Source organism: Poecilia mexicana, unplaced genomic scaffold, assembly GCF_051168715.1.
Source record: "Poecilia mexicana isolate PSO_F unplaced genomic scaffold, ASM5116871v1 scaffold_9, whole genome shotgun sequence".
NCBI lineage: Eukaryota > Metazoa > Chordata > Actinopteri > Cyprinodontiformes > Poeciliidae > Poecilia > Poecilia mexicana.
Window position 1 is genome coordinate 30906367 of NW_028263378.1, and position 144179 is coordinate 31050545.

At 39.3% G+C, this 144179-nt stretch overlaps 1 protein-coding gene and 2 long non-coding RNA genes across 3 annotated transcripts; 1 reads left to right on the plus strand and 2 right to left on the minus strand.

Moving 5' to 3' along the window:
• Nucleotides 1–23934: 23934 nt before the first annotated feature.
• olfml2a (olfactomedin-like 2A) lies at nt 23935–50642 on the minus strand. Its single transcript, XM_014973797.2, has 8 exons — nt 50367–50642; nt 40280–40543; nt 38019–38126; nt 37766–37942; nt 34200–34446; nt 30016–30306; nt 29626–29811; nt 23935–27027 (listed from the first exon to the last, which is right to left on the minus strand). Exons 1-8 carry the CDS (start codon nt 50433–50435, stop codon nt 26423–26425), a joined length of 1947 nt encoding a protein of 648 aa, XP_014829283.2. The 5' UTR covers nt 50436–50642; the 3' UTR covers nt 23935–26422.
• A 4242-nt stretch (nt 50643–54884) lies between these two features.
• Nucleotides 54885–80621, plus strand: LOC148157761 (uncharacterized). The gene is made up of 4 exons (XR_015764311.1): nt 54885–55128; nt 55338–55654; nt 77681–77728; nt 80158–80621. It is a non-coding gene; the product is annotated as an uncharacterized LOC148157761 (long non-coding RNA).
• A 7509-nt stretch (nt 80622–88130) lies between these two features.
• LOC148157762 (uncharacterized) lies at nt 88131–100978 on the minus strand. The gene is made up of 2 exons (XR_015764310.1): nt 100443–100978; nt 88131–91248 (listed from the first exon to the last, which is right to left on the minus strand). It is a non-coding gene; the product is annotated as an uncharacterized LOC148157762 (long non-coding RNA).
• Nucleotides 100979–144179: the final 43201 nt, after the last annotated feature.

Below are 144179 nucleotides of genomic sequence, written 5' to 3' on the forward strand. Positions count from 1 at the left end.
TGAATCACATGTGCTGCATAGTTTTCCTTGAAGCATTCTGTGGGAACTGGGCTGTTAGAACATAGCAGCAGCTTTAGATGCCAAATGAGCTGCGGTGAGCCTTGTTAAACGGTCCAAATGAAACCCAACCAATAGCTGTAAACCATCCTGGACCGGCAAGGCCTTTCTGCTAATAAAGAGAAAGTGTTAATAAAATCAGACAGTTGGAATCAAGTGTAAACATGATTCTCATTTTCTGTTCCTTCATGTCCTTTTAACTACTGGGAAGGTACAAAATTAATAAGAAGCTCAACATTCACTAAATGATTCTCAGTGTTTAGGTTCAATCCAGAACCTTCTATGCTAAAAAATAAAAAGTTGAACAAAGCAAACTTTGAGTTGGCATGGCAATAATGTGTTAATGCAGCACTTGTGAGGAGTAAGTACCTGTTTCATATTCTGACTGAGGACTAAGACCAGATTGGTTGGGCTGCTTATGAACACGTTTGGCTGGTGGGAGGAAGGAGTGTTCAAAATCAGGCTGCTTTTCACAATGTTTGGCAGGTTTTTAGAAAGTTAACTTTATATATAGATGGATAGATAGATAGATAAAGCAGAGAGAGATTGCGCTAAGCAAAGCTGCTACCACAATTGATACAGTACAAACCATAAAAGACGTGAACACCACAATAAAATAAAAAACATATTCCCATACATTCCAGCAAATCAGACCGGAGCATCAGCAGCCTGACGAAACACTATGAGTCTACTTCATTTAATATTCTGATTGATGTAGAAACAGATGAATTTTAAAATCTGTTAAATCTGCAAGCAGGGTTTTTAAAACATTTGCCAGATGATAACAGTTGGTATTGTGAGTTGATGTGAGAGGGATCAGAAAGGACAGTGAGGTCAGAGGTCACACTCTTCATAGATGGACTGCAGGGAGGAGTTATCAGTTCCTTCCTATCACCAGGTTGTATAATGTAACTAAATTTATATTTTAGTTTTAGTTTATTGATTATCACGCCATGCCGACATGCCAAACCTGATGATTCTTTTCAATACGTCCTGATAGGAAAATCACATGAGCTTCTGGTTCACCCCAAAGACTCTGAGTCTGTGTACAAAATACAATCTCTGTTGAACATAACATCTTAACTAGATGAACAGATTATCTTGGCGAACACTCAGATATCTGTAAGAACAAACCTGCTTTGTTTTCTGGTCATGAATAAAAAGAGACTTGGAGTCAATCAGCATCTCTTCTGTTTTCCTGGTATTAATAATGAGGTGGTGGTCATTACAAACACTGAACAAGGAACTGGACCTCATTGAAATACGATGAGGGAACCAAATCCTCATGCAGCCAGCTGAGAGCAGCAGTATGATCTGAGGATTTAAAAACCTGATTCCCAGGCAGCTGCTGATGCAGTGATTAGTGTAAATAGAGAAGAGGACAAGAGAAGGAACACAACCTGGGGAACATCCTGAGCTCTGATTGGCTGCTGTTGACTCTAACAAACGTTGATCTGAATGAAACCATTTAATAAGAAGTGGATTGAAATTCATCGGCTGTAATTTCTTGATGAGCAGGTGAACCTGGAGGGGATTAAAAGCAGAACTGAAATCTACAAACAAAAATCAGCACAGGGTTTTGGTTTTTCTACATGTTTAAGTGTTAGGCGTGTGATGGCCGTCCATGTCTGTATGGAATCCGGAAAGGATCAAGACCAGGATTTATCTCTGATTTCAAGAGGGACACTTCATTACTACTGACCAATAGTCATTGTTATCAGGTGGACTTGATTTCGTGGGAACTGAGTAGGACATATAAAGAAAATTTGGAGTTTCGTTAGGTTGAGATTCAGGCTGATTTTATTTGGAGCTGGACGGGTTTTATGTTGGGATGGAAATGCTTAGTCAGATCTGGCAACCCAGGCCACCATACTAAAGATCTTTGAGGTTAGATCAGTCAGTGTCTGAAATAATTACTTTTATTTTTTTAATTATTTGACTGACTGAAAGACTGTCATTGGCTAGTTTAGGTGCTCTGACACCTAACCATCCACTTTCTTTAGCAGTCAACAGGGCAACACAGAGAGACAAACAACCACACACACACACACACACACACACACACACACACACACACGCGCACGCACGCGCACACACACACACACACACACACACACACACACACACGCACACACACACACACACACACTGACTTATGGGAATTTTCAAGGTGCCAGAGAAAACTGGAGGAAGAAGAAATGCCTGGAAAGAAAACATCTGGAGAAAATACAAACCTGAAACAGAAAGGAGCAGGGATCTTTACCCAGGACTCTCTTACTGCAAACAACATGGTGTCCTTCTGCCAAGAGCTATTATCTCTGATTACATGATAATTATTATACTGTTAAAACAGGTACTGGCTCAAAGTTGTGGAATGAACCACAGAACCACAGAATGTCCTTGTGGTCCTTCAGCTATCTAAACGTGTAAATAGAGCACCAAGCTCTCAGCAACCAGCAGGTTTAAACTCTGTGGTTGTAAGTGAAATACAATAATACTGGAGCTGCTGTGGATATCTGTGTTTTAATGGCTTTTTAGAACTGCAGTATGTAAATTTTATTTTTAAAAAATGTTTTGTACGTAGCTGTTAAAACGGTCACCATGTTATCTGTCAGTGTGTTATCTGTGTCCTGCACTGCTGAGATATTATCTATTTCAGCATTCTGTCACCACATGGTGACAGTTTCAACAGATATGTAAAAAACATCTATCTTTTTTTAGTAGAAGCTGCAAACTGCTTTAAAGTAAAACTTCATTCTAAATACATTTAAAAACACAGTAAAGTTCTACAGTCATTATAAAAGAAAGCCACTGACTTTCAATTCTGCATTGGGAAGAAATAAAAATTGTTGTAAGCTTATTTAAATTTAGCAATAAATGTACAAAGCTAAATATTTCATACAATCCTCTTTCATTAAGCTGAGACAAAGCAAAAACTCTTTGTAGCAAATTTAATTACAGGTCAAACATTCTAGAATTTACAGGAAACCTACCTCTACTGTATTCACATGTTTGAAACAGACCTGATTTACTGTGTTTACCGTTGACTGTATTGAACAGACCACACATCACAGAGCTACGACTGGGTCGTATTCATGTGCCTAGACGCTTTTTTGCGTCTTGTCACGTTTACAACCAGAAACAAAAATATCAAACAAATCCAGTCTGACGTTGCTCAGAAAACAAACCTCCTGCTCACTGAGGCAAAACAGAAAAAGTATGGATTTCATCACAATGTCGAGAACGGATTTGTTCTAATTAAGAGATGCTGATCAGTTGAACGCACTGCAACAACGATAAAAGAAGTTTTTAAAACAGAACTTGAATGTTTTGGAGTCTAAATGAGTAACATAATATTGGGAATGTTTAGATCTGGCAAATGAATCCAAAAGATAAGTTCATATAGTCATAAACTGGCAGGATCACATTATGGGAGCATGAAAATATTTTTGATCTTCCTCCAGAATAAACACCTGATTCTAGTCACATTAAAGCCTTTCATATGTGTTACTTTAGAGTGTCTTGCAAAGTCTTTGTCATCCAGCCTTAAATAATTTTTTGACATGTCATATTTCAGCCAAAAACAGTTTGATAGAGAAGCACAAAGCAGTGCATGCATGTGAAGCAGAAGGATGATGATTCATGATTATCTGAACGTTTTCTCCCTATGATTCTGGAAAGTGTCTGTGATTGTACTTGATGCTACAAAGCCTCCACAAAAATCACGGTTCTTAAAAAACCCACAGTAACAACGTTGAATGACTGTGGCCCAGTAGCATTTTACACTCATGGTCATGAAATGCTGGTCAAAGGTCACATCACCTCCATCCTTCCCTCTTCACTTCATTTCAATTTGCGTATCGCCCTAACTGCTCCACTGAGCACGCCATACCGACTGACACGCCTGGAAAATAAGAACGCTTCAGTCTGGATTCTGTTTATGGGTTTTAGCTCAGCATTCAGTATTATAATCCCACAGCATCAGATCAACAGAACATCCACTCCCCTGTGAGAAGTGAGAACAAACTCTCCTCAGGATGTGTCCTCAGCCCCCTACTTTACACCATGATGACCAGCGATTGTTGTACCAAGTACAGTACAAACACCATGATCATGTGGATGACACAGCAGTGGTTGGTCTCATCCAGGACGGTGAGGAGAAGAACTACAGAGAGGAGATGAAACTTTTTGTAGACTGGGACAACAACAACAACAACAACCTGCTTCTGAAAGGGGGAAAAACCAAAGAGCTGGTGATCGACTTCAGGGTCGATTCTGGATGCTTATGCATCCAGAACACTGCTGTCCCACATCCAACACATAGCAGACATGCTGACCTGACTCCACTGAATTGCATTTTGGGATGTCAGAGTAAAGGGGGCTGAATGCAAACCATGATGTGCATTATCATTTGTACTGCTGTGACCTACTTTGTGTTGGTCCATAAACTGAATGAAAAATGTGGTTCTAAATGTCTGAATATTTGTTCAATTGAATCTATTTGAAGAGTGGCTGTTGGTGACTTAGGCCTTACTCATAATTTACATTAAATTCTAAAATGACATTAAATTTAAAGCTATTTGAATGAAGGGATTTATTGTGACTTTTAATAGTTTCGATGAAAATATAAAAAATGTTTCAAAGAAAAGCTTGAATACCAGTGATGTCAAAGGTGGTGACCTCCAGGATCAGCTTCAGTAAACCTCGCTGTTTTCTGAACACTGTTTCTAGGAACCAAACCTCTGGTTTAACCTCACGCTGCACTGTTCACGTCTTCAGCTGTTCCAGGAACATCCATGAAATAAATACAGGGAGAGGAATCCATCCACGTGTTCCTGATCCCAGCTTGGACAGTTCAAAGAGGCCATGCCACAAACCCAGCCAGTCATTGGATGAGGAGAGCCACTGGAGCTGGAAGACCCTGTGTGATCACTCAGCTTAAAATTTCTCTGTGGATTAAAGGGGCTTTTATTCCCATGTCACACAGTTTTAACATAAAAACAGGACAGGTGCAGATAGGAATTCATAGCGGTTTTTTTTTTCTTTCTTTTTTTTGTTCTGCCTCTGTCTCCAGTTTCAACCAGACTTGGGACTGAATACTTCAGAGAAAGATTTGTAGCTGGTGCCTGTTTTCATTTATGTACTGATTACATAAGCCAACCTTTTTCTGAGGTCCAGGTGAAATGTGATGAATACAGAAGCATGTCTGAAGGCACCAGGTCCAGAGTCATTGTGATGTGGTTCTTTGTGGAGACCTGACAGAGCAGAAATCAATAAGTCTGTTTTCACACCTGATGGTCCAGGGGGCTCGGTGTGATTGGGGACCAAAATTTCCACATTTGCTACATTTCCAGTTGCTGCGGTTCACTCTGTATTTGGTAAAAGACCAGTTGTCTTTCTAGAGCTAGACACACATGTTTGGTTTGATTGTACTACTTACCCAGAATGCCTTCTGCTTCCTGGTTTTAGAGCGCTCTCCGGTTGGCTTGGCGTTTGCGTTCAAACTGCACCAGAGTTCACTTCAACCGAACTGAGACCGAGGTTGGTAGGACAAACTGAGTTCGCTTTCTTGGTCTGCATTAGAGTTTGACTACACATTCACCCCCCTACCCTCATGCCCCCAAATAAACCAGACTTTCCGTCCAGCTGGACTGGAGTTCAGATGAAGCAGCTTCCTTTCAGTTGAAGTTTAGATCAGTTTACTGCTTTTCTCGTTTCTGAATCACCTTAAAAGGGATTTGAACAGCAGCCTCTGAATGCTGGTTGTTCCAGGTGGTTCTGAGCCACTACAGTGATCCCAAACATAAAAAGAACATTTATTTATTCTAACAGCTGGGGTTATGGTGTTGGGACAGATGCTGGCTGGTTTTAACCAAACATTGGGCCAGAAACTGTGAGCCAGTTTATTAGATTGAAAAAGGAGCTGGTTTCTCAGGCAGCTGTTCTGAAGAATCTGCTCACACTTTACTGAACTTCCCCCACAGGATGAAATAAGGAACATGATTTTCTCTGGTGCTCATGTCGGTGTTCATGACTGCAGTCAGAGCAAGTTTATTCCCTTATCACAACTACAGCCTTTTCCTTAGTATTAACATCAACTTGAAGCAAGTACGCAGCACCTGGTAACCTGATGAGGTTCTTTCCAAACTGCATTTTGAACACACAGTAGGTGAAAAATCTGAGTAGTAATTGAGGTCATGCTCAGTTTATGATAGCCTTAATGTGTGGCATTAGTTACTTTATCCCTTTCCCTGCTTTAGTGAGCCTAACCAGTCTGCTGGGCCAAACCCACCTGAGCTGATAATTCCAACACCAGGGGTTGTTCTTACTGCATATCTGACTGCAAAATGGATCAAATCTAACTTCCCACATTAAATGCTTTTGTTTCTGTGAAATGATCCAAAATTGACCTAATGTGTTAAAACCAACTTCTTCCTGGATCACTTGAATTTTGTCCCTTTACCGTAGAGCTGAGGTCAGCCAGGGTTCGGCTCTGTGTGCAGTAATGTACAGGGCGCTGCTTTGCTACAGTCTAATGAACTTCTGCACCTTACTGTGTTTCTATCCTCGACAAAATAAATGACCTAATCACCTCTGTAGACTGGAATAAACACAGCTTTACATTTGGTCTTGTCTGTTCTGTATGTGGCTTATTAAGCCACAGAAATCTGACCCCGACCCGACCTGACTGACCCGACCCGACTTGACCCGACCTGATCATCAAGTAAATAATTCTGGGTGTTTGCTTCAGGCTTGGTCCATATAGACCTAAGCTCTACTTTATAGCAACATTCCAGTAGCACAACTTAGCTCAGATGCTGCCATTTATTGTCGTCCTACAAGCACAATGAAGTGACACTGTCACATGGCTGTGTATGTTCACTTTGGTACTGTTGTGTGAATTAAACATTGTGGTTTTATGGTGAATATATTTAGACCGATGGTATAACGTTGGAAGTGACTCAATAAGGATGTTTATGTTTATAAAGTGAGCCACTCAGCCTTACCATGGAGACATTAATGGAGAGCATGTGTGAGCTTCCCACAGGCCTTTGGGGGGACAGAGCTTCACATGATCTTTCACCACCTCTGCCATAAACAGAGCGATGTGCTGTTAACCAGCTCATGTAGCAGGGCCGCGGTGACACTTTTATCTGTTGCTTTAAGAGGAGACTAATTACTCCTGTGGGAAAAATCGTGTTGCAAAAACAATAAACAGTATTTCTCACATGCCTCGCTGTCTCCCACACGCCCTGGCTGGCAGTCTCCTCATCTCATTACAAACCCTCCTCTCTTTATTTGTCTTGTAAATTTCCTCATCACTAAATAATAGATATTAAGCCCCGAAGTCCCAACCAAATCCCCTTGTAGTCAGTGCCGTTCTTGTGAAAGCAGCAAGTCGTATTAATAAAAGACATTTTCATCTTTGCTTACATGAAGTTGCTTTTCTGTTGAGCCCAAGACAGAAATAAAATCTGGTCTGTAGAAAAGCGTCTGTTGGTTTTGGGGGATGTGAAGAATGAAATTACAGACAGGTCCTTAGAGTTACATTCTGCTGTATCTGTAATGGGTAGTGTTCACTCTGAGTGTCGGGGAGAGGAGTTGTTTTGTGCTTCCTCTAAATGCTGATCAGTTCAACATCATGAACTTCAGTCCTGCTCAGAAAGCAGAAATATTCACCTGCACTGGCTCCTCCTCTCTGTCCTGTAGCCTGTTGAAGAAACAGGACTCTAAAAAAACAGCAACAAAAACAAAACAAAAACTGAACAATTGTTAGTACCATTTCTCATCATCTTCATCATCATCTCCTATCATAATAACAATTTGGGTTTATCGCAACAACAATACATTGCAATTTTGTCGTGTTCGGTGCGTTTGGAGCAGGATCAAAACACAGACAGGAGACAGGAGACGTGTTTTAATACAAAAAAAAAAAAGGAAGGACTAACAAAAACCAGGTAACCAGGAGCATGAAACGGAACCGATGCAGAATCTAATGAGTCCAAGAGGCAGACACACAGAGGAGAGACTGCAGCTGACAACGGAACGAGTGAGGCTTGATGAGGTAAAGGACCAGCAGATGAGAAGAGGAGCAAACAGCAAAACAAAGAGGAAACTAGAAATAACCAAATCTAACAAAATGAATCCAACATCTAAAAGGAGAAATTAAGCTAACAAAAGAAATAAGTTAGAATGAGAAGTTAACATGAAGTGCAAAGGAAATCCAAAACTGAAAGAATAAATTAGAATAAATTGCAGCTGGGGAAACAGTCAAAATAAGAAATCTATTCAAGGAAATAACAAAAGCAGAACTCCACTACTGGAAAAGATACGACACATTTAATATGTGTTAAAACCCCCAAAGCTGGCACAAATATAATAAAGTGAAATAAAAACAGACGGTCCTCCACACTCGTTCAGGTAAGGAGAGGTTATGACTTGCTGAGAAAAAGCGATGAGTTGCAGAGAGAAAGCAGCAGGTATCAGGACAGGGTTTAGACTAATGCTGTCAATTTATTAAAAATTAAATCAGATTAATCGCAGTTGTGCTCTGGTAGCTATGCCTGACTTGAAATATAAATATGAACACAGTTGTGGTTCTTGCAGGAACAAGAAAGTTAAAAAAGTTCAGCTTCCGTTGCTGTTTGCTGCTGTGGAAAACTTTCACTTTTCTCTGTGGTTCGTGGCTCACTGTGTGTTGAGGCGATAATTGGCTGTTGTGAACCAGGTAACCCTCTGCTGGAGAGAGGCTTTTGGGTCGAAACAGGTCATTCAATTAATCTGCATCATGAGATATTAACGAGTTAACATTTTCAGATTAAACGCATGCGTTAACGCGTTAATGTTTACAGCCCATAAATGTTATAGACAATTCAGGATAACTCTCACTCACTGTCCAAAATATTTTTCTCTGTATTATAGGCTGCATATTGTTTCATTTGCAGACAACTTATTTCTCACACATCACCGTTTAAAGAAACATTTTTCAGACATTGGAAACATTAGTTTCTTAGATTTCTACAACATGTGAAGGTAGCTAAAGGTTAGGCTAATCTGAGCATAATTACTCTGCATTTCTTTAATGTCATTATTTATGTCACTAGTGTTTGTTTTGTATAAATAGACAATCTGGTTACATCAATTCATGTGATTTTGTTTTTATGTGAATTAAAAAGTCCATATACTGACCTCCCCCTCCCCTCACCTCACCTCCCCCCCTCCCGGGTCTGGTGGGATTCCCTGAGTGAGCTTCTCTCTCTCATCTGTAAGAAAAGTCCAAATCCTAAATGTGAACTCCCCTAAACTTTCCCTTTTCCAAAGGAATCGTTTCCTGGCGAATAGAATCTGAATATGAGCCGATGGCAGAGAGTGTGGAATGTTTTCCTCACACTGCCACTCTTGTCCAATTTATCTTCATGTTGCATCCTCTGCAGCATAATGCAGGGGGCTTTCCTGCTCTGAACCCTGACGTCAGTTTGCTGTTTGTGGGTGGAGGCCAGCGGAGCTTCAGTGGGTCACTACTTCCACCCTTCCCTTTTGGCTGCACACACCGATGAGACCTTCAACTGCAGATCTGGTTGTGTAACTTTAGTGGGAAGAAGAAGTATTTCACTGTTACACCCTTTCAACTACGACAGGTTTTGGAGAGCCAAGCAGCTGTTCTTGACCTGGAGCAGTGTGTGTTAGTGTGATCATGATGGTTAAACACAGTGAAACCTACAGGCAGGTGCAAAACCACATTAAAGATTAATAGAGGCAAGATGTAAACAGAAATCATTTTATGATCTTTGAAAATGCCACTGCCATTTTTTCCAAAATGTAAGTATGCTCTGAAGCCACTATTTATGTAACATGACAAGTTTAATAAGGCCAGGGTGAGACAATTAACTCCGGTGTAGTTAATCAGTTTAAGTTACAGCTGCATAGGAAAAGCACATATGTTTACTTATCCAGCATCTGGAATCAGTTCAAAGTGTTTTGAAGGTGAAAATTTGTCAAGAATTGAGTAAAAACCTATTTTGTGAAAGAGATCTTTCTTCTGCTTTATTTCTTCGCAAACTTTGTTGAACAACTTGATCTTAAATTGTATTATATTAATCAAAAGCTAGGAAACACGAGCAATGCAGAAACATTGTATAAATCCCCCTCTCTCCTTTTACATGAACCATTAAGTAGCAGCCAAATGCTGCTACTTAAATGCACTGATTAATTATGGTCAGTAAGAAACACATCCATAGAAAATAATAATCTACTTCTTTGTTGCTCTGCAGCATTCAGACCATCATGTCAACAATTACCTGATAGAAGAAACTGCTCTACCAATAACCTGAAAACAGTTATAAGACAGACAGCTCTTTTGGGATCCCTTATTCAGTAGTGAGAAAAGTTGTCTACGCTGGGAAACAACAGAACTCGTTTCTTGATCAAGCAGAACACATCCAGAAGATGAGAGCTGACCTGAAGGGGCGTGTGTGTGTGTGTGTGTGTGCGTGCGTGTGTGTGTGCGTGTGCGCGTGCGTGTGTATGTGTGTGTGTGCGCGTGCGTGTGTGTGTGTGTGTGTGTGAGGCATGCCTGTTAACCACAGCGCTGCCATTCATCTCCCATTTGGTTGAGTTTTAGTAATATAAATATTAATGTGGTGTAACTGGTGGAATTGGTTCCTGATGACATGGAACACTGTCATATCCAGGCCTTTAGGAACTGAATAATGATGTAATGGTTTCTAACTTAGGGCTGAATATCAAACGGTCCAGATTCTGGGGAAGCATCAGCAAACTATCCATACATCTAGAAGGGATGTGTTTAAAACTTGCGCTCATGCTGACGGACGTTTTGTGAAACTGAGATTATTCCCCATGTCTGTATGTTTCTTAAATTTGTTGGAGATGTTTTTCCCCAGTGGAGATTGACAGTCCTCCGGGGAGCAGCGTTCAAGCGAGGATTTCCACATTCTCTTGGCAGTTTGACTGTTTGAATTTTTTATGAGGATTCTGATGCGCTCTGATGCCAGAACGAAGTGTTTTTATGCGGTGCCTTTCAAGGGGGAAATGATTTTGCACATGAATTTTGAATCCTGAGAAAATATTCTTTTGCAGAATCAGAACTTATTTTAGAGTCTTGATTTGTTTCTCATGTTGAGGTCAGCTCTGCGGGGAGAGCTGGGGCCAGACTTCCTGACAAGAAGCCAAGTGACATACGGTGATCCCGACAAACAGCTTGGTGTTTGTGTATGAAACTTCACTGGGATCCAGAGTAAAGTGCACAGAAATTTTGTTGGCAACTATCTGTATTTTCAAACACGGAACAAATGATGTAAGGGTGAATGTAGAGATGTCCCTGGTTTTAGCAAACTTCCACCTCTGCTCATGGTGTTTCTGCTCATTGTTTTATGTTCCTGAGCTGCAGCAGTTCAGTTGATGCAGCAGCAGGTAGCAGTTTACAGAACCCACTGTGTATGTCCCACTAACCTGGTCCACTCAGGGTCTGCTGGAGCTGTTCCCATGGTGATGGATGTTGCCAGTGCCAGTCATGGTAATTAATCACAACCGGCCCCACCAGCTCAACATGAAGGGATGGACCATTTACACTCTGATGAAATGTTAAAGTGGTGACTGTCACAGGTTTAGAGAGAAACAGGGTGTGCCTGGACTAGACTCATTCTAACAGTAAACAGTCATAAATGTGGAAGTAAGCTGATGAGAAGAGCCTGATTGGCTCCTTTGAGATCATTTCCAGTGAAACAGGATATTTAATTAAAATCACCTGGTTGTTTTCCATCATCTCGCTGACTTGTGTTTCGAGTCATTAACATAGAAATTGAGGTTTATGTGAGGAACACCAATGTTTAACTCGTCACGGTTAAACACATGCAGTTTGGTGTTCCTTGTAAATTTCAGCACCAATTAAATGACTGATTTGTCCCTGTTATAGTTAGTTCTATCAATTACTATCAATATGACCTGAATTTTCCTTTAATGTACTTTAATGATGAGGTTTTATTGTGGCACACTCAAATATTATTATTTTAAATTCTGAATGTATTCTTACGTCCAACTGATAATATATTTGAAATGTATGTCAGAAAGATGCAGCCTATTTAAAATATACTAAGGTAGATTATTTTTCATCTGGGTGTTGATGCCATGACTTACAGTTTTGGTTCAGCAATGTTTGTTTTCTGCCATCCTTCCACAAAAGGCTACATTTACTGTTTCTCTCTCAATTTATCCATGAGAAGTTGTGGCTCCTCCAGAGTTACGATATTATCTCTACCATTTGAGGACGATGGATTGAACAGAGCCGTTTCTGTTCCTCCACTCCCGCCTCCCTGACCTGACTGATGTTTTTCTTGGTCTTCATCAGGCTGGTTGTTCATCAACTGTGTGTAGATGAAACAAACTCTGCTGCTCATTCTGATCACTCAAAGCACTTTTACACCATAGCAGAAACTTCACTCATCCATGCAAACCCAACCATTCCCTCCATCATTGGGGATGTTTAGTGCCTTGCCCATGAACATGTCCACATGTGGTCGGGGGAACCTGGAATAGAACTCATGACCACCTCCTCTTCCCACTGAGCCACAGCTGCACCACAAAGACCTGGAAGGCATTTCCCCGTCACAGAGCAGCTGTCTTCATGGCTGCAACTCAAACACACACAGGTGGACTTTGTTTACTATTTGGCCGACTTATGAATAAGGTTGGCTGCACTGGACTTCATTTAAGGTGCTGAGAGTAGATCTTCCATGTTGTTCTTTCTGGTGCACATATTCTCAAACACTTTCCTTCCACGAGAGAGTGACGGTGGTCCTGCTTGATATGCAGCCATACAGACAAAGATAAGTTCAATGGTTCCTATTCTCTCTTTTGCAGGGACAAACAGAATTATATGTTTGATTCTGACTTCTGCTTTGCTCACTGCCATGTTCTGATCTCCTGAGCAGCTTTACATGTGAGCTGATGGAAGAAAGTGTTGGAACCTTCAGGGACTCTGGGATCTTTACACAAAGATGAGTCTTTTTTTTTAACCCTAAATGCTTTTTCTCTTAGATCAACCCCTGAGGTTTGATTTTCTCTGCTTTTCATTGTTCCATATGTGCTTGTAATGTTTCATATACATTCTTCACTCATTTGATTAACCACAATATGATTTCAAGCATAAAGCGTATCTTACCATGTAACATTATGCCAGAATAGCATTATGAATGTCATTCTTGAAGGCATGACTCACTATGGCCGTATAAACCTCGTCTCATCGTGCCAACATGGTTATGGTTAGCTGAGCTGTTCCTTTTCTGTGTCCCACCCTCAGCTCTGCCTGGGAATTCCCTGTGTGGGAAAGGCAGCGTGAGGTGTTGAATATCTGACACATCCCCAGGGAGCTGGAGGCATTAAGGGCTTTAAAGATGTGAACCTCTTCACATCCACTAGCGAAACTGATCTGCAGACATCGATGCATGCCTCTGTGATCTGGCCAGAAAGGCATGTTGTTGCAGGAAAGTCTTTTGTTTTAATATTGGTCATTGTCAGCTCTTCAAGTATCAGCAAGTTGGTTGATTAGAAGAAGGTTCAAATAGTAACAGACATGTTCCAGATAAACCTGGGGTCAAACCGGGCGTGGACCTCCATCTCTGGACATGGAGTAGGCAGACAGAGTAACACAGTCACACTGCCTCCTCCTTGGTGCAGACTCCTTGACACTGGGCCGGGACTCAAACCCACCACCGTCTTGCTGCACCACTGTGCAGGCTCCAGCTGCCAGCAACAGCTGCTTAAAGAAGGATGTGATGAAGAACATGACAGACTACGCTGAGCATCGTCTTCATCAGATACAATACAGCAGAGTGTTTTCCATCAGAGGCTTCTGACTGCTGCAGGGCCTCCAACCCAGATTAGGACACAACATCTCTGATTAAAATTGGATATGAGTTATCAAAACATTTAATTTCCTGTGAAATTAATCACGACTTTTAATCTGAATTGAATTCATGCATCACAGAATAACCAATATGGTACAACTGATCTGAGTTTGTCTTGGGAATATAAGTTAAATATTTATTCCATCTAAATGAGAGCGGTTGCAGCTGATGGTATTTTACTGCTGGTCTCCACTGACCTTGACCTTTTAGTGACTCACATGTTCTCATTGCTCCATTAGACTTTTGATGGACTCAATACATTTCTTTGTTTCCAAAATAATGAAATAAAAAATAAATCTGTTTCCAGGTGAAAGTACTGCAAGTGTTATATGCTACAAGGTAAAATGCTAGTACTTAAAATATCAAATGAAGCTGATAAGATAAAATGTCTTCTGTAAGTTATTTTGATGTAGCAATAGATTTAAGCCCTCTTTGATAAGATCCCAGAGCTTTGTTGCCGTAGCAACAAGATTACCTCATGTCCTTATCTTTATTAGTGATCCAAAACTTCCCGTTGGTTCAGTCAATACAATGTGAGAGTGTTTTTACTCTGGAGAAATATGTGTCATGTCCCTTTAGTTTGCAGACAGCAGCTGTCTGTGCTGCATGCTGCGCCGGCGCTGAACGATCCCAGCATCACTACAATGCTCACATTCTTTATTAACCTAGATTTTAGCTGTAACCCAGCCAGCATGCCTCATGGCTGGGGGGATGTAGGAGACTCGCTTTGTAGCTGAATGTCAAGTATGTCTGGATTTTAGTATTAAAAAGAGAGAGAAAAAAGAAAAGCTTGATCAAAGTCAGAGCGTCATGGATTTCTGCTTCTACAAATTCAGACTAAATACACAAGGAGTCCAGTTGTCCTGTGGTGGAGTGGGGGAGATAGGTCTTTTGTGCACTTCAACATATTTCTGTTAAAATCAAAGCTTTAAATATGCATACAGCACAACATAAAATCAACATGTTTATGTTTACTGTGCAATATAAAAAAGCCACCTTTGGATTTTTTCTGTTTCTGTTTTTTTTTTTTTTTTTTTTTGGCCAAACTGAAAACTTTCATCTAACCTGAGTAAATTCAAAATGTAGGTTTCAAAAATCAATTTCATTTGTGAAAAGAAAAAAAATAGATCTGAACCAACTTTAAATGTGACATCAAGTGGATGGAATAACTGACAGATTTTATATGACGGTGTATGAATATTGGTCAAATCTTCTGGATGAGATTGTTTTAATTCTGCCACAGTGAGAGCATGAATAATCTGTTCATGCAAGGTTAAAGTGCAGAATATCAATTGGGTTTAAGTCCAGACTTTGATTAGGCCACTCCAAAACCTTCAGGTTCATGCTAAAGTCAGATTCAGGGGTTTACTTGCTGGTCTACTTTGGTTCATTGTCTTCATGCATAACCCACGTGAACTTAAGATCACAAACAAACTAAAACTATTTCCTGACTCTGCAGTCCACAGAATATTTTCCTGACAGTCTTGGAAATGTACGAATGAAGAACCAGCTGAACCCCCTCCTGCTCTTTTTTGCCTGGAGTAGTTTCTGCCTTAGAACCTTTTGTTCTATCTTGCAGCTTCTTCTTTGAACTTTTGGGTGAGTCACTGATGCGCTCATGGAGTAATTTTGGTGGGCGACCCCCTCAAGGGTCAGCACTGTTCCAAGCTTTCTCCATGTGTGGATAATGGCCCCCAGTATTGTTCACTGGAGCCCCAATGCCTTAGAAAAGAATGTGTAACCTTTCCAGACTGATAGTCCGTCCAGACTGTCAGTGACTCTGTTTCATGTCCATCTTACATTTTCTTTATGTTGGTACAGGATGATGTGTGTTTGGAGATCTCTTATCCTACTTCATGCTGTCAGACAGGTTCAACTCAAGAAATGTATAAATTCAGAAACAGAAACTATCAAAGCTCTGAGTCCCGCTACAGAAATTGAACTCAGCTTTAAAAGAAAAACATGGCTAACAAGAATAAATGATGATTTAAAAAGCTGATATTTGAATAGGTTTTTTTCTTTATTTTACTGAATCAATTTTTGTGTTTAGTCTAAATCTATTTGATCAGCAGTCAAAAATAGGATAAATCTGTGTAGATTAGATGCTTCATTGTACTCAGATTATTCACAGACAGATTTGAGTGCAGCAAAGTTAAAAAATACAAAATATCTCTAGGTGAGGGAGGGAAATGTTGTACTTTTTAACTTTGCTGCTCTTTAGTTTAGTTTTCTCCTCAGGGTTTACCCTCCTGGGATCGGCTCCAGGAGGATTAAACAGGATTTAGTTTACAGTAAGATAATAAAACATTTAGCAACAAGTGTTCATGTGTTCCTATTGTTGCTAAAAATAAAATAAAATAAAATAAAATAAAATAAAATAAAAACATGTCTATAACTTGCGTAACAACTTTTAAGTGCAGTGAGATACAAACCCTCTCAGAAGTATTTAGTCACTGAACTTTCCAAACATTGTATTTTTTTAAGTTCATTAATCTTGAATTGTAAGTTTTAACTTAATGCTGTTAATTTAAACTAAATAATTATTAAAACTTCCCTCACCTAGTTAAAGAGACACATTTCTCTGTTATTTTCACTCACAATGTCAAGTTAAAATAACTGCTTATTTTACTTTAGAATAATTTAATTTCATGTTTCAAATTTCATGAACAAAAATTCTGATCTGATAATGAATTATATTAAACATCACAATGAATTTTGCTCTGAAACATTTAGCATGAACAGAACATTATCCTCAAGCTTTGCAAACTGACAGTTGCATTTAAATAAGCATTTTCCTCAATAACACACATGAGTCAGATCAACGTTACACACCTCCATCTCACTCACGTTTCAATACAGGATACAAAAATATACTGCTAAGCACTCTGGGAAATAGTTCCCACTTCTGTCTTTTTCTTCCTTCATTTCTTTAGTGCTAACCTAAAAAATCTAATTCATTCAGTTCTTGGAGGTCTGACAAAATTAATACAAAGTTAATAAAACTCACTGCTGTAAGTTTATGTTTCACAAACTGTTCAGAATCTAAAACTCCTTAATTTATTTGACTTAAAGAGTAGAAGGTGGCCAGCACAACTAAATGCAGCTCAAATGGTTTACAGTGCAGCGCTATTTAGAAACAACCAATCAGAACCAGGAGGTGTGTCTTAATGCTGTTAATCATCCAGAACGTGGTGCTGCCCAGACCTTTTCTCCCCCCTTGCTCTCTGCTACTCAAAAGCTAGCAGATCCTTTTGTGAACACTCAGGCTAGTTAGCATAGCATAGCCACTGATGACGGCACATAAGTGGTTATCTTGTAATGGTAAGCTGTTTTTCTGCCATTAGCACATTGAGCAGTGAATACATGAGTTGATTGACAGCGCGAGGCCCCTCCTCCTGTCTCTGGTCAGCCGTTTTTGGTCAGGAGAGGTTCATTTGTTCAATAGGAGCTCTGGGGGGAGGTGGAGGAAACAGATGTTTTCACAGAACATCTGCTTTAACAAATATGTAAAAATCGTTTAGCTTAATTAAAATGTACATACTGCACCTTTAAAAGGAAACAACCCTCACAATACTGCAGACAGGAAACGGATGGATAGCGGAGGGAACTGAGGGAAACTTGGTTCTGGCCCAGAATCAAGTTTCCCTCAGTTCCCTCTGCTTTCCAGAGCTATCCCAGAGCTTCTGGGATACGCCCCCCTCCTGCCCTCAACCCCTCGCTGCACTGGAAGCGATGTCTAGCTCTGGGTGGGGCAGTGTGACTGATGGCTGACTGACTTTAAGGCTGTTCTGGCTCCATTAGTGCCAGCTGGGGCAGCTGTTGGACGGCACCGACAGGCTGTAGTTTTCATTAAGCCAAATATTGAGTTAAGCCCACAGAACTTTGTTCATGGCCAACAATTCAGAATGAATGTTTGTCCTTTTGTCAAGAGGATTATTCCTTTTTAGGTCTTTAGGAAAAATGAGTCAACTTTTTTACAGTCTAATCTCCAGAGGAGTCCTTACTGAGAAGCAAAGTACGATTAGCTAAGCTAAACAAGATGTGTGATTTAAAAATAACATTTTAAAATCATGTTATGTAAAGATATGTCTTATATTACAACACCAAGAAAAAAAACTCAACAGCAATGTATTGATGCATGACTTGACTTGGACAACGATCTTCACAGTCAGACCATTTAAACATGTGCACCAGGCATAAAGGATGACTCCATTTTTATTCTATTTTTAATCTAAGCAATTTCTTAAATAATTTTCAAGTTATTCCCACTGTGCTGTTAACAATATTCCTCCCCCCCACCCAAAGCTTCCCTAGAATGTTATTTTTTTCTGTTTTTGCTTTTTTTTTGTTATGTTTCAGAGTTTCACATCATCAAACCAAATTTAAAATCAGACAAATTGATCCAGAGTTTTATTAGCTTTCTATCTAAGGAAACCCAGCGTTGACCTGCAGCATTCACTTCTCCTGGACAAGCATCTATATTGTGACAGCAGAGAATTACTTGGATGACTTTATAGCAATCGTTCCTACCCAGCATCCATGTGGCATCAGTGGAGGGGAAAAACTCATCTTTAACAGGAAGAAACCTCCAGCAGAACCAGAACCTGGTCCAGGACAAGAAGCCGTCTGCCACAACCGACTGGAGGTTTGAGAAGACAGAGCAGAGACATAAAAAAAGAAGAGCTGATGTAGGAGTTCCTTCCATGTTAATGAAAAGTAAAAAGTTAATACAAGAAGAAGAAGAATGCCTATTTGATGCAGCATCATCTCAGCTGGTGTCGTCCTCCAAGAAGGACCTGCCTCTCTGTGGAAGCACATCAGCCCCTGTTGTTAAGTTGTAACTTGTCAGTTTATGACCTTCAATCTAAGGACATTTGGGCTGTGCAGCAGGACAATGATCCAAAGCACTTCTTAAAACACTTGTTCAACCCGGTATCTGAAAATAATCTCATTTTTCATTTTTATACAAAGGCAGCATCCTCAAGAACACCTTAAAAACATGGTTAGAAAAAAGCAATTGAATTATTTATATAAAAATGTTCACAGAAATAGTGATATATTTAGTGATTCAGTACTAAGAGCAAATGTGCTTACAGAAGTGCAGCTGCTTCAGTTACCATGTAGTTCCCAACAGTTGCATGCCTCTGTAGGGACAGTGTTTACTGTGAGGGGCTTTCACATGAGACATTTGTGCTAGTAAATTATTTTTTCACTGGATTGCCAACAATGCACCCACAAACCAGAATGGAGAGAGACTGTCCAGTAATTTGACAGATATAAATCAACTGGGTCGATATGGTTTTGTCTGTGAGATGCTACTGTCAGGTTTTCACAGATAACATTAAAATCTGGAAATGTCTGGTTGCACAGTGTGGCTGACTTAATGAAATACAAACTGTCAGCTATAATAACAGAACACAGTTCATTTCTGCAAAATTAAGTGTGTTTTATGTGTGCAGCACCCATATTGAATTGGAAGGGGCTGTGGAGTATTTTCCAAGAATATAGTGCCACTTTATAACACAATCAAGTAACAATGTTACCTTCAGTTGTTATAAAAAGCTATACCTATAAATAAAACAACTTAAAAGAAATTAGACTTTGCATCACAACCTGGTGCCTTGAAATTATCTTTGTCTTTAAGAAGCTCCTGCTCTTTTCAACAATCTGTCTTCAGCACTTCATCACTTCCGTTCTTCTCCGTCTCCATTGATGCGCTGGACTGAGAAGTAGTTCGTATGAGAAGTAGTTCCACCAGGCTTTTGCTAATTGCTGCTGCTGCTAGTCTGGAAGAGCTATGTGGGGGATGTGATCTGCAGGGTTGAAGCTCAACTGGAGACTGAAGCTCCAAGGCAGAGCTTTGAGTTAATATGCAGTGCAATCTATGCACAGGCGTTCCTAAAACATGCATAAATGGGTCAAAGCAACACTGCAGGCATTTGTTTGATGAGGGAATAACATTATAACATGGTATAAAGCTGACAAAAGCCAATTTTACATAATATTTCCCTTGAAAGTTGTTGCTGGTGCTGAAATCTGACTTTCCACCTTGGAACTGCAAAAATTATATAAAATGGAGCACATCAAAGTTTTGTTTTACTTGTGCTTTTCTCTAATTTACACAGTGACTGTGGAAACTATTGGCTGTTTTTAGAGGTCAGTGTGTGGGATACGGTGAACACCCTGGACACATTACTGATCCCTTCCAGGGTCAAACCAGAGACATATGAGACAAGCAACCATTGAAATGCACACTCATGCCTGTGGGTAATGCAGAATCTCCAGTTGAGATGACGAGTTACTTGGTGTTCAGGAGGAAGGAAACATGACAAAGCCACACAGAAAGGCCCTGGCCCAGGACCACGCTGTGACATCACTGCACTAATCAGGCTGTGCAATATTCACCACCAGCAAAGATCCAAAAACACTAAATTCATTCAGCATTTCATTAGTGAGGAGTTGGAGAGTTTGGTACATTTGTGTTAGCTTTAACACAGTGTAATATGAAATGCTACATGATGTAATTCCTGAGAGACTTGCAGTAACACTTTATTTGAAGGGTTGTGCATAAGACTGACATGACACTGTCATAAACATGACATAACATCTGTCATGAACATGAAGGAGTCTTTATGAATGTTTATGACAGATGTCATGAAGTGTCATTCGGTAAATAATGACACTTTTAATACAAAGTTGCTCTAAAGGTTTCATTAAAAGTCCATTAAAAATGACAACTTTGCATTAAATTATAATTTACAAAATCATGCAAAGTGGGAGGAGGGAACCCTGCACATGGCCAAGACTGACAGCGCTAAGCCCCGCCTCCTGGCTCTAATTGGTTATGTCTTGTTAGCACTGGGAACACTGGGAGAAGGCAGTGGAGCTCCATTTTTTTCACAGATTACTTGTCTCATAATATACTGCCACAACATAGTGACAGTTTCAACAAATATGTAAAAAAAAACATATGTTTTTATAAAAGTTACATACTGCAGCTTTAAACTCACCTCAACTTAAATCTGTTGGCAAAGGAAGGCTGAAGAACCCTGTGAAGAACCCTGACCCGGGTCAGAACCATGTCCAGGCTGTGTAGCAAAGTGAACTGATGCAGATGCTTAGCTTGCTTTAATGCATGGATGAGATGAATCATTTCAGATAAGGTCCAGATGTTGTGCAGCTTGATTTGATCTTATTGTTGACAGATGTATTTCCTGTTACCATTGTTAACACATGGGGATTTTAACCCAACTTGAATCTATTTTGGAAAAGCCTTGGCAAGCTCCCTATTTACCTGCTATATTTTCATCCACAGTCTCCTCCCATCCATATTTGATATGGCTTGGCAATTGTCAAGCCGACTCGAGGCTCATGTGAAAAAATAATTTCATGTCCATAAATAATCTTTGTTGAGTTTTGTTTATGCCCTGCAGTCTGTTGGCTCAGCAACAAGGCAAAAACTTGTGGGTGGTTTGGAAGATATTTATCTCCACCTCTGCTCCAAAATATTGATGTGAGGTCCTGACACGGCCACTCCGCCTCGCTCCTCTCTGAAAGCCACCATTGTATCCCACACAATGGTCTTCTTCAGGGTCCTCTTTGGACACTTCCCTGGACTTTATGCAGGAAAGCCCCCTTTTAGAGAACAAGCTTCATTATTCAGTGTCTGCAGGTTTCTCTGGACAAGCCCAAACAAAGGCCCTTTTAATTGGAGTTTTATTGAGGATTAAACCTTCAGGCCTTATTTTACACATGAGATTTCACAAAGCTTAAGGGAGAGACAGAAGGCTGATCAAGCAGACATTTGCATGCACATCCAGATAAAGGTTTGATGTTCTTGTTCTGCTCCAATGTTCTGCCTAACAGCAACATTCTCCTGGCTGCCACAGGAAATAACCCTTAATTAAAGCCACACTGAAGCCTTTTTCATTCTGCTCTGCTCTGCACTTCAACTGTTCCTGGCTCCATTTGCATTCACAGTTTTAATTGTCCTGTGAGTGAAACTTGTTCTGTCAGGATCAGGAAGACCAAAGCTCCTAGAGTTAAAGAGCCACTAGGCAGCCTTCCCTTCATGCCTTCAGATTATAAAATCGAGATCCAAACTAGTACTTCAATTTCTACATTGACCAGCAGAAGTGAAACCAACTGTTATCTTAATGGTCTTATTGTCTGAAGGAGAAAACTGGACTGGACTGCATGTTCGAACGGATCAGCAACCAGAAGTATGGAAGAGACAGGAAAAAAAACTAAAAAAATTTCCAACACGCAAGATAATATTTATTAAGAGGAGTGGTGAGATGGTGTGCATTCCTCTGACATTGTGTGGCCATGTTTGCTTTCCTGTTTTTAGTTTCTTATGCCATGTGTGCTGGGAGCAGTAATTGAAAGAAGGTGACAAATTTCACAAAACGACAGACAATTTCACAGGTTTGAAAAATGAGGGACTTATTATCCAAGCTATAGTTCTGCCTTTATAAAGGAAATGGGTATTTGGAAATACTTTTCTGGCGGAAGATGCTGGTTGCCTCATGCTCCACTTCAGAATACTTCATGCTCCATCAGAACGTCAGAGTCTCCTTGCAGATCAGTCAAGCAGTGCTGGTTGCTGCTCTGCCCCGAGCCCTGATGCTGTCTGGTGGAGAACTGATCTTCAGTGCCAAGCAAAACTTTGTTTTGCAATAAATAAATATTAATTTAAACAATCCAGACTAGTTGGCCTAAAGCTAACTGCTAGTTGGAAAGTGGCCACAACATTTTAACCCTCTATGATATGCAATGTGCCTCAAACTATGCTATGCCAACAAGCCATCGCATTTGTTGCAGACTATGCTGAGGTGAACCAGCTGTAGTGTAGCAGAGAGAAAGGAGGAGGATGTGAGTGGCGTGTACACACTGGTGACTGACACCACTAAGCCCCTCCCCCTGGCTCTGATTGGTTGTTTTTGACCGGGACTGGTGGATTTCTGCAGATGGCAGTGGTAGCTCAGGGAAGAGCTCTAGATTGATCTTTTCACAGATTATCTGTTTCATAACATTCTGTCACTACATGGTGGCAGTTTTAACAAATATGTGAAAAAGTGCTTTGTGTTTTTGTTTTGTTTCTTAGAAAAGTTACTCCACCTTTAAACAGATTCACTCTTAGATGTGACTGAGTAATCCAGTTCCAGGAATGTCCCACGGAGACAAAGGCTTCACATCCGGACCTCTGGGAGGACATGATAGAGCGTGATGCGTACTATATGTGCTGCTGATAAGCAGGAGGCCCTGCTGATGCGAACGAGGTCAAGGCTTTGTGCTGACCCCAGGCTTCTGGGGCTGAAGCGGCACAGGTCATGTGAATTGTCAGCACTCATCAACACAGTGGGTGAGAACGTGATTGTTCCATCGCAACAACATGCCAACATTTCATGACAAAGTTCATGATTGGCCGCACCGTCAGCGGTGCGCTCATCAGACCTTAGCATGGCCAAGCCTTACATCATTACTGAACTGAACCGGCCCGTTGCTGGTATTCAGGACAACACAGAGAAACAAGGCTTTTTTTTTTTTTTTTCTTGGTGTCAAATGAGAAACCACATGTTTTAAAACACCACACCCACAATTCACCTCATGGTTAATTTCTGTCTTCCTCCAGAGTTGCATGTCTTGGAGCCTAAGTACGACATTTTGAAATCTATCCAAAATACATACGATAATGGCTCTGTTATTATGACTCAGGTCATAATAATGCATTATTATGACCAATGTTATGTATGTTTTGTATAACTGAACTAAGATCAAGCAACACTGTTACTTTTACTTTAAACCAAACAGAACCCCAGAAACTTCTGTTATCCCTAAATTGGAAAGTTTGACTAACTTGTCGTCTTCCCTTTGAAACAAGGAGGGTGAGGCTGTGTTATCCTGTGGCATTTATTGGTCACGGTGGATTTATGCACAAAGCTCACAACAGGACTTCAGAGTGAACATTTTATTTCATGGCACAAGCACATGCTCAACTTGTTTCAACACAATATTATGTTTCTGTTTCTATGTGTAGACTTAAACAAATGACTTTATTGATTCTGACATGAGCTTCAGTAATAAGCTTTTTTAAAAAACAAAAAAAAAACATTATGGTTATGAATCATTGTTGCAGGAAACCCCCTCCCCAAAAAAACATTCTAGATTTGTGTAAGCGTTACATCATGGGTGGTAAAACCTGTAAATCTGAAACAAAATAATATGGCTAATTGCACTTGTGTTAGAACATGATGATCCCAGTTTGAAGTGCAAACATTTAAATGCTCATTTACAATATATACAGTGGCTATGAAAAGGTTATTGGCATGGTAAAAACTTGATCTTTTTATGAAGAAACAATAACAGATTCACTACATCATCAAATCAAATTGTGAACAAATATAAAAGTAAAGTGTAATTTTTTTTTTCCATTCGTATTAATCAGCACACTCCTCGACATTTCTCTGGTGAAGAAACAGGATGCATGGATAATAATAGAGCATATTCCTGAACAAATGTTTGGTCACAGGATGGGAAAATGATGACATGACTGATACTTAAGCTCTGGAAATCTTTCTCATAAGCCCGTCTGCTCGAACAGGCTGAAGTAATATCACCAGCCGAGTTAAATGCCAAAAAGAGAGAAAAAAATAAATTCAAGAATTATTAAAAGAAAAACACTCCAGAATGCATCTGAACTGCCATTGGAAAGTCTGATATCTTAGGTAAATGACAAATACAACCTTTAATAAAAAATATGGAATCAGTACTCTTGGTGGTTTTACTGAGCGTTATTTTCCTAACGTTCAGAGGTAGCTGCTTATTAATACGTAATTTCATTATCTGTAAACTTAGCATAACACTTTGGGGTGGTCAACTCAGTCCCATTTATGGACTCCAGTTGTTTAAACTGATCCAGTTTCCTGGAGTCACTTGAGTCAGTTTTTTTTTTTGCCAAAAAAGCAGTTGTGGCCTGAGAGGATGATTATGTGATGGGTTGAACACATGAAGAAGAAGTTAAATAAAAGGCAAATCAATACAGTTTTTGTTCAGTTCCCAACAGTCACTGTTAATTTTCCTCTTCTGCTCCTGGTGCCATTTGACTGATGGTTGTATGGCTGTTTCCAATGCAGAGATTCAGAGTAAAAAATGTTGTTGAACTGGATCATCGATACAGTGGTGATTTCCACAAATCACTGTCTGCCATCTCCAGACAGAATCCTCTAAGTCTGCGGTTTGTCAGAATAATAATGCATCTTTACACCAAGCAAAGAGCATTCAAACTTTTCTTAGGCAGATCAGCTCAGTGACCTGTCCAGCAGTAGTCTGGATTTCAAACAAACTGAAAGCATGTGGTGGAAACTGAAAAACATGGTAAATGAAAAGGCTCTGCCTTTTTGGTTCATTTCCTCAACACCAAATGATTACATTTCATTTTAATGCATAATGTGAAAAAAGAAACACCAATGAAGCAACATTGTTTTGTTCATTCTTTTTGACAAAGAATGAACGTTCAGCTAGAATCAGAATCGGCTTTTTTTCACAAAGTTTGTGCACCCAAACAAGGACTTTGACTTCGGCTCCACTTTGCTCCCCATGAAGACAGTAAAAGTGACCACAGAATGGTGGTAGCTGCTGAGCCTGTCACAATAAGCAATTAATCAATCACTTTTATGAGGCAACATGAAATTGATTGCTTCTGATTATTCTGATGATTCATATTTCTTGAAGGGAATTTTTTTTAGAGACTCAATAATCTAATTTATTTAAGGTTTTGAGTTTTTATTGTAGAGTTTATTTCCTTTTTTTATTTATAGATTTTGGTTGTTGTGAGATTCTTTTGTAAAGAACAAAATTTCCTTGAAATTTTGCATTTAGTTCATCCTCAATAATGCAAGGGTGAACTTACATTATTATGCCATTATCATTACATAGTTAAAAATGGTCTCAAAACCACAATGTTATTGTTTATCTCAATAATTTCTGGGGCAATTTATCATCCAGCAAAATTTACTAGAGTGACAGGCGTCCAATATACTAAATACACCAGCTTTGGATCATATATGTTTTTGTTTTGTCTTGTTTTAGGATTTTTTGGACAACAAAATAGAAAAATTAATCAAATATATTCTAAGAAGGATATTTTCTGCCCCAAGTTATATTCAGTAGTCAGCTGATTGGTAGTAAACCAGGAAAATAATACTGCTTTCAGTTTGTTATTATTATTTATTATCCAAAGCTGTGCAAAAAAAAAAATAAGAATTGGAAAACTGTATAACAACATGCTTTAGAAGATACGAGGGAAGGCTGTAAAACCTAACTGAGGCCCAAAAAACAGATTTACGTCCAATGATAGGTTCTACATGAGTTCTTACAGATAAATACTGAGAATCCTCTAACTGGTTGCCATCCTGGCAAGCCTGGACACAAATTACCTGTGCTCATTCCTCAATGAAGTTCACCTGATATGTAACCTGATTGCCATTGTCCCATGCATACAGAAGCTTATCCTTTGGGTTGTAGTCGATCTGGGTGGTGAAGGAGTACTCGTTGGTGAATGGTAAACGTGGGATTGCCTCCGTATTTGTGTGGGTGTCATAGGCATAGTTCACCTCAGCTTCTTTCTGGTTGTACACATCGACAGCGTACAGGACACCGCAGATGATGAAGCAGTTTCCATAAGAGTTCCGCTTGAGGCCTGTTCGGTAGGTCGTTTCCTTTTTCAGGGACAGGTCTCCGGGATCCAGTTTACTGATCACAATCAACTCTTGCTGGTTGTAGTCATAGTCCAGAGATGGGTAGATTACCCACAGGCCACTTTCATCAACTGCAAAGTCGATATCCGAGTGCCCCCTCCACTTCCAGCGGTTGGTGTCCTCGTAGACAACGTCGTGCAGCAGAGTCCACGCTGCCATGTATCGCATCCTCAGATCATACTTAATGATGTTCTTAGTGAAAGCCCTGTTGTAGTAGAAAGCTCCGTTATAAACCACATGGCCAGTCCCGATCCAGTTGTAGGGCAGTTTGTAAAGATTACTCCAACGCCCTAGAACAAATGACAGGACAGGATTAGGTTTTACTCATTCATTACAACACTCAAGCCTCATTTGCCAATGAACACATTCTGCTTTAACATCGTATCATCACCGATGCAATCTGCCTGCGTGACAACCAATAATGTCAATGTTTATGTTATCCCATGACTGGGGTACTGTGATCCAAGAAAAACCAGGGTGTACTTTGGCCTTTTCAGAGAATATTTCTTATCCGCTCTTTAGTCATCTTCCCAGCCCCAGGCATGCTCCCTCCCTTATCGTAATGCATCTCCTGAGGCTGCATGGCCCGCGCTCAGCTATGAATACTTGATCCAAAAGTCTTATCTGCCAACAAAAACACACACTACCAGTCAAACATCTGCACATGCCCACTTAAATCAAATAAAAAGACTATCTTCAAACAGGTGGCAAGTAAAGATCTTCACAGATACTTTATTAACTCTAACCAAACTGCTCTAAACTTCATTTAACATCTGCAGCTACATCATAAATTCTGATGGCTTATTGAGAAAAGAGGCCTCCCCCTCTGGTTCTGCTTCTGGACATAAAGGGTCTCTACAGGTAAAGGCACTGATGTGCCCCAACAAGTTAACACATTTGTGTTCAGTTTAGATAAAAGACAGACGACAGAGATGTTGATAGAGTTGTTATTGTATCCATGCTAGCTCCCATAAACGGAGCCATCAAATTAAAGCCCACTCTTTATGGCGGTTGCTTGGCTTCTAACACTTTCTGTAGGGAGTTGCATCTGCCAAAAAAAATACAATCTGACTGTGAATTTATTCTCTCTGTTTGACTGAATCTGAACAAATCAGGCCTATTTATGGTGGATCAAAGTTCGAAGACAATTTAACCCCATAATATATTTGCAAAGTGTTGAAAGTTGTTAACATCTGAATCAGTGAAAAAAAGTGTGTTTTGCAAAACATAGAGAGGTCTTGATCTCAGCCATGGAAACTGAGAACAATAACATGAAATACAATTTCTACAGGTCTAAAACCAGTCATGCAATAAAACAGACAGTTTAGTCAGTTGTTCATTACTACAAAGGAAATAACAGCCACACAGGCGATACTGGATAAGAGATGCATTATGCTTTACTTACTGTGAGTTGCAAACATGAAGCTTCCCTTGCTAAGCTGATTTTTTTTTCACAGTACCAGACTGTATGTGCACAGGCTTAGCATAACAGTGATCCTGTTTATGCAGGATTTCCCCCCTGAACTAACACACTTTGTACTATAGGTGTCACTTTCTAATCACATCCTATTTCCCATTCTAACCCTCCAATCTCAGGAAGTCCGATGTAGATAAACTGAAGCCTGTGAAGAACAAAAACAATGTGCAGCAGAACCCCTCCACCCCCACTCTTAACCCCACTCTCTCTGGCCCTGCCCCTGAGGCCAACTGGCTCTCTTAATCCTCTTCTGCTGGATTTAGTTCAAAAAGAAAGGCCAAAGCACATGTCAAGGAACAGCAGGAAGCACCGCTACTCACAGAGATACCTAGTCATCCGCACACAGCTGTGAGCTCACCACACCACAGGATGCCTCACATGTAAGTGCATTTAGTAAACCCAATGTCTAAACATATCTAAATCAACAAGTCAAGTCCAACATGTGCAGATCTTCTCCACGCTCCCAGAAACTCTGCAGTTCATCCAGACATATGAAGGGTAAGCTTTGTCATCTGTGTACTCATCATGTTGCATATCGGTGTCTGTTCAAATTTTTATTAAGTCAAACAGAAATTAGAGCAAATACTACATGCTTTTTCTAAACCTTTGGAAAAATACTGTGTGGAAGGTAAAGACAAAAGTGTTTGGAATGTGTGTCTCCCATTAGGTCTGGCACTAAGGACTTGATGAAAAAGATCTCCATGTCAGCAGTCAAACATGGTGGATGTAATGTGATGTTCTTGGTCCTGTTCCATGTCTTGAAATGGCAAAGCTGGTTGTCACTGATGGACCATGAATTCTACTCTGTACCAGAAGATATTGAAGGACAACGTACGTCCATCCATTCTTGACCTGAGTTATGCAGCTGGACATTGCTCCAAAGCACACCAACAAGTCCACCACTGAAAGACTCTTTAAAAAAGATTTTGCAATGCCCTGGTGGTTAAATCTAGATAAAATACTTTGAAATTATCTTAAACTGGCCATTCTTTAAAAGACCTTCAGTCTTGTTGCATGACAAAATATGCAAAAACACCAGAAATCTGTTTGGGATTTTTCATCTTCCATGTCACTGTATATTACCAGTGTTACCAGGGTAACATACATAAAGAGTAGTCATTTATGCATGTTATGCTTTCCTGATTGGTCAACAAAATTGTGGATCACAGTCCACTTGTTCAGTCTTTGGGTAAGTTGTGCAAAAATAACTATCTTACAAATACGTAGCTATTGAAATGAATTGATAGAACATAGTGACATCAGCTACTGAAATACCTAAACTTTAATCTTTCCACAAGCTCAAATGTCTGGAATAAAACTGAAACAAAGCTTCAAGTCCAAACACAGGGCTGAACTATATTTTGTAGAGGATAACTATTCATTTTCTCAAAAACACCAGAATGGTGTGTACCTTGTTTGAAGTTGTCCAGGTTACGGAACTCCACCAGGTTGTTGCCATAGTAATAATTAGTCACGTAGATCTTGGAGTCCTTAGCCAAAGGATCCTTCATCCAGGCTCCCTCATTGCGCCCATAGCTGTGTTGTTTCTCCGGTTGCTCAATGGATGCCAGAGTTCCTTCACAGTTGAGGATCTTCCCTGGAAGTAACAAGCAGAAAATTCAACCTGCATGTCTGGGAAAGAATGATTCGCATTAACAGGAGCTTAAATTGATTCCATGCTTCTACATGTCTTGGCAGCTCAGGACTGCACGATGTTCTGCTGCTCAGTTGGGCGGCCTCACTGTCGTGACAGCATGCAGCAAAATACTGATCTTATCACAGGACAGAGTTCAGCACATACCTTCTCTGTGGAGGCTGGGCCGACTGTTGTTGTTGGAGTTGTCCAGTACCAGCACAATAGTAGGAGCTGGTCTTTCAGACCGGGGTGTGGTAGTAGTGGGCTCTGAGGTGGTGGACATTGTGGTGGTGGTGGTAGTAGTGGTGGTGGTGGTAGTGGTATCAATGGAAGCTGTAGTGGGGTCAAAGGTCTCAGCCACAGTTCCCTCAACAGGCTCTAGGATAGTTTCAGTCCCTCCATCCTCAGGCTCATTTTCTGTTAGGTGATGGACCGGGTGTGTTTTCACAGAGTGGTCTGAGGTGAAGGAGCAGACGATAAGGGGAATCAGAATAAGAGAGACAATGCCTGGAGGATGACTGCTGTTAGAACGGATAAACACTGCTTTCTTCTTCTCATTGAGCCATTATGACCAAAGTATCAAGGTCACTGTGGCAACAGAGGTTTTTGCTTTATTATCAAAAATGTGTAAAATAAAAATGTTAACATTTATGAGTGTACTTGTAAGCGTATTTATTCCCTCTAGGCAGAGGTCGACTGATACATCAGCCGGCCAATATTTTGTGTCAATATTTGTGTTGACATCGGCCGGTGCGTGCAATTGTTTTTCAGTTCATTAGTGCAGCAGCTATGCCTTGAGGTCACATGACCTCATACATTGCTTCTCCATCCAGGCAGAGAACTGCTGACAATGTTGTAAGACTGAGTGCCGACAACAACCAGAGTAAGTTTTAACATTTTAATACATATTTAGCTCTCTGATTTAGCTGTATCTTTGAAAGTCTTAGTCTCCCTGTGAGCAGTGGAACAGTGGCGTTAAATGTTCTATGTTGTTTGTTATCCATTGTTAGTATGTTTTCCTTGTTTTGTTAAAATTGAGGCTTTTAACATTTGTTGTCATTGTGTCATTTTTATTATATAAATGGAGTAAGAAAAATAAATATCAGCTTCAAGAATTGGCCAGAAAGAATCGTCCACACATGCTGGGGATTGGTTTGACTGATGTCAACATTATCAGTATCGTCACCATTCTTAAAAAGCCTGTCAGTCGATTTCTGTTACCAAGTGTGCAACTGAAAAGTATCTGCTTCTAAGGGCCGCTGCACCACAGGAAGATATTTGATATATGGAGTTTTTCCTAAAGCAAGAAATCGAGGACCAACCTTTTAGATACAGCAACCATCTATGAAGTGGTGGATCTTTCCACTGCACGCATTTGGAAATGTTCATATGCAAAACATAAAATACCTCAAAACAAAGCAGTGGTCAGTAAGTAGTTGGATAAATCCCAGGTCAGAATGGCAAAAGAAAAATGAAAAAAAGAGACTTGTACTTGGCTTGTTGAGGTGAAGAGCAGGAGATGTGGAACAGAACAGCCAGATGGGAAACAACTGAAGCTTGACATGAAGATATCAGATTAAAAATACAGCATTATTACTATTTGTCAACATTAAAAAGCAACTCTCACCAAGCAAAAAGGGCAACAAAATTTGGTTGGAAACAAAAAAACTGTAAGAGTGGAAATAAAATAGAAAAAAGCCTTTGACTGTTTAAATGTCGACTGAGGTTTAAGATTAATTTTACTAAAAGCTTTTAAGAACTGAGAAATTCTCAAGTAAGAACTGTTGAAATGTTTTATCAGTCAACTCCGGTCTCAATTGCTATTTCTCCTGCTAAAAAGTTGACAGTCTGATGGTAGGGCAACCTTCCACTGGTCCTGAAACTGTTGCATTCCAAGCTGGCCGACAGATGTGTGAGGAAAGTCTTCCTGACACGCATGCTGACACCACATGGACCTGAGGACAGCGAGAAGAAGCTGCTTCTCCTGGAAAGATTTCAAGCAATTAAGCTTTCTTGGTATCAGCAGGTCCTTCATAGAGGTTTGGATTGTTCCAGAGATTAGAGGCAGCAGGGCCACAGCAGAAATAAACATGTTTTATGGCTCTAGTTAAACCTGATCTGTTTAAACTGTATCGAGGTCTGACGGTCACCGATTCACTTGGACGTGTTGCACAGAGAAAGCAAAGTGTCCTCAGCAGCAGAATGCTTTGAGGTTATATAACAGATAACATCATTTAATTGTTGATTGATGGGACAGATATCTGTGTTCAATAAAGCCACACAAGGGACATAAAAAACATGCCGCGTTAGAACAGATCAAACACTCTTAAATGAAGCTTGATATTATAATAAGGTACAGTAAGCATTTATAATTGAGTCATTTTTTGCACGATTTGTACCACATGTCCAACATTCTAGTTGCATGACAATACTGAATTATAAAAGTAGAATGAAGTATTGTATTTATTATAAACATATTGAAGATAATGCAGTAATATTGTCTCTGAAATCACATGATGTGCTGTTAGAACACCCACTTCAAAAGAGAGTCGCTAAACAGAAAAGAAATAAAGGTTTTTCATTTTGGTCTCTTTTGTTTAAGACAGATTTCTGTACTGTCACAGAAGGATTTTTGGGATGTGATATGTCAGGCCTGCATTATATCAGGTCAACATTTACAGTGCTTATAAAAAAAATATTCATCCCGTGAATGTTTTACCCTTTCATTTATTTTACAAATCAATTGGGATCAATAAAATTAGCCATTTTACAAAAAAAAAACTTCAAAGTGAATACTGAGTTCTACAAAATGACAATTTTCCCTGTTTTTCCATAAAGTAAGTGATTTTATAATTTGGTACCCCATTTAAAATGACTGGCCTAATTCAACACAGGTCCAGCCAATAGATAGTTTCTCAGTGAGTTGAATGGAGATCAGAGTTTAGATTTGTTGCCCAAGCCCGACCTGAACCCGACCCAAAAATCGGGCCGGGTCAAAATTATTGATCTGGGTTTTCTATTCGTTTCTTTCTGTAGCATTGCTTTTTTTATTTAATAAGAAGCTGCAGTCTGACATGTTTGTACTGTGCTGACAGACATTAAAAATGAAGAGAGAATTTTCTAGAAAAAGATGACATTTGGCTATAGACACTCCTCAGTTTTTCATGTTTTTATATTTATGAAGGTTTAAGGAAGTCATTTTGTTTTAAATGTTAGTTTAGAAACGTCCCTCTCCATTCATTTCCTATAGACGTTGTGCGATGAGGCGACAGTCGCTTGTCCTCATCCAGCTGAGCGACCGCCATAATTAAAAAGCAAATAAATAAAAAGTTAAAAATGTTCAACTTTGTTTCTGTCTGCAGTCACAGAGAACTGTGTCGTTCGTCGCTCACTGTCTGTCGAGCCGATAACAGTGTGAACTACACAACCATCCACAGGAGAGAGGCTTTTGATTAATCTATATTATGTAATGTTAACACTTTAACATCTTCAGAATAACTACATGCATTGACGAGTTAATATTGAAAGCCCTATTATATATAGGCAGAAAGGGACACAGGAGAGTGACCTTTCTCCTTCCATTTAAAAAGGTGTCACCCCCTGCCCCCGTATTTGAAATGGGATTTTTGCCCCTGACTATATGTGATGAAAGTCTGGATTTGTAACTGCCTTTTCTAGCTGATTTAAGGGTCACTGCATCCTGCTTCAGCAGAAGCAACAGGTGCAGATGTTTGACAAGGGTGGTTGGGCTCTGTCAGATTCACATACATGGCAGAACATAGCTTCTGACAGCTCTATGCTGTGAAAACGCAGCAGCCCTAATCACCCCTCTTCAGTCCTGAAGAGGATTCAGGAAATGGTTTCTCTTAGATGTGAGGGTCCTTCTGCCTCACTGAGGGGAGCAGAGCTGAGGCTTGTCATGAACATGGCAGCTCTGCATTCAGACTGTCCACTATGGCTTCCATCTCTACTGCTGATGTAGAAAAGCTTTGATTTCCTGCTAATAGAAACCCCAAGGCCAGAGCAGATAAAGAGCTGCACAGTGTCGTTTTCTATAATCATTCCTTTCGCTTCAAATTTTAGAAAATGAACGAAACAATGAGAGCCTTATCCTGCAGTTATTTAAAGACTGTTCTGGGAACACTCCTACTGTCCCAGTAAATACTGACCCTACTTGCCTGGTGCTCTCTGATTCAGAGTCATGTGGGCTCAGAGACTAATGAGCGTGGATCAGACCCAGACCACACTCACTGCAGATGGCTAAACATATTTACCTCACATTGACTTGCTCATCATGAATGTTGACTGGAGAGTACACAGTTTGCTTAGATCAAACTTAAAACTCGTACCTCCTCTTTGGTCATCTTGGTTGGTCTTGGAGGCCTTGTAGTAAGTGATGCTCCTCACCACGCCAGGCTGCTGGCCACCCACCTTCGTTTTTGGAGTCGGGTCAGGCTTAGCCGGTTTCCCAGGCTTTATGACCTCTTTCTTGGGCTTGACTGGTTTTTCTTTGGGTGCCTTTGGGGGCGTTTTGGCAGCAGGGGTCTTTTTGTTTGCTATCTTTCCTGGAGGCTTGACTTTCTCATCATGAGTGTCCTGTGAAGACATCATAGGTTTGGCAACAGAGGCTTAAGTGCTTCCTATGGAATGGTTTGATTTGTGGTGTATTTTTAAGGTCTGGGCTAACTTCTATAAAAATATAATAAAAAGTCTTTGTTCATGATGTAAACTATTACAGGTAAAGCTAAAAAAATGTGAATATTTGAAAATGTATATTTTTTGTCATGCATTTAGAAAAGTGAACTCACATAGGTTATTTATACACAAAGTCAAAAATGAATATTAATTTCATGATTATGGCTTGCAGAGAATGAAAACCCAACGATCTTTGTCTTAGAAAATTACATTATTACTCGTTACATTTTGAGCTTAATAGCATCTGTTACTGCGTTAACAGTGACGGCCCTAATTTTAAACATAAATCTCAAACTTATTTGTATGAACTCAGTACTTGTTTGGGGCTTCTGTAGCATAAATCACTGCATCTCGTTATTCTGGCTTTTACCAAATTAAATTAATTAGAAATATAAACTGACCTAAAATAAAAAGCTCACTGTGTGTTTTCAAGGGAACATATCATGCAAAATCCACTATTTTGAATACTTTGAGAGTCTAGGAGCTTTTACATTCATATTCTCTCCAGGTGCTGGATATCTTTATATTCTTTTTTGACTATATTTTTCAGTCTGTTCATTTTTCTCTATTCCCTATGAATAGAGATTCCCTATTTTCTTGGGTATGATGTCATCACATTTGCTGCGGAACTGCTAAACAACGTCACGACTTCCAGCAAATCGAGTTTGTGAAGCCGCAGTTTTTTTTCCTCACAGCCATTTTGTAGTCCAAGTTCAGATATATCGAAATTGCAAGTAGACAAGTCAAAATGTTTGATTCTGGTTTGTGTTAATGCATAAGAGTCCTTACATCAGAGCCTCTTCAAAATGGTTAATTTAGATTTTTCTCAGGGATGTACCCACATCAGTTTTTGGAGCACTGCTTCAGCAACCTCAGTCGCTTTTCTCTCTTCTGAAACAAGGGACACAGCAAAGCGACAAGCTCCAAATAATAATGATTTACATGTTAAAAAGAAGGATTTAAAAGTATGATATATCCACACTGTAAAAAAAGTAAGAAAGAAAGACAGAGAAAAGAAAAACATCTGTAATTTTCAGTAAAATTCTGGCAGCTTTTTATTGTATAAATTTTATTGTATAAATATGGATTTTAACATATTTATATGGGAACATTTTGGTAACCATAGCTAGCGGTATTTTACAGTTAATTAGAGACTTTTGTTTTTTGCAGTGCACTTTAATATCACAGTAAGAGTTATGAAGTGCTTTTGGTACCGTAAATGTAAATATCTGGTTGTTCCAGCACAACCTAAGTGTATCACAGCCATTAATAATATATTAGTGCTGATTACTTTTCATTGAACTCATATTTCTGTATTAAAAATGTTTTTTAATTGGTGTGATGTAATATTGTAATCTTTAATGTCATGTTTTCAGCTGCATGCAAAAAACATCATGATTTACATAAAAAGGCTTGAAAAGTGTGTGTGAAATTAATCTGAGTTTTTTAAATAAATGAACTTTTTCCATATGATTCTAGTTCATTGAATCTGACTGCAACTTTGCCATTTGCTATTGTGAGATAATGTATTTATTTTAAATATCTTTTATGTAATTTTGCCTTTATTTAAAATAAATGATTAAAACTGTGTTTTACAGTCTCTACTCTCTCATTCACACAGTGTGACATCACCTATACTCCTATAAAAAGAACTGACATAGATGTTGTTTGCAGTTCTTAGAGATCATTTGAAATCAGACAAAATTTACTCTGATCCTTTCAGCGGTGCATCACTATTCTGGTATGGTGTTTCAGGAAAAACAACTTACCAACTAGTCCAAATGTTAGTTTTTATCAGCTTCCTTGTAAATTAATTAAAGTTTGCAGCACTGCACAATTGTTTCATTTTATTTTGTTAGTCCTAAGTGGTCCTTAGTGGAGCATATGGTCTCTATTTCTTATTGATCCTCCCAACAACAAACCCAGATGTCTCAGAGCTCTGAGAAGTTGATACTGAGTTTAGAAAAAGCTACCTTCAGCCATGTTTTATTAAAAATAAAGCTCACAGTGACCCATCAGAACGCACTCACTGGGTTCTGATGACCATCAACGGCTCCTAAAGCTTCACTCGTCTCAGGGGAACTACTAGTACCAACTCTAGGTTTAGGGTACGGTACTATCACATGTCTGAAAACAACAAAACTGACTTTATCCCAGATTTCTGGAATGTGTTAAAGGACTTTAATGTCAAAAAAATAATGTAAATTAACTAAATGTCTGATGACTTAAATGGATTTTACAAAGCAATCTGAAGCTTGTGTTTTTACTCTGCGAGGGCCCTTAGATTTCAGTGGTGTGGAAAACATGTGGAATTTAATAAACAAAATAGAATCCACGATAAAATGTGGAATTTCACAGAATTTGCTGATATCAGTGAGAAGTGAAGGACATCCGGTAATATCTGTTGCTGTTACTTGGTTAGGCCGGGGTCTCCTCTCCTCTCCACACAGACGGAATGAACTGGTCAGCCATGGACAAAAACTCTTCCCAAAAAAATAAATGCATAACTCAAAGCTTAGAGCAGGGTTCCGGGCCAGAACGTTTTATGAAATACAAGTAAACTTCTCTGTACATTTCGTTAGCACAAGGTTGACTGGAGGTGCAACAATATCACAATTATTAAGAAACACAGAAGAGAAGAAACTAATTTCAGCCTGTCACGTCTGCCAACTGTTGAACATTTAAATAAATGAGTGGAAGTGAAAGTTGGAGGTGATTATTTCTCCATCTCCCAAATCCTGATTGCTATGGAAGTGAGCACAAGCTTTTACGTTTTAGTTTGCTTTTTTTTAGTGTTCAGTTCAATTCTAATGCATTTTTAAAGGGAGATTTTCTTTCATCTTCAAAATGAGATTTTTAGTTTAGCTCATAAAATTTGAGGTCATAAAAAATGAGGGGAAATACTTCTTGACTCCTTGTAAAGCCAATGTTCAGTGTTTTGTGTTTGTGAAAAAGAAAACAAAATAAATGTGTACCTCTGGCTATTGACTTGTTATAATGTTTTCATTCACACCATACTTCTGTGCTTTTTGGAGTTAATAGATTTGACTAAAACTGAAACAACGGAATTCAGAATAATAAAAACAGAACAAGTGGAATTTGGGAGAACGTCTGCACTAACAAATGTGTCCAAGTGTCAGAACTGATAATGGACACATTACTGTTTTTGCATTATCACCTAATATTTAGACACATTCCGTCTACTTCCTGTGTTACCAACCTGTGCTTTGCTCTCAGACGCGTCCTTTTGCAGCAGCTGCAGGCTGAGCGAGGAGATCTCCTTCTTGATGCTCATCATGATGTTGGAGTAGTTCTCATATTTTTTAAACTGGTTGGTCAGGCTCGTCATGCTGTCCCGTACATATTCATTCTCTCGTGTAAGGTTTGTTTTGATGGTCTGTAAGACAGCAGGGAGTGAATGGACATGCAGCAATATAATGCTGCACTGTGTGTGAGTGTGTCAAGTTCCCAACCTCTTCCAGGGTGTTCATCTGAGAGACCACCTTGTTGATATAGGAGTGGACCTTCAGTAGATCCATACTGTACAGGGTTCCCTCCAGGAGGTCCACCATCGACTGGAGCTGCACATTCAAACCAGAAAAACAGAAGGCCGTCCGTCATCCACCATCAGCTAAACCCAGGCCTGGCAGCTCTATGTGCCTGGAAGTCTTCATTTGCTGCCTAAATTCATATTAATGCACTGAGAAAACCTGAAGCGGAAGAGCTGAAGATGGTTTTTCTGTGTTGATGCTTGTTGACTGTCCATTTGTCTTAATTTCATTTCATGTCTGTCAGTAGCAGCAGGACACAATCACATTCCTTCCAGTTCTGTAAAAATGATCTCCCACCTTCCACATTTCTTCTCTTTTTACTCTTTTTTCACTGATCAGAACAAGTTCCACTTAGCTTCACTGATGAAACCTTTCAATAGAATCCTTGGACTTTAACAGTGCATAGCCATACAGAACTGTAATATTACCATAGATCATTCTGGGGATTTCATGTTTTATACCCTGCAGGATTTTCTGGTTTGCTGTGTGAAGAAGACACAAAGCTGAATTAGTTGAAACTAATTAACATACATCAAAATACCCCAGAACTAAATCTGGATATTCATAATTCATACTGAACATTGACATCATTTTATTGGTTCTATGTTTTTCTGTTTTTACTTCTAGTAGTTTTAGCTTCATAATTGTATCTTTTCCTAAATGTTTATTCAATGCGAGTTTATTGAATAAAATGTTTTAACTATAAAGTTTAATTTTTCCATTAATAAAAGTTTCATATTTGAGAGAAGTTGTTTGTGTTAACGCCAGTGCTGGATTTATGCATAGGTTTTATAATAATTATCCGTTATTATAAAACCTAGCCTCTCATCAGGCGGGTTATGAGTTTATTATTTTGACTCAGTGTTTCTTTTAATCTAAATTACTTGTTTATTAAGAATTTCCTTAAACAATTATTATAATTATTTATAGCCAAACTTGACACCTTTCTAAAAGATTTTAATGTAATTAAAAGTAAAAACAGAAGAAATGGGTAAGAAGGCATCACCATAGTGGTCTCCAGATTAAATCTTGATATTTTCTCATTTGTAGGATTTTATTTGCATTCAACAAGCATCCTATAGTAACTGATTTCTTTGCTTTTTCTATACTTTTCCCAACTCTATCCTTCCTTGTTTTGTGTTCCAGCAAATACTTTCCCCTGACCTTGGATGGATAACCTGTTGATAGTGAAACAAAGTGATGCAAGACAACACATTAACATTCCTCTGTGTGTAGAGACATTATTGCTCTGTGTCCAACAGGTAATTAATGGGCTTTGATTATCTTCCTCTAGATACTAGTTTTTCTTTTAAGAGCGCAGATATTCAACCCTTTATTAAAAAATAAAGGAATAACAATCTCCATCTTCTCAAGCTTTAAAAGTCCAACAAAAGAATGTAGACAAAAAGTGATGTCCCACCAGTAGGTTGTTAGATATGCTACTATCCATAGCATTTTATAACAACTGAAGGTAACATAGTCATTTGATTATGTTAATATATGCCTGGATATCACCATACTGCCCCTTTAACAAAGCATTTTGTCCACACATGTGCTGCTCTCTGGATCCTCTTTGCTTTACATCCTTTGTAAACCCAGCAGATCTTCTGAAATACTCAGATGAGCCCATCTCACATAAGCAATCATCCTTCATTCATGGTCACTTGATTCTCCTTAGTTCAGCATTCTCAGTTTGAACTCCTCCAAGTTGTCTTCACCATGTCCAGATATCTAAACTGGTTGATTGACTGAAAAACGTATCATGATATAAGTCTTTCATACTGGTTGATATTGAAAATTACTGATTGGTTTTTTGTTTTAAATATCTGAGATACTGAAACCTGAAACTGCTGCTGCACACATTACTCAATAGGCTGTTGCTAGGTAACCAATAAGTGAGTGAGTTAATTGATGCTAGCTTAGCTGGCTGTAAGAGGTTGAGTGGCTTTATCAGCACCTTTCCTCTCCCTACAACTCCTGGAATGCTGTGCAGATCAGAGTTCAATGAAATTATTGAATATTTTGAATATTGAATATTTTATCAGATGTATTATCTATGGACATTGATTATGTGTCTCAAAGGAGGAGTTCAAACTGAGAATGCTGAACTAAGGAGAATCATGTGTCTACCGTGATATGTATTGTTATTGATTCATTGCCCAGCCCGACTCCACCATCCTCACCTTTAATAACTCCGGGGCCTGTTTCTTCAGCTTCTCCATCTTCCACTCGTTCTCACAGGGGTTGAGTGAGGATGGCGGAGCCGTGCAGGAGCACTTACAGTCTGATCCCGAGCTGACCGTCTCCACTGTATAGAAGTCCTCCACGCGCACGCTGCCGCTGCGCAGCCGCAGGCAGGCATCCTTACTCAGAGGCCGCATGATGCACTTACAGCGGCAGTCGGAGCCCTCTGATGTCATCCTGACAGGCTCAGTGTCCCCAAAGATCTGAAAGACACGATGTCAAGCAACATTCTATGTTAGGGTAATAACCTAATAGGGCCTAACCTGCCAATACCATTTTTTGTGTGAAATGTTGCTACATGTGGCAATACAGTTGCTGAGTTGGCAACAGTGGGGTGACTATTGTTAAGGAGTCACACAATATCTGCAAATGTACAGATATGACCTGGTGGGCTGGTCTGTCAGTCAAATCTCTCTCACTGCAGACCAGAAGAGGACAGTGGCTGATTTTAGATCTTTGCTGAGATAGATTGCATTGGTGGAAAAGATCAACTTCACATGTAAGCATTGACCAATCCCTGATCTCTCAAAATTAAAGTAATCAATTTTGAGAGATCAGAAAATTCAAACTCTCAGTTTGGATTTTATTTATCTTCACCATTTAATCATGGTGTGGAAAAGTCTTCTCGCAGTTTAAATAGTTCTGTTTACTGAGGGTATAAATTAAAGTGTTCTGTTCCTTCCTGCAAGGAAGACCTGAGGTGCCTTTTCCAGTCATCTGAAACAGAGGAAGGAAAGTGATTCTGAAAAATAAACTCATGCTTCCTCTCTTTTGAATGTAAGCTGGTGTGACTCAGACGAAATCCTCTGAGAAATACATAATTCAGTCAGCCGCCTCAACAGCTGGCGTTTGCCTGCCATGGTTGATGACAGACTCCTTGGTTCACCTAATAAACAGGAGGCAAGGCATGGCAGTCTGAACAGGGCATTCCACACATTTCCTATGTCAGGCACACCGCCTTACATAAAGTGAAGATCGCTCTCACACAAGAATTCAGCCAGACAGATTTATTGTAAAGTCTAAAAAATGCTCATGTTGGGTTGGTGTTATGGTCACTGACCTCTAGGGGCTCTCTTTCTGAGAGCCCTGTGTTTTTCTGTTTCAGTTCTGCCTGATAGCTGCAGGTGAAGTGTGTTGGGGCTCGTCAGCCGCCCTATATAAGCAGCAAGCTGGAGATGCCAGATCCCCTCGTTTTGTTTGATCTGTGATCCTGTGTAGGACCTGATTGTGTGTTTGAACTGAGCTTGCTGTGAGCATCTTTGTGAACAATTGTTCAAGAAGTGTTTTTGTTCAGAGGTGGAAGCTGGTAGGGGTTCTCTGCCATTTTTGTTGTAACCTGTTTTCTCCTGTTTTTGGTTAGTAAGGGAGTTTAGGTTTTGTATTTTCTTTTAGTTCTTCTTTAGCAAGTGGTTGTTTTATTTTATAGTTATAAGGGGGTGTTTTGTTTATTATTTTGGCCTTGGAGACCCTGAAGCATTAAGCTCCCCTATGTTTTTTTATGTCTCCTGTAGTTGTTGTTTTATCAGGATTGTAAAATAAATTTATACTTTTTTTACTCAACTGTTTGGATTACTTTTTAGTTTTATGTTAAAGCCCAGTGCCAGAATGTATTTTAGGGTGGGGTTGTAACAGTTGGTTATAGTTCTGCTGAAAAATTCTCCAACTGATCTAAAACCACCTGAATGGATTCACAGCCCTTCCAGCTTCAACTTCAATGTGTTTTGAGTCATCGAGCTTCCAGTTGATAAGCCCAGCATCAAAACATTTGTTTTTCTTTTTTTATTTTATCAGAAATACAATATCTAAACACAGGATTATTTCAAGATAAACCATCCGATTCTAACACAGTAGGAAATGGCATGATGTCGTGATCCTGTTGCGGACGCAACACTAGAATATGGTGAATGTCTTGAATCTCTATTTTGACTTATTAAAGTTGCAGTTTGTAACTTTTACAAAATTTTTCTTTTACATATTTGTTGAAACTGTCACCATGTGGTGACAGGATCTATTATGAGAATCTGAGGGCTCCAAAGTGATGTACACTACATTTAGTCATTCACAAACGGATGGTGGTGAACTACTGGATTGTAGCCACAACTGCCCTGGGGCATTCTGACAGAAACAAGGCTGCCACCAGGTCCTCTGGTCAACAGCAGGCAAGGTGGCTGAAGTGTCCTGAAGTGCCCAAGGACACAAAGACTGAGACGAACAGAGCAAGGGTTCGAACCATCAACCCAGCGATTACATGTACTCCTTCCTCCTGAGCCGGTTCAGCCCAGAATAGGGGTATAACATAACATTTGATAATCTAAATTTGATCTGACTAGAAATTATCCTACTGGTGTTAATTACTGTGTGACTGAGAAGACTTGGCTGCAGAGTAACGGCTCATGGGACCCAAGCTGGCTGAGACGGTCATCCCACTCGGAGAGATTTATGCTCCCGGATCAACTGCAGGACAGATGCACATGTGCCATGAGCTCACAGATCATTTTTATTAATGAGCTGTGTTCTTTCAACTGTCTTCCTTAATAAAACACAACATAAGAAGATATATTGGACATTCCAAAAATTGCATGTATCAAATTTTAGCCTAATGTGATAACTGCAAACAATTTATAAACGACCTTTCTTAAGACGCGGGAAAATAGCATTCTGTCATACTTTGACTGGATAGTTTCATCTGGAAATTTACAAAACGAGATAGGCTTGGTTATTTGTTATATTGTTTATCATTTATTGTGATAAGTTTCATATCTAAATAAGATTTTGATTCATTGTTGTCATGACAAAGTCCAACTAATGATGGTTTTAATCCCTGTAAGCCATCCATATTGTTGAGGTTTTTACCATTTTTCTCCACAGGTTGTTCAATCAAGGTGTATCAATAAATACACTTCTGCACCTTCATAATTAGACAATATGATTGAATGCAATTTCAGTGACACAAATCATGCTTCTTTATGTGGCTGCTGTCCTAAAGAAGCGTACTACAAATGGGAATGCTTTTCCAAGATGAGTGTTTGTGTTGGAGGGGCTGCTGTGTAATGAAGCCACAGGCATACAGTTATCTTAAAAAAAGTAAAAAATAACATCACTTTTATTATTATCACAATAGTACTACAAAGTATCATGATAAAACTTTAAGTCCATATCATCCAACTCTACAAGATTAGTTGTTTTGGAAACTGAAAGGAAACCTTTATTGGAGAATTCAGCTCACACGGCGTTGTGGAGAACTTTTGTTAAACTGAGAAAAAAGCAGATTCCATTAGAGCCTCTACAATTATAGTATTGTCCATTTCTGATATATGAAGCTGACAAACAGGAAGAATGTCATAAAGTGCTAATGGCACGACAATCCTCCCACCATCGTGGAAAGTAAATACAGACTGTTATAGTCGAGGACAAGAAGACACATATTACAGCTAATGAGAGGCAGTGAGGCTGTCGGATGTGGGAATGTCAGGGTGGTTAAAAACTGATCAGCTGCCAGATTTTCAACCTTTTCCAAGCACTTTTAAGATTTTTTGGTTAGAAAGGCTGCAGGCTTAGTAAAAACAGAGGCATGAGTCATAAAAGAGGTGGTGGGGTGGGGGGGTCTCATTAGTGCAGGAATGTGGGCCAACTGATGGGGAAGATGCAGAGGGTGAAGTGCGTGTTCACCCCTCTGTTAGGACCAAGCAGATCCTGATCCACGTTGAGCAAAAAGCAGCAGGTTGACAAACACAACAGCCACAAGAAAATAAGGTGGATCTGCGTGACGCTGTGGCTTCATGTTGCTGGCTGCACTGCTCAGACACTGCACAGCTTTCATATTCCAGAAAGTTTGACTTTGCAGCCTTTACATTGTTGGATTTTCCTGTAGACAGCAGCAGGTTATCAGAATGAATCAAAATGATCCTTCAGACCAGCTAGTTCCTCATTCTGTTAAGTCACATGTACCAGTTAGAGTATCTAATTATCCCAAATCTCATGCCAAGCTGACCTACCAGCATGAGAACGGGCAAAACAGTTAAGATTTTCAATAATTAAGGATGCAGAGTATTTAACGCATGCTTTGAGCTTTGACCTCTAAAGTGCAGTCAAGTTTTAGGTCAAAAAGCACACAGCTCAACCGGCACAGTGAGAGGGGTAGAGCCTGCATGCTGCAGAGAGCCATATTAGATCAGCCACAGAAACGTTTGACAGCTAACACGCCCTGACAAGCTACAAGGTGAAACCCAGAATTGTTCAAAACACACTGCATGACAGGAGTTTCTGTCAGATGCAGCCTGTTCTATCAGCAGCCATGTTCACGTACCCTGTGATGTCGTCTCTCGGCCTGCTGAGATCTGTCTATCTATCTGCTCTATCTGTCTGTCCATCGATAGAGCAATAATTTGATTGCACAATAATGACAAAGAAAAAAGCCAGTTCTAAATCAAATCCAGATGAAACAAATTTAAAGTGCCTTAAAGTGCATAATAACCAGTCCTCAACTCTAGCACTTTAGTAAAAGTGTTAATGCTCATGGTAATAAAAAAAGCCAAACTAAACAACTGGAATTAGCACCAGGCTGTTAAATAGCCAAAGACAAAGTTTATCAAGCTCTTATTGCTTTTGAAAGCAAACATCTACATTCCAGCTGAGTCTGTTTATGTCTCCAGATAGTCTGAAGCTTTCACCGTGCAGAACGGCTCTAAAACATAATGACCTCGCTCTGACATGAAGCGGCCTAAAGATTTGTCAAGGTTCAACTTAAAGGGACAGTTCAGAGTTTTTGAGGTGAACTCCTGTAACAGTGTCTTTGACTCTACGAGACGGATGTCACAATGCAGGGATGAGTTTGTTGAAAAGGTGAAACAGCTAAAATGAAAAATGTTAATAAGACTGATCAGCTGATCAGGCTGATTGAATAAAGCCTCAACATGTATAACTTTGGTTATTAACAGACGATTTCCAAATAACACATCATTTTCGGGTTGACTTGTGTTCAGGAACTAAAATCAGAAGCTTTGTCTGACCAGTTAATTTTCTACCACTCATGGAAGATGTTACAATATGTCATCTTTCTATTACAGCTAACAGAGTGATTACTATGAACACCACAGAATTTCAGTTCAATAAAACACCAAACCATCCTCTTGAGTCTCATTGAAGAGCTTGGCAAAAACCTTTAAGCCAAACTATGGGTCTGTTTAAAACATGAAAATCTTATGCAATGCAGAGATACATATAAATCAGTCAGCATGACTCCTTGATAAAATCCACACACTGTAATAATCCTATCATAAGCAAAAAAAGGGACAGTTCCCTAATTAATAGTGTGTGTTTGGTGACCTCAGTTATGAGAGGAATGGCTGATGCTGCCAATGCCTTTTCCCCAGATGATGTCTTCAAAGAGATGTTTATTAGATCTGGCACAAAGCTGTGCAGCTCTCCGCTGCTACGGATACACACGCTATAATCCACTCCTAAAGTGGAAATACAATATTTCATTTAAACCATCAAATAAACACATCAAGCAACCTCATGAATATTTTAGTTTCCTCAAAAGTTGGTATGTTTCTCTGTTCCACTGGTGTACATCTATAAAGTGGTTTGGGTAAAGCTCCACAGAACTTCAGTTTGTCAGGTGTTTTTTCCAATCAATAAATGTTATCAGTGGAAAAGAGGAACTTGATCATACATTTTGCAAAGTTTGCAGATATAATCTTTACCTTATTAACAGATTGGTCAGAAAAACATAAAAACAAACGAAAGAAAAACAAATGCAACAAAATGAAGACAGCTATGGTTTTCCAAATTAACCGCCTGAAATTGGAAGTTGATGAAATAGACACCAGACAAGGTAGGGATAATAGTGAAAAAATAAAAATGATACATGTTTGCTCTGACAAGTAAACATCTAGAAACTGAAATGTTTCCCAGTTGGCTAACCCTACCCTAACCAAAGCAATGGAGGCATGCTGCTTATTTAGACATGCCTTGGTGTTTGTATTATTATTCCTACAAACTGTGTTTTAATATCCTCAGCCTAGTCAATAAAATGAAACAAAAGCTGGTGACTGTGGACAGACTCTGCTAAACCTGCTATGACTTCAGACCACTGATGGGTATTTATGAAGACATGGTTTATACAATTCAACTTTTAAATTTCTTTTTCTAAATTCAGACAAGCTAGAGGTTTTTGTGTTTAGACCGGACTATTGTAGGAACTCAGCCCTGACCTATTTGTTTGCTCTGAAGGACATTCCTTTGGCCTCCACACCTACACAGTGGTAGTTTGGAGTTATGTCTGGCTGGCACATGTAGATTTAGATTTCAGACAGAATAAACTTCCTTTCAACCTGTGCGACACCCTAAAATTGGAAAGATCCTTGCCTAAAGTAATGCAGACAAACTAGTTAATGGATCAGGTCATCCAGGGCTCATTACCAATTTTCCATAATTATGGTACATAAGTGATGAAAAGGTGGATGAGCAAAAATGTTCTTTGCATTATATTTCAGTCATTTTCAATAATTTAAACCTCCAACACATCTCATAATTTCAGGAAACCAAAATTATGAGATGTGGTGTTTTAGCAGTGTTTGTTAAACAAACAGTGGTGTCATAAGGAAAACCACTTCAGTGGAAATGTGCAGCCATAACAGATAATCAATCTATCACAGATGTTAACCTTTAACCTCTCACCATACCGTTGATGTCAGAATGGTTTACAGTGTTTAAGCTTCAAGACACAAACATCAACCAAAACCCGAAAGAATGTGCATCACAGACAAATTGTAAGCATGAGGGAACTGAAACACTGTGTGTGTTCACACATGGATGTTATTATGTTTTATGGAGATATACAGTGGCAGCCATCTTAATAACAAATGGGATAAAGGTACATGTTTCCCTGCACTTTGGACTGGGTCAACGCAGGTCTCGCATTAGCCAGGAGAGGGCGCTGCTGCAAGAACTCAGCTAATAAAGTATAGATTATAGTGTAGAGTAAATGCTAATTTTTCTAAGATTTTCTTGAAGTTATACATTAGCTACATAATTTTAGCATGTGGGTTCTGTTCGCTTCTGATGGGCTTTTACACTTGTTTTCTTGTAGAATTGCTTTAAATCCATCCATCCGTCCACGCTTAATCCCTAATGGGATCACGAAGGGTGCTGGTCAAAGGGTGAGATTTGGGGTCACCCTGGACAGGTCACCAGTCCATCGCATGGCAACAGGACAGGACAAACAGTCATGCATGCACACACCCACACATAAGGAGAATTTAGAGAACTCAATCAACCTGGCAGTCTCTTTTTCTGGACTGCGGGAGGAAGCCAGAGTATCCAGAGAGAACACATATGCACAGGGAGAACATGCAAACTCCATGTAGAGAACTGAACCCAGGGCCTTCTTGCTGCAAGTGAAGTGCTACCAACTGCAGCATGGCCAGTAGACTTTAACTCAGGAGTGTCAAACTCATTTTCATTTCAGGTCATATCAAGATCACCAATGTCCTCAAAGGGCCTTTTGTGACAGATTGTATTGGTAAAACTACCCATTAAACTGTTTAAATATTAATAAATAGTGTTCTCTGCATTCAATGAGTACAAAGTATAAAGTTAAATAACATTAAATATCTATTCTCATGGATGTAATTTGACCACATACAAATAAAAAGTGCTTTGATTTGATTAATAAAATAATATTTAACAAAACAACTGTTATATTTATGTGGCCCTCTTTAGCCTACACTGTCAACCCAAATTAGGAGTCATTACTAAAACTGTGCATGGTAAGTCATTGCCCTGGGATGGTCTAGTTTTTACAAAATCAAAACCAAACACATCAAGCTCTGTTTCCATAAAGTCTTGTGTCCAAAATAATCCATTACTAAAGAACTCAAGGTTTCAAAACTGTAATTGACTCAACCACAACTCATGTTTATCAGGAATTACGACTCATATTTGTTAGAATTACTCAATGCAATTTTTTTATGTAACAGTAACATTTTAAAGCTTTCACCATGTTAAATACTTTAAATATTAATACAAAACTATTAATAGGAGGGTGTTTCTGAGTCTAAGAGCCCAAAAATGAGACTCAGCTTCTGGCAGGCCCTCAGCTATTCCACAACAACTTCCTCCTCAGTAACACTTCTCAGGCTGGCCGGATGAAGATCTGACGTTGGGGGACAGAAACCTTCATGATTCACTAACAAGATCCCAATGTCCATTTGGACAAAAGACTCAGGAAAATATACAACTTTTGCAAGGGAAAAGCCACAGCTTTCTATCATTTGGGCTTTTGTTCATGTGAACTTCAGGTTTAACAGAATGCTCAGAATCTTATACTTACATCTATACGGTGAAGGTCAGCTACAGTTCTGTGCACAGGGTCTTTGTTAGACTAAGTTGAAATCAAGCAAATTTACCTAATGATAATCATGTAGTTACTACATAACTATAACTACAGGTCCTGTGCCTGCAAAGTGACTAAATAGTTCATGTTTTCTAAATAATGAGAACTGAAGTTCTACACTGCTTCCTAGTTTTGCATCCATAAAATCAGAGCTACAGTGGAATGATTTACATCATTCATGTGTTGGAGAAGACAATTGTAAAAAATTCAGACTCTACGTGTACAAAGCTGATCAAGATACTTTATCCCAAAGACTTGCAGTTACAACTGAATTAAAAAGTGGTTCTACAAAGGACTGACCAAGAGGGTCTGAATACCAACGAACGTCCAACTTTTCAGAAATTTATTTGTGGAAGAAAATTAAAACCATACATTTCCTCATACTTCACAATTCTGTACTACATTGTGTTTTAGCTTTACTTCACAATCACAACAAAATACAATGAAGCTGTTTGACAATACATAAAAAATCATTTAAAGGTTATGAATACGTTTGTAAGGCATGCCTGACGTTTTTTCAAGGTGTGCAGTTTTTTCTAAACACCTTGTGCCTAAAATGATCCTATATAATTACAACCTCTAAATGTTTGCTGAGAGATTTTAATGTTTGCTTTCCTGTACCCAGTTAGATTAGCTCCACAGTAACTTTCCAAAATGGTTTATTTTGAATGTTTAAAAACTCCTTCCAGGTTGAATTGGATGGTAAGGGCATTTCAGGGTGACATAATCCTGGATTATTAGTGATTTTAAGATTCTCTGCAAATTTTGGCACATGCCTAATTAGGACTATATTTATTATATTGCATATATTAGCACTGAAGGCAGTGCTGAATTCCCTTTGCAAAGCATAAAGTCCACATCCACTTCCACAGGTCAGGTATACTGAGCATGCTTCCAGACTCCACTTGTCTGATTTCAGGCTTTAGATCAGACACAGAGAACTGAGTTTCCATCCATCCCTTAGACATTAATGACCAGCGCTCACTCAGAGGCAGTCATGTTTATCCACAACAAAGTGGGAAAATCATTTTATTCTGCAGGGGGAAAGGACAAACAAGCTGATGACAAGCAGTTTAAACCTCAAACTGCTCAGCACTACAGCTGTGACTCCTGCTACTGTCTTTCTGAGGATCAAACTTTTTTTGCTGAACTGCATTGAAGCTGATTTAACCTCCATGATTAGTTCTTAAGAAGACATCTGCTGACAGCCACTCCATGCAGTATACAGTCCATGCTTTCTCCCTTCTGGCTGTGTGTTTTTGGAGCTGAATCAGGATGAGGGACAGTGAGGGGTTACTGCAGTCCAGCAGCTGAACAAACATGGCCAGCCTGATATTGCACTAACCCCACTGAGTGCCATCTCTGCTGGCAATGGGCCTGCGCACAGTGGAGGTACGATTATGTATCTGTGTGACACAAAAGCTCTCACTAAGGGATTTTCTCGAAACACAAGAAAAGACACAAACAAAAAACATCTGCTAAGCTTAAGCAGAAAGTGTACAGGTGCGGAGATGCTCAGTCACTTTGACACTGAGGGGACGGGGAGGGGTGGGGGGTGAAGAAACCTGTGTTCAGTTTGCAAACATGCAACCAGGCGTGCTGGCTCTAAAATAAAAGCGCCGTCTTACCTTGTTCTGTGAGGACGCGTCCTTACACAACACCAGCAGACAGGCCAACAAGTTGGTGAGTCTCCACATTTTCTCAGGGCAACTAAACACGAAGTGCAGAAATCCAGAGCGGAAGTCGCAGCGATCAGTCCCAGGGCTGGAGCGGTGCGTCTATCTGAACTCCATCTCCGCTTCATGCAGGTGACGGGCTTCAGGAGCACAGCGCGGATCTCTGCATGCCACTGGGCCGCGCTTTGAGGTCTGCCTTCATCCGAGCGCACCATCCATCATCCGGTGTCCTCCACAGATGGGAGGGCTCTGACACACACACCCACATGCACTCACGCAAACACACACACACACACGCACACACACACACACACGCACTCACACCGTACGCTCAGAGTACGCGCAACAGGCAAAGTTAGAAACTCAAGACAAAATGGTGTTAATGCGGTTTGAATTAGTTACGGCTATGTAGGCAGTACCCACGATGCCGCGCTGTAGCCACAGCTAATTAATTTATCATTGATAAAGTTAAGAAAAAATACTAATGCCTTAAGACTCCAGCTAAAAAGATATTTGGCGCCATCACCTGGCCAGTTCATAGAATACCAAGACCTGTTCGACCCGCTCTTTTTATTAAATTTCTGCTCCACGTTAGGAAGAAACTCTGACAGATTATAAAACTTCACCAACAGATATGTTTTCATTTTGTCATGGTGTCTAGCTAATGAAAACTTCAAACTCTGTCCCCCCCCCCCCATAAAATGTAAATAATACATTACAATACGACAGTATTATAAATACAGAAATGTTTTCTTATGGCCATATTACAGTCTAATCTTGAGTAAGACTGCAAACTTAAGCAGACCGTCACTGTCACCGACCATGAAGAAGAAAACATTTACAGTATACCATTAAATATTAATTTCAATAGCAAGAAATACTGTTATTATTATTGCTAATATTATCACAATCGTGTTAAACAAAAATCAAGTCACTACATCAATTTGACATAGACAAACTTATTTGTCTATTTCCAATGCGGTCTAAAGAACTAGTTATTCCAGCCAGCACTAGAATGTACAAACAAAGCCCTGAAAGTCAAGGGAGGTACTGTCATAAATCTGAGCAATTATTATCCATCCGTCCGTCCATCCGTCCGTCCGTCCGTCCGTCCATTTTGCTTAACTCCAGCAGTCAATGGGCGAGAGGCAGGGTGCAATCACGGCAACATCTATAAATGAAACACATTAAAATAATAAGCACTCGCATTCAATTTCAAAAACTACACAACCATGACAAAAATAAGTGCTTTAGAGGCAAAAACTGACAATGTCCGATCATGCCACACCCTCCCCTTCATCTGCTTCTCTTTCGATCAGAGGGGGTGGGACACCAGCACGTGCCACTGGTCAGAATTATTCAATGAATACAAAAATATGTTTTCTAAAGTTCAGATGAGCTGAAGTCTAAGCAGCATGGGCTTGCCTCCCTGCTGCATTGATGCAGTAATTCATGCCTCACTTTCAATGACATGACACAAATATGTTCTTTACAGAAAGTATCAATAACAAACATCTTTGAATTCTGATAGAAATATAAACTGGCCATCAGAGAACAAGCAGCATCCAAATGGTACAAATTCATTTATCAGACAAAGAGAATGTTAACATAAAAAGAACCATGTGGGGACCAATAGAAGAGCAGAACTCCTGCAATGTCCTCACAGGTCCGTCACACTGCAGCATTTGTCAGTAAGGTAACCATGGTGACTTGGAAATTTCTGACCAATCACACAAAAAGTTGTCAGGCACATTATAAGATAATTATCCTTCTTTTGTAAGGTGCCACAGTGGGACTTGACCATTCCATAACACAAAATCTGCTCTGAGAGTTTCCACTAATGGATTCTGGTGATACTCCACTCCGGCTCTGGATTCAACAGTAGCTTTTGATACCAATGATCAGCTCAAGTCTGGAGCATGTGGGTGGAAATCTCTCGTGGTTTCAGTCATACCTCACTGAGATGTTTTAGTGGTATTCTCTGTTATCTGAGTACAGACTCTGATACACTATCCTGGGGTGTACTACAGGGCTCTATTCTTGGATATGCCATTTGGAGCCATTTAAAAAAACACTGAATCTTTTTTTGAGATGATTGCCAGGTCTATTTACTCTTGAAAAGCAGGACACACTCCTAGGACCCTCACTAAATGTCTGGTAAAGTTTTCTGAATTTTCATAAAAATAAGACAAAGGTAATTTGGTTTGGGCCAAATGGCTGCCCATAGGACACCAAATTTTAACTTTTTATCTTTGACACCCAGTGGGAAAACCCTGATAATAAATCTAGAAGTAAAAATTAACCCTCTCCTGAAAATGAACAGCCAAGTGAACTCAGGTGTGAATCTTGTTTTTAGCAGTTGAAGCAGCAAAGCTTAAATCTGCTGTTATCTCACAGGAGAATGGAGACAGTAATCCATGCTTTTATCACGTCTTGGCTTGTTAACTGTAATAGACTTCTTCCTGGTGTTTCCCAGTCTGCTGTTGCTCACTTACATCTGGTTCTGAAATGTTTTTGACAGATACCAGATAGTGAGAGCACAATATGCCAATTCTAGCCGAACTCCATTGATGTCCAGTTGATATAAGGGTTCCATCTAAAATTCTCTTATTTGTTTTTTTTTAATAAATTTGCTCCATTTTATCTCACTGAATTACTGCAGCCCAATTCACACCCCCAGGTCACCAGGTCAGATGCTTTTAAGAGTGTCTAAGGTTCACTGTGAATCCAGAAGTTATCCAGAGGTGAGCTGTTGCGGTGGTGGCTCTGACACTGTGGAATGGTTTGCCTCTACAAATTAGGCAGGATCCATCATGATTTTAAATCTTTTTTTTAAATTTTATTTCTGTGTTAATTTTTAAGTTCATTTATTTTAATTTCTGCTATTTGCAATATTTTACTTTGCTTGCTGTTCAACACTTTGATTAAGCTCATTATTTTAAGGTTCTTTATAAATAAATTTGACTGGCGGAATTTGAAAAAAAGTTGCTCTAAGTCTAAGAATATGAGAGAGAATATGCTTCATGGAGCATCAAGGATGAAAGTAAACTCTAACCACTTTCAAAGGATTTTAAAGTAAATGTAAGCAGCCATCTGCTGCTGATCAAATGCAACGCATTTGATAATGTAGAAAACAATGTTGGGAGAAAACTTCACAAAGCATAACAACACAGACACTGGCTGTTGAGCAGGATGATAGAGGAATGATGGTTTGGAATTGTTTTGCAGCCACTTGTGAAGTCAAGCAGTTATTCAGTTGACCATGAACTCCTCTGGGTACCTGAAGTATTCTTGAGTCAAATGTGAGGCCATCTGTCTGACAGCTGCATCTTGGCCAAAATAAGGTCACCAACAGTACAATGATCTCAAACAGCAAACCTGGCTGAAAAAGAAAAGAAACAAGTCGTTGCTCTGAGTCAGTCAATGCCAGATCTCAACCTAATTGAAATGTTGGTGTGAGACCTTCAGAGTGATTTAGAAAATAATCTCTACAAACCAAAGATAACTTAATCAACATTGCCTCACAATACAATTCAGAGGCCTGATGCTCTCTTACCTTGAGCTCACTCCACGGGTTTTCTCTGGGGGACGATTTGTGTCTGGTGATGTATTTTTGATTTGGCCAACGCTCATCACCCATTTTTAGTTTATTTGCAATAATGTACTCAATCACTACAATTAATCATAAATCACAGAGAGCTGTGATTTACAGGATCCAGTTTTTTCAAGCTTAAGAGTTCATGAATAGCAGATCTTCATAGTCCATTAGAGGGAGAATAGTTGCTTTCTGACTTGGTAGGAGAAAATCTTTTTACATATTTGTGATGGTAGAACAGAAAAGGCTTTTTCCTGTCCTACCCCTGGTCAACTTGGCATAGACACAACAACGGTTGTCATGGAAAACCCTCTTTGCTGCAGCCCCCTGCAATGGAGACCACTGAAGATTGTTTCCCTGTGTGTGGTGGCAAAGATAAATATTGGTCCTTGTCCGTCCAGTGACAGAAGCAAATTTATCTTTGTGTCATATTTGTTCTCCAGAGGAATAGGAAGTATAGAACTAATGGTTCTATGGAACTATTATGGAACTATTTTCCATTAGTATAGAAAATACTAATGGGGAGTGCAGAAATTCTTATCAGCTTAAAAAAAATAGCTACATTAGTTTTGAAAAGATTGTTAGATACACTGACACCTGTCCCATTGGTACATATTTTCTAAGGTGGGAAAAAGTTGGTTTCGTCAGTATAAATATAGTTAGTTAGATGTAGTGAAGCATCCAGCAAAGGATGTTACACATGGCCTACTGAAAAAAATCATAAAACATTCTTTCTATAAAAACGTTGACGCGAATTTGATACACAAAAGTTAAGACAAACAAAATGCTTTCGTCAGTTGTAGTCCATTATCTTCAAGTTAACAACTGGGATTTCGGTAGCCAAGTAGGACACTAAACTTCACTTCCCAGAATTCCCTCAGGGCGAAGGCAGCTGGCTGTCGCGTGCGCTGGTGTTGCTTTCCAGTTAAGCAGAAGAAACTAAAATAGGCCCAAAAAACCCTGAACGTGTACAAACAACTCGGCTAGTTTAAACTGGTTTCGCACAGAACAGGTTTTACATTTGTGTTGCAGTTCAAATGTAGAAGGTTGAGAAAAAAATGCTTTAATTCACCTGCGTTTACTTTGCTCAGTATACGCCTTTTCTAGTGAACTGAAAAGGTAAGGTCAGCTCTAATTATGTACAATTGAATTTACATTTCGGTTTTCTGAGTTAAAACTCGGTATTTTGATAAACACTTTGATTATTGCAAACTGAAAGGAATTATGTTCGCATTGCACGCGTGATATTTATTCTAACAATAAACCAAGCTTTTATTCGGCAAAAGCTACTTAAGTTCCCAGGTTACTGAACTCCGCCCTCCTTTCAGACCTCAAACGCACCATTCCTGGGTGTGTGTGTGTGTGTGTGTGGATCCAGTAATTCCCTGCTGACTGGAAACAGTTCGCTGAAAGGCATGGGACCGCGGTCCGAGCGGTGACGCAGCAAAGCTGAGGACAGCTTGTTTCACTTCATAGCAACATCAACGTTACTGTCACCCCTCAACCCCGCCATCATCCCCTGCTGTGTGGTGGTGAGGGGCAACGCTGGGCTGACTCCGGATCAGCCCGTGCTGGAGGATGGAGATAGAGAAGAGGACGAATGGGTTCGACTACCCGGAGAGAAACGACGCCAAGTCAGCGAACGGTAGGCTAGCACCGCACCTCCATCCAAAACACATGGCTGCATGTTTGATGAGCCTCTGAGTGTGTCAGTGCTGCTGCTGCTGCTGGAAGCGTCTGCAAACTGTTGCTGAGGGAGACGAATGAATTAAATAATAAGCTGCATTCCTAGAACTAGTTTAGCGAGTGGGACGGAGTTTAGGTTTGCAAACTTACTCTTTCTGACCAAAGAGTAAAATTATAAGCAAAATTTGGTTTGTTACTCAAGAGGGAACGAATGAATTGGGGTTATTATTCCAAAGTGTGTGTGTGTGTGTTTACTTGCTTTTTGAGTTGTGTGTGTGTGTGTGTGTGATTGCTGGAGCTGCTGGGAACAGAGGTCGGAATGTTTTTATTTGGAGGTGGTCAGTCAGGCCCGAGGAGATCGTAAAAGGTGAACTTTTGAACTTGGAGAAGGCCCTGCAGCCATTAGCTTGTTAGTCTCCCAAATCCGGACAGAACGAGAACGGGTTGACATGGAGGAATGGGTTCTACCGGGGTTCTGCTGCATGCAGCTCCTCACATGGCCCTGGTCTACAGTTTGCAAGGAATATATATATATATAAACTGAATACAAAAAACCCCTCCTTTCTTCTCTGATTAATTGCGTCTTCATAGGATATTGTTCGGTGATATCGGCCTATTCCATACCCAAACTGAGCCTCACAGCACTTTGCAGCAGGCGCCAGTCCCATTTCGACTCCCCATACGGGGAACAAAATTTATCGTCACATCCAAGATTAAAAGTCTCCCAACCCCGGCTCCTCCTAAGTAATGGTGCCCTGGCGCCACTGAAGGTTCGCTGTGGATGTTGTAAAAAAAAAAAAAAAAAAGTTTAAATAAAACATTGGAGGAAGCATTCAGTGTTCCTCCAGTGATTTTTGGGAAGTTGGTCATATACATGGGATTAATGATTATAATGAAGATAAAACTAATTGCCACGTTGACACGTTTTAATAGTTGTTGGAATATTACATTTTCTCTGATATTTTTAGCATTCTCTTGCACAATTAGTTTCTCTTTACGTTACAATCTTGTTCCTGGACATTCTTGAAAGATATGGAGTTTTATTAAACCATTTTTGAGGTCTGGAACAGTCTGGAAATATGTCTGTTTCCAAACTGAATTTACTCGTCATTAAAAAAAATAACACTTTCTGTTTAAAAAGAGCTTTTTACAATAATGTGTAATTCATGTAAAAATTAACATCAGAACTAAAGTTTTAACGCTGGTTAAACATTTTGTTTTCATTTAAATGACACAGGTCACAAGTAAATATCCACTCATTTCACTGCTTTTTCACCTATCAGTGTTTGAAATTGGCCCTGTGATCCCTCAGATTGAAGTGTGCTTCACCAAACAAATAGCTTCCACAGATGTTCTTTGTTCTTATGTCTACATAAAAACGAATGTGTAGCTACGTCACAAATTTAGCTTTAAGTAATCAGTGTAACATGTACGATGACCAGCCCAGATTTAAAAAGCCAAAGCATTATAGATTTTGATCTGTAGAGCTGGTGTAAGTTGGGCCACAAAACTGGTGAAATGGCCCTTTTCTGTTCAACAACATCAGGAACTGAATTCAGCATTCTGTTTTCTTACCATGGACCATATAGATAAATGAAAATGTGCACATTTATCAGAAATGATAATAAAACCTGTGCGGGAAAAAATTCCATCAAATTTGAGTCTGAAAAAGTATGGAAATTTTTAAATGGAAAATTTGTGGAAAATCTGATCATTAAATATGTTTTCATTTTTGACTAGTAGAGGAAAAGCATCTTTCTTTTTCTTCAGTTTTCTTAGTAACTAAGCTGTAAACAAATCCGTTTCAAATGAAGGAAATCTATTTGCAGACTTGTTGAAAACAAATAACCAAGCAAAAAAAAAAAATATTTTTTTTTATTGTTCCTTCATTATAAACCTATTTATTTATATTAAATGTGCTTCTTATTAATTTCTTGTCAATGCTTACATTTCATTCTCAGCTTTATAATATATATTGTTGTGTATTATAATTGACAGAAAGATTTATTTGACGTAAGCTAATGTGGTTCGATTTTGTGAAAACAGAATTTGCTGATGTCTAGATTTTTACTCACTCAACCCTGTCACTCCTTAACACAGTGAGGGTGTCTAAGTGATCATTAATGCTCAGTATGAATGTTAACAAAAAAAAAAACAGAACTTTAGGGAAATATTCTAAAAGTACTTATTTTATATTTGGTTGTACATCTGTAGACAATTGTTGATTTTTTTTTTCTTTCCTAATTTCATATAAGGTCACTAAAAACCCTAAAACTTGGTGGAAGGAGAACATTTTCTCCCTACAGATCACAGGAAAGCTTCTGCTTTTCTTTCTCTCTTATTAAATTGTATAAAACATTTGTAGTTTTCCAACTCTAAAGGTAGCGAGGCACTGAAGATGTCACCTTGGAAACCATTCTCATTTTTATCGCTGCCACCCCAGGACACAGATGCCTCCAGATGTTGAGGTCCAGCTGGAAGAGCCATTCCTGTCTGCTGAATAGCAATGTCCACTCCTCAGGCCTATTTACCATCATCCACTATTGTTCAGAAGAAACAAAAGCAGCTTAGAGCTCGGGGCAACTCCGGCTCCACTCTGAGTCTCCACATAACCACATTTGGGAAACAGACCTAATTTCTATTGATCCCTTCAAACACAACACACGAGCTGCTCTGAAGTGTGCAGGTTTGGTGTGACTGAAGGCAGTGGAGGAGTAAAGCAGGACGTCAGGTTTGGTGTTTATGTGGATCTGATCCTGGGGGTTTGGGCGGCCTGGCATGAGCAGGGAGCGTAGGCTGAAAGAAAGTGCTTTGTCAGCCTCTGCTGTGGCTCCATGGAGCCGGTGAGGGGCTGTCCTGTCCCCCGGGAAGGGTAAGCAAGTGGAACAGGGACAGGATGTGACCCCATAATGTCCCTTCTCCCTTTCCTTCTCCACGCCCCCCACTGTGATGATTGAATGATGACCGGTACAGTAGAATGGGAGTGGGTTTCTTTTGCAGCTGATGGTGGTGGTGGTGGTGGGGGAGTAGGGGGTAGTAAAAGGTGAGGGGGCAGATATAATCAATCATGTTGCGTTTCTTGTCTCTGGGTTTCTGTCACCAAAAGGCTTGTAGAATTGCAGCTTGATGTTTCAGAGGAATCAGAGGAGTGATTAGTTTGACACAAATCCAACAAGAGCGGTGTGCTGTGGAGCAAGTTCTAGAGAAGAGCCTGAACAAAACCTAAAACTCTGCAGGGAAAAAATTACAGGCACAATGGCAGTGGTTCAGATATTTCTTTAACCAGGCTTGGAACCAGGCTATTTATGAGATGCGTGAAACACGCACAAATTCAAAACATCCTTTGGACAGACTTGTTTCTCATTTAAGGCTCCCAAACTCTGGAACCTTCTTCCCACAGACCAAAAAACTAAAGACAGACATTAACATCTTTATTGGAGCCCAAAAGCTTAAATCTGGGCAAATCTGTTTACATGGGGAAATGGAATGGATGTTCTTTTAACAGTTCTTTTAACATTCTGCTTTACAAATGTTAGTTTTCTCTTAGATTCTTCCTCTTTTCTTATCATTCTAAAGCCTCCTAGGCACAGGTGTTGGCAAGGCTGCTATAACTCTAAAAGCAATGCAGTGTATTTTAAGTGGTCTATTAAAAAAGAATTATCAAAAGTATTAGGTTATTTAAATAAAAAAGTACACAGAGTAATACTTCAGTATCACCAACCCATCTAGGTGGACAAATAATTTAGAGTAGATTCTGGGAAGATCTTAACAATGAACCAGAAATTGATATGACCCAACCTTAGATTTATTTACATGTCAGTAATTCTCACAACTTGCTCTAAAGCTCATGGTCCCACTGTACCTATTTATAAAATTATTAGTGGGGAGAATCAATAAAAAAATTGGTTGCTTCAATTGCTGTATCTGTATTTAATCACATTTTATTTGAAAACTATAAATTGGCTAAATATGCAATATTTTCAACTCAAAAGCCATTTTTGCTGCTGAATTGAATAAATAGAGACATGAACTCAACAACAAATATGTATAGTTTTTAATCTTTGCTTCCAGCATCAGATTGATGCAAATTGCTATTAGCTGTTCAGCTTTCCATTGTTACAGGAAGCCCTGATCATTCATGGAACTTATTTGGAAAAAACTTTTAGAAATGTGGACTGTGGATGCTGCATCTGTGCTGTTGCACCAGCTTCAGCACTGAGATGCTATTTTAGGCTCAAATAGATTCGCTGATAGACAAACTAATTTTAGCACAACTGGCACAAAATAAAAGTATTTTCCAGGGTCACATCAGATCGGTTTAGAAGCAGACATCAACCCCCGGTGGGGCAACAGAAGCATCTTTGCTTTCCATGGCAGCTATTTGCTGATATCGCAAACATAAAAAAGATTCTGCCTGAACGTTTGTATGTTTAAAAAAAAAAACAAAAAGTGAAAAACTGTTGTATGCTAAAAACAAACAATTGTGTTAAAATCTTTAGTGCCTTAAAATGTATGTGATTAATCTAAATTCAATTGCCCAAAAATTATACTTTGAATTCAAAGAAAAGTACACAGAGATGAAAGTTGTTTTTCAGAATTATATATTTACAAATTCCGATTGTTTTCTATAAATGTTTATACAGAAATGCTACTATCAATCCTGACATTGCTTTTAAGGAAGACCAGACATGTTTTACATTACACAGTTTAGAGATTTTAAAAAGTATGGAGTATGCAGTAATCAGCAGTAGAATGGTGGTGACTGTGTTCCTACTAGGACAACATCTGGTTTCTAAGGCGATAGCAAATCTGACCAGGTCATTCATGTATAGAAGAGTGTAAAGTTTGCAGTTGGGAAAACTTCTGAAACTTATTGGGTACAAATAAGTTTAGTTAATAAATTGTATGCTACATATTTTTTGTAGCTTACATAATGGTGCATGGACATATCGCTATACACATTGCCTTTATAAATCTGTGATGTTAGAACAGGAGCGTAACATTCACTATCTAACATAATACTGTCAGGGGTTTGGAATTGTAGTTTTTTGCACAAGTCTTCATTCCCCATGTGGTAAATTACAGGCAAACTGCACCACAAGGTGCTTTTATGTCTCTCCCTACAGTGCTGGTTGTTTAAGTCTCCAAAATGTTGCACTTAGGGGTGCACTGATTGAAGTTTACTGGCTTTTTGCAGATTACCAAGCTTTAAAAAGCTTGACCTGCCGATACTGATTTATTTATTTTTGTCTGAAATATTGCTATGTATAGCAAGAGAGTCGCTGAGTTGGTGACAGTGGGGTGACTATTGTTAACTGTGAACGTGTGGGTCTGTCAGGCAAACTTCTCTCACAGCAGAGAAAAAGAGGACAGTGGCTGATTTTCAGGTCTTTGCTGAGGTAGATGAGATCGGTGGAAAAGATCATTTTCACATGTCAGCCGATCACTGATCTCACAATTAAGAAAATCGTGGCTAATTTATTGGCTGGTCGACTTGTCGGTGCACCCTAGTTGCACTCATACAAAAGTACTCTTGGTTCCCTTTAATTCACCATATACATCCTAACTTTATGAACTTGGCTTGGGATGCCATTATGTTATCCATGCCACGATTCAGCATTCTAGATTTAACGGCATCTCTTTTGCATATTTGGCTGTCTTTTTTCTTGCTTTTTTCTTTCACATTTGTATACATATTTCCACACTTTATTATAAATATGTATGCAAGTCCAAAACTGTTGTCAAAATGTTGATGTATGCCCTTTGCTATGTAAACTTTGAACTTTAAACGAAGCATTTATGTGCAGTGTTGTGGCAGGAAGTCTCCTTTGCCCCAGAGGTTTAAAGGCTGAATGTCCTTGATGCTTTGGCTCTTGTTTCTTGGCAGCATGTTTGAGGTCAGGCTGATGGAGGTCAAATGGTGATGCATCACCACAGCAGCACTGGAACGCAGCTCAGTACTGAGGTCCATGCATGATGTCTGTTACTGCATATTTTTGTGATTTTGACCATTTCTCATTTTCTGGAAAAATGCTTGGAATTTCAGAGACATGTTTCGAGTAGTTCATAAAATAGAAGAACAATTTTCATTTTACTCAAACGTATACCTATAAAAAGTAAAATCAGAGAACTAATAATTTTGCAGTGGAACTGAACTGAAAATAATTTATATAAAATAATGTCTTCATTTATAATGCAAGTCTAAATGTTTTATTTGTGTGTGTGAGGGGAGGTATATCATGTGACACGCGGGGGGCGAGGGGGAAGTGGCAGGTAAGTGCTATTTGAACGAGGAGCAGGGACAGTGGGATGATGCTCCTGAAGGATTATTGCCGCTGCACTCGGCTGACCTTAACATAACCCAGCAAAGTATTTACAGCCTCCACTTGATCCATCAGCTGCAGGGCTGGGGCACTTTGCCTGCTCGCTCCTGGCAGAGGTAGAAGGACTCCAACAGATGCTAATGGAAGCCCTTGCACCATAGCCCTATGTCTGCGCTGTGTGATGGTGTATGGAATGAGCTGGAGTATCATGACACAATGATGCTTGATCTGGGAGTTGGGCTTTTGTCAGGCTTCTGTGATATTCATCACGTCGCCAACCCAGAGGCAATAAATGTCTTCAGTTTGAGTTTGGTTGGAGGATGACTTTATAGGCAGCTGTAAAGCACTGAACTTGGTATGTAGAGTAGTGAGGGCCTTCCTGTAAGGCTGCAGCTCTGATGGGTACAGTTATTGGTGGGGGTTATAAAAGATCAACTCCTGTAAAGAATGAAACCAGCTTGGTTCCAAATAAAACTCTCAATTGAAAGAACCAGCATTGATCTGGGTTTTGTGCACAACTAAAAATTCTTCAAAGCTTACAGCCTTACAGTTCAGCATCATGCAGTTCAGTCATTTTACAACAGAAAAGACACATGGAGCCGTGCAGGTAGAGGTTTTTAAATAGAACTGTTGAATAGAAACTCTTCTTCTTACCTGAACACAAACATACATAGACTTCTCCAGGTTGTAAAAGGACAGTTTTTGCATATTTTTGCTATTTAACAATTATTATCAATACAAACAATATTTAAACAAACAATATATTATTTCTACATAATACTTAGGAGTGCACCGTTTGCAGTTCTCTGGCCAATCAGGGATCTTTATAAAACCTGACTTGCTGATTCTGATTTTGGCTGACATGCTTTTTTTTGTTTGAAAAATCAGTAAATATAGCAACAAAGTTACTAAGTTGTAGAGGATGTCTCCAACATCCTCCAAGTCAGGGTCAGAGTTCACCATTGAAACAATAAATTAATTTCTTTTCCATGATAACTGTAAGCAGTCTGATTATTACAGATCCCTAGATCACACTTTTGTTGCTGGTGTTCTAGCTAAAGTTTTTCTACTGATGCCGATACTGATTTTTAGCCAACTATGATTTCTTTTCATTAATTATAATAAAGATACAAAAAAAGATTTTAAACAGTTCTAATCCAAAAAAAAAGTATTTATATTTATGTGAACTTTTAGCCCAGCAATGTTTTAACTAATTGGAAAAAAAGTATTGTACTGTTGAGTTTTGAAAGGACTAGCCACGGATTAGTTGATGAAGCTGGAAATGATCAGGTCTTTGCCATGAACAAATTTAAAAATATTTTTGCATCCTTCTTTTATTGATAAAGTTTAGACTCATTAGTGGAATAAAAATGGAAATGTAGTTCAACTCAATAATTAACTTTTAAATTTTAACAGTTTTTCAGCGTTTTTAACTAATTTTGTTAAACTAAAATGCAATTTTCTTTTCCCTTTGGTCACCAGTTCAAAACCAAATCAGGACTTTGTGGCTTAATGTAAGAAACAAAGATGATAAAATACAATTTAAAAATAACTTCCTGTTTTTAAGCTTGTTAAAGTCTTGGGATATTTCATTTTTCTTAAAATCAGGTTAATATCAGGGTGGTACAACTGTATCTAGATTGCCCAGGGACAGAGTCTATTGGCTGCCGCTCACATCCAGCTGATGGGGACGGTCTTTTCTCTGGTTAGAGCTAATTCTAATCAGATGGCTGCTGTAGGCCTGAGTTTGCTCAGTGCTATATGCTGGCTGGCTCTGTGAGGTAATAAAACTCTGACCCCTGGTATGATGAAAGAGAAGTTGCTCCTTTGAGCATGTCAAGTGGTGGTGATAGAGTCCCTACTCCACCTCCACCCCCCCTCCCTGACCACAGCGTGACCCAGAGCCCAGTCACGCATCAGGATCAACTGTTAATGTTGATTAGATGCATGGAACCAACACAATAAAAGTCATTGTTTGTTTGACGTCTTAAAGAGGGTAACCAATTTAGGTTTATCTACCATCATGTACTTTTTTGCTTCAATAATATGAAATAATAATCTAAAAGTGGGAGGCTATCCAGTTGTTGATCTGAATAGGACCTCCTTTTTTAAAAGAAAAAAGAAAAAAAAAAACATCCACCACAAAACTCTATTGACAAATCTTCCCTGTAATCAGTTTGTCTTTGATTTTGTATAATCAATGTATCAATTAGACAATCAGTCTCTTTATTTAGAGCAGGCTCTATACATGACAGTAACAGAGTGTGCTTTACCTAAGATCAAGAGATGAAGCAATGATGAGCTAGATGAGGCTTAGCATGAAAACAATGAGCTGAAATGTCTAGTTAACAGAGACGATGATGGTGTGAAGAATTGAGGAAACATGAGGAGAGGACATGGAAGGTAGCAAAATTCTAAGAAGCATAGATTCTAAATATTTTTTGTTGGACTAAGATCAGAATACATATGATAATAAAAAATAGAAATGTTACATAAAAAAACTGAGGTAAAATAGAATCTACATTATGTTTTAAATAACTGGTATAAAACAAAGTAGATAAAAATCTATATTAAGGCAGATTAACTTAAGGTAAGGTGAAACTAGAAATGAATAATTGTTGAAGTTTTTTGGTGGAACTAGTGGTCTATATTTGCAGTATTAGACAGTATGACCAAAAAGATAGACCATTTACTTTTAAAACATTAATAATGTCATCATGTCTGTAGGAAGATGAGGGTCATATTAACAAAATGATTCCTCACTGATGGTTTTTGTTCTTCCTTTGGGTTTTATCAAAATGGCTATTTTGGAAGACCTGAGGGGTTTGGATGGCTTTATCATTAAAGTGGGAAGATCTGATAAAAAAGTGGGACTGAGACCATTAATGTCCAAAACCGTGAACATCAAACTGTCAGATGCTCTACTGAGAAACTATAGGATCAATATTTGCACTACTCCTACCTGTTTTCTTTTGCAATTTTCATTGATGAGCATGTACACAGAGAGCGTGTGCTACAGAGTCGCTGTAGAGGGGCTACGTTCGTCTCCGGAAATCCTGAAAACTGAGTTGTTAGTGGAATTGTTACTAGCAAGAGCTTTAGCTTAACCTGATGGATTGGTTTTCATAACTCATGAAAACCAATCCGTTTCCATGAAACAGACTGGTTTCATGAAAACAGTAAGTTTTTCTTTTGAAAATCTTTACTTGTTTAAAAAATATTGCTATTTCCCTTGAATGAGCTGAAGAAAGTTCTCCTCTAACCATAACTTTGTATTTTAAATGCAATTAAAAAAAATGCATTGATTAACTTTAAGTCGTCAGATGGAAAACTTATATTTACTAATGTTATAATGAGCATAAACATTATTCCTTAGAGGCTGTTATGGTTGAAAGCTGCTAAAATCCAAGCTTTAGTGAAAAGTATTATAGTATTTTACGTGAAGTCATCCACTGGAGATTATTTCGAAAAAAGCAGATTTAGTAGAGGTGTTGTGTGAATTTGACTGGCATTAGGAGGCCAGCACCATGTGGCTACATGCTTTTGTCAGCCAGAAACACTGAGTATGACAGCACTGCCATGTGGATCTCCTGTGCTGTGCCTTGTTACACAACAAGGTCAAGGGTCAAATGTCGAGGTCAACGTATGACGGCGAAGCTGCCTGTTAAGTCAGCCCTGAAGTTCCATCACAATCTGTCAAATCTTACATCCACCCCAGTGTGTGCTGAGAGGCTGCTAGTAGATCTCGGCCTAACGACCGGCAGACAGACAGACAGACAGACAGACAGACAGACAGACAGACAGACAGACAGACAGACAGACAGACAGACAGACAGACAGACAGACAGACAGACAGACAGACAGACAGACAGACAGACAGACAGACAGACAGACAGACAGACAGACAGAGAGAGAGATGCAAACAAATTTAATATTTATTTGCAGAAAATGAGAAATGGACAAAATCCCCACCACATTTGCAGTGCTTTCGGACCTCAAATAATGCAAAGAAAACAAATTCATATAGAAACAACAATACTAATGTTTTAACTCAGGAAGAGTTCAGAAATTAATGTTTAGCGGAATAACCATTAGGTTTTTAATAGGGTCCAGTGAAGTGGTCTCATTTGTTCCAGAGCTGTATATAGGATAAATTGATGTGTGTATATATGTGTATATATATATATATATGTATATATATATATATGTATATATATATACACACACACACACATATATGTGTGTGTGTGTGTGTACCGAAAGAACACAAATCAGTTCTATATTTCTAAGATGAAAGGCTAATAGTTTATAATTTGATAAACAGGACATCATTATATTTTATCAATTTCTTGTCAGCTGCATTAAATACTGACTGAATAAACAAAGTTGTTTTCTCACGTATTAAATGTAAACATATGTATAAAATAAAACGGATAAAAATTTGACAAACATACGACTAATATTAAGACTAAGCTTGGTTGCAATTCTTTAATTACTTGAATTACAATGTAAATAAAGATATTTAAAACTATTTTTAATCAATTTAGGATGTGCCTTTGAGTATTTTTAATTAATTTTTTTGGCCTGTTGAATATTTCCTTTTTTCCACAGGATCATTTTTACTGTAAGCAAGAAGTCAGGAATGTAGATTTGTGAAATGCATGTTTCTTTTTATTAGAATTCTAAATTACATGTACACAATATTCTTCTTGGACAGGAAGCATTACTTCAGCTAAGAGCTTAATACACATGGGTGGAATAACTGTTTCGATAGTGTTGAGTTTTGATAGATTGATTCTGAAATGTTGGAACATTTTAGTCCTAAGTTGTTGGTTGTCTCGGCCTTATAATTAGGTGGCGGATGCTATGACAACAGTGATGTATTACTATTTCTATATTACTACAAAGTCATAATCACAAGTTTAAAAGTAATTTTAAACTTATTTTATATATTTTTATCACTTTTTACAATTCCGCCTAATCATATCAGGAAGAACTGACATTTCTTCAATTTTTGGCTCTGAAGACGTCAAGTATCCTCTTTCTACAGTCTACTCTTTCTATAGAATAGGCATATGTGGAAATTTTCTTTTATCATTACTGTTTGCAAATTCATCAAAGTCTAGTGTTATAATTGTAATATTTTTTATTTGGATTGTCATCAACACACTCGGAATAAATAAATTCTCAATGTTAGATGATCAAAAAGGATACTGAACGCACTCTGACATCCTTGGCTCTTTAGTCATTGTTTAGACATTTACTTTTTCTGAAAATCAATAAGCATTTATTCCATCCAAAATGACTTAGTCTGTCAAAGTGCTGAAAAAGGTGGAAAGTGACACTAAATAGAACTAGAAAACAGAGAAAGTGGCACACAGACGATCTTTCTTCTTCACCTGGTCAACACATATCATTTGTCTTCATATCACCTGGTTAAGTCCATTTCTGTCGGGATTAACAGAAATGACCCTTTTATATTTTTGTCCAATAAATGTACTTTTAGCTTCATTTGGATTTCTAGAGTTTTTGATTTCCTTGTCCTATCATTAAGTAGCAGATTTACAAATAAACTCTTATTTTAACAATTGTTAAACTCAAGAAAATTAATTTTACTATACTAACACAAGAAGAAATGTCTCATTTGATATAAAGCTCCTAAGTCTTTTATTATTTTTTTAGCACATGTTGAGCTTTGATAACAACAAGCTGATCCTGCTTTGGTCTTATCACAACATCACAGCCAGGTGGTCACGTTACTGGTGGCAACATCTCCCCTCTTCACTTTGTTATAACCCCATCTGTTCCTCCAAGACTGTCTGAAGCAAACTGAAACTCCTTACTGTCATGCATGGACGTCTTTATTGGAGGGGGTGGAAGGGTAAAGTGGTGCCCAAGGGGTAAAGAAGCCCTCTCTACTCTGACCTCTCAGCAAGCATGGGATTCATTATGTCCTGCTGCTGCAGCAGAGTGAAAACAATGATGTATCTGTGGCAGTGCTTCCTCTCATCCATCTTGCAAGTGGGAAAGAGTGATTGATTGAGCAGAGCGCTGATGTCACACAACTAAGACCTGTTTTTTTGACCTTTATTCACCCGAGGTAATGGTCCATCTTCATTGTCTGTCCTACGTCACACGCCTGTAAATAAGTTTTGTCACTGTAACAACCTCATTAGAATCCTGTAATCTGGGATGTGCGGATGCATTAGTAACATGGCACTGCCCTCTTTTGGGTCACACTGGGAAGTCGTGGACTGACCATCTCCTTTTTACATGTTACTTTTACACAAAACACCATGCTGGCATTAAAGCATAGATTACCAGACCGAATTAGTTTTTTGTTTTTTTTTAATTAATTTGGTTGAAACATTCAAAGTGTCATTGTTTATATAGTAGGGACAAACATGAGCCTAACTGACTGTGTTCATTTAGTAAAAGTATTCTTAATCCGTTTCTGCTCAGTTTTGTTGAGTTTTAATGATGATTGATTTTACACCCAAGATTATGACCATTTGCATAGTAGTCTTCAAATAATACTACTGGGTACATATGACAGATAACTCATTTTGCAGAATTCAAATGGAGCAGTAGAAAATTTGAGAAAGATGGTCTAAATCTTTGCTTTACCCTGTTGTCTACATGACTGTGATCCCTGGCAACAAGCCTTTTCTTCATCACACACCTGTCTTCTTGTCATTCTTGTACATATAGCACATGTTTTCCCCTGTGATGAAATCTTCCTTCTATAAACTATTAACACCAATTTAGATCGTTGGTGATGATAAACTTAGTGTGTTGTGTATTTTTGTCTCGTTCTTTGTTGGAGCTGCGATGGACTGTCCATCTGTTTAAGATGGAGCCTACAACTGATTTGGTCATGTTAAGCAGGAAGGACCAGGGGTAAATAAGTAAATGGATGAAAACTGAGTGGCTGGATGAATGAATTACATGTAGCATGTACACTCGAGCATATTGTTCGTTTTGTCCATAGCAACAACCTATTAGCAGCATGTACTAGTAGGCTCAATTTGTGCTGGCTGATCTAAATCTGTGGTACATCTCCTAGCTAAAGATTGATGTTGTAATAAATGATGGGTACTATTGCCACCTATAGGCCAGTACAGGTCACCATAGAAACTCTATGTACAAAAGCTGTTCCTGTCCAAGAAGACGCATTGGATTACTGGTGTTGCTCCCCTTCAAAGAGCTTTTTGGTCTTCTAGATCCAATTAATTTGTTGGGTGTTTCACAATATACTTAAAAAATATCTTTGAGTTTATTGACATGCCAGGATTTGAATAGCCTCAAAGAGATTTTGAAAGTGCTCACATTAAAGTTGATTGAATTTGTCATTAGTTGTTGTTTTACTATCAGCACTTGGCAGCTTAGTCACAGTGGCAAAGAGTATATCTGATTAATGAGTGGAAGAAACACATTGCTGCCACTAGGATCTCACACGACCAACAGTTTTTTTGGGGGGGCAGTGTTAAAACTCATTCAGAAACAAATTCTTTATCTTTTCTCTCTGTAGCTCTTTATTTAAAACAGACCTATTTGCTGGAATAACAGGTAATTTACTATCCTTTGGGTTTTGGCATCGAGATCAGAACAGGCTTAAAAGTCGAGGCTGATGTACTATGGTTATCTGGTTGATGCTGCCCTTCATTTCTCTTTAGAGTAGGTCCTCTGCTGCGTAGGGGAAGCGCTGTAAAAGGTGGGCTGTTTCAATGCTTTTAGAGATTCTTTTGGAGCATACATAGTAGTAGGGATGCTCCGATCAAGTTTTATGCTATTGAATCAGCCCTAAATGCTGATCGGGGCTGATCACCAACACCAATAACACAGATCTGGCGGAAAAGAACCATAAAATTACCTTATTACCTTAATTACCTTATCACCACAAGCACATACAAAAACTTGCAAGAAAAGTACAGCAACTATTCAGTCAAAACCACAACTGAAAAATCTGTTATCAGTGATGCAATATTTAACAGATTGAAAACAGTAAAACTCTCAGCAGCCTAAATTATGCAGAAAGTCAAATAGATCTCACAACTTTGCACATATCGAATAATGTCCAGCTAACAAAGGAATCATTTGAAGTCAAATGTAAGTTGCATTCAACACTGTTTTGTGCATGAGAAAACTCAGTTGTGCATAGTTTAAAAAAATAGTGTTTACCCTTTTATTATGTGAAAAGAAATAAATACAGTGCTTCATATGCACATTAAAAGCCCATTTGCTACTTAAACCAGATTAATCTAGTCTTGACCTTGAAGCAGAAAAAGGCACTAGTGAAATTAAAGAGCATTTACTTTGAACGGGCAAAAAAATGTTCAACAACATTTACTAAAGTTATTTTTCATAAAGAGAAGCATCTGTACTTTTCCAGTCATGAGTCTATTCCCGTGTTGGTCCACAATGGTGGGATGCAGCACTGAATTTAAGCGCTTACTCTTCATATTTGTACAGGGTGCAGATATTATTGTGCCGAAGTGTAAAATCTGGATTTTTCTGCAGAGATGTTAAACTTAACAACTTAACACTGAAGTCCCAGCTTTATATACGAGCTGTGAAACGTCCAGGAGATGCAACACCTTTTTAAGGAGACATTCAATGTGTTAGGACTCTGTCTGCTGGAGCTTGGGCAGGGTTATGTCTGTAAAATGAAATCATTTTTGGGGTTATTTGCTTAGCCTTCTGCCTGTCGTGTTCATACTGCTGGGTGTTGGAAATTGAAGACTGCTTCAACTGCTGTCTGACAGTTCTGAGTTTGTTTTAGTTTATTCTCATCAGTGAGCCTCAATAAATTACCATACTCTGCCAAGTGCTTGCTTCTTAATATCACATTAGATTTGTTGATTGATGCTTTTTGACCTGCTTCCAGGATGATCTGTCGTCATAAATTACATTAATACACAATTACACTTACAATCATTAGATTCTGTGCTGCTTCACAGCTCCTAATTTCTTTACACCTTTACTCTCAGAGCTGCTCAATACTGTATAGCAGGGGTGCCCAAGTCGGTCCTCGAGGGACGGCATCCTGCATGTTTTAGTTCTCTCTCTGGTTATAGTAACAACCTCCTCAGCATGTCAGTGTTCTCCTTAGGCCTCTAATGAGCCATCATTTGATGCAGGTGTGCTAAACCAGGGAGAGAACTAACACATGCAGGATGCCGGGCCTCCAGGACCGACTTTGGACACCACTGCTGTATAGCATATATTTACTGTTATTGCAATTTTACTGTATGCAATATAAGTATCGCAAAGAATAGGGGTGGGCAATATGGACTTACATTTTTTTTAAAGCATCATTAATTGGAATTTAAAGCAACAGCAATGAATCAAAAATCTTGTAAGAAATTTATAATGATAAATGATAAACAATACGATAAATGCCCACCCCCAGCAAAGAACTCCTTTGGGTTGCAATAAAAATCATTTATTGTATAAGCAGCTGCAACAAACTTTGTCAGTAATATTTATTGGTAATGACAAACTTAATGAATAAATCCATTTATTAATTTCCATTTTCCTGATATGGCATAGCCCTATAGATTATTACTGCCCAATAATTTTTCCATGTTAATTATGAACAGACCGTTAATTATGTACAATAGAATGAGTCGTACGGTGATAGCCCAGCTGCACATCAAAGCCTGGTGAAGCAGCCTGGCTGGAAGTCATCAGAACATCCAGAGATGATGGATGCTATAGTGTTGAGCTACTCAGTGGTAAACCACACAAATCCATCATGTTCCGTACGTCCCAATCCACAAGCAGGGAGCCAGGGGGGAAGACGGTATGTTGTTTTGATGGTGAACTGATTGTACTGGAGGTTGCAAAGGTTTTAAAGGTGAAAGGTTAAAGATGCAGCCTTTCATTGTCGGCAGACAATGGGCCACAGCGGAGCAGGCTCTGGCTGTATTGGCTGCTGCTGGAAACCTGTCCAGCCTCAGGCTATGATGGTCAATAAGCTGTTGCGGGGATTAGTGACAGAGACCACACACTCAAGCGCTCTGTTCTTCTGTACTGTGGGGCTGGTCATGGTGAACATTGAAGCTTTGGAGAGCAGACTGAAACAACACCTGGCTCTGATCTCAGAAATGTTGTTGTTAGTTGACCAGAGAGCAACTAAAAAATCAGAGAGCAATTTGTGGAGGGTTGATGGACCAGGACCCTCACAGTGGGTAAGGGAACACTGTGAAGCTGGCTTTGTGTTGAAGGAGAACTCTGTTTTCTCTTGCTCTCAGGTTGTGAATATTCACTGTAACTTCACAAATTCTTTGACATTCTTAACTTATGATTTCTTAAGAAAAATCAACAGCTTTTATTTATTCTGCTGTTCATTTAGGGCTGCAGTTAACACATTTTAATAATGGAGCATTCTATTTGTCAGACAATATTTTTGATTAATCTGATTTAAAAAAAATCCAGCACATTCTGCAAATTTTTCATTTAACCATTTAATGTAATTAAAAATGCAAATAAATAAATAATTCAATTTCATTATATTGATATAAATAACAATATCCCTTCAGTGAACACTGGATTATTTGCAGCAAAGGATGCTTTCTTAGCTAAAAAAACCTCTCTAACATCAACCTGTGAAGCTCAGGCCATCAGTACAGCTGATCTGTTTATTTGTCCAATTAACCAATCAAAAATCCGATAGCAAAAGGTGCAAAATAGGATATCTTTTTCTTTTTTCTTTTACTTACTTTTGAACCAGGTGAAGCTGAAACTGACATTTGAGGAGTTCTGAGTAGAACAGATTTACAAAGAAAGTATATATCTTTTTTTCTATTTAAATCAAACTGCATATATTTTTCATACAGCTTTGGCTTAATTTGAGTGTGGTGTTCTTTTAGCAAATGACCTTAGTGTGCATACTCCAGTTATTTATTATTTAATTACTAAATTAGTTGATGATTATTTCAATAATCAGTTCATCACCATTATTGTTGACCAGGATGGTCGATCACATGATTTGAAACATCGACAGTGAACTAGATTGTGCACTGACTCAGCGGGGGCCTGCAGACATCCGTTCTTGTTACATTTGTATAAGTGTGTGTCTGTTCAGCAGGAAGATGACTGAGGCACGTGTGTGTTGGTGTATGCTCTAGGGAGAACATATGCTGCTGTTGACTGCGGGGCTGGTTCTGGGCAGGAGGAGGGGAGGGACAGGGGGGCAGCTAGCGTGTGTCGGGTCAGGGGTCTACAGCTGTTGGTAGCACAGAGGTACGCTGACACAAATCGGGGGAGGTGAGTGGTTTGGTGGACTCGATACTGATGGCCCCTTGGTCTGAACCAGTCTGGACATGAATGATGTGGCTTACTGGGCGCTGTGTAAGTGAGAAGCGGTTACTCGGTGGGCGCACAGATGGCTGCGCTGCTGAAGGAGGTAAGATGTGGAGGGGGAAGTGGGTAAAAATAAATTCTGGCACCAAGAGGGTAACTGATATGAAGAAAACAGATTGTTCTTCAGCTATGGGAGTCAGATGATACATCAGGCTGTGCATTAAAATCAGACAGTGTGGTCCATTGGTTGATTGGTCCATTATTTATTAGATCGATTAGTCCAGTTATACAGCTTGATTTCATTTTATGACTAAAAATGCTCCAGCAGTTTGTGCTGTGAGATTAATTTTTGGTCTAAAAGTCTGTGAGGTGGTCTGCAGAAAGGATTCATCACACTATTCCCTAAAGACAGCAAAATAATAACCACATTACCTGACGTGAATGAATGGATAGTGAGTTGGACAGTGTTTCTGTTGAACATCAATGCAAAGGCTCAATACAAATGCAACACTCAAAACACTTATTCTATGTCAAGTCAAGTGCAGTTTAGATTCATAATCTGTGTGCAGCCCAGTAGAATATAACAATTAGTGACACCAGCAGGGTTCTGGAAGATGAGAAGCATTTTCCACAGCAGTAAGAAGTAGAGGTGTGCCGATGGATCGGCCACCGATCATAATCGGCCGATTTCCACGAAAAAGTGTATGATCGGTGATCGCCGATCACGGTCTCTTGTTGCCGATCACACAAACCGTTCACCTGCTTCTCATTTCGCAGCCTGCCTGTGAAGCTGGTCTCCTCTTTCCTTCACACTGCGCAAGCGCAGCAACAAATCCTAAGCGAAGTGGAACTATAACGCACTGAATGAATCGGGAAGTTTGCGTTTTGCGGCGGAAAATTGAAGCACGTCAAAATGCATCAACACGACGAATCTAATATGGCATAAAAACAGTGCCATACTTGACGGAGTTTGGCTACATCGAGGCTCACTGCAGTAAAAAAAAAAAAAAAACATATGGAGCGACCAGATATGTGCCATATCTGGTCATAGCTACAAACACTCACCCGCATTAGCATGACGGTCAGAAAGCTAAAGAAATAACCCGCAAAATGATTTAAGTCTTCGAGCTGCGATGTAAGACGTTGGTTCTGCTCTCGCTGTTGAACCGCTGCTACGCTACAGGTAGTAATATTTGACTGAGCTTCGCTTCTGCTCCACCTGGTAGTGACTCTCACTGAACCTCTGTTTGAAGGTGCAGCATCTAACTTAAAAAAATTTTTTGGTAACATTTTATTTGAAGGGGGCTGAATAAGACTGTCATGACACTTTCATAAACATGACATAACACCTGTCATGAACATGAATAAGCCTTCATGAATATTTATGAATGTTGTCATAAAGCGTCATTCGGTAAATTATGTCACTTTTAATACAAAGTTGACATTATTCAAAATGTCTTTGTTAATGCAATTTGACATTAACCAAGAAATCATTACTGATATAAATTTGTTCTAAAAGTATTACTGATTGCACTTTAAAAATTAGGTAACTTTATGTTATTAAAGGTAAAGTTTAATATGTTGTCCTAACATGAAAAAAGAATCGCTGTCCTCCCTGATCTGCATAATTCCTTTGCTCAGTCAGAAACAGCCACTCAGAACTAGCAGTAATCAGCTAGCCACCATGCTATCAGGAAGTTTTCATTCAGTAACTCTGGATTGTTTATTGTAATGGAACCTGTTTTTGCCTTTCAATGTTAAGTTTTAGACTTGAATTTTTTGGCAATGTTGAGAGGTTTTATTTTGACTCTTTGCATTATTTAGCCTCTTCAGAGCCTTCATGTGTTTTCAGTCTGTTAAAGATAGCATTACCAATAGCAGTACAATTTGCACAATGCCTGTTTTATTTTTTTCTTGGAAAAAGTTATTACAAACAAGTTTTTGTCTAAATTAAGGTGAATTCATGGTTCCTTTTTCCACATAATGTAACCAGTAGTGCTTATGATTAAAAAAATAATAATAATGTGATCAGCATCGGTGATCGGCCGTGATCAGCCCTCATGGGTAATCGGAATCGGCAGGAAAAAACCTGATTGGCACATCTCTAGTAAGAGGTCAAACGTCCAGCTTATGATGAGACAACACTTTGGACTAGAATGGCAACATAATGAACACAATCTTTTGGTAATATTAAAATCTTAGGTTATTTAAAACCATTATTCAGAGAATTTCTAAAAACAATGTTTTTATCTTGTTCTGTGAATTGCCTTAAGACACAGAGTATAGATATTGACGACAACGATGATAACTTATTGAGTTTTGGCCAACATCTTCCATTATGACATTAAACCATCTTACTCTTTCATAATGAAAGAGTAAGATGGTTTATGGAAGATGTTGTAGTCTTACTCTTTCATAATGAAAAGAGTAAGACTACAATCGGCAACATACATGGTACTGTTATGGTTACACCCACACAAGTTTTCACGAGGCACAAAACGCAATCATTGTTCAGCAGGGTCAAAGATCTGTCTACAGACAGGCATGACTGATTGGATGCTGAATCATCACCACCTCTTTTATCATCTGAAAGTTTTCATACTGCTCCAGTAAACAAGTTCAAAATGTATTTGTCATAGAGACGATACACTTTGAATGCATTGTACTTGGATAATCAGGTAATATTTTTTGGAATCCAAACACTTACTGTTTACATTGATATTGTGATAATGATAAATTAGGAATATATCGTGCAGCCTTAGCCCAATAAAATCCAAGAAAACTATCACCATATCACTATGACTGACTAAATTCTAAAGTGGAAACAAATAACATAAACATTAAAAGATGCAAAACAAAATTTGATAAAATTAGAAGGAGACAAGAAATATTAAAACAAACAATAGCTATGACTAAAAAATAAACAGTGGGGTGTGCAGTTGCAGGAACATGAAGCAACTCCAAAACACTGAGTCAAGCTTTTAGTTTTTAGTTTTTATGTGATAAATATTTAGGTATTCAGATCAACTGTAAAGCATTTTTTAAATGAATATTTTCATATGTTAATAAGATTTTTAGTTTTGCTCATAATTATTGAGTTCTTACAAATATTAAGAAAAACCACTTTAACATCTTGTAAAGCTAATGTTCTGTTGAACCACAGCGCTCTGTTGTATTTGTGAAACATATGTATGCTGACCTTCACCTATTAATTTGTTTTCTTTTCATTCACACAATGATTACATTCTTCTTGGGTTAATAAATATGGTTAACATGAAAAACGTGGAATTTGGGAAGTAAAACAGATTTCATAAGGCCCTAGAATCATGCCTGGTGGTTGAACGCTAAGCTCCTGATTTAACGTTTTTTCTCCTTGTTCTATGTAAGAAATATTCACAAAGACTGAAAGATTGAAATTCCAGGTATACGTGGGATGGTCATGTCATACTAAAACTCCAGGGCAGACCCAGAACACCCTGGAGGAACTAGATCCCCTCTGGCCTTTGGTCTGTGGAATCTTTGGGATCTCAGACTGATTTGTGGGGGATTTCTGGGTTTTTGAGCTGCACTGTCAATGATTTTAAGCTGATTTTATGTTTAATATTTGCTTAACTTAAAAAGTTCAGTAGTGTTTATTAACCAATTCAGAAGTGGAGTTAATTTCTTCATTTATTTAACATATCGGCATCAGTCCGATTAAAAAAAACAAAACAAAAAACACTGGGATGGTATTAATAACTAATATTTATTTCCATATTGTTGCTGTTTGTTTCTGGATTGGGGGATGAGATTTGTTATGTGACATCTGTTTGGTCATTGGGCAGTGATGGTGATGCTGCAAAGGATTGTGGGAAGCAGAGAAGCAGTGGAGAAGTTAGCAATGTGGTTGATTTTTTATTTTTTTTGTGGCCATAACAGCGATATTGATATTTGATATTGATACCTGTCCAAATTCTCATATTAGTGCATCCCTATAAAAATGTACATTAAGTGTAGTTTCTTAATCTCTTAAGTTTTCACGCCTTGGTCTGCAATATTTCAGCTGGAAATATTTCCAACTGAATTTCTGTTTTGTATGCCAGGAAAAAGTGTAGATATTGGACAGCAACAGGTGGGTGTGGGACAGTTCGCATTACTGTAAAGCCAAAAAACACTCAGGTCACTGTGACGTCGCCACATTCACCAACCGTTTGACCCGATTCCATGTTTTCTCCTGCAGAGTATTTGCCAAACAACAACGCAGATTCCTGCAGCATGAAGCACTTTCCAGAGCCACTCTTCAGTTTTTAACACTAAAAGCAAACCACAAGTGTAATATCTAACTGCTCATCTGCCTCTATATGCCTTCCCACCAGGTTTTTATGGTGACCATCCCCTGGAGACAGAACCCAGCGACAGCATGGGTGAGTTCAAACACTCTGCCTCCCAGAAGTAAATCTTTAACTTCCTGTTTTTGATCAATCAATCAAGTTTATTTGTATAGCACATTTCAACAACAAGGCAGTTCAAAGTACTTTAAGGAGCTCAGGATTTCAGCTGTTTCTCAGTTTTCTAGAAGTTTATTCCAGATTTGTGGTGCATACAAGCTGATTGTTTCTTCTCCATGTTTTGTTCTATTTCTGGAACAAAACGGAGCATCTGGAAGGTTGATACAACAGTAGCAGATCTTTAATGTGTTCTGGTGCTCAGCTGTTCAGTAATTATAACCTATCATCAGTATTTTAAAGTTTACTTTCTGAGCTCCAGGAACCAAGTAGAAGGACTTTAGAAGTGGATGATGTGCTCCATCTTCCTAGTGGAAGAACAAAATCCAAAACACTGGATTTTGCTGCCAGCAGCAGCGTTCTAGATCAGCTGCAGCTGGAAGATTTATTTATTTTTTTTTTTTTTTCCCAGGCAGACCTGTAGAGACACTGTTGCAGTAATCAATCTGACTAAAGATAAACACATGTATGAGTTTCTCTAAATCTCGCTGGGACATTAGTTCTTTAATCCTGGAAATGTTTTTCAGGTGATGGAAGACCAACTTTGTACTGTCTCTACGTAACTCTGAAGGTTCAGGTCCGAGTCCATCACTACACCCAGATCTACTAAAGAATAAGGGAGTTAATGGAGAATTTTTACTGTATTTATTGTTATATTACACATTGCAGTAGTCAGTACTGATTACAAAAATTAGTCCCTTTTCATTGGTCAGACTTATGATAACTTCTGTGACTGCTGATAAAAACTATTAAAGAAAGAGCTTCCTCTAGTGACAAAGCAGGGTTTAACATATATATCTTTTCTCCTTATGTCCACAAGAGGGGAGTATGAGCTCAGCGGTACCAGGCTGTCTTGGACAGAGCTGTGTTTTGCTTCTTTAAAGCTACAGCATTAACAGTTGCTGTGAATCCAGAATCCATCAGCTGAAATGAACTGAACGCAAGCAGTGACAGAAAGTGCCAACGTTTGAGCCAGCACTCATAAGTGTTTGTGATGTAAGCAGGTAATGTCTGTTAATAAAATGGTGATAAGTGGTCAAAATGGTAAAGCCAGTGGTCCTTTGCTTTAAAGGAAACCTGCACTGGAGGAGCCGGGGTGAGGCAGTGGTCCAATGTTAAGGTCCAGGTTCACGTGAAGTTCACTTTAGACTCCTCTGAGTGTCATTCCAGCACCAGGTGGCACTGTAGAGAAGGTCAGAGGTCAGACACAGTTGAGAAACAGCTGACCTCGCCGTGACTCCTCACTGACCTGATTGTGTGTTGCTCTGCTTGGATGTACGCTTTCTGCTCATCCCTTTCTAAAGCTTTGAGGTAAGAGGAGGAGGTGGAGAGCAGGCTTGTTTCTAGGCAGTGGAAGGAAGCTGGAGAGGAGCTATTAAAGCAGCACACACTGAATGGACAGCATTGTTAGCTTGTAGGAGGATGAGGTGGAAATTTATGAGGCAGTGCCTGATTGGGTTGTAAACTTGACAAGGTAGGCTTGCTGCCAGGACTGCTCTCTTTCTCTCTTTTGGCCCTTTTATGCTCCCAGGATGCCTCGGTGCAAGCTCTGGGCAAGGGTGAGGCTGAGGTCAAGGGGGGCTGAGGCGAGGCTCTTTGGGCTTGTAAATGCTTCTAACAGGGTGGGAATTCACAAGCCTCCATTCAGTGCCCAAACACCCAGGTCAGGGGCCAAATAACTGAGCTGGCAACAGCTGTTTTCAACACTACGCCTGTAGATGTAATACTCATGTCAGCTTAGATATCAACATGTTCAGAGACAACTCGTAGTTAGCTTCAGATGGCTGCTGGTCAAATACTGGCTCTTGGCTCATTTTACTTAAAGCTGACGCCATGTCATCTTCTGCTCGGGGTTCATTTTGACATCTTTTAACATCCCAAACATTTATCATTCATTTTTACTAATTATTTTAATTAGTTCAGGTTTTCCAAATTGATAATCTACTTTGATTAGTATTAATGTTTTACTTGTGGTTTCAAGCCCTGATTGCCACTTCTTTTAAAGAAAGATTTTAAGATTGATCAGAAGCAAGAAAACACTTATGCTTTTTTGTTGCCAAACCTTTTCAAGCTTTAAATAAATGATTGTGGAAGAAGGAAGTTTTTTTTTTTTACCAGCTATTTAAAGCTGGAAATATTTCTGCTTATGTTTAAATTTATCTTTAATTTAAATTCAATTCTTCAGAGTTGTGTCCTTCATAAATAGATTCATAGTTTTACACCAACATTTAGAAGTCAGAGATATTGATCTAATTTGATTATTTTTTTTCTTAAGTCAATCATTTTTAATCATAGCAACACATGTTCTGGTGATGGTTAAAAACCCTGTCTTTGTTTCTTTCTCAAAGGTTGCTTCTCTACGTTCCACAGCTAAAGCTGATCTAACAGATGCTGCTGACCATATAAGGAGGGTCTCTGCTCTAAATGGCTGTTTTGTGACTTGCATCCTGAAAGTATTTTGCCTCTGTGGCTCCTCCCCCTTTCACATGCTGCTTGACCCCAGTCTAGCACCTGGTAGAGAGTGAGGTTGTCATGGTACTTTGGTGACTGCACCTCTCCATGGTTAATCATTACCAGTTTGGACTCTTGTTTGTATCACTCACTGGATCTTTGCATCCTGTTTTCACTTTGTTCAATACTACTTCAAACCATTTTCATAAGCAAATGCAAATGAGGGATAAAAAACTTAGAATCAGTCCTAATATCTACATGGACTCCTGATCCATTTTAGAAGTAGCTTTTATATTTTATGAAAAGTCTATATTTTTATTTGTTTTCTTTGTTTTACACACTTCTCCCCCTTTCTTGTTAATTTCTACAACCCCTGGCAAAAAGTATGGAATCACCAGTCTTGGATGAGCAGTCATTCAGACATTTCATGCTGTAAAACAAACTCGGATCAAAAACATGATACAATATTAAGGTCATTCCAAAGTGCAACTTGTTGGCTTTCAGGAACACTCAAAGAAATGAAGAGAAAACATTGTGGAAGTCAATGAATGATACTTTTATTGACCAAACACAGGGAAATAAATATGGAATCACTCAATTCTGAGGAAAAAAGTATGGAATCACTCAAATTGGAGGTAGAAAAAAGGACACACCCAGTCTATTTCCTTTCCCTAAATGGACACCTGCCCCAGATTAGATGTGCCCGTTAGTGTGCAGTTCAAAACACCTGCAGTCATGACACCTTGGAGGGCTGCTGGACGAAGTGGAGTGGCGAGAACCATGACTCCAACAAGAGAAATGTCCCTTGAAACAAAAGAGAGGATTGTGAAACTTCTTGAAGAAGGTAACCCTTCACGCATGGTTGCTAAAGATGTGGGCTGTTCACAGTCAGCTGTATCCAAGATATGGTCCAAACACAAACAGCATGGAATGGTTGTTAAAGCCAAGCGTACTGGTAGACCAAGAAAGACATTAAAGCGTCAAGACAAACAACTAAAGGTCATTTGTCTTGAAAACCAAAAAAGTACAACTAAACAGATGAAGCATAAATGGGAGGAAGCTGGAGTCAATGTATGTGACCGAACCGTAAGAAATCGCCTAAAGGAGGTGGGATTTCAATACAGGAAAGCTAAATGAAAACCAGCATTGACACCTAACCATAAAAGAACAAGATTCCGATGGGCTAAGGAGAGGCAATCATGGACTGTGGATGACTGGATGAAAGTTGTCTTCAGTGATGAGTCAAGAATCTGCAATGGACAAGGTGATGATGCTGGAACTTTTGTTTGGTGCCGTTCCAGTGAGATTTATGAAGAGGCCTGCCTGAAGAAAACAACCAAATTTCCACAGTCCTTGATGATATGGGGCTGCATGTCAGGCAAAGGCACTGGGGAGATGACTGTGGTTAATTCTTCTATCAATGCACAAGTTTACATTGACATTTTGGACAGTTTTCTCATCCCTTCAATTGAACAGATGTTTGGAGATGATGAAATGATTTTCCAAGATGACAATGCATCGTGCCATAGGGCAAAAACAGTGAAGGCATTCCTTGAAGAAAGACACATTCAGTCGATGTCATGGCCTGCAAATAGTCCAGATCTCAACCCAATAGAAAACCTGTGGTGGAGATTGAAAAAAATGTTCCACAAGAAGGCTCCAACCTGCAAAGCTGATCTGGCAACTGCTATCAAAGAGAGTAGGCACCAAATACTGTTTGTCCCTCATCAAGTCCATGCCTCAGAGACTAAAAGCTGTTATAAAAGCCAAAGATGGTGCAACTAAATACTAGTGATGTATTTTGAATGGTCTTTTGTTTATGTGTTTTTCATGATTCCATACTTTTTTCCTCAGAATTGAGTGATTCCATATTTATTTCCCTGTGTTTGGTCAATAAAAGTATCATTCACTCACTTCCACAATGTTTTCTCTTCATTTCTTTGAGTGTTCCTGAAAGCCAACAAGTTGCACTTTGGAATGACCTTAATATTGTGTCATGTTTTTGATCCGAGTTTGTTTTACAGCATGAAATGTCTGAATGACTGCTCATCCAACACTGGTGATTCCATACTTTTTGCCAGGGGTTGTAGTTAATCTTAAATTCATAAGGTGATTGTATTCACTGTCCCTGATGCACTACATCCCTCAGACCATCGGGTGGCAGCAAATCCCTGCTGACAGACCTTGTAATGTTTCCTGCCACATGCCACCTGGACCCAGTGAACTCAGCACCCATATGGAAGTACTTGGCCTGAGCCCAGCACATGCCTTTCCTTTGTCCTCACATAACTGAGCCAGGTTCTTATGGTGGCGTCCAAAAGTCATCCATAGACCACCAGGTTCTCATTTCTCTACTCGCGTCGCCGCTGAACTCTCAACAATGCTGTACATTAGCACTTCTCTTTATTCTTTCTTTTGAATTTTGTTTTTTTAATGAGATTTTTATTGTTGTGTTAAGACCACCGAATAACTGAAGTGAATGTATAGTTAAATGGATGGCTAATGAAAATATAAAACCAATTCTTTTCATTTTTTGACTTTCCTTTTCTTCTCCTGTGATCCTCTCAGACTTTTATGCCTCTGAATTTGGCATGAATGCTGCCGTGTAATTTGGGAGCTGCTGCTGCTGTTGCTGCTGACCTCTGTGCTTTCTTATCATTTTAACCTTTAATAATTCATGATTAGCCTTGATGTGATTCACCGTCCCATCTTTCCCCCCCCCTCTCGCTTGATTCAACTCGCGTTGGCGTTAGACTCGGGGTCAGCCTGCGGAGTGTTTCCAGGTCAGGGAGAAGTGGGTCACACTGTTCCCAGTGTCAGTGCCTATATCTTCACAGTGTGTGATGACAAAGCCCAACTCCACAGGGATAAACACACTGAGTTTTGTGTGGCCCTAATACACTTTATGCAGAGAGCCACATCCGCCCACTGCATAAGGATCTCTGCAGATACTCTTTCATTCACACACTGCAAAAACGCAAGATCTACCCAATTACTTTTGATCGAGTTTCTAGTGCAAATGCCTTAGTATGCTTGAAATGAGACTAAGCTAACTTATATGAAATATGAGCTTGTTTTAAGTCAGTTATATTGATGAAAAAGTACTTGTTCCTTTTGTCAGATTATTTCACTTAAGACAAAAATGATAATCGAAATAATCTGCTAGTGGAACTTGTACTTTTTAATCTATTTTCAAGAATCATTGACTTAAAACAAACTGCTATATCTTGCTGAAATGTTACTTGTAAGTTAGCTTTGTCTTATTTCAAGTTTACTAAGACTTTTGCACTAAAATTAGTTGGTAAGTTTTTATGTTTTAACAGGGAAGCTCCTTCTTGTTTTTCTGATTTAAAGTCAGCCATAGCAAACACCAGATTTATAAATGAGGCTGATGAAGGAGCCCATTTTGTAGCCTGCTGAGATGCGAAAGAGGATATCAAAAACTGGATTAAAAGAATTTATTTCCAGAATAGTTTTTGGTTTATTTAATCAGATATTGATGTCTAAACTACGTCCCTCTCACACAATTGCACAAAATCAAGAAATGACGTGAGTTTTATTAGAGCAATTATAAACTAACATGTGTCTTGTTGTCTCCTCAGACAATGTAAATGCCAGCTCTAACTAAATAAATGAAATGCACCCTGTGTCTGCTCAGGGAAATTCCTGGAAGTGTGTTTAAAATGTCTCACTTCGTCAGTTCCAGTCACATTGTTCCAATATGCCAGTATCTTCTCCACTGGTCCACTGAATCATGATTGTAATTGGTACTTGTCTCCTGTTTCAGGAATGTATACATTACAGTTGGTGGCTTTATCGTACAATATCACTAACTGAACAAAACAAATCAGCTCACAAAGCATATTTTTATTTCTTAAAATCAATGGCAAAGATTTCTGAAGCATTATAGGATAACAATGGAAGGATCTGAATCAGAAGCTGTTCTTAATGCTGTTTTTCCAAGCTTGTTTCACACATGGACATGAAACAGATTCTGAATAAAGAGAACAGGCAACATTACCAAATCAGCTCACACAGCACAGGCCTGTAACGTGTGACTGAAAATCAGAGTGGAGATGTGGAATTTAACATCTGGTTCATGGTGGGAAGCTGCTTTAGGCTACTAACAGCGCTGAGGCCCCGGCCTGCTCTGCCAGCTAATAAAGTAAAGCTTCACTCTGTAGAAAATGAGTTGGATGTGGAGGTAGGCAAGAATTTGGCAAAAATAACGATCATGATTCCTTCCCACTCTCCATTGTTCTTCACTCCTAATAACAGAACATTTAGACCAAAACTCTTCTCCAAGCAAATTTGCAACCTGTGCTGAGCACAACTGCCATTGATTTAAAGACTTGATACACTCTACCTCAAACTGACCTACCCAACTCAGAAAAGATGTTAATGTAGTTTTATTTTGTTCTTTGTAACACAGACATCACTTTCAGGTGAAGTGGACTCTATGTAATATAGATGAAAATGTATCATAATTTTCAAATTCATAAATTTACTGTTCTTTAAATCCAGTAGATGAGTATATTATTTTAAATAGTCAGGATTGACATAATAATAGAGGCGGTAGAGCTCAGTAAAAAAAACAAAAAAAAAACAAACTCTGAGGTTTAACATGTTCAGGCTGATCTGAAGATCTGGCGTCTGATTCCATATAACACTGTATAATATTGCTGTTCCTCCTGGAAACAAGATCTAAATCTCAGTGGGGTTTCGCCTGGTTAAATAAAGGAAAGAGTATTGAGTTGGAGATTTTATTCAACTGTGATCTGTGTAATGGTGCAATGATGACGTAAGGACTGCTTGACTGCAGTATTTGGCGGCCTTTTTAAAGGGCCATGCATTCATGCTTTGCATACTTGTGATATATTTTAACAATTGGACGGTCTCCTGCTGGCCATCATGAAGACATTTGATGTAGCTTTTAGGTGCTGAGAAGCTAATTAATAAGATATTATAATCATAGAGGAAAAAATAACATTTTAAGCCATGTTGTCATCTGAATGTCTGTCAATAATATTGTAATTAGGTATGATATTGTTCAGCCATAGTTTAGATGCCTAAACTAGGCTGCTTCATCACTCTTTTGCTATGGTGGAGGGGTTGAGCTGAAATATAGTTAATCAGTATTTAGTTCCACATTTATCTGATGTTTTTAAAACTGATGGCAACTCAGCTGTGATTTTGACTGTTTTAAGGTGCTACTTTCTGACTGTTTTCAGGGATGGAAAGACTGGGGCATGCTCTGATGAATTATTACTGGTCATAAAGCTTCTTATTTATTATGTATTTATTTTTCTTTAACATCCCAGCTCTGTGTTTCTACTATATTTTTTATACTTATTGAGATATACTTATTTATTATTTTATTCAATTATTTGACTTGCTTTTGAGAGTTGCTATTGCTATTTTATAGGTGTACAGCTAGTGATTATATATGTAACTCGTTTTGAGTTTGAGATAATTGAAACAGACAAAGAATAATTTCAGCTTGGCTGTAAACCAGTTATGCCAAAATTACAACCTAATCAGTTCACCCTCAAGGCAACAGCTTCTGCTCTCTTACCTGGAGTTAAACACACAGTCAGTTCAGTAAAGCAGACGGTCCTCTAACTGCTCCTGCCAGTAAACTTTATATTACTGTATTTTCTTGGCTGTCTTGTCAAGCAGAACCAGACTCTTGGAAACTGGTTGGCTAAGAAATCTGGCAAGCTGGTAACCAGTTAAACAGACCAAACAACAATGAAGAGTGCAGTCATCCTGCTGAATGTTTGCTTGCTCAGCCACAGCTGACAAGGAGCTAGAGCCAGGTGGGTAAAAGGACTGATTATGTTGTTTCTTTTAGTGAGAATAACAACATTGAAAATCCTTGTTGCACAGTTACAAAAATCCAAACTGCCTTTTTATTTAACACTTGGTGTTGAAACGTCTCATCCTTAATCTCAAGGCTTTCTGGTTGCTTCTGTGGCACTTTCTAATCCACATTGCTACACCACCCATACTTGATAAAAATCATGTTATAAAGTCTGGTCTAAATTGTTAATACATCAAATTTCATTAATGTGGTAAATGATAAAAGAATCTGAGAGAAAATGTGTTTTTTGCATAATATTGTAACATTAAAGCAGCTACAGGGCAGTATTACATATTTTCCAGGCACATAGTGTCATTTTAATAGTCAACTAACTATAACCTTCAGTTCTTATAAAAATGCTGTAAATATTCAATATTGATGGAATAAAAAGGTAATACATTTTACAGGAACTGTAGGTTCCAGTATTCCAGGGAGTTCATTCTGATTGCACACCTTATATTGTTCAGAAAAAAAGGTGAAAAAAGATCTTCAGACTTTTTGCCTGCATATGTGTTTGAACATACAGAAAAAATCGAGGACGTTTTGACTGGATGCGTTGTGAGGAGAATGCTTCTTTTTGCTGAAAACAATGACAGCACTAAGTTTTTCTAAGTGAAGTCTTGACAAACTTAAGTGGTTCAGGGACAAGCACAGTGATGGAGTTCAGAACATATAGGTAGGTTCTAACTGAGAACTGGTGAAGTCTAATTTGCTAGAATTGAGGTACATAATTGGTGTACGTACCTCAACATGACAGATGTGTTGCAGTCTGACATGACCATTTCAGACAGAGAAGCCAGACTGAGATGGTTCGGACGTGGAGGAAGGATAGTGACTATAGTGATAGACAAATGCTGAGGGTGAAACTGCCAGGCAGGAGGCCTCGAGGAAGACCAAAGAGCAGATTTATGGATGGAGTGAAAGAGGATATGAAATTGGTTGGTGTGAGAGAAGATGTGGAAGATGGAGCTAGATGGAGACAGATGACTCGCTGTGGTTGACCCCTACAGGGAAAAGCTGAAAGGAAAGGAAGACATGTACGTACCTTTTACCAGCAGTCTGTATCCATGCCTTAGTTAGTTAAGGTTTTTCAGGGCAAGTTACTACAGTTGCATCCGTCTGTAAACTATTCCTTATTTTACTTAAATAAGGAATCGCTGTGGTCAGAAGGGGTTTTAAAATGCCAACACCATCATCTTGTGAATAAAAACACCAGTGCAGCATGTGATCAGACTACTCCCAGCAAATCTTTGACCGTAGTCTCATACAGAGGATTATTGCAGGCATGTAGTGCACAAACCCTTCATTACAGAGATGAGTGCACAACTGAGCATTCTGTGGTACAGACACAATAGACATTGTTCTGATGAGATGGGGAGAAAAACAATAGAGTCACATGAGTTGTCTGACACTTCAATGTCTGGTGAAATGGCTGAGTGCAAATAGAGGAGCCTGGTTTAGGATCTGGGATCTGCGCATGACGTCCAGTTTAGTGGACAGGTGATCAGTTGTAATTTTCTCCAAAGATAAAGTTATTATTTGGAAAATACATAAATGGTAATTTACCTGCAAAAATTTTCTACAGTAGATGGACAGACTGGATATTCCCGACTTAGCCTAGTACTGCTCCGTCTGTCCACCATATTGGATTTAACAAAAAAATTCTTGCACTTGCAGTTGATGGACAGTAGTTGGCAGTGTATTGCCTGATGCACTAGAGTCCTCTTCAGTGGTCTATGTGCATTTATAACATAATCCACAAGAAAATGGCTTTTAGATAGCTGTCCACTGTAGTGACCGCTATGCATGAAATCTTTGGTACAACAATTGTTGCTGCTGCTTTCTGCTTTTCAACTTGATTAACGATTAAATCTTACGAAATGTTTTAAATGTCAAACATTTGCTTTAGCAGATTACCACATGTTCTACCTCATGAAGTGAAACTGTGCTTTGGAAGGTAGGTTCAAACTAAACACACACACTTCCAAACATTATTTTTTACTCTGATTTATTTTTCATTTTAACAAATTGACTATGTAAATACTTTCAGGGATCATATAGATTTACATACCTAAATGTTGCTAGATTCTAAACACGTTGATCTTCTGTTTATAGAAAATGAAAATCCAGGAGGACAGAGACCTTTTCATGTGGTGTGTTCCACAGAGCTTTAAATTTCCATTTACTTGCTCCATAAGGGGCTTATAATATAGTGCAATTAATAACTGATTTGTACCTTGCTTTTGACATTACAACAGCAACTTTCCTTTTTAAACAAACGTTTAATAACTTTTTTTTTGTTGAAAAATTTAAACCTTTTGCCGGACCATAACATAAAACACATGAGAGGAATCGTCTGTCTTTACAGTAATCACTCTGAGTGGGAGGAGTTCATTTCTAATATTTTGAGTTGTAGAACAGTTGTGTAAAGGCCATACTCTCAGTTTCTGTTCCTAGGGAAATTCTAGATCAGAAATGTGATGAAAATCAGTTATGAAAGATTTCATCAAATTAGTTTTTCTGCCTTTTTTTTTTACTGTCTGGAAAGATATTTTAGCGATATTTTCCCGCCTTGTTCGGATGTTGCTGTACTAGAATGATTTCAGCATTTACTTTTCCTGACCTGTTTAAGTGTTAAACAGCTGCAGAAAAGAAAAGGAGTTTTATTTTATTTTGGCATGGGAAATGAGATATACCTGGGATCTAACATTTCTGTACTCTCATCTGTAGGGAGAGATGAGTACAGCACTGGCAAGATTCATATACTCAATATTTCTGTCATAACATCTGACATTAAAGTGTGATGAGACAATACACATCTGTTTTCAGCATTCAGATGAGTTCATTAGCTTCCTGTAATGTCAGTTTACTACAATAATGAATAAATAATTAAGCTTGGACATTTATCGATTCAAAAATCATTCTCATCTACATCCTGATGTATTGGAAAATGGATTCATTTCTCCCAAAGCTAACGCATATTGCTCAGGTGAAATCTGTCAGTTGAATCGACAACCCTTTGATCCGGTAATCCAAGCTTCATGTTCTGAAAACACACGTTGCTCTCTCTCATCTGATCAACTTGTATAATGTAAATGGATGAAGTGAACTGTACTGGGAGGTTTGTGGTTATTAATGCAAGATGACTGCTTGTTTTTACTCCCTGTGATGCTACACAACATACTTGAGCTGCTTCCTGTTGTGAACATGTTACATGATTTTAAAAAATTACTTTCAGTTAAATTCTAGGCTTTCGTTATCCTTTGTGTTATATTCCTTTAAATGAGAAATAACAGAGGCCGTCTCCAGTCACACATAGTAGAACTGTTCCCCCCTTTGATTTCAAAGAAGCATCACATATCTTACTTTTTATTGACACTTTGTTTTTCAATACTTGAAACTACAAGATTTACCGGCCTGTTTGTAAATGGCTGGCAGGATATTGCTCTTTATTAGGTCCAAGGACTCCAGAGTGCTTCATACACACATTCACACACTGATGGTGAGCTACATCTGCGACAGATTGACAGAATTGAACAAAGAGAAAATGACAAGAATTTTGTTTGATAATGCATGACAGTGTATAAAAATAACTTAATTTGAGCAGTTATTTCAGCTGAGGATATTTCATATGTTCTCCATCCATGCTCAGTCACTAACCATGTTTACAAACCACTAGGTTCTAGCTGCTGGTTTTAATGTTTAGCTCAGTGGGCTTGAACTCAGTAGCTTAACCTAGCAGCATTGTTTCTCCTTCAGTACTTGCAACCAGGATCCTTATATTTGGCTTCTCATGAAGCTCATATGAGCTTCCCATTGTTATTTTTAACCTGTTTACCACTTTATCTTCTGGTGAACATCATCAACAGGGTGTTTGAACCGCAGTCTGCATTCATTGATCAGTGAGTTATTCTGGTGCAAACCCACCGACAGCAATGAATGTTTATTGCAGCCTTAGATATTGAGCAGCTCTGGTGGCCACAGGTTGGATGTGGAGTGCAGGTCATAGTTTCTGAGTGGAGGATCCGATGTGCCGAGGTGTCCCTCAAGGTACAGTCAACGGTCGATGGTTTTCCTTAGAGCACAAACTCACCGACAGCGTTGAATGTTCCCTGTGGGCACTAAAGTAGCTTTGTTTGACTCATGGGTAGCTCTTTGGTAACTTGGTGAGAGAAAAGAAAACAAAAACATAACACAAATAAGAGCTAATTTTAGTTTAAGTTGTTTGAACTTTTTTTTTTTGCTTCTGCTATTGAGTGAAACAAGTGGAAAAACACACAAACTCTTGTCTGTTTCTGGCCTCTTTGGTACTATTCACAATATGACACTATGAAATTTGCTTTATTATTTTCCAAGTTCTGTATTATTTTTTCCCAAATTCTACTTTTTCCATTTTAGTTTTTATGAATTAAATTGTAACCAGAGTACTGAATTATGGTGCGAATGGGGAAAAAATAACAAATTTACAGCTAAAGGTCTACATTTCCTGTTATTCTGTATGACAAATGAAACAGACCGCTGTGGTTCAACAAAACATTGGCGTTACAAAGTTAGTGTTACACACACACACTCTCTCTCTCACTCTCTCTCTCTCTCTCTCTCTCTCTCTCTCTCTATCTATATATATATATATAAATAAAATAGGAGATTTTTTTTCTCCCATGTTTCAGAGGAATTTCCATTGAATTACTGACAATCTGTGTTTTGGTGTTGCTTTCATGTTGATATCAACAAATTTTTATTGTGGATTTTCCACAGTGTGAAAATCAGGGGCCTAAACATTCGTGTAGTTCTATGTCTGCAGGTCTGATTCCTACAAGCAGCTCTGATGCGTCTTGTATTTTCCTCCTCAGCTGTCACATTATTGGACAAAAACTAGGAAAAACACATGTGAAGACAGGTAAATGTGTGTTACCACTCTTTTTGTCTGCCTGTGCACTCTTGAACTGCACTCTTGGCACATGTGGAGCGGTTCCACGCCAGGACGTGTTGCCAACCTCGTTGCTGCAAAGGCTCAAATGACACCGCAAGGAGGGGTGATGATGCAAAGGCTTGAGTTGCTTTACACGGTGAATGCCATCATCACCTCCTGCAAAACTGCAGAGAAAACTCAGGTTGCTTCAGCCTGCAGCGGAAAACACAAAGAAGCAGAAAGGGGCATAATTGGAAGGAAGTGAGACCAAGACAGGCTCATGAAAAGAGACAACTCGTACACGTGTGATCAGAAGACGGTGCCGTGCCCCACAGCTTAAACAAGCGTGCTGCAGTGTGGAGCTAGTTAGAGATTACTGTTCCCTTTACCCTGCGCTGAACCTCAGCTGCTGCTCTGGGAGCGCGGCTTCCTGCCTTCGCCTCTTTGAGGTTGGAAAATCATCCAGTCATGTTTTATTAATGCACTCCCTGTCTGTCTGTCTCCTTTTCTGTCTCTGTTCTGCCGGCTTCCCTCAACACCGACACAGGGATTTGGAAGAGCTTGGCTCGTTTGCTCTTCATCCTCAGATACTGAAACCTGTTTTCGAAGGTGCTGAAGAACAGGATGCGGATTGTTATGTTGCTCGCTTCACTTCTGCCAGATTTGGGTAAAAAAAAAAAAAGTCTGAGAATAGGAAGGGGATGATTTGCCACTAGTTCCCTATAGTTGACAGGCTTCCAGAAAGAACCCCTGCTGTTCTGCTTTCTGCATAATAAATGATCACTTTAAGACGAGGGGCACAGTTCACTCTCTCCCACTTTGACACAGTTCACTGACCTTGGAGAAGGCTTCATTATTGCCACTTACTGTATAGAACTGCAACATTTATCACTTTCCTGCATTCCATGAATTATGGATCCATATGTTTATGGGTGGGTCATCCATGTAAAGGCCCAAAATATAAAGGTGATCTTTCTGAAAGATTTTTTATATTTTTTTATTGAAACAAAGTATATAATAATGATCAAACAACATTTACTGGAAAAATAGTTAAAGCTGTTTGGTCAAATTATTTCCTACTTCTGATGGCAGTTTACCCTGTAGATGAGGAGATCCCAGCTTCCCTGTGTCCTTTTCCACACAGGCTAGGTGAGAATAGTTTCGTAATTGTTTTTTTTTTTTGCCGGTTTCAGCTTCAGTGGATTCCCTCCTTGGCATGTGTAGCTCTTGGCTGTTTGCCAGAGACACACAGAGAGGCTGTTTTTCATTCTCAAATCTCTCCCTCTCTGTTTTTCTTTTTTTTTTTTTTTTACTGACTAAACTTCCGCCCCTCTCTGCACTTGGGGAAGAACTTGTGGGAAATGCATGGCAGTGTGCACACTGACTCATTCATTTGTGAGAGGCGTGGTTGTGCCTCCATGTCGAACTTTCCCGATAATACCAGTGCTGGCTCGGTCCCCAGAAACTTTGCATAACTGACAAACTTTCAAAAGTGTAATGTGCAAAAAATAGCTGGGCCAGCATGGGAGTCTGACGGGCCTGAGGCGAGCGGTAGCGGCAGCAACAGTGTGACTGAACCAGCATGAACCCTGCATCGTCAGCACATTCCAGGGGTTGGACAATGAGAAGCACACTGTGTACTCTCTGTCGTATTGCCTTGCATATTTGGCTGCTCTGTAGCCACGACTCTACTGCCTGAAGCTAAGCAAGTACAACATGGATGCGCCGCAGTTAGAAACATTTGTTCCAGTCCTTACAGTACATTTATTTGGGGTTGCTTGAATTTCAGAATATTGGGAGAAAGACTTCAAACTGTGAAAAAAAGCCCTCTAATGCAATATGAATTGGCAGTCGGATTGAGCTGTGTAGCAATCGAGACCAGTATAATTCTAAGTAAAATATGAAGATGTATATTACCTGAGAAAACGACAAAGAATGAGTTTGTCTTTGTATTTCTGGAGTGTATATATTACATTTTGTCGTACACAAAATGAAAGCAGAATACCATTTTCTTGCTTTTGTTTAAAACATGGATGACAAAAGGATTTCTACCACTGCAAGTACTTGTGATATTATCTTATATTTTAATATTTATACTTAACCAACATCCACTAATAGTACTTTAATAGTATTTTTCATACGTTTGTTGGACAGAATATTGTACTTTTTTGCTTGTTTTGCTCTTTCATATCACAAAAAATTCCCACATAACTGCTCTCCACACAGCTGAAGAAAATGTGTTACTTTGGCACTTTCTTTGTTGATTATTGGTGATATTTATGATTTCAACAATCAATCTTAATGTATTTCTGTACCAGTAACAGGTTCATCCTTGTATTGCATTTTCCTTTAGTTGAACTCTGGGTTAGTCAGAGTTGCTAAAACCTCAAATAAAACATAAATAAGGCTGACATGGAAAAAAATCTCAGCAGGTTCTTCCAAAGCCAAACTTTTATGGGTCTGTTTATTTCTTTCAGTTTTTGTTTTGCACCCTGAGAGTAGATGTGAGGAAATGCACGTTTTCGGTTCCTGCTACTGGATATCCACAACTTGCCTGATGCCTGCTCATTTCCGCTGATAACCCAAATATTATGCTCTCAAGTGTGTACGTGGTCCACCCGAGCCTCCCAGCATAGCTCGGATGCCGGTTCAAAAATACTCCAGCTGGGCAGCTGCCAACATATGCACTCACACGGTCTCCCCGTCCCATCCTTTCTCCTTACTTTGTTGTACAGTCTGTTGGTGCAGTGAGGCATCCCCTGATGGAAGTGTGCTCTGAGATTAAATTGCTAAAATCACTCATGCCATGGGTGATCCTCTTCACAGGAAAGCTCAATCAGATTTAGCAAATATGCCTTAAATGCTGTGTCATTTGCAAAATGGGCTTTGAGTTGCATCGGATGGTTTAATAACGGCTCGAATTAAGACGTTAATAATGAGATTTAGTGGTTCAGCCTTGTCGCATACCATCACACTCAGCTGTCACACTACTACGTTTCCTTTGATTCCTCACATGTGTAGAAGTGACCAAAGTGACTCAGGGTGACAAGATTCTAGAACCCAATATTTAGCATTCACTGGCATCATGGTTTATATATTTGACAATGTATTACTTATGTAGGTCTCAAAAGTGCTGGACATTCTTTGTAAAAATTTTGTTAGCAAAGTAAAAATAACCCAGAAAAATCTGGAACTCCCACCCAAGTCAGAATTCGGCACTGAAAAGTTGAACACTTCTCACCAACCTCAACCTTAAAATCCAATATGGCTTTTTAAATAATAAGTACTGAAAGTGATAGTAACACCTCATCAAATGTACTTCTGGTCATTTTAGCAATAGCTAAAAGTAATGCTTTCTTGTGTTGGTGTACAAAATCAAGAAAAATACATTATGACTTTTTATCATTAATACTGGTTAACCTTATCCATCCAGTCATCTACTCCTATTTGTCTCTGTAGGGTCTCTGGGGGCTGGCCCCCATCTCTGCTGCCAGCTCCAATTTCAACATTAACCCTTTGCTATTCTTATTGAATATCTTCTCCCAGCATCCCAGGTGTTCCCTCTCTTCCATTCCTTATGGCCGTTAGTATCCTCACTCTCTCCTGCCTTGGTTGATGTGTCTTTGTGTCAGCTGGATTTTTTCCTTATCCTCTTCCGTCTGTGCTCTGCACCTTTAAACCCATCCTTGACTTGCTTGATCACCTCGCATCACTCTGACACCAGTTGACTTATCCACTCCATCGGCAAGCATGAGAGAACTGCAGGATATGTTTTACTCTTCTTTTCTACAAAGCTTTGTTGGTTCATTCCAGAGTGCTCTGGCTGATGAATATGTAACCCAGGCTCTGTTTCAAGCAGTTTAAAGGATCCCAATCAAAGCATGATGAGGGGGCCCTTTGTGGTTGTCTCCTGGATTTAAGCGTGACGTTTCTCTGCCGCCTGCTGCTGCTGTTTTATCTCCAGCAGTTTTTTTCCCCAGGTCCCACTCCCAGCCACAGAGCTTGTACCCCTCAGACTAGTTTGACAGATCACAACTTGTTTCCCTTCTGATAGAGTAACTATTGTAGATCAGAAACACAATAATTTTGTATGGCAGCTACTTGGAACAAGATTCTTTTTGTCTTTGTTTATTCTGTCTAATTGATGCAGTCGATGATGGCCATTGGGATCTGTTTCGGTTTTTTACTCAGTATTCTCTAGGCCATGATCGCACCCTCCCATCCTGCAATCAATGCAAAGTAGGCTCAGACTGAGATATTTCCAAACAGCAGTGAGAATTGGGGCCAACATCACAGGCGCTAACTCGGATTTTATATTTCTGTTATCAGCTGAAGCAGTGAAGTGAGAAAGCGAGAATGACCTGGATACTGATCAACCTTTACTCTGTACTGCCCTACAGCCTGACAGACCTGCTACAAACTGCACCAACCAAAATAAAGGTTAAAGCACAATGGCGGAGTCGATGGTGGAGCGTGAGACAAAAAAAGCACAGCAGAACATTACGTTGAAGCTTCCTGCAGCTGTTTGCATGGTGGAGCCATGTTTCAAGTGTCCTCTAACACCCCCAGACACACACACTCAGGCATGCAGCTAAGACACGACAAAAGCTTCCAAATGATACCTTATTTGCTCTTTTATGTCCAGTTTATTAGAATACTGTTGTTAGCACTTTGCTAACACCAGCCAGACGACAAAAAGCTGTCATCTTCTCCAGCTACGTTGCTTCCCACCTAACATGATCATTTTTATAATAACAGAAACGACATACTCCCGTCCCCTCCATCCCAGACCAGGTGTGGGAGGGCATTGCTGCTAGTCTGCACTTTGCTGACCTGATGCATGTATAGTATGCACACAAGGCTAAACATAACTAATGGTGCTAAGAAGAAAACACAACATAGAATATTTTAAAGACCTGGGAGTTTTCAGCATCGCAGTATAATCACAGAATTTAACAGCGCAGCGGTTTAGATCGGCTGATCCTCTGTGCGGCAGAGTTGTTGAGGACAGTGCTTTAGAGAGCTGCTCTAGAGAATTAACCACCCCATCCTACACACACACACACACACACACACACACACACACACACACACACACACACACACACACACACACACACACATCAGCAGAGGAAAATCTCTGCTGAATTCATGTCTCCTTTCACATTTCTAAGAGGCATAAAACCTTTCTGGATTAAAGAAGGTAATCTGACAGGCAGAAGATTGTATTAGCTGAAATGTTGGCACAGCTTTTAATTTTTCCCACTTCCACCCTCCCTCACCCCTCACTCCCAGCCTGCCTCTAGTGCTGACCTGCTGGATAGTATTATTATGTTTTGCTCTTGAATTACAGCAAAAAAAGACATCAAAATCTTCCCTGCTCTTCAGTCCCACTCTCCCTCCTCATGTTTGCTTTCTCATATCTCCTTCCTACTTCTCTCTACGGCTCTCCCAGCTGTGACAGCGCCACACTTGTGTGAACCGGTGATTTATCATTTGCTAATCCATGCTGATTATGGAGCTTTCCATGCAGCCCTTATCTGCTGCTGAGCCCGCTTTTCACTCTGGAGCTGCCAATTATCTTTCGGGCAGCCCGCAAACAGTCAGACTTCTCTCAGTCAGCCAGCTGCGTATCTGCCACCAGCTTCTTGCCTCTTCCATGCAAGCTAACCGTATAGGCGTGCCTGTGGAAGGTGGGCTGACTGAAGGTGTGCGCTTTAGGGCCCAAGTGCTTGTTGAAATGTTACATTGGGAGCGCAAGACTAAAGGCAGTTAGTCTTGTGCCTAACTGCCTTTCAGCTGCCTGCTGAGAATGGAGAATTTGCAAAAGGTTGTTCAAGAGAACGGTTAAGTGATGTCAAAAGCAAACCTAGGGTTAATGCCAGCTGTAAGGTCCTGGAGGAACATTTAGGTGAAAACTAAGCGACTGATCATCTGTTGAAGTCTGGTAAATCTATCGGTCTTTAGGTGCTAGGTCTTTTTGTCCCAATAGTTTCATGAGACATCAGGAAGCTCAGAAGGTACGTTGATGAGGTTCTGCTCAGTTGTCTTCCAGGGGGCTGGATGATGCTGTGATTCCTCAGCACTCCCTGAGGCCTGGCACTTGGACCATCAGTACGTGCATGACAGAGCCAGGTTGCGGGAAGAGAGGCCTTGCCAAGGGGGAGGGTATGTGGATCACAACGTACCCAGCTGATGTGGCAACCAATTGTCACCGTAATGGGAAGTGACGTGCACATCAGAGCAATGTGGGTCAGAACGCCAGACGACCAGCCCGCGGCCTGTATCTGCTCCGCCTGTCTAATCTCCTGCAGCCCGACCAGACGGGACTCTCTAATCGACCCTGATATTCACTGAACACACATTACCGTCGCTCCTCTCACTCTCAAGCACAAACATGGACCAGGAGTTCTCGGGAATCTCTGGACAAGCCACCAGAAAGGTTCAGAATTCAGGAGTTCTGGGTGTCCTTTGAGGCTCCTCAAACATTCTGACCTGGCCCGAGTTCAATTTAATCTGCTGAATGTACAACAAATTCAGTATCGCCCTTCAGTCCGTCACTGTTACTCTTTAATGTGACAATAGATTTTCCACCATTCTCTACGCCTTGGTGGGTTCTGAAATATTTATGAGCACAGCTAAAAATAAATTCCATGTTCTGTGGTGTTTCTGAAGTTACAAACTGACTGAGCTGTGATTTGTTTTTTATTTTTATTATTATTATTTTTTTTTCCAGTGGATAAAAAATGTGGGTCAAATAGACACAGAACTTAATAGGATTTCCATGACGGAGGGGAGGGAAGATGGGAACGGCTGGGGAGGGGGCAGCGGAACACCACTAGTTAACTTTTGTGTTTGCTTTGCACCTGGGTACTGATTTAACAATGACTCGGAAGCTGACAGGAAGTGACTGATTAGGCTGTTGATGTCTTTTTTTCCCCACAGATTAGATTTTTTTATAAGCATAGTCATGAGCGTGAGAGGAGTTGGAGAAGTTCAGACTGAATCTGCTGCTGCCTGATCAAAGGCTGTAATTTCCTGTTCATTTTAGGACCCCATCCCCCAACTCAGAGCTCTGGTCGACTAATCCCACCCCTCAAAACTACCCTACACACACACGCACACGCACACACACACACACACACACACACACACACACACACACACACACACACACACACACGCGCACACACACACACACACACACACCCTCCAGCTTCCCTCCCGCCAGTGTCCTGCACGCCTGTGCTTATAGGCCCGCTCCACTCCGGGCCGGGGACCAGGAGGCTCCACGCTTTGTGTCAGCAGGCTCACGACTGAGCACCAACAAATCCTCATTGTCCCGCGCAAGAGTGGTGACTGAAGGAGGAGGGGAGATGGACGGGAGGTGGCTAAGCAAGGGAGGCATCACTGTCTGGTTTCTATTCAAATCCAGGTATAGCACACGGCCCTGTGAGGGCAGCCAGAGGAGCAGAGGGGCTCACCCACTCCTCCAAAGCCAGGGGGCCAAAGGAGAGTTCACGCAGGTCTCATCGCTGAGTCGTCCGGGTCACAGAGTTCCTGCTCTGAACTCAACAGATGATTAGCAAGTGATAGTGGATTTCTCAAATTCACACTGGGCCTTAAAATGCTGCAGACAGAATAACATGCTGAACCCCCTCAGAGTTGCCTCTGCAGGGTCCAAACTTTATCGTCCGGTCAGCAAAGGACTTTGACTACCTGCTTTTTTTTTTGCTTTGTTTTGTTCTGTTGTCATTGAGCAATCTCTCCATGAGAACATTGTGTTTTATGCCTCATTTAAAGACAAAACACTGGCATACCCTCAGCTGTCTGTGGGCTGTTGTTGCATCTACAGGCTCTGTTGACTGGAGCTACGGATTGTCTGACTTCAGGAAGAAGCCAGCGCCGGTGGCGAGGGCTTGAAATGTTCCTCTAAGTAACAAGTCTCTACATGTACTGGCATTTCAGAAAGATTCGGCGTCAGGGGTGCAACACACTTTTTTTTTCTTTCTTCTAGAGCCTGAGGACGTTGTTGTTGTTTTTCCTCTTTGACTTCCTACAGCTGAAGTTGATGATCTGCTCTTTACTCATGATTAGTTATCGACTAAGTTATCCTCCCAGGTTGTTATTGGAAGTTAGGCTGCTGGAAAGCATGATGTTTTTCCTCTGAAGCGGCAGCAGCCGTTGTGTACATCTGGGATCCACAGACATGTTTTTGTCAGTTGTTATTCCCAAACGCTCTCAGCTTTTTTTGTCTCCTACTGGATTAAGAGCTTTGGAGAAAAGCAGAATAGAAAAAAAAAAAAAAGATTTTGTTTGCTAGCGCTTCCTGCCACAGAATATATTCCAAACCCGGTGACCAGTGGGGGGAAGCTGGTGAAAAAGGGGAATAGAAAATGACGAGCTCTGTGAAAATGTCTGTTTCTCCTATTCTTCCTCTTTTGTCACCGTCTATATTTAACCCCCTCCTACGTTGAGGCTTCCTTTGGTGCCGTTTCTTCATGGCACCTGGACTCTTACAAGTAGGCACTTTGGATTTGATGAATCCCTTTAAACTATAAACTATTTATGCCCATGTATTTACAAATCTGATACAGACATCAGCACTTAGTGAAGGGGCTCTTCTTATTAAACAGTTTTGTTTTGTTTTTTTAGGAGGAGGGGGTGCTGGGGTGGGGTGCACAGAGGGGGCTCCCATGCATGCTGGGAGTTCTCATGAATCTCATGAAGCAAAGCGTGGTCGCCCCCCAAATTCCAGTGGCAACTCCAGTCCTGAGCCCCAAAGTTAAAGGCTGATGCCCCCCCCTCCACCCTCCCCTCCCCACACCCTGGACTCTGCTCACAGAGTGGGGCAGCAGCTGGCTGACCTGTCCCTTCGCTGCAGCCCCTAATGGCTGACCTGCCCCGTCTGGTCGGCCCTGCTTGCTTTTGTCTACTGTCTGGCTCAGTTCCTCTCCAGTCACACATCGCTACCGGCGACCGCAGCTCCGCATTCCCACAGAGCAAAGAAAAAACAAAAAAAACAACACTCGCAGTCACACACTTTTCACTTTATACAGCATACAGAATATGCCTCTTCACTTGTGTCCTTTCCAAAAGGGTCGTTTACTTCAATTCTTACACATTGTACTGAACACCAACTCTCTCATAAGCGCGCACACACACACGCACACACACATGCTTCAAGACCAGCTAAAAATTCCTGCCACAAATAAAAAAGATTTTTTTTCCCAGTGGACAACATTTGCAAGGATTAAAAGAACTTTTGTTGTCTACAGTTAGATTTTGATTATTTTTCTTTTTTGTGCAAATGCTGCTGTCGAAAATAAATAAGTGATATAGAGGTGCCTTATGACCCTTCAAACGGACAAATAAAAGTCTAGAGGCAAAACAGCTGGCATACATACCTAAAGTGTGGCCAAAGTTCGGCATCGGGGAACCGTGGCGACCGGATGGCTGAAGAGACGGGAGCGAAAAGTGTCCATATTCAGGGAGAGACCTCATGTAAGACGGGCTGAAAAGTTGCCGCTGAAATGGGTTGAACGGGTTCCTCTCCCTTCCTCCCTCCCCTTTCTCCCTCTCTCTGTCTGTCTCTCTGCGTTTCTCTTCTCAGATGTGCAAACACACACATACACACACTCTCTCTCTCTTCTGACACGCAGCCTCTCGGTCTGATCTCTCACAGCTCCAGTGGGAAGTCAGCCAGCAGTTTGCAAATACATCTCTCTTCCAAACCTTTCTTTCTTTCTCTCCGTCTGCCTCTCCCTCCCTGATCGTCATTCCTTCTGTTCATCTACATAAATAAACAAGCGGATGCATTTCCACATCCTCCCCCCCCTCTACCCACACACACGCACACGCGCACACACACCCACACACAGACTTGTACTCATAAAAGTCTGGCTATAGCACAAGTTATTGAACTGCTCCACATTTTCTTGCATGCACTATATATGAGGGAGTTGACAGACAGCAGCACACAGTCATGTGTGGGTAGAGGTCTGCTGCGATTGGCTGAAGACCTGAGAGCCGGTGCTAGTGGGGGGGGATCAGGGCATTCAGCGATTGGTTGGAGCTCAGACCATTGAAAGCGAAGCGCTTCTCCATTGAATGTTTGCCTAAGTGGGCGGAGTTTGAAACACTACTGGAAGGTGGGGGCCAGATATACTTAATCGTTCGAACTGATCATTTTTATTAGAGCATTAACTGTCATGGATTGGTCGATAGAAGGCTCATCTATACGCATCACATCTGCATTCATTTATTTAATAACTGGGTAGGAGAAAAGATGGCCCCATTGTTGCGCACCTGTAAACGGGTAGCTAAAACAAGAAAGCAACTGGAAAATCACTTTATACAACATGACAAATTCTTTTGTATTAGATATTATCTAGAAGAAAAATACTTTTGGTCAACTTGATAAATTATCTCCTATCTATACTTTCTATTAAATGATCCTGACATGAAATTGTGAAAGGCTTTTCAGGCACATAATATCAAAGGCTTAGCCAAAAATCCGAAATGAGGTCATGATGCTGAGTATTAATAAGAACTGGTAATCCCATGTCTCCCACAAAAACACATAGATTACTGATTTTCATCCAGAGTGCCTTTAATCATGGAGAACTGTGGAATTAGTTTTTTGCAGCAACATACAAATTAAATTAAATCAAATCAATCAATCAACTTTATTTATACCATTAGGTAGATTTGGTATACCATAAGGTAGATATGATCACAGTAGTGAAGACATGATCCTACAGTTGCGTCACTCGTGGTGGAAGGATATTGGAGTAGTTATGTTATTTCTGATTTGTAGACTTTGGTAATACGTTTATTTGGTTGAGGTGTTGGATGTTTTGAGGCTGCACAGCAAAAATATATATATATATTTTTTTACGTTTGGACAGTTATGAAGTGCAACATCAGGCATTATTTTTGCTTTTGGCAACAGCTGATTAGCATCTGAAAAGCTGAAATAATACCTGGAATTTGACCTCAAATCCCAGAGAAGTTGGATGGAGAGTAAGAAGGAGGAAGTTCAAACTGATCATAATGACCAAGGATCACATCCCTGACTCTCGGCTATTTACATACAGCCAGACAGATCTAAAGAAGAGCGGCAAAAGCAAATGGGGCGGATCAGCAGAACTTGCTAACAACTGATGGTGCCACCCAGGATATGCTGCTGTGAAATAGCGTCTCTGCTGCACAGATATTGAGCTGTTAACATAACAGTCATGAAGCTGACATACACCACCAGTCTTCACTCAGAGCCCTCTTCAGATGCATTGAAAGACTGACTGCTACAGGAGATCCTTCCTGCCCACAGCGTCACCATCAGTGACTGAAGATATTTGAATGATGCAAGTTCCGACATTTAATTTCTTTTGGGATCAATATATTTTTTTATTTTTAAACTATTAAATTTGAATGAACATTTGCATCCTTCTTCAAACCATGTCTTTCGCTTTTGACCAGATTCTGGAATTAGTTGCTCTAACCTCAAGTGTACAAAAAACCCACAACAGACAGCAACAACAACAACAACACTGTTATTTATTTAACAAAGATGAACTCATACTTGAAAAGGTTTTTGTGGGAGTAGTGAGTCAAATATTGTGAGGTTTATTATAGCCAAGCATCTCTCCATTGGTCTCATTTGTTCAAAGGATGTCAAAGGATGTTGTTTAGGAAGTCTTTATGGTTTGGACAACAGTGGTAGCTGTAACAGCCACAATATTTACATGTTATTTTGATGTTTCTTTTAATAATTTGTGACAGTGTTTGGTGGTGTTACTATGATTGTAGGCTAACACATTTGACAGATCTTTACTGTGGCTGAACTCAGTGTTCCTTTAAATATCAGCTTTCTGGAAGTTTGTTCCAAATTTGTAATACATAGAAGCTGAATGCTGCTTCTGAGGATACAGAACAGGCCATAACCAGAAGACCTGAAAAGTGTGGAAGATTGATACAACAACAACATTTAATGTTATAGTTCAGTGTAGGGTTGTTGTAAACAAATATTTTAGTGATTGAGTAATCTATCGATTATTGTTATGACTAATTGAGTAATTGGGGGGAAAAAAGATAAAATAAAAAATGGTAAATCTAACATAACAGCAGTGTTACTATCACATATCAACATCAGTCCAATTTTTCATATTTGAACTTCCTTAGCAATAACTTTTCTGTAGTGTAGAAAATTAACCTGTAACAATAATGGCTCACCTTCCAAGTTAACCAGAAGAAAAATTATACAAACCTGAAGCTATATTCAATTTAATAAAAAGGCAGGCTTATAAAAAAAATGTCTACGCTCCAGCTTTTGGTTTATGTATTCATCTTCAGTCAATTTAATTTCTGACAATGACAATAAAATTCTTCTGATTCTGATTCTGAATAAATGAACTCTCACCTTGCCCAGACATTTATAGCTTTTGTGTTTGTTAGTGATGGGATTTGACACTTTCGTCCATCACACACAGAAGCACGTCTACCAGCTAGCCGTTACGATGTGCTCCGCCACACATTTGATGAGACTGGGATGATATGAAATAAGTTTTCCGATTCATCCGTAAAGCTTTACTTCCTTTAATCATCTAATGCGCAGCTGCCTGCTGTCTTCAGTCTACCCGCTCACCTGTATAAATGCACATTCAGCGCTCCTCCTCGCCTCCAGGCAGCAGCTCCAGGAGGAGAAAAGGTATTGCACCACTCCAGGTATTGCACCAGTCATTTTAAGGATGCTTATTGGTCCCCCGAAAAACGACAGACCCAGGCATCATCTTCAATCAATAAAATCCTCCCATGGCGAACTTGAAAACTGGACATTATGCTGCTAACAGTTGGCTTCCGTCAACAACTCAGGCAGAAGTGAGAATGCCGGAACACGGTGCATTAAATAATAAAACATAAATTAACGAAGCTTCGAGGCAGATAAATTTTCCTCGAAGAATTTTAATAATCGAGGTACTCGAATCATTCGAGGAATTGTTTTAGCCCTAGTTCAGTGGTTTAAAAATGATCAGCAGTTAGTCTATTCTCTCAGTGAAGGACTTTAGAATTGGGTGATGTGCTCTATCTTCCTGGTTTTAGTGAGAACACCAGCAGCAGCGTTCAGGATCAGCTGCAGCTGGAAGACTGATGTTGCAGTAATCAATTTGACTAAAAATAAATACTCCAAGGTTTTAGCCTTATCACTAGTTTCCATTTGTAATAACTGAAGCTGTGTGCTGATGCCAGATCGTTCCTCTTTAGGTCCAAAGATGACGACTTCAATTTTGCTTCTGTTCAGCTGGAGAAAGTTATGGCACATCCACACATTGATCTGTTCTTTCACTTTAACTGAGATTTTTGATCGAAAAGGAATTAAAATCATTAAATTCTTCTTGATTATAGCTGATTTTCACTCTTCAACTTTTTCTTGCCTAAAATAATGTGATCAGTTTTAAATATTGATGTTTTACAAAATAAAATTAAAAATGCCAGAATGAATTGAATTTTTTAGTTTGTGTATAGTATTTTTTTTCATTTGGAACAAAAAAATGAAAAAAAACAAACAAACAAAAAATACACTTGTTTCGTTTAAAAATTAAAAATTGGATAACTGTTTTCCGATTTAAAAATTTCGTGGACAAAACAAAAATGGAAAAAAAAAGGATGAGTGGTCACTTTTGAATTTGTTTGCCTTTTATGAGACAAGTGACCTGGCCCTGAAATTCTCTGCCCCGCACAGACTGTAGCTACATAGACATTATTTATATATGAAACTATATAGCATAGTTTCATATTGTTGTAATCTCTGCAAACTGCAAGTCAGTTTAAGTAAAACTCCCATGGGAAACAATTAATACCGGACATTTGGCCACCCAAGAAAAGGAGAGGTTATACATGTGAGTTTTTTTGGAAGATGCCCTCCATTGCAATGCGCTATACCACCAGTGGTAAATAGAGATGAGTACACTATTTATTTGTAGCAAAAAGTTGTTTTTAGACAAGAAAGTTGTCCTTACAGCTTCATCTATGAAACTAAGTTCACCCTGAATGAAACTTCTTTGAAATGTGCTCTGGAGTTTCTGGAGCATGTAGCTCGGCTAACAGGACGAGGCAGCTGCAGGTTCCACAGGTGGGTGGAGAGTGTTTTCCCTGTGGCCTGATCTCAGAAAGTCACTGTCATTTATTGCTGCCTGTTATTGGTAGCTGCTGATAGCGCAGTGCATTTGATGGGTTTAATGTGTTTGCACTTGTGCTGTTTGATACATGTATCAAAATATTATATTCTTGAGAGATTTTGATATCTTCTAAATTTTGACCACAGTGTTTTCTTCTCATACCAGTTACATTTCTTTCTTTCCTCTGAATATTTTTAGCATGTAAATTCAAGAAAAATATTTTAAGATGGTACTTAATGATTAAACTGATCACTTTCACTTCTGCTTGTATGAGATACATACTTTCATTTGCTTGGCTTATGTGTAGCGTGAACTTTTATTTATTTTTTATTGTTTTATGAAGGCAGCTCTTCAGAAGGAAACATCATCTAGAAGCTCCCATTGATCCTCTTCCTCCTCCTGACCTGTCATCTTTTTCACCGACTCCTCATCTTTTTTAAACTTAGATTATACTATTTCCCCATACATGGCAGCATGTTTGTTCTAATAAATACTTTTTATGACAATATTGTGTCCCCGTTTATGCTGTGAGACATGATGTTAACATGATGATAAAAGAAAAAAAAGTTAGGTTTACATAGTAACTATTGCAAAGAAATCATTGAACTGTAAAGCACCAACTCTGGCTAATTGCAGGTTGGTAAAAATTAAATATGAAATTATTTAAATTTTTCTTGCTTGTAATGCAGAGAAAATCAATAAGCCATTTGTCGTGTTTTGTCAGTTGAGATCAAAAATTTATAAGCAAATAGATTTACAAAAAATTATGAAGGGAGGAAGGGTTTTAATTTTTTAGTGGACAGTCTTCACTGGAATTACGTTTGCTTAAACAATGAGTATGTTTTAAGTATATTGATTAAATTTTTTCAGTTTTTGGAAATGGGAGTACCTTATAGAGCTCCTATGGAAAACACAGCCAACAAAATCTCCTTGTACTTTTTATTCCAAAAATAAGGCCACATTTACATCTGTGAGTTTTCCTCCCGCTGAATGATGATGGCATACCGAGCCCTGGAGCGTGGCCTGATGCCTTCATTCACACCTGATTAAATCACTCTGACCTGGATAATGTTCAACACTCTACGCTCAGCAGCACGCTGCCACACTAATCTTTTGTTTGGCTTTAACAAAATGCTGCTTGCCTCCTAGTTATCCTGAGATGATATTAAAGTGGATAAGTTGGCAGATGTCAAGACTGCAGAGTCAATCTAACCATCCATTTTCATTGCCCCCTCTTAACAAACTAGGATGATGTTTACTCACCTGGATTTTAAGTCAAATGAAGTGATGTTTTAAGGAAAGAGGGCTTGTCGCTATCATGGTGTGATTTCAAGCAACTTCTAGAGTGAAATAAAAGAAAGAGGAAATCTAGTTAGGTTTATTTATTGCTTGCCCTAGTTATCTTTTGAACCTTTGAAGCTGGTACAGAAACTGCACTTTTAAAGACAAAGATGTTGGTGGTAAACATCTGTGGAATTGTTTCCATTCATTTGTATAATATCTGGAATAAATCTGAGAATAAATCTGAGATGGAGCCATTATGGACACAATATCCTTAGCAGAATTTGACAAGTCAAGATTATTTGTGGCACCATTAACAAAGGAATTAAGTTTGCTTAAACATTAAAGAACAAAGAAGCGGTAACAATGCACTACACTGCAAAAGTGTTTATACCCATGACATTTAGCAAATGTTCTTACATTACAACCACTTTAATTTAATGCGTTTATGTATTCAACTAGACAATACACATCAATTAACACAAGCACTTTACTTGATGTAAATGTAGCTGATTTAACCATAAAGGTTAATTTTCATTTAGTCTCCGGTAGGTTGATGGTATGAAGCAAAATTTACACATAAATTCAAAATTGGGTATTTTTAACAAATAAGAATCAGAAATGTATGGAAGATAAATAAAATACAGTTTATGCTAATACCGATATTAAAAAGATCTGTTTTTCTCTACAAAAACCCAGTTAATGTGGGCAGGGTTACCAGCTGAAATCTACTACCCAGTACAAATGTAAGATTAAAAAAGTGAACATGGTAATAAGTAATCAAAAACTTTACAATTTTAAAACTTAGATTTAACAATCTCACTTCCTATTAAACCAATACTAAATTTTTATATAATGCATAACTCAGGACAAAGGATGTTCTAAGTAAATTCCTGATTTACTAACGCAAATCTAAACCGCATGGGAGAGCTACATGATGACAAATTTGTTATGCTCTCTGGCACTGTCCACTTGTTGGGGTTTCTCACTTTATCCAACTTTATCCACACTTAACAAACTTATGTTTACTTTGTTATCATAATCAAGTATACTCTAGTAAGATACCAGGATAGAAAGAGAAATATAATTTTTGTAGGAATGAATAGAATAACAAAAAAAATAAACAAAAACAAGCAGATAATCAGTCAATAACTCCAGGAAATCATACTGAGACCGTCAAAAGCAAATATTACCATCATTTAATAGTTTTTTTTTCTAAGAAGATGAGGAGACAGTGAAGAGAATATTGGCAGGACACGGGGATGAAGAGAACCTCCAGGAGTATTTGGGAAGCTGGAAGTAAACCTGGAACTGCAGTCTGCTCACCTGAAGAGCTGCCTGCATAAAACAATGAAAAATAAGAGTTCACTCTCATACATGAAATGATAATCCTAGGAAAATGTTTTTTAAATTTACAAATTAAAGTATGATTCTCTGATCATGAAGGGACATTGTATTAAAATATTTTTCTTACTATGAATTTAAATGCCCAAAAACAGTTAATTAGCGAATGAAAGTAATTGGTTTTGAAAGTCTGTATCAACACAATTTATAAAAGTTATTTATTAACTAAATAAATATAAAAAATAAGCTAAGAGAAAATATATTTCCTATTCTGCTACTTGCAGCTAACTATCATATACACTTTATATCTCACTTTCAGCCGCTACAAACAGATAAGCAGGGGAAAACGACAGTGACTTGCTGAAGTCAGGCTGCGGTTAGCGGGGAAAACACGTTCCAACCGCCCGTTAAACTGGCAGCTCCTCCGGTCTGTAGCAGAGCTATGCTACTCCGAAAAACTCCGGAGCAAATATTAAAGTATGAATATTCTGGATGAACTGAGTGGATAGATGAAGCTATAAGGTTTACTTTCTCACCTAAAAACAAATTTAAATGAGTTGTCATGGCAATTAATGGTGGTAAAAATGCAATACATTTCTGTATTGGCCTTCTCCATTTACCGCTGCCTGTGGCGCATTGCATTGTGGGATATCTTGCTGCCTCAAGTCCGCAGAAGGATACAGACCCTGAATTCGGACACAGCCATTGATCCATCCTTGATAAAATGGGCGGAGCAAGAACACATCCGGGTACTTTGAGCGTTCTCGCCTGGATGTGTACTTTGAATTGGAACAGTACTTGGGCTGCTGTCGATGACGTTTCATGAGGACGCGAGAACACAAGTACAGACAAGAACGCATATTGAGAAACGGCCAATGTTTTTGTAAATTTCAGTTAAGTGTGGAGTTGATGGTTTGTTTAAAAAAAAAAAAAAAAACACCTCAGCATGGGGCTGCTGGCGCCGGGTCAGTGGTCACCCTGGGTGGAGTGGGCATCTGTGTGCTGCCCTGTGGTGGCTGTTGGTCTGGCATTGAGGTGGTGGGATGGATGGACTGGAATCTGGGTAAAAGTAATACCTGGATGGACCATGGGGGTTTGTAGTGAAGCTGGTTCAGTGACCATGGTGTACTGTGTTTGATGGGTGGGCAAACTGGCCTGACGTGAACTCTATAGAGAAAAGACTGACACTGGATTTTGAGTTATAATCCATAAAAGGCAATTATCGAGACTTGAAATATTTCACTAATGTAATGAATCTGAGTTTCACTTTCTGAAATGAGTGACAAAAAACATAGCATAATATTCTAATAATAGATTTACCAGAAAACAGAACTGTCTACAGATCTGGTGGTGTCTGCATATCAGGTGACTCGCATGCATTATGTTTACTGTTTTACTTGGCCTGACAGTCAGCCTTTGAAGAAGAAAGAGTTCCCTTTGCAGATAAGATCAGAACTTCATGCCCTGACACACGTTGCTATTGGAATTCGTTGCTCACTAAGCTACAGGTGATTGAAGGCTTCTAATAATCCAGCAGAAAACCACTACTGGTACAGACTGTCCTTTTATGCAACAATATCGGCACCAAAATTAAGATTATTGTGCACCCAGCAGTGGCTTTATCCATTCTGAGGCCAGCTTACTGATCTGATTAACTGATCTGGTAACTGAGCAACTGACAGAAGTAACTGCCTTCCTGGAGCTGGCAAATGAGAGGGAGACTACTCACTTGCACTAGCTTTGGATAAATTGGTGAATAGCATCAATAGGTTGGTCACTCATGACTCATGTTTCTTTTAAAGTAAACTATCTAGAAAATTGGCGGGCTTACATATCTGTAAAGGGCCATTTATCAGATACATTGATGTCTTCTTTGCGCTTAGAAAAAGTATAGCTCTATTCCAGATGCATTGCTCTGGGGTGGAACAGTTGGTAGTATAAACTGTCTAAAATGTTAACAAACTTGGTTAATTAATGTTCTATCGTAAAGTTCCAGTCTCGTTGTATAATGTAGTTCTCCTGTCACACGAATACGCAGCAGGGGTGTCAATCGTTGACCAAGGATGTTTTCTGAGCAAGAGAGAAGTGAGAAAATTTAGACATGAGCAAGAAAAGATGGACTATGGCTTGATTTGCTGTATGTAACTGTGCCTGTAAGAGGTAAATGGTAAATAGCTTGTACTTGAACTTTATCATGCTTAGAGGTCTTTCAGTCATCTACCCATACACACACATGTTGACACACTGATGGTGCCAAGCTACTTCATAGTAGCCACAGCTGCCCTGGGACAGTCTGACAGGGGAGAGGCACGAAAAATGGTAAAGTCAGGAATTATAGCATTTTTCTAATAAAGTTGCCATGCTTCAGCTCACTAATAAATTGCTCAACATCTTTTTTGAAGCCAAGTGGAGTGTAATGCTAACCAACCAATAGGCAGAAGTTGGAGCCTTCAGACACCACCCTCCTCCTTTGCATAATGAGGCGGAAATGCATATGATAAAGTACAAACAGGAGACAAGGAAATTTTAAAATACAACAAAAATGGCTATATAAGGAAAAAAGGAAAAACTAAATGTATCTATTTCTGCTTATAATTTGTCAGTTCTGGTCTTCCATATTTGTGAACATACACAATTAGTTATTTTCTTCATTTGAAATGTTAACTTCTCATTCAATAAATGAGACTTTACTAATATCACCGTATTATAAAAAAAAGTAAATGATTTGCACTGACTTTATTTGATTTGACACACTGATAAATCAAATGTGTGCAGATGTTGATACAACTACTAAGCTAATTAAATATGTATCACACTAAATAGTTAGACATTGTGATTTTCCTTGGCCTCAAGAACGTTTCTCTGATCTGACCTTTGTAAATTTTAATTGAATACCCATGTTCTACTCCAAGTCATCTTGGAGTGGTGCAACAGTAGTGCCGTTACATTGCATCATAAAGATCTTGATTTCGAATCGACAACCTCACCGCACTCATAGGTGAAAAATATTTTCAGAAATTAGCACTTCAAGGTCAAAACCTTCTTGAGTGCTTTAAGCTATCAGAGCAAGTCAGAAAAGCCATCATTTCTTAGTGGCTCTTTTTTTGTTTTTCCATGACTGAAATTATCTCCTCCTTTCACACTAAACTCTGTGTCCTCACATTAGCATGTTGTTCTGTATCAAACACAGCATCTTGGGAAGAGATCAGCTAATTATTCTGCCGGGCTTGTCTCTAAAACACTCCTTTGTTGTGCTAATGCGCTCACTGCGATAGCATCTCCTTCCATAACCTTCCCCACATATAAAGATAACCTGGTGGGGATGGAGCGATGGATTGTGGGATGGTGGGGTCGAACAGGGCAGCGTTGCAGTACGTCCTCCGGCGTTACCTGCCACCATTCCCTTCTGCTTTTCCACTCGTCTCATGGTTCTGATGTGAAGCTAACTCGGAATCTGTAGCACATCTCTGATATGCGAGTTGTGGTTTTGCAGCCACAACGCACCATTGCAGTGTGATGGGTATCCTGGATGTTTGATGATGTGTACTGGTCTGAAGAGCTGAACCAGGTTTTAGTGCCTATAGCTGTTCTGAGGGAGTCATGCTTGATCTTTCTGGGCCACGTAAAAACTAGGTCACTGTGCTGTGTTGTCAGTTGTGTCTCTTATGTGTGTGTGTGAAGAATAAAGCTGTAAAATGGGGGCTTTTACATAAGGATGGGATGGGTTCCAACATTTATGCAGTATTTTGCTGTTGCAGAAATTCTTCTTAACTGCAGCACTGTGCCCAACACACTACTTTTGCAATGCCACGCTGAAAGGAAGCAATACGGAAAGAAACAGAAGGAGAGAGAGGAAAAGAGAGATGAAATTCTCATCCTTCGTTCAGATCCTTAAGAACGCTTGGGAAGGCAGGATCTTATTACCACAGCAAATTTGCAATGTGCAGAGTGGAGGAGATTAGATGCGTCTTGCCTTTGAAGTATATTTTCCAACCATTGTGCGATGGCAAATTCCATCAAGTGTCTGGGGGGGAGCTCTGATAAGAGGAACGGGTTATAAATGCAGCAGCATTAAAAGCTGTCATTTTAGCAATAAGATGAAACACTTCCAAATGCTAGCTAAATGGAAAAAAATTCCCCTCATTTCAGCAATGTCATTCAGAATTGTGTTTGTGGAAATGCTACAGATTTTCAAATCGGAAGGTGCTTCAGAGTGTGAATAGATGTCAAAGTATACAGTATGTGACGCACATACTCTTCCTGCTCAAAAACTAGGTCACACAAACTAAACAGGTTTTATAGAACCTAGTTCAGATCTGATTATGCAGTAGAAGAAACATCTTTCTTGTAACCTTTAGCATCTTTAGCGCTGTCATCTGGTGTGGGTCTCTGCTGCAGTGAAGTTCCATCCAACAGGCTATCTATACTATTGGGTTTTCAGGAAAGCAAGAATTCCTGACTGTGGGAGCAGAATTGCCAGAACTGCACAATAGATCAGATTGTAGATGCTATCACACTATCCGTATGAGCAATAGTGCAATCCCAAAGCACTACTTTGATGTAATATTTCTCAGAATACAATATTTCAAAACTCTATTCATGTCAGTATATTTGGACTGTATAGATTTCATGTTGTAGGGCCTTCATGTAAAATTAAAGGAAGAAAAGAGCCAAAAGAAAATGTTGGTAAATCATAATTGCTATTGTCTTGAGAATTTTCAGCAGTAGTATCACTTCTGCATGCTTCCCTTATTGTGCAGCTGTGATAAATGTTAGCAAATGTTGCATTGGCTATAGTTATAAAACTATGAAACTGTTGAAACTGGTTTTTCAATAGTTTTGCTGATGAATGGAAGGTTGGAGATTGGCCTGTAGTTGTACAGTAGTGGTTTTTCCAGACTGTTTTTTATTTTCTGTTTTTAAAGCCTGTGGGGGAAAACACCTGATGAGAGGGATGAGTTTACTATATGAATCAGATCAGGCGCAATGATAGGCAGGACTTTAAGGACAGTTGTGGGTATGATATCAAGACAGAACTTGAACTTAATTAATTTGTAATTTCTTTTAAGCTTTTATAGTTGGATAGTTACAATTTAGTAATTTTTCTGCATTTGTTGTGTTTGGGCTTAGCATTGGTGTTAGATTAGTGTGTATGTGGACATTAACCCTATAATCAAGGCCCCACACCACCTTTTACTGGCCCTGCATAATGAGAGCTGCTGCACTGGGCATCTCTCTGCTGGATTTGAAGGACAAACTGGAACATTTAATTCATGTTATGCTATGAAGGACCAATCTTTTCCGTTTTGTGACTGCTGAGTTTTCAATAACCACAGAGGCTGTTTTCGTCACCTGGGCTTTATGGGACAAGTTTTTCTGTTCTCCTAATCTTGCATGTGTGAGGTCTAAATGCACATGCCACATATAATTTTTTTTCACACAGATATCATTCTCACCCCACTGCACACTCAACGCTCACCTCTAATAGTGCAACTATAGGTTATATACACAAGCAGAACAAGCACTGTGGCTTTTAAACTTGATGCGTACCTTGGTGAAGTATTATTCTCTGAAGAAAAAGAGTCCTCACAAAGGGTTACAGCATATACCAATACAGGTGAACTTGCTTTGCAAGAACACCTTTCAGATAGTCTATTTGAAGTGAAAGGTGGCATGTGTGATCAGCGCTGAGGTTCAGAACTTCAGATATGCAGCTGCGACATTGCAGAGGTGCTTATGGTGTGGTTGGTACAGTCCCCATGGTTTTGCACTCAGTTCACTGTATCATCTATAAACCCGTCTTTCAGGAACGACTCCACTCTGCCAGTGAAGTGCGGAGCTCAGCAAACACTGACTGGCTACTGGTGAATAAAGAAACCTATTTAAAATAAAAACAAGTAACACTTAGCCACTTCGTTTGGTGGGGCAAGGAGAAGTAAGGGAGGGCCTGGGGGGGCAAATAAAGTCTGGTGGCCCGCCAGGCTTTTAATACACTGGGGAAACCCTGTCAACTTTAGCATTGTTCATCGTCACCATGTCATGACAAAGGACAATCACTGTTTTCCAACCGATAACCTCTAACTACAGACCATGTTACTCTGTCCTCACCACAGAGGTAGTGGTGAGGGCTCCACTCTACCTCCTGCTGGATCAGCCCAATAGATTCTTTGCTCAGTTCAGCCACGTTTAGAATGAAATGGCTTAATTACCTCCTTCTTGTGTAGATAAGTTCTCCAGAGCCTTGCTAATGACCTAATTATTCTATTCAGGTGTGGTGCAGCAGAGGCTGCACCACTAAAAGTTTCAGGGCAGTGGCCCTCCAGGACTAGAGTTTGACATCTGTGCGCTAGAGGGACTATGATTCTTGGCTGACCTGGAAATGCCTGGGGATTTCCCCAGAGGAGCTGGCCCAAGTGGCTGGGGAGAGGGAGGTCTGAGTCTCCCTACTTGGGCTGCTAACCCCGCGACCCGAGTCTGGATTAGCGGAAGAAAATAAATGCATTGAACTACATGTGTTACATGAGCACTTCATTTTTGGGAGACATGTTACTGTGTACAAAAATATGGAAGCCAAGGGTCAAAACTTTGTGCAATGACGAGCTAAAATCTAATGGCCTGGCATGTTAACTACAGTAGATTTAAAGTGCTGTCTAAATGTTGACCATTTCTCCAATTAACATCCAAAAATGCCAGCAGTTTCCAGGCAACGCTCTGGTGTAAATGGAGTCTAATGGGAGAGGCTTTTTTGTTTAGAACCAGGAGGGGACTTTTGGTTTACTGAATTTGTAAGTATTACTCTCTTGTCTGCATAGTGCAGGTGCCAATCTGCATTGAAACCTTACTATCACAAGTTGTTGGGACACAAATTTACAGTAGTGACAGTTGAAAACCAGTTGAAGGGCTCTGATTCCTGTAGATGCTGCTGGACTTTGACCAGGGGTTTCACTACATCCTCGTAGGCTCTTTGACCTTCACTTTGAGCAGAGTGACTTCTGAGGGGCTGCGACAGACTGGCGACCTGTCCAGGGTGTACCCCGCCTCTCGCCCGGAACGTGAGCTGGAGATAGGCACCAGCACCCCTCCCGACCCCACTGAGGGACAAGGGTGACGGAAAATGGATGGATGGATGGACTTCTGAGGGGTTGGATGTCAGGATGGGGCCAGTGGAGGTAATGTGAGGGTGAGAAGCAATGTGACCCTTCTATTCCTAAACTCCCCCCACTTTTCTTTATTCTGCTGAACCTAAGGGTGAAAGGACATCCCAAGCTGAGAAGTGAAACCCCAACCTGGGCCTCAGATACTGTTGCAAGTTCAGACCAAACATAAACAGCACTCAGTGGCTGTAGGTGTCTCAGTGCGCTGAGAGACACACTGCTTCCTCAGTTGGCTCTACTTTAGTCTTTCCCTTCAACTTTCTGTTGTTGCAAACCGTGAAGGTCAGGGCTGTTGGAGCTGATGTAAACGTATCTTATATCTGGTTAATTGGTCAGAATATTTTCTCTTTTTCATGAAAAGCCCCCTGTGATAAATTGTTCTTGCTGTGTGAAGCAGCTTGCGATTATAAGCTTGTGGTTTAGCTCATCAATTTGCTGTGCATGTCTTACTGCAGAAAATAGTGCTTTCGGCTCCATGACTCTGTGTACATGCACTTAAGTAATGATTATTGCTGGCTGTCTGCAGTAATCAGATTTTTCTTAAATCTGTATAAACTGTTAAAGTGTTTTTCCTATTAGAGCCGGGGATTAGAAAAGACTCCACACAGCTAGATCAGTGCAGCATTAGTTATTTTTAGATTAGTCTGTGAAAGACTGAGCTTGAAAAACTTGGAGACGTGGTTTAAACCCTGTTGAAGGACATTTTTCCATAGATTTGAACATAATGCAATGTTTTTTCATACAGTTTCAATAGCATAAATATTGTCTTTTTCAGTGTAAAGCTGTGCATCGAGCTGGTTTCTTTATCACCTGTTCTTTTTTTTTTCTATACAATGAGAAATTTTTGGGGACCCTAGTGCAAGGGAAATTCACCTTGTTTGTTCTGGGGTTGATTCTGATCATCACAAGCACTTAACTGCAATTTTATGTGATAATTACCCAAATAAATTCATAAAGCATCAATAATTCAACAAAAAAATTACAAAAAATGTTCTCAGATGGTCATGTCTACATTCAGAATAACTTGCAGGTTTTATCATGTCCAACGATTCAATACTTTTAATAACCATTATATTTGGTACTGATCCAAACCATAAGTTCATAGAAAAAAACTGACATATTTGACATTTTGATCACCCACAGTCATCCTCCTTTCTCGACTGTCTCTTGCCTTGTCCGTTTCCACTTCGGATTACTGTATGTGTATAAGATAAACGTAAGATTTGCATTTAGTTTTCTTACTCTTTTAATGTGAGTGTAGTGTGTGCATCATAAAAGGCTGGAGGCTTAATGTCTGTGTGCTGACAGCCATGTGATTCCTCCCAGGTGTTTCATCTTTATTTCCAAATGTGTACACGGAGAAGCATCAGTCGCTGCTTCTGGTTTCCCTAGGAAGTAGAACTGCAGCAGTGCTAAACACATACCCATGGATGGAATAATTCATTTGATGCTTTGATAAGCAATAATGGACCCAGTAAGGTATAATTCATATGCCCCAGTTCTGTTTTGAGATTGTGTTTTCCACAAAGTGTCCCACCACCTCCATGGATCCCCCTCCCTCTCTTACAGGGCTTTTCGTGTGGTTAAAAAGGGGCCTATTCATTATTTAAATCACTCCATAATTCATCCATTCCCCACCAATGCTCCCTCCGTCGTTCAGTATTCGTCTAACACAAATTAGCATGAGCTCTGCTTGCATGTGTGGAAAACGGAGCAGAGAGCGGAAGCGAGCAGAAAGCAGCAACAGCAGCCCGTTGCAGTGGAGACGGCTCCCTCAGTCGGTCCTTCCTGTGATGTGATTGTGGGTGACATATTGAGTCTAATTTGTAGCCTAAAGATCCAAACAGCTGTGGCCTATTTTTGTTTAGCTCTTGTTTAAGTGATGTCACCATTTTTTGCCGTGTAAGGCTGCCCTGGCTCTCGGCACTCGGTGTGAGGATGTCAGAAAAATTTCAGTACTCTGCTGATGAGGAAGGCACGGACCCCTAAGATGAATCTGATAAGGCAGTTGTGGTGGTTTGTTAGACATCCTGTAAATAGCGATGGCATTTCCATTGACCATAAAATTGTGCAAATTGGAATTACAAAAATGCATTTGCTTAATGGAAATGCCAATTTTTGAAAAAATAAAATAAAATAATAATAATAATGTTTTTTGACTAAATGTTTTTTTTGGCTACACTGTGTCAAAATCTGTATGTTTTGTAAAACTGCAATACTTCTTAGTATTGGCAGAAAAGACAAAGGACAAAAGGTAGTGCTTAGAGGATAACGCCACATAATTTTTTTTATTGACTTATTGCCTGAACAAATTTATTGATGTGTGAGTTTAATTGTGTTTTGTATTTCATGGAAACAATGTAATTGCCAAATTGTGTTTTTCCTACATTAACTGAATATAGATAAAGTTTGGTGTAGATCTGTTGTAGAAATGCAGCTGTTAGCAGTTCACACATGCATGGTTTCTATGTTTGACTTGGCTTCATTTTTTAATAATACTCAGAAAACATACTTGTTCCATGACTTTCACAGAACTGTAATGCACTTTTGTTACACATTTTCATTATTACACAGTGATCTAGGTTTAGGGGTTGTTATTAACTGTTGCTTTTTTCAAGAAATCTTTGACTTGATGTGTGCTGTTAATATTAGGAGTGCATTTATTTTGTAGAACTTCAATGCTACACACAGCTGTCTTTTGACTGTATTATTTTTGCCAGCATCTCTTCTTATTAATGAGATCTTAAAAACACCACCACAAAAAGATGTAAATGGACTGAGAGGACTGGAACTTTTGGATATTTTAGTACTCAGTCTATCAGGATGATGGTGGTGGTACTTGAGGAATTGATTGACGGACAGGGCAGCTCGACTCTTGCATTTAATGCAAAGTTGACATTTTTAATGGACTTTCAATGCAACTTTTAGAGCAACTTTGCATTAAAAGTGTCATTATTTACTGAATGACACTTCATGACAACTGTCATAAACATTCATAAAGACTTCTTTATGTTCATGACAGGTGTTATGTCATGTTTATGATAGTGTCATGTCAGTCTTATGCACACCCCTTCAAATAAAGTGTCAACAAACTTTTTATCCACATACTGCCCAGGTACTGCAAAATGTTCTTATGTAGTCTTGACCTGTTGTCCTATATTTAATCTTGACCTATCTGGGGTTTTCAAAATGTAATGTTTGAATTGTTGCCTGTGTGGTGCCTCTCATGACTTTGTATTTTTGTGTTTCTATGAGCTGCCTTGTTGGTGAAACGTGTCATACAAATAAACTTTTTGGTTGATTCATGTTTTTTCTGTATAAATATCAAAAAGATATACAACAAAAAAAGAGTGATATGACTCTGCTGTCAGATTCACATGTTGTAATATTGCTTTTCACTGTTCATTTATTAGGTTAAAGTTGTTTATTTGAGCAAATTATCGGTATGATTTTTATGTTTTTTTTAGTTAATAAATATATATTTTGGGCTAATAATTACACATTCAGTCAATCTGCTTTTGTTTGCTGTTGTAGTAGCAGTTTTTTATTGAGTATGATGCGTTTCAATTCTTCATAATATCAGTCAATCAATCAAATTTTATTTGTATAGCACACTTCAGCAGGAAGGCATTTCAAAGTGCTTTACATAATTAAAATAAAAACAGCATGTGAGAAAGAGATTTAAAAAACAAAATTAAAACGTAAACAGTAAACAGTGAGAAAGAAAAATAAAAAGCTGTATACCTTTAGTTGAGACGCCGTCAACTGGGACTCCAACCCTTTGGACCTTAGTCAAAACGCCGTTTGACAAGGACTCTAACCTTTCAAACTTCAGTCAAAACGCCATTTGACAAGGACTCTAACCTTTCAAACTTTAGTCAAAACGCCATTTGACAAGGACTCTAACCTTTCAAACTTTAGTCAAAACGCCATTTGACAAGGACTCTAACCTTTCAAACTTTAGTCAAAACGCCGTTTGACAAGGACTCTAACCTCTCGGACTTTAGTCAAAACGCCGTTTGACAAGGACTCTAACCTTTTGGAAACAGTGAGAAAGAGAAATAAAAATAAATTAATAAATAGAAAAAAAGAAAAGATAAAAACATTAAAAAGATCAGATAAAAACATTAAAAACATAAAAAACATTGAAGACATCAAAACCCGCACTCTAATCCTAATTTAGCCATAAGCAACTCTAAACAGGTGGGCTTTAAGTTGAGACTTAAAGGCACCCAGTGTTTCAGCTGTTTTACAGTTTTCTGGAAGTTTATTCCAAATTTGTTGTGCATAGAAACTGAATGCTGCTTCTCCTCGTTTGGTTCTGGTTCTGGGGATGCAGAGCAGTCCAGAACTAGAAGATCTGAGGGGTCTAGATGGTTGGTACAGCAATAACAGATCTTTAAGGTATTGTGGTGCTAAACCATTCAGTGATTTATAAACTAGCAACAGTATTTTAAAGTCTATTCTTTGAGCTACAGGGAGCCAGTGTAGGGACTTTAAAACTGGTGTTATGTGCTCTATCTTCCTGGTTTTAGTGAGAACGCGAGCAGCAGCGCTCTGGATCAGCTGCAGCTGTGTGACTGATTTATTAGTCAGACCTGTGAAGACGTGGTTGCAGTAATCAATGTAGCTAAAGATAAACGCATGGATGAGTTTCTCTAGATCGTGCTGAGACATTAGTCCTCTAATCCTGGAGATGTTCTTCAGGTGATAGAATATAATACTGCATTAAAAGATGTTCATATTATGCACAATTTATCTAGCGCAGCATCAGTGGATCTGTGATCAGTTTCATGGTCTCTTGAAGACATGTGGACTTGTTGTCACCTGAATTACTTAAGTCTGGCTCGACAAAGCTGCACCTACTAAACTAGGTTTGGTTATCAGGATGAAATGATGGCGCTATGTCAAACCTGGCTTTGGATTTTGTTATCCTACTTTGTGAAACAGACCTCTGGACTCAGATTTGTTCATGAGGATCCAAAATGATCAGTTGCCTCTTTTTCACCAGCAACAAATTGGCTCCAGTCAGTTGTGTTGCTGCTGTGGGAGTAAACAAGTTTGTGTAGAGCAAAGCATAAGTTGAACGCAGGGCCCTCCTGGGTGTGAAGGGGGGCAGTTCTGAGGAGCTAAGGCAGCGGCTAGGTCACAGTTGTAATTTGTGAAACCGTGATGGATATTTATACATCCAATGCAGGATATCATTCACAAGCTACACACTGCGTTCTGGATCACAGATCTCATTGTAATTAACTCTGTTTCTCTTCCTCTCTGCCTCACTAGGCAAGGGTTAGTTGTTTTGTTTGTTTTTGCACAATAAAAATTGCAGTTTTGAAGAAAAAATGACAATGTTTCTTATTTGCACTGATACTCTGTGTTTTCAGCGTAGCTCCACAGGGGCCACTGCAGACTACGGTGGAAAGCAGAAAATCGTGTTTTCAGTTTGGAAGCGCCAAATATCTGCCTGTGGATTTATTTTTGACATTGTGCTGTTTATCAAAAACAGAGAGATGTGAAAATTGTCTACAGTAAACCAAGTTAGCTTAGCTAAAGACCTAAGCTTATAATGTTTTGGGTCTTTTCCCTGTGTTTTTTTGCTGATTACTTATACATATACATAAACACGTGTATGAACACACACACACACACACACACACACACACACACACACACACACACACACACACGCATGCATACACACATATAGTGACACATATAGTATAATGACATGCTTTGTGAGACTGTTGTGGCTCCACTCACCCACACATTGTATGAGTATGAGTGTGTTGGCAAGGTCCTTATAACCTAATGGCCCGTGTGTGTGCGGTTTAGTTTACTCTTTGGTCTAGTCAATCCCAACACATCAGCACACTGAAAGTGAGAATGAATCTTCTCCAATTCAAGAAAACAGTTACATTTAGTTTTTTCTAAAAGCCTTAAGTACAACCATCATCCAAACACTAAAATTAATTCCAGTAACAATGCCAGTAAGTAAAACCTGCCTCTTTCTAGATCTCAGGAGAGATATTTTTTTTAGTTGAGATAGATGAACTCTAGAATGTTGGAGATACACCCACACTAACAGTGATTTGCTAGCATAAGTGTGATCCTGATCTGGGTTCAGTATGCATACCCGTTTCTTTTTCCAGTGCAGGCCTCTGCATGTCAGAAAGTTTCCTAAGCTAAGCACATAGACATAACATCACTGGTGAATAATTGTTCAGTCTCATAGTTAAAGTATGGCCAGACATTCCGACTCTGATGATCATGTTTATTGATAAAACTATGATTTCTGTTTCCACAGATGCAATCAATGAAAGTAACCTGGGTGAGTAAAAATGCTTTTGTGTTTTTCTGAAAAGCTGCATGATGAAAGCTATTTGTTAAGATACCAACAAAATTCTGGATAACCTGGAATTCTTTGTGTTTTTTTTCACTGCTGCCATCACCTATTTCACTACTATTTTTACTCCTATTTTACAACCATAAATAGCAATTTGAAACAGTTGTTTAATAATCTCAATATTGAAGATTTCACACCATTTTCAGATCCATTGCTCTGTCCCTTCTCTCCTTCATGACCTTGTTGCAATGTGTGAACCTACTTGGCTTTACTCTGCACCAACTCTGTAGCCAACTCTGGCTAAGTAACCATATTTTCTGGACTGTAAGTTTCTTCAGAGCACAAGTGGCATCAGTCAAAAAATGTGTTGAAACAGGAAAAAGAACATAAGACTCACTGGAGTATAAGTTGCATTTATTTAGACATTTTCAAATGTGAGGTGGAACTGGTCAGAAAGAGCTGGACTCTGCCATTGAAGAGCGCAGCAGAGCGGAGACACATGCAGTGTAAATCTGGGGTGATAGAGAAGCACCAGTAACACCAAGTAGGTCCGCCTGCAAATGCTAGCTTTATATTAGCTTTCTTCATGGCTGCAGACAGTGATGTTTCCTCATTGGTTTATGTCCGTCAGTATGAATTATTTAATGTACTGTATTTCCCGAACTATAAGGCGGACCGGATTATAAAGTGCACTCTCAATTATGGTGTCCATTTCTGTATTTAACCCATACATAAGCCGTATGCTAAAACATACAGTAAAAAAAAAAAAAAAAGATAACTGAAACAAAACAGTAAGTTTAGTCGAACTTTATTCGACGATATTACACTACACTCACGTTATTTTTTATTTTTCTTCTACAAATCCATCAAAGTCCTCCTCTTCTGTATCTGAATTGAACAGCTGGACAATTTCGCCATCAAACATGCCAGGTTCCCTCTCATCATTGTCGGAGTCAGTCTCGTTGCCAGGTGGCTGTTCAGCAACGATGCCGGCTTTCGCGAAAGCTTGGATAACAGTTAAGGCAGATGCATTAGCCCAGGCATCCACAATCCATTCACACATGGTGGCGTAACTCGCCCGGTGCTGCCTCCCCGTCTTAGTAAACGTGTGTTCGCAGTCTGTCATCCATCGCTCCCACGCCACTGACAACTTCTTTTTGAACGCCCTATTTACGCCAATGTCCAGTGGTTGGAGTTCTTTTGTTAATCCTCCTGGAATGACAGCAAACTCTGAATTAGTTTGCTTCACTTCCTTTTTCACAGTAGCAGTGAGATGGGCGCGCATGGAGTCGCAGATGAACGGGGACAGTGATGCGTGGAAAAATCTATCTGGTTTTTACCGGAGGCGTATGCTACAGAACTCAGACAGCAATTCTCTGATTGGTTTATTGCTGCTGGCCTGCGTACTTTACGTATTACGTAATGTCCTCTGATTGGTTTATCGCTGCCAGCGTACGTACTGTACACTTTACATCTCTGTGTCAGGGACAGATTTTGTAATTCAGTACACACATAAGGCACACCGGATTATAAGGCGCACTCCTGATTTTTGAGAAAATTTAAGGCTTTTGGGTGTGCCTTATACTCAAAATACGGTATATGTCAAAAATACATCATGAAGAAGAGACACAAAAAACAAATATGTCGCTCCTGACTACAAGACACAGGACCAGCCAAACCCAAACTATGAATAAAAGTATGGTTTTTAGACTGTACTCAATTTTTTTTTTTTCAACCACTTTTGTTTCCCCTCTAAGCAGAATTGGCTTCTTCACTAGCTGAGACATTCTAATCAAATACGGTTAAAAGCATTATTGATACAGACTGTTACATTAAAGACATGTAAATTAACTGGAAGAACATCCTGAACATGGCTAAAGCAGTGTTTGCTTTGACACCATTTTCCTTTCTGTCATTATCTCCTTATCAACTCCTGAGATTTCTTGCTGATTTATAATATTTGCTCAAATACAAAGAAATTAAGTCTATTTTTTCTGGTAGTTTGAGTTTTATATGGAGAGACAAAAAATTAACCAAATCCCCCTCAGCCCCCTGCCCCGCCACCAACAAAAAGAACTGCATTAAAGTTAAAAACATGGATTTTCAGATCTTTAAGATAAATGGGTCTTTGATCCCAAAGCAAAACATGACATAGAACTTGACTGACAAAACAAGAGTGTTGTAGATTTTTTCTACAGGTCTCCAGACTCTCTCCAGGAGAGATTTAGACCCACTCCTCTTTGCATAAGCTTTTAAATTCTTTAGGTTTTTTTGGCTCCCACTTGTTAATGTGGGAAGTTAAACATTTTACCTTTCAGTATAGTTGAGGTTCAGAGACTGGCTCTAACCTAATGTGTTTCATCTTTAGCCGTTCCTTTATGACATTTCTTACTATGCTTTGGGACATCATCATCCTGAAGACCCACCCATGACCCATGTAATATGGTTTTGATTATAGAAATGGGTTCTTCTAGTTGGGCCTTCAGTGTAGCAAAGTCTTCATGTAAATTTATCAGACAAAAAAGTCTGAGACAAAGTTTTCCACTACATGCTTGACAAATGTACGAATTGTAGTGTCTAGCTCATACTGCCACTTTTCTTCTTATATAAACAAACTGGATCATGTTTACACCAAAAGCTTTTATCTTGTTATCATTTGATAAGAAAACAATTTCTCCCAAGCATTATCTGAACCACTAAAACTTCACTGGCAATCTTTAGACATGCCTTTAAATGTCAGCATGCAGTACAGTGTTCCCAGTAATTAGATTGGAAACATTGTATTCTTGATGACTGTGCTCCCAACCAGCTTCAGATCAATAAACTCCTCCAGTTGTTGTGAACTAGTTTTTCTCATCATTGAGGAGAGATCCTCAGACCAAGAGCAACTGATGGTCATTTTACATTTCCTCCATTTTCTAATGAAAATTTTGTGTCATTTTGACAATGATGCAGATTCTGAAGCCCATCCCAGCTGATGTCCAGTGTTCCTGTTCTCATGGTGACCGAAAGAAAGTAGAGTAAACTTATTTTGTATAATAGTGATCTTTAAGGACATGACCTGGTGAAGTAAATAATAGCAGTCATAATTAGTTGATAGTAATCTGTGTATGACACTTAACTAATCTGAGTTATTTCACCCAGTGACAAATCAGCTGGCTTGTTTTCAGTGATATTTTGTCTCTTCATAGTAAAATGAAACTGCAAAAGGTGGACATAGTATTGTTTTTAAATAAGCTTCTAAAGTCTGCAGGGGACAAGTATTTCATCTTCTGTAACCATCAAACTAAAAGTTTTTTCTCCTCTTTCTCCAGACAGGAACTCTTACGATTAAGTTAGTCTAAAAAGATTATCCCTTCTTACAATTCAGAGGCTTCACCCAATTACTGGTCCTGTTTTGCACTATGTATTATATTTGTTGTAATAGCAATAATATCAGTGATAAAGCAACTGCTGAGGAAAATGAAAATGCTGAAACTAGAGATGTAGTTTCAGCATCTCTAGTTTCAGAGTAAAAAGTTTTGTTTTTGTGCCAATATCCAGCCAGTCAGGTATGTGCCTGTACTGATTCAGATGTATGATTAAACAGAGCAGAGGCTGTGGGCTGCACCATGGAAATTTGTAACATTCCACCTACTTCAGGGTGGGATGATCCTGGACAAACCTGCCATGGTGCTGCCTGCTAATAAATCCCAGTTGGCTTTAATCTGCTTGAAGTAGAAGATGAGAGGACTTTACTGCAAAATGCCATTTCACACAGTGTCAAGTACACAGCACATTTCTCCTAATGCTGCTGCATAATATCACTAGGCAAGCTGCTGTATGGAAGCTGTATTAAATGTTTGGTTACTCTCCAAAAATGAATGTAAATTCAGTCTCGTTTAATTTTTAGAGGTTCGTTTGTTTTTTCTTTTGGTTAGGACATTTTAATACCAACTTGTATTGTGGGATTTATCATAAAAATATTTTAAGAATTGAAAAGAAATCTGTCCCACATTTTCCAATATTATTTCAGTTATTGGGATGACTAGCAGAATATTTATCTGAGTAAAAGTATTTAATTATTATGTTCCAAGTGGAACTAAGATTAATACTTACAATGTTGAAACCCAGACTTGTTTCTCATTTACACAATTAACAAATCAGTGTCTCCATGGTGATCTGATGACAACACATCGAGTTGGTTCTGGGTGAGTCTGTCTAACCCAATCCTTACTCAGCAGCAGTATAGAAAAGAGTTCCCTGATGTTGAAAGCATTGCTTTAAGTCAGGGAGGACCTGTCCAGAGATAACCCATTGAGAGATGGGTTATCTTTCTCAAAGAAATGAGTTCTCAATGGAATACTGCCTAACTGGTGGCGTGACCTTTCCTGTTTTAACTAGGGCTGTTGTAAACGAATATTTTAGTAATCGAGTAATCTATCGATTATTCTTACGATTAATCGAGTAATCGGATAAAAAAAAAATTATAAAATGAAATATTGGTAAATCTGGCATAATACCGGTGTTACTATCAGATATCAATATCAGTCCAATTTTTCATATTTGAGCATCCCTAACAGTTGCTTTTTTTGTAGTTTAGAAAACTAACCTGTAACAATAATAGCTCACTTTCTAAGTTAACCAGAAGAAAAGTTATAGAAAAATCTGAAATTATATTGAATTTAATAACAAAGAGGCAGGCTCACAAATATGCTTATAAAAAATGTCTACAATCCAGCTTTTAGTTTATGTGTTCATCTTCAGTGAGTTTAATAGATTAATTAAACTCACCTTGCCACCTAACCTGTCACGCTTTGGGTTTGAAAATACGGGAAATGTCGCCTGGAGTCGGAGGAGAGGGCGAATGAACTAACATGGGGTGGAGGGGAGGAAACAGACCAGCGGACTGACGAACCGTTAGACCGGGGGACGAACACGGGGGGAAGCAATACGGGATATTTACGACACCTTCACTGGTCACACTCAGAAACTCATCTACCAGCCATGTACGATGCGCTCCGCCACCCGTTTCTTCAGACCGGGATATGAAATTTATTGTGCGGTTCGTCGGTAAAGCTACATTTACACGGTAAGCATCAGCTACTCAGCCGCCCGCCCTGTTCAGGCTATCCGCTCACCTCAGCGCTCTTCCCGCCGTTCGCTTTCAACCAGCAGCCCCGGAGGAGAAATGCTGCCGTACTCCAGGCATTCCCCCAGTCATTTTAAGGATGCTTATTGGTTCCCCAAAAAAACGATAAAAAGTCGGGCATTATCATCAATCAATAAAATCCCCACGGGTCAATCTTGAAGATTGGACTTTATGCCGCTGAGACTTAGCTTTTGTCAACAACTCAGAGGCGGAAGTGAGAGCTCCGCGCAACGCAAATGAAGTCCCGGCCGGAACACGGTGCGCTAACTAATAAAACATAAATTAACGAAGCTTCGAGGCAGGTAAATTTTCCTCGAGGAATTTTAGTAATCGAGGTACTCGAATCATTCGAGGAATCGTTTCAGCCCTAGTTTTAACTATGTAATATTTGGTCTTTTTATGACAAAACAAGTCGGATTTTTACAAATGCGACCCAGGCCACTTGGATATGTGTTCCTAAATCTGATACTTAGCTGATCTTTTTAAATATTACCTGTGACTCTATGGCCAGGTGCATTCATCCGACCTGAACATCATTCACAAATATCACGTCTCAGGACTTGAGCATCCTGACATGTGGAAGTAGGAAAAAAGACAACAACCATGGTGGAAGATAATGAGGATCAAGATGTTAGTGTGCTTGCTCCAGTTGGACAACTTTAAAATCGCAAGAAAACCAGTACACCTCTTCTTCTTTGTGGCAGTTGGTGAAACACAGCATGCTCGCTACGTGTTTCTGCTTAACTGCTTCTTTATGCAAAAAAACACAACTTATTTGTAAGTCAACATGCCACAAGAATGAGTTCAAAAAGAAACATGAAAAGTTCTAAAAAGCTGAAATGAAACTTAACCCATAGTTGTTCCCAGTCACTTGGACTGGGAACAATGAGGTGGAGCATGGCTGAAAGACGTTCTTCCTCCGAAATGTTCAGGCTGAAACATTTGACTACAACTAGCTGCTGAAGTGTTTTCCCGTCAAGCCACCAGGCATGAGGGTTTTCCCCAACTGACGCAGCAAAATTGACTTATTGTAACAAATGTGCTATGATAAATATGTTTTACAGACATTTTTTAATCTTCTGTAAAGATTAAAAATGAAGCTTGTTACAAGTTTTGTGAAGCTTGTATTTTCTTCAGGCAGGCAATAGAAAGACAATAAATTAAAACAATGATGCTATAAATCATTACAAAGTGGCCTTCAGCTGATCACCAACACTTCGAAAGAAATGAGTTCTGAACAGTGACTTGAATCACCACTGAAGGTTCATCAGTCTGGAAAACATGCAGAGGATAAAAACAACACCTTGGTGGGCGTAGCTTCTCAACAATTAGCTATATTTACAATAAGTAAAGTAGATGTTTATACTTTCAATTATTTCTGATGTCTTTCTCTTTATCAGTTGGTTCCACAAAGAGCATTTTCCCTTGCCCATATAAAACACCTAAAAACATCCTTCAGTAAAATCTCATCACTGAGATGACACCTTAAAATTACAGGAAAAACGGTGAGAAGATGTAGACACATGCAAACACTCTGTAGCTCTGATAAAAGCCAAACGCCACTCCTGACATCTTTATTTTGCTCCATATTTCAGTGTTTTTGATCAGTCTGAGCCGCTGAAACTCTCAGGACTGAATTGAAGGTGTGAATCAGTGCAACGACTCCTGCGTACTTTGATCATCTCATCACAGAGAAGAGCTGCTAACACAAGTATCAGTAGAAAGAAGAATGTTATTTGAGCAACTTGTATAAAGCTAGCGTAGTGTGTCAGCAGTTATATTGCACATAAAGTGTGATGTTAGAATGATAGTGTACTAGATTCAAACGGCAGGCTTTGAGTGTGACATGTCGGCTTTAAGGGATGCTCCCCAGGTCTTACTGAGGAGGACTTACACAGACACGTATATATTAATTCAAATGTTCCTGCAGCACTAAAATTTATCATTAAAAGTGCTCCTAAAAATGTAAATTCTGCACTATTAAAATGAAACGATGTCCGTGTTTAAGATCCACAAACATGCAACTATCGTATCCATGTAAACGTCATCATCAATGTTTACTTAGCAGCCATCCATTAAACCCACCAAGAGTTGCTAATGCAGCAGCCATCAGGTGACACCTCAGCTTCCTGCAGCATGAGGTAAGGCAGAGCATGTCTGTGATATCATCGTCTCCCTGCTGAATCCAGGGCGACTACTGTCCCTGCCTCCGTGATTAAAGGTCTCCTCGGAGCATAATGACAGAATTGTGTTCCTGTCAGTTCCTGCTGCTCCGAGTGGGTTAATAGTCACGTTAGCCCACGCAGCGTGTCATTAGCTCTCCACCCGTAGCCCAATCAGGGGAAAGTCTGTCATTTTGATTCTAAATCACAGGGCAGGAGGGCTAGAGATCAGTCACACCGGTACCCTGAAACTCTTATGTTTCCGCCCACTCTTCCTCACCATGCTTAATATGCACCATCCTACACATACTGTATTAACGCGAAGGAATTACTGTGACATGGACTGAAGGAAGCAAATGGAAGCCAAAGAGCAGCACTTTGATGGGCGGCTGATACCAAAATCATTCCATCAAAATCATTATTTGAAACCCACTGCTCATTTCTGACTGTGATCGGATGATTCATGCTTATCACGCTGATGATTAGCAGGCTTGCGTCGCATCCATCAGAGCTCAAGCTAATCTGCTTTGATTATTAGCCTCTAAGCCTTCCTTCCATGCTGGGCTTGCTGAGCACAGAGTGATGAGAAATTACAATCTCCTCATATTTGTATTAATCTGTCTATGCTTACTTGTCAAACTGATAATTGCCTTGCCCATCGTGCAGATAGCCCCCACAAAAGTATGTTTGCAGTTTTTTCTCAAACTACATAGAACATTTTACTTAACTCCCTACCATTTTATTGTACCAGTTGCTTGATATCAGTTGAACAGTGTGAAGGCAGTGACAGCCTTAGACTCACCTGGTTTATATTGGCTTCAGCTGGTAAGCTTCTCATCAGGCATGCAGTTTTGGTCGACTAAACACTAGTTGCGGTTCCATTACAAATTTGCACAAAACTTTGTCAATATTCTGTTAATAAAAAAAATAAAAAAAACACAATTTTGTAATAATGGTGTTTCCATTAAATGAGAAACACAATTAAAATCACCTGTGAATAAGTTTGTTCAGACAATCAGTTATTAAAATGCATCCTGCACCCTGATTATCCTGCAAATACTTCCTGTTGTCTCCTTCTCTGTGGTTTGCGCCAGTGGCAACTCCCGGTTGTTGAACATGATTCATGTGATGGGGAGAAAAAGTGTCTCCAATGAAGTTTTGCAAAATAAACCAATTTCGATTTGGCCAAAAAAAACTCAACCTAACATCAAAACTTTATCAAAAATGATTTTCTTTCAAAAGTGCATATGTTTTCAAAAGGTCAAACTGTGCAATTATCTTGTCAATAGAAACACAGTTACTTACTCTTCTTTTTACCATGTTAGAATTTATTGGCAGCAAAGAAACTGAAAAAGTTCTTCATTACAGTTGTAAGATGTTTACAATTTAACCTAAAATGCACAAATTACACAACAGACTATGTTAAATCTGTGACAAGTGTGAAGCCAAAAGATAAGTCTTTGGTGATTTTTCTGAATTAAAGAGCTAGTTGATGAGCTGGTTGTCAGAGTTATTTTATTACCTATTGATTAGCAGGTGTGACAATCACTGTATGAGGAGGAGTTTTTTCAGTTTGCTAGTTGGAAGCATACAGCCATGAGTCACCACAATGTCACATAGAGAGCATCTGAGGATGCATCAAAAATATTTAAAGGCTGTTTGTGTGGAAGGATGGACCTAGTCTCTTCATACAGGAGGCATTTGGAAGTTATTACCAGCAATGGCTTTTTTTTTTTTACACAGTATTCAATAAATATTAGTGTTCAATACTTGTTCCCTCTGTCATTTTACATTACTACACAGCTTAATTTCTGAACTTATTTGCTTTGGTTTCTTACTGTGGATGGGTTACTTGGATTTTTACCAACACCTGGTGAAAATTTCATTTTAATAGCACCTTTAGTAATATGTTTACTATGAAAAATTATGACGTATTTAATATCTGTTTTCCTCGCTGCATAATGCAATTTCTGAATTACTTTATGCCCATGATTCTGTTCGAAAACTTATTCACAAGTAGAAAACATTCAAGACGTGCTGATTGGATGGCACCTGAGCAAATTTTACCCAGACAGAAATCACCAAAAACCACTAGGGCTCCATCTCAGGCTTTACAGTTCTTTATATGTTGGAGTTTATGGATTATGCAGAATGTCTTGAAGCAAAGAGCATAGAAACCAGTGTCTGAAATTTAGTTTGGAGGATGACCAAATGGAATTACAAACATTTTCTTTTTTACTTATTGTCCAAAACCGCCTGTCTCCTTAATATTATTGGATAACCTTTAACAAAAATCCATATTTGCATGGGGGGAGGTGGAAGCCATGACTGAGATATCTACATAAAGGTTTCAGCAAAACTGTTGTTTCAGTTATATAAACTGAACAGTGCTCTAAGACAATTCCCAGAATTCCTGCACCCTGATTGATTGTCTGATTGAGTGAGTTAGTTGCCAAACTAGTTTAGTTGGACTCTACTTTGAGAGGCTAATCCTTTCCTCTGCCTACATCCCCCAGAATGCTGTGGTGTTTTGGATTGGAATTCAGTGTAATTACTGAATGTTGTATTGTATGCATTTTCTATTGATCACGTCTATCACGATAGATATCATTATTGATTTTTTTTTTTTTTGCCAGCTCTACCTACTAGTAATGCTGGTGTAGTCAGCATTACTAGTGATAGTCAAATGTCTTCCTCATTGTTATTTTGGGTTCTGTGAGGAACTGAAGTGTTTGGGATCCTCCGTTCTCACAGTCTGGTAAGATGGATTTATGTCTAGTAGAGGTACTCCGTCTTCAACATGATGAAAAAATACAACACAAAACTGAAGTTATTATGCAGACTGTATGAAAAGCTGAGTAATATTTATAATTCAAGCTAGACATGAGGATTATGGTTGCATGTTAGCAAAAATTGCAATGTGACTTAATTCCCTCATAATGCTCCACATCTGGTCACATTTGTCAAGATCCAGACCCTTTTTCACACATTTTGGTTTTGAACATTTCAGGTTAGATTTAAATAACTAAAGAAGTTGTTAAAGACCACATTCTCTATGTGCTGAAAACCCTGGAATAAAAACATAAGCGTTCTGTCTTTTCATTACTGCATCATTGCATATAGAAAGTTCAAAAGATGTTATAGCATTTTTTTAACTCAGATTGGCAGCTTGTATGAACCTTCAGTTACATGTATGCAGGACATATCGGAATTATTCTGGTCTGTTTCTCCACACAATAAAAAAACTTCTGCTCATTTTACAGCTTATTGGTCACAGTGGGCTTTTAATACCATCTACAACTTGCCCTGCAGCCAAAGCTTCATGGGAAATAAGCTGAGCATGAAATATTTAACAAATTTTCAAGCCTATGGCTCCAAAAGTAGATAAAGAGAGGATCCATTTTTGATCCACGTCAGCCAGATCTTAGCAAAGCTGTGGGCCGATCCTTGAGTCGGAGGGGGCAAGCTGATAATTACTAAGTGAGCATGATCGTGTTATACAATGCGTGCACATCTTTGCTCGGTACCATGACCTTCTCCGCTGAGGATTGCGTCTGCCTAACTTTGCCCTTTTACTGGGGCATGTTGTGTAAGTGAAGGGGGCACAATGTGAATAACACTGGTATTTGTACAACAGCCTGTGCTGAGTGGAGAGCTAACTGGAGCAGGAGAATGACGCTGTTCGGCAAGGTTCACGGCTGTTATTCCTACAGGCCATGAGCGTGAAAGGAGCTAATACCATCTGACAGTTCTGGAGCAAGAAGAGGAGGGCTGGACAGAAAAGGAGGAGAGAGAGAAGGGTGAGGGTGTGGGGGTGCTAAAAGATAGAGGGATCAAGAGGGGTTGGGGGGAGTTGGATGAGAGAAAAATAGTGGATGAGCTAGATATGGACAAAGCGGGGATGAGGAATATGGGAGGGGAAGGGCGAAGGCAGCGGTACTGTGGAGACCTCTATTGTTGTTTGCAGTAGAAAATGGCCTCCGATATCCATTGCTGCTTATCAGCACGACTTCCATTCAAATGTTCCAACATGCTGTAGAGATAGACATGAAGTGACGTGGCCTCAGGTAGTCTTTTAAACACTTGCAGCGGGCGTCGTTCGTCCAGACCCATTCGCGTGTTCAGACATTGCGACAGATTCGACCATGGCTGCCATTTTGAAAATCTGTCGCAACAAAGGATGTCGAGGCTTTGCTCGAGTTTCAGTGTCGTTCCCAAGATGTGAGGCCCCTGCTGGCCGTGTGGGGATGTGAGGAACTGTTTTTTCTCCTCAAAAGACTAGCTAAAATAAGTTGTGCTTCTTTAACACAGACAGACAAGCTGAGAGACGGAAAGAGGCGGGCTGGCGGTGAAAACAAACGACAGACAGATCAAGGGGAGAGGGAGAGGAAGTGAGGTGGGATCCCACTGTAATTTGACAGGCTCCAGCACCGCTCTGGCTTGAGCAGCACTTCTTTTGATGGAGGCGTACAGCAGACACCCTGCTGCCAGCCCAACCTGTCATTAGAAAAATGGTAGAAAGACACAGATAGGCCACGTCTGTTGTTTCATCCTCGCTTACAATGCACATGAATGTGGGATTTTCACCCAAAAAACGGCTTGAAGCATGTGGTAAAAACACCAATCTCCTCAGTTTAGCATAGTTCTTGCAAATGACGTGGTACATTATTAATTTTTTGACCTACTTCACTAATGAATTGTTTATAACCTGAACATTTCCTAAAAACATTAAATATGTTCAAAGTGTTTCACATAAATTTTCACAAGCCTATTTAAATGACAGGTTTTTCCCACGTAAAAATGAGTCCAATAAAACAGAATGTACATTTTTGCCTCCTTTAATGTCATGTAAAATTAAACAGAAAGTCAATCAACCTTATCACAGGAAAATATGTTACAATAACTGACTCCCATGTTTATGGACACCCTTATAAACTATGGTGGACCCCTGGTACTTATGCCTGTGAATGGCTGAAACATTTGAGACCCCTTCTAAAAGCATACATACACTCATAAACTATTAAATAACTGCCTATTTTAATAGTTTAAACACCAAATACATCTTAATACATCTTAATACACCAAATACATCTTATTATGCGTTAGTACTCGCAGTGAAAAACATTCTTGGCACAAACACAACAGCTGACATCTACAGTCTTCTTTGTCTTCACTCTTCAGGGTGCAGCACCAAAGAACATGAACAGTGTAATGGTGTGTCAAGTGACATAGTACCTTAGTTTTTTTAGCTTCCTTAGATAAATTTACTTTAAATATTTTATACATAAAAAATCTGCCAATATGTGGATTTTCTGTGAGCCATTCTGGGTCGCCTCCCATAGAAAAACCTGCAGCAAATGAATTTGTGATCACTGAGCAATGAATAAGTGGGGCGCCACTGTAATACTTTGCTAAAATATGTTCTGATTCTAAATAAGCATCACGTTTTCTTCTGTCATGTTCTATCAGGATCCCACATCTTGACCGGGTAATATCTGTGCTCTCTCTCTTGCTATAGATTCCTAATGCCTCCTCTGATGATCTCATAGATGTTCTTCTAATTGACCCCCTCTTCATCTTTAGCTTCTTAGGAGACACCTGCAGGTTTTGGACCAAAAGTGACTAGCATTTGAAACTATTCATAACCTCATCCACATTCACACCAACTTTGTTGTTCTGGTCATTTCCAGTGGGCTTTTTGTGTCTTTTGGAATTGTGGCCCAAATGTCATATTTGGTTTCATCAGACTAAACGGTTTCTCCCGCAGGGCTTTGGGATTCTTTTTTCCAGATAAGGCATCTCTCTTGAAACCTTGATCTCCTTACTCCTTAATAATGATAGCTAATTTGATCAAGAACCTACTAATGTTTTTAAACAAAGATGCAATAAAAATGCAGATTTTTAGCAGTTTTTTATGTTTTCATAGAATATTTGTGTTAATTTCCACAACAGAGTAGAACTGAAAGTACAACTGTTTCCAGATCAATGTTTCTTTATTATTAAATTGGAAACTTTATGCTCTTTTCACATCATTTCCCTCACATCAACATTCCACAAAGGAAAATGTTTTCATTTTCTTTTTGTTCTCTTTACTTAAAGAAATAAAAACTGTTTTAATCCAAAACACAGATAAAATATTTACTTTTTAGAAACAAATTACAATTTTACTAAAGTAGATTAAAAAAAAAGTGTTTTCAAAAAGTAATATTTCAAATTTTTATTTAGCTGGACTGAGGGCAAAATGGCTCTTTGGATTGTAAAGGCTGCAAATCCCTAGAACAGACATAATGAGAGTACCATAGTGTTATAGCAAGAACACAAGCAGTACTTGGTGGATGTTTCTGCTACTCCTCCAGTGTCGGTCAGAGTTTCTGATCATTGTATGAGTTTTGCAGAAACATTGATTTTGTCTCTTGTTCCCTTCATTTGATCCAGTTAATGATGACTGAACTAATCTAAACCTTTTGGACACAGTTGAACACATGAAAAAGTTTGAAATGATTTTCCATGGTCTCATTGTTGTGGATCACAGAAACCTGGCAGATTATTATTATTTTTTTACATATTTGTTAAAATTGTCACCATTTTGTGACAGTATGCTAGGAGACAGATAATTCTCCCAGTGTTCCCAGTTCTATGGAATCAACCAAAGTGATAGCTTAGTGTTGATACTACGATACTGCTGTTTTGTCAACTGCAACGTTTTGAGTCATGCGTTTCCCTTTATGGCTGACTTTACCTAAATGTTCTAAGTAATGATTGTCAAAATCTATTGACTTTTAATTTAGATGAGAACAAAAGAGGGAGAACTCCTCCGGAGGTTGTTGTCCTCAGCCCTCAGACCCAACCATCAGCTTCTGTTTGTTGGGGGAGCTATGAGCAGAACGTTGTGGTTGGGGATCTCTGCTTTGAAGGTGATTTGTGTGTGGGCCTGTCTGCATGTGTTTGATCTTTCTTTGTAGTTTGGTGCAATGATTTTGACAATTTACCAAATATTCGCCACCGCATGGTATGAACACATTTTCTGGTGCAAAATGAACCCAAATAGCCTTTATGGACCAACAACATCCATGATGGTCAGCAACCACTGGAAGAGAAGGCACTTGTGTTAGCAGAAACCAAACAACATCAAAGCCGATGTGGTTTCTCTGGCTGCAGATAAGACGATTAGGAGGCAGAGCACCCCTCAGCAGCCCACATCATTAAAGCTGCTGGCCCGCATCTATAGGAGAAAATGGTTGCTATGTTGCCTCTAGGGGAGCATTGTGATCCACTTTGATGAGCCTCTGGGTGTTTGTGAGTGAACAAGTCAGCTCATGCTGCTAATTTATCTAACTCTTTGTCTTCTGTGGAAGAGCTCACAGCAGCCCTTTGCTTATGTGACACTGCCCTCTGGTGGTAGATTGAGGCACTGCTGAAGCAAATAAACATGGTGCGTCTTGTGAGGGAAGAAATTTTAGTTTAGCCTTGGAGGTGGCTAACCTCTCTCTGATTATAAACATTCTTTATAACATTCTCATTACTTGTCAGAAGTGTTTGCTCTAAGATATTTAAAATATGTTCTCCATGTTGTTGAAATGAAGAAAACAATGTAGTAGATTATGGTTTGTTGGTCAGATTTGTTGCAGTGAAGTACTTATTAAATGGTTTGTGTCTGACTCCCAAACTGGACTAACTGATTTTTTTCCTACGCCAGCCTGGACACTATTGTTTCTAATTCCAAACAATCTTTTGTTAGATTAGATTGGTTTAGTACTTGACGGAGCAGTTTTCTTTCATAATTGGTTGTTTTTCTGCATTTTTCTGTCCTTTCTGCTGATTGGTCTCTCAGACGTGTTGCTGGAGACCATTGCCACAGAAGGCTGCAGCCCCCACTGTGACTGTGATGGGGGCATGAAGAAGGTGAATCAAGTCTGTATAAAAAAAAGAATCCCAAAAGGATATTCAATATTCTAAAAACGTTAGCTGTTTATGTTTTTTAAAATGGTAATTGTTGATGCTGATAGCTTTAGGCAGGGAAGGTTTTCTTGTAGCAGTCTGTCTTAAACAGCCTCTGATTGGAAACATTGATCAGTGACAGACTGAAGAGGATGCTGAGGGTTGTCCATCCTTCATTTTATGAGGAAGATGAACATTTCAGCCTTCTCAATCAATCAGTCAATCAAGTTTATTGGTATAGTATATTTACATAATACAAACACTAAAATAAAACGTCATAAAACAGTTGATATTTGGGAAACCAATAACGGACATTACATTTTGACAAGTGCCATCATCAAAATCATCAAAAATGTTGGTCAATGTTTCATTTATTATGATACAAAAGCAACTCTAATCAGGTGGACTTTTAGCCTCAATTTAAAGAAACTCAGTGTTTCAGTTTTCTGAAAGTTTGCTCCAGATTTGTATTGCATAGAAGCTGAATGCTGCTTCTCCATGTTTGGTTCTGGTTCTGGGATGCAGAACAGAATCAGAAGACCTGAGAGGTCTGCAAGGTTGATGCGACAACACCAGATCTTTAATGTCTTGTGGTGCCAAGCCATTCAGTGATTTATAAACTAACAACACTATTTTAAAGTTTGTTCTCTCAGTGGAAGGATTATAGATCTGGGGTGATGTGCTCTATCTTCCTGGTTTTAGAGAGAACTCCAGCAGCAGCGTTCTGGATCAGCTACAACTGGAGGATTTTTTAGACAGACACGTGAAGACGCTGTTGCAGTAATCAATGCGACTAAAGATAAACGGATGGATGAGTCTCTCTAGATCTTGCTGGGACATTAGTCCTTTAATCCTTGACGTGTTCTTTAGTTGATTGAAGGCTGACTTTGCTTTGTGCTTGCTGATATGTTTTAAGGGTCTGATTCTCTGATCCAACAGTCACTCTCCATAATGCACTTGTAGAAGAGCTGCAGCATATTCCTGTTCTTCAGATCAGGTGATGCTATGGGCTTAGTTTCCTTCCCGTGTGCTTTTGGAAACCCTGCTCAGACAGTTTCAGTTTTGCTTCATCAGATCACAGGCGTCTGTCAGTCTGAGAGCCACTCAGAGCCCTTCTTGCAAATTCCCAGTCGGCTGTCATGTGCTCTTTATTGAGCTATGGATTCTGTCTGGCCACACATGCTGCTTTGCCGTCTTCCAACTTGTTGATTGCCTGTCTGTCAGCGATTCAAGATGCACCCTACTTGGAGAAAAGAGACCTTTGAGCCGTTTACAGACTGAAGATGTTTTTCTGACTTTCCATATCCATCCAGGACACTGGACTGTAGAAGAGACATGTTTTATTTTGGGTTTGTACTTTCATTTGTTGGGCTTTTTCTTACAACACAACTAGTTAGGGAATAAAATTTCCTCTATTTTCTATTGCTTTTTGGACCGAGCAGAACCAACTCCATCTGCCAGCTATGTAAATTACTCTGAATACATCTTAAATAAGATACATTTTATTTACCCTTATTTTGCTGTACATTTACTCAATCAGACCACCCTGTTGTATTAAGTAAACAGTACTATTGCAAATTTGACAGGAGCAGACTGGTTTTGAAGCAACCCAACTTTGGACATGTTAGGTAATTGGAAAGGTCAAAGGTGAAGCCAAAACTTTATCACAAGACTGAGAAGAGGAGGGGCTCCATTGTCCCCTCCTTTATTTTCTACCTAAGATTGTAGGAATGTTTTCCAAGTTTCTGTTCTGTCTGTCTCCACGTCTGTTCCTGCAACCACTGACGCTGATCTTTGTGTACAACTTATACCTCACAGCATTCAGTCTATATTGTAAAGAACAGACATGTCTGCCTTCATAGGGTCTGACTGTTTACAGATGCATAAATAACATAATTGTTGTTATGAACTGGGCCTATGGCAGCATTATAATATGCACCCAATGTCTTTTTTGCAACTGTTACTATGATTGTAACTGTACAGCATTGAATCTTCATGTTAAATACATCCTGAATAAAAGGAAATCACACATGCCCTTTAATGTTCTTGTCACATTTTGTATTTACCTTTTATGCATCCATCCATCCATCCATCCATCCATCCATCCATCTATCCATCCATCCATCCATCCATATTCTTACACCCTTGTCCCTAGTGGGGTCAGGGTGGTGCCTATCTCCATCGAGACGTTTCGGGCGAGAGGTGGGGTTCACCCTGGAAAGGTCGCCAGTCCATCGCAGACCTTTTAAATAGGAAGTGGGAACCACCTGCCAGTTGTTAAAAATGGCCCCAGAATCACCCCAAAATTTAGATGATTTCATGCATTTTGATTGGCTGCAGGATGACAGAAGGAGGCGCTTAACCAGAGTGGCATTAATACTGGACCTGCCACTGATGGTAATGGGTAAGGATGCACCCATCCACTTGTTTCACTTTCGATACCAACACAGTTATGAGGTTTAATGTCTGCCTATACAATCCGATGCAGAAAAAACAGATGAATTGACTTAAAATGTTCTTCTTCAAGCTTCAGTCCTATCATACATCGTCAATGTTCAGAAGAATCAGATCCTTCGTGAAACATCACTTTATTGCTGACTTTGGTCCTAGAGTAGCAACGAGACAGTTAACACCTCTGTACAATAGTTCAGCGCAGTGAGTGACATAGTAATATATTTCGATTAATGTGCAATTAAATTTGATTAAGTACTCTGCAAATAACTCGATTAAAACATTTAATCGTCTCCCACCAAGTTTGAAAATATAAAGATCCTCAGAGAGGGACTTTCTCTGAGGTCATTAACTGTGGCCAGGTCAACCCAATTTTATTTGCCCTATGGAAGTTCAGGAAGGAAAGCAGCTGCATTGATCTTCTGGTCACCAGGCCTCAGAGAAGCAAATGCATCTGGGAAATGTAACGGGGATGATTGTAAACCTAATCTGCTGGAGTGGACCCAAGCTGGACACACTGAGGTCAGCTGTAAGCTCCTGAAGCATACAGCTAACTGTGGAGAAAAGGATCCTGAATGGTTACATTGATAAGCAGTTACATGGACCTGCAGTTTACTGTGGTCATGATTATTGTAGAATAAATTGGAGTGCTAAATGTTGCAACAATGTACCAAAGAGTAGATAATACATTGTTTTTAACTTTATTGCCCACAACCTCTTGAAAATCATCAAATCCTGTGTGTGACCTGTCGTCAGAGTCAGAGCTTAGTCTAAACAGTGAGGCCCTTCAGCCAAATCGGCAGATTCTTTTTCATAAAGCATTTTAAGCATAAGGGGAAAAAAACCCTTTTGCAGAAGCTATAAAAAGAAAATATTAACATTTTTTTATTGTTTATCAGAAATCATTGTTCGACCCCAACCGATTATATTGGAGCCAATTATGGAGCTGCCATGCTGTTGATTACTCATTTGACTAAGACATGGGTTCTTTGACTGTTTTTGATTATTGTTAATTGAAATTCAGTTTGAGTTAGATATGCTAAATAATTTGACTTAGTTCTAAGATTTTCACAAAACGTTTATGCGATAAGCTCTGCCTGTGTATTTGTAGGACTCTGTTGTGACGGGAATTCCACAGTATATAATTTCACTGTTTATTTGACAACACAGTGACATTTAATTCAGTTGGAATTAAATATTACTTAAATGATTCAAGCTGCATCAGTTTAACCCCAGACTCCCATTTGTCTTCAGACTTTCTTATGTAGATAAACAGTGAGGTGCTGCTTATGAAATATGTTGATTACCTAATTATTTACAAGCTTGACCACTTCTATAAAAACAGATATCCTATAACTTTGAAGGTTTGGACCGTAGTGTCCACACTGTTAAAATGGAACGGCATCAAATAATTCTTTTGTAGCAGCATGTTTAAAAAGGGTTGCAATCTAATATTGGTCATTTTCTAAGCAGGTAAAAGAATGAGCAAGTTCTTCCGAAGGTTATGGGTCAGATAAGCTGCAAGTAATCCAGGAGGTACATTTCAGGATCGACAGACTTAGCTTAGCATAATGAATTGTATGACAGAAGAGAGAGCATATTTTTAGAACTGTATCCTTAGAAAAAACTTAACATAAACAGGAAGTTTGCCCAGAATTTGAAAAACCAAGTTTGGCAGAAATCATAAAATGCATCAAAGCAAATGGTTCATAGAAACTGTTAGGCATGGTGGTGGAGGGCTACTGATTTGGGCCAAACCTGACGCCATCTGTCCCACCAGCTGGCTGGCTGATGTTCCTCAGAGAGCAGCACATCTGCAGCAGAATTTGATTAAGAAGAAAACGGTTCATCGAGGTTTTGCATTGGACCAGCCAAAGTCCAGATCTCATCCTGATTGAGGCGTTAAGATCTTTAACATGTTACATGAAAGTGAATGTACTGAAACATTATTGTAAAGAGTTTTTGTCGATACAAAGTTTTAGTTCCTCTTCATTCTGAATCTAAGATAGTTTGAGGGACAGACAGTTGGCATCATGTCTTATGTCAATTATTACATTAAAAGATGGCTCATTGTTTTCATCATGACTGTATTTTGGGGGAGGAACAGTGTGGCTCACTCCTGTTTATCTTGAAGCTCTTTGTCTGTAGAATGAAGAGGTTTGTGACAGTGTGTTGGAGGGGGAGGGGAGCTTAAACACAAGAAATGCTCTTTGTTACTCAACTATTGAAGGAAATTCTGTGAGCAACAGAACAGCCCTTTTAGGCTGACATCAAGTCAACTACGAATTTTGGTAGACAACTGACTGTTCTTAAAATTACATTTCAGCACTTCTGAAGGAGATGGAAAAATAGTAAAGCAGAACACAAAATTTAACATACAGGGTCAACATGTGTACACTATATTTACATAAAAAAAATTGAAATTGCAATGCAACAATGTAGTTTAGAATTAAATGTCAGATGAACAAGCTAGGTTATTGCTGATACTGACAGTTGCATGGGAAAACAAAGGAACCTTCATTTCCTATGTCCCAAACTTACAGGCTGAAAACTCAGGGAAAACGTGTTTCCTCCACCTGCTGTAGGCAGAGAAGCCTTTTAGCACTGTAAATAATAGAGGAGTTGACCAGCAGGATGCGGAGACATAAGGGCCCCGCCAGCTGCATGCTAAGCCTGAGGTAGCTAAAAACCACAGATAAAACTCTAACTTCAACATGGCTGATTGTGTCATTCATCTTTGTGTCATGGAATGAAAAAAAAAGCTAAAGTGACATGTGGCAAATAATACTCTTAAAAAATACAGAATTATTATGGAAGAAACAGACAGAATGCCACCAATATTTTATAATCTGCATTCCTTAAAATGGTCAGTAACTGTTGGTTCTTCATCTTTAGAGAACCTTTAAAAAAGCTCTTTATTTGGAGTTTGGTCAATTAAGGCAGTCTATATAGCATTTATTTTAAGCACAGAAATCTGCATGTATTCATGCATGCATGACATAAAGTATTTATCTGCCATTCCTGAATTGTTTGTTTACAGCAGAGAGAAAATCGGCACATTTAGAGATATGCAGCGCCAGCATCCTAACCAGGTCCTACTAACAGGCCTTATACTCATGCTGTGACACAGATCATCGTCTCCTGTAGTATTAATGTCTCTGCATTTTAGGCTTCTACTAGCCGGCCTGACTAGTAGAAGGCTAAAATGCAGGTGGTGAACATATCACCCTGTATAATGTGAGCATATAGCCTATGTTTTCACGCACGTCCTTCATCTGTGACGACTCTGAATGTGAAAGCTTCTTAAATGTGACTTAGTGCAGCCACGGTCATTAGCATTCGCATTGGGGGTAGGGCCTGTGTGTGTGTGTGCGCGTGCGTTTGTCTATGTGCGTGTGTTGGTAAGCTGCTGCTGGGAGAGTGAACAAGTGGTATTGAGTTGGGTGGAGCAATAGAGAGGGTGGACCAGAAAGCTGGTTGGGTGAGTGGGACAGGCTTGTCCAGTGTGGTCAGGGTCAGGTAGGAAAGAAGCTGCGGGTGTGGGAAGAGTGATGTCGAACAGTTGAGTTTAGGGTGTGGCTCCCTGGTGTAACACTGAATGCTTTGATCCCCTAGCCAGAGCATTGGAGGGGATGAAGGAGGGAACCCACTGGATGTTAAGATTCAGTTTACAGGTGACCAACAGAACACCAGGAACTGGGCTAAATCACTGACACCTTTAAAACATCTCAAACTTTTTAATTGAATCCTTGTTTGCAGAGTTAATCAGTTTTAACAATACTTTGCTTTTTAAAGTCATAATCTTAATGTTGCTGTTCTAAGCTATACAAAATAATTTATGTGTTAAACAAATAATTGAGAATGTTTATACTTTTATTATACTTTTGTAGTAGAATAAAGTTTTGGAGTTAAAAGTCAGACTCCACTCTATTAGTTGCAGATATAATGCAGCCTGCTTCTGTTTCCAGTCAGTGTTACCAATGTTTTAATCGTCTCACTGTGAAAAAATAGGCTTCTAATATCATCCAGTGTTGGTCCTTAGGCAAGACCATGAACGCAAAGTGTCAACACAAACCTTGTTTGACCGGGTGATGTTTGAGCTAACTTTTGAGGAACCAGGGCACTGTGATGACAAATGGGCTACTGGAGCATTGCAACAATAGACAATAATATTGTCTATTGTTGTTCCAGAGGATAAGAAACTGTTGAAATGCTACTACTCAAGTAACCTTAGGAAGTGTAGTTGCATGGAGACTGAGAAACATGGGTGCTTTCAGACTCACAGTATATCCTAATAGAAAAACATCTAGTAGCTCAGTGTTCCTTTCACAACTAGAGATCCAGGCAATACAAATCATGAACACTGGAAGCCAGGACACCAGGTTGGAGGAACATCAACATCCACCCTCCCTAAGATCAGGCACCAAGCTCCAATGATGCAAGAACTGATTGTGAGAACAACTGACCTAAGAGATAAAATTATGGTTAAGTTGAGTACCTGTCAAATCTGACACCAGCTAGCAAACTTGAGTGAAGAACCTTCAGAGACTCTCCTGGATCAGCGTTTCCCAACCCTGTCCTCAGGGCACACTGCCAAATATGTTTTAGATGTTTCTATGCTTCAATACACCACGTTCATATTATTGCAGTTCAGTAAACACCTGTTAATCAGCCATCAAATTAAATCAGCTGCAGTGAAACATGCAGTGAAGTGTCTCTGGGAAGACACTTCACAAATGACACAAACGATGAGGGGGGGTGGAATGGGAATCTAACAGCGATCCATCAGTTGTAGGACGAACCCCTATTGGCGTTTTCACTGTCAGTGTGAATGCAGCACTAAGTACGATCCCTACTGTGATCATTACAGAAGGGATATATGAAGCAGTACATCTAAGTAGCTGGTAAATGTAGAGGAGCATCTGTGAAAACTGGAAACCCCTAGGTAAAAGTGGGAGTCACTTTCTTCTGTTATAAAGGATCAAACTTCAGCACAGCTGCCAGATGAATTACCATATTTTCCGCACTATAAGGCGCACCTAAAAACCTTCAATTTCCTCAAAAGCTGACAGTGCGCCTGTTTTAAAATAGGCCATTTATTGAAGGTACACCTTATAGTGCGGAAAATACGGTATCTATAAAATGTTTATGTCTGAGACATTA

What these genes read in the sequence shown, in the direction of transcription:
- olfml2a (XM_014973797.2), bottom strand. Translation starts at nt 50,435, where the DNA reads ATGTGGAGACTCACCAACTTGTTGGCCTGTCTGCTGGTGTTGTGTAAG. An exon ending in AGATGAACACCCTGGAAGAG is followed by an intron (nt 37,943 to 38,018) that starts GTTGGGAACTTG and finishes GCTGTCTTACAG; the next exon opens with ACCATCAAAACAAACCTTAC. An exon ending in GCCCAGCCTCCACAGAGAAG is followed by an intron (nt 29,812 to 30,015) that starts GTATGTGCTGAA and finishes TGTTACTTCCAG; the next exon opens with GGAAGATCCTCAACTGTGAA.